General features: G+C 35.2%; 1 protein-coding gene across 1 annotated transcript; it reads right to left on the reverse strand.

The window, feature by feature from the left end:
* Window positions 1-17669: 17669 nt before the first annotated feature.
* On the reverse strand, window positions 17670-83229 carry LOC150104829 (uncharacterized). The gene is made up of 13 exons (XM_090395070.1): window positions 83101-83229; window positions 80253-80343; window positions 80016-80174; window positions 76380-76527; window positions 75031-75248; window positions 74580-74869; window positions 72296-72514; window positions 69002-69077; window positions 43496-43799; window positions 38942-39159; window positions 38458-38750; window positions 37292-37440; window positions 17670-17884 (listed from the first exon to the last, which is right to left on the reverse strand). The coding sequence occupies exons 1-13, from the start codon at window positions 83160-83162 to the stop codon at window positions 17670-17672; spliced, it is 2442 nt and encodes an 813-aa protein (XP_090251196.1). The 5' UTR covers window positions 83163-83229.
* Between the last annotated feature and the right edge of the window lie 60950 nt (window positions 83230-144179).

Below are 144179 nucleotides of genomic sequence, written 5' to 3' on the forward strand. Positions count from 1 at the left end.
TCTTATTAAGCATCTGTCATCAGAACAAAGAATACAGAGTTATATAAATATACTGTGTATATGTTATACACACGATGTCACATTTAAATCATAATATTTGTATCATAATATTTATTAAATCATAATAATATTAAATCATAATATTTATATAATAATATTTGTAATAATCATAATATTTAAATCATAATACTATATTCACACTATATATATATATATATATATATATATATATATATATATATATATATATATATATATATATATATATATATATATATATATATATATATATATATATATACAGTATATATAGTGTGAATATATATATATATATTTGACCCTAACAGTAGAATTAAAATTTTGCTTAACTTGGACTTTTTGAAATGCTAAAAGCACGTATTATTATGAATGCAGTGTATTTTTTTTAAATTCCTATTAAAGTGATGCTTCTAATAATAACAATAATAAAGTAAACAGTAAGTAAAACAACAAGAAAAAAAAAACACTTGTTATATCCAAAACTAAACAAAGTATGATTTTTTTTTTCCAGACAAGAACGGCAATTGTTAACCCTGCAAAGTATTGGCCCAATGCCACAGTTCCATATGTAATTGATCCGTCTGTAGGTAAGTATTCATTACTTGCGCAAAAACGTTTTTTTTTTTTGTTGCTAGTCGAACAATACTTTTAAGCTTTAAGTCATCCTTTACTCCCAACGCTTACAAGATTTGGATTTACAAAACCTTTCAAAATTTTTCCGATTTTTTGATGTCCAAATCCTGAACTAAAGTTTGAGTAATTCGTTTTCCCTTGTTTTTTCCATCTGCTTGTGATATTCATTGGGAAAGTTATCGTTAAAATAACCTATTTCTTGTTATCAAGTCGATCGGAGGATGTGCACATTGCTCATTCATACATAGAGTGCGATGATTGGCCATTCAAATAAAAAAATTAAATAAATAAAATAATAACGAATATAATTATAATTTTCTCACCTATAATAATAATGCACAACGTAATCTGTCTTATCGAGCTCCAATCTGTTATTGAATAGGTCAGGGAGAACTTCTACATGTAACTGGCGAAGACAACACACACACGCACATACTCACACTTCAATATTTATTACGAGACGCAATACTAAACTAATAGTATTCGACTATTGATTTTTTTTCGCTTAATCTCTTTCTTAAGTATACTACCTGAGCCAAAAGCAATCCACTAAGAGATAAAATTGATAGCAGATAATCACATTTTTTTCAGCAAGTTACACTGAAGTCATAAGGAGAGGGATGGCTGATTATGACAAGACATGCGTACGTTTCCGCAGAAGAACCACAGAAACGAACTACGTTCGAATAATGGCAGGAGTAGGGTATGAAAAATTTTAAATATAAAAGCTTGTAGATGTCTGTTAGCATTCATTTATCATTAAGATAGTTTAATTACAGTTTTTGTTTTTCCTTTTGTAGGTGCAGTTCTCCTCTAGGGATGCAAGGAGGAGCGCAAAACCTGTCGTTAGGTAAAAATTGCAATTATGCACAAATTGTGACTCACGAGCTTGCCCATGCTTTAGGATTTGACCACGAACACAACAGATCAGACAGGGATAAATACCTCATCATTAATTGGACCAACATAGAGCCAAGTGAGTAATTATTAATGCATCGACCAAGCACGTAGCCCTAATGTAATTATACACTACTCGGAAAGAAGTCAACGAACATCCCCCCCATAGGTAAGGTGCATCGTGCCATGTAACAAGCCACGTGTTTGTAGCCGGCATAGATTGGAGGAATAGGATGCTCCCAAGTCATGCAACTGTGGGCGGGTGAAAAATGGGAGTTACAATGTTCTTTTTCAATTAATCGTTTTTTACTCATACCGGTTCAAGGTTTGGATATTATTTTTTATAAGTTATTTGTTAATTATAAAGAAAACACTACACTTTCTTACGACTTGTAAATTGCTAACGGCTAGCCTCCGATTGCTGTGGTCAGCGGATGTAGCCGCGTACGTAGACTTGCTCGGTAAAATTCGTTAAAAATCGATATTTATGCAGTGGTGTCACAAGATTTTTTGAAATGACAAATAGAACATTATTTCCTTTTGAAATTGCAGTGTAGTTTGGCGTATAAAATAATCTTAAGTGGAAATCTTAATTTTTTAAATGTTTATTTAATTCGGCGTTGTCAAAAGTTAAATAACCATGGTTACAAAGTTTGGAGGGCCGCATGTCACTTGTCGGCGGCCTCATGCGGCTCGAGGCCGCGTGTTTGACATGCCTGTTCTAGAGTATGGTCTCTGGTTTCTGTGCCCTCCCTTTATTCTTACATGCAGTGTATATGTACCTTCTCCATTTGAGAGAAGCACTAAGCAGTTCAGATGTCCAGCCGCAGATTATTCAGTGGAACGAAGCTATTGGTAACAACCTCGGAATGTTTCTTGATAAGTTGCGAAGAATCTTACTACTGCTTATTCTGCAAGGATGGGCCTAAAGGGAGACCGAGTAAGCAGTTTGCAGGAGGCATACTGTTATCTATCTATATATATATTCATTTTTAATATAAACTGACTAAAAATCCGAGAATTATAACACATCGAAATTTATTTGAAAACGCAACATGTTTCGTCGGGATTGACTTCATCAGGCGTTAAGAACATAGAAAGCTATTAAAAGGCACTGGAAAAAACATTGAGACACTCTAAAGCTATACAATTATAAAGCTATAAAATTCGACTGTAAATTACAGTTATTATGAACTTATGCTATAGTCCGTGTTAAAGTTCTATTGTTGTACACTTGTGCGTGTGTGGAACCACGCGATCTCCAATATCTGATAGTAGAGCTGAAAGAGTCAGGCAAATTATAGCTGAGATTATTGTTGATATGAAGAGGGTCCAAGGTGATCTACAAATGGTTTGAAGTTGTTGTCCAATTTACTTCATGTTGGCGGCTTTCGTTGTTAGTGTTTATTGAAAAGAGGACATGGCCTGCTAAGGCAGCAGTTCTGGTTCTCTTGTAAGAAATGTCTCTCTGGTGTTCCTCGAGACGTAGGAGGATAGATTTCTCCGTTTGGCCATAGTAAGGTTTTCCGCACTCACATGTGACTTTGTATATACCTGGGAATTGTAGAAGGTTGTGAGATTGTTTGTAGTTGCTGAAACATGATCTTATTTTTGGAAGAGTCGAGAAACACGTTTGTATGTTAAATTTCTTTCAGATTCTACTCAGTTTTTTGGATAGTGTGCTGATATATGGCAAGGAGATATAACCTTTGGAGTTGTCCTGTGTCTCTACGTTGCTACGTTGATGGTGGGAGAATTGTTTGTTGATACTTTTTAAATAGTAGCGATTGCTTTTAAAGGTCCATTTAAGATATTGTAGTTCTTTTTTTAGTTCTTCTTCATCTGACAGTACAGATCTTGCACGATTCCCAAGAGTTGATATAATACCCAACTTTTGCGCTGGATGGTGATGTGAGGACGCATCTGTCCGTGTGTGTTAGCTTTCTAAATATAGAAACTTTATTGATTCAGGCGTCTTGGTGAGTTTAACATCTAGGAAACAGAGGGAACTATTTTCTTCAATCTCCATGGTCAATTTGATATCCTAATGGAGGTTGTTTAAGTGGTTGAGAAACCTGTGAAGAATCTCAATACTATGCTCTCATATGAGGAATATATCGTCCACATATCTAAGCCAAATTCTTGGTTTTAAACTAAAAGAGGAGATTGCCTTTTGTTCAAAATCCTCGAAAAAAATGTTGGCTAAAATGGGAGAGAGGGGGCTTCCCATAGCTAATCCTTTGACCTGTTTATAAAGTTTACCTTCGAATTCAAAATAGTCAGAGTTTACACAGTGAGATAGTAGAGAGAACATTTTATATGAAATCTTGTTCTTTAAAATATGGAGAACTTCTTGTGTCGGAATGTTGGTAAAGAGTGCTACCACGTTAAAGCTCACCATAATGTCAGAAGATTTGAGTTTTAAGTCCTTGATTTTAGAGACAAAATCTGTTGAGTTTTTAATATAAGAAGAAGATTTTCCCGCATAAGCTTTTAACGATGACGCCAGATATTTAGATAACCTGTAGGTGGGTGAGTCAATGCTGTCTACTATAGGTCTCAGTGGATAGTTTTCTTTATGTACCTTAGGGAGACCATAATAGCCTTGGAATGAGTGGGTGTAAAGAACGGATGGGAAGCCGTGTATTTCGTGGAATTCTGTGGTATTTTGCAGGAGATTATTGGTTCTATTGTGTATTTCTCTTGTTGGATCCCTCTCAATTTCCTAATAACTATCTGACTCTAACAATGTTAAGATTTTTTCTCGGTAGTCCATTTTATCTAGAACTACAGTTGTTGCATTCCCCTTATCAGCTTTTAAGATGACGATGTCCTTGTTAATCCTTAGATTTTTAATTGCAAGTCTCTCACCATGGGATATATTATCAGAAGGAGGTTTTGCATTGTTGATTGCAAGAATTATTTCTATGCGAAGTAAACTCGCATCTGCGGTAGGAAGTAGCGAAGCTGCTTTCTCCATCTTAGTTAAAAGTAGTTCTTTAGGAATGCATTTTGGTGCCAATACAAAATTTAGACCTTTTTCGAGAATTTTCTCTTCATCGGGACTCAGGACGTATGACGATTTGTTAATCAACAAATTTTTAAGTCTGTTATGATAATTATTTAGAGTAGAGCTTTCTTGTCTTGATTTGAGTAAATTGAACTTTCTGATTAGCTTGTGTTCGTTCAAGTTGTGAGATCGAAATGCGCGGTGTATACTTAATTCTTTAATATAATTCCAAGAATCAAGGTCTAAGCAGGCTGCTAATTGGTTTTGTAATGATGTTTTTTCTGTGAAAAGCAAAGATAAATTGCGTTTTGTATTGCATATCCTCTCCGTTAAAAGAAGGGGAGTACGCACGCACGCACACACACACACACACACACACACACACACACACACACACACACACACACACACACACACACACACACACACACACACACACACACACACACACACACACACACACACACACACACACACAAATCATCCAACTTCAACGACGTATGATATGACTTAGTCATCCGAACCTGCTCTGTTATTCATCACTGAACTTCACCTTACACCCTGTATGACTACAGATTACAAACTTTCCACAGTCCATGTTGCATAATACCTTCCCCAAGAAAGGTGGAAAATGGTCTTTTGTCTGGTTGATATCCTTTGCCAGACTGAAGGTTATCAGACTGAAGTTTCTTTTATATGATCCGTTTTGGCTCTTAGATTTCCTTGTTTCAATTTGTTGATTTCATTTGCAGTCTTCGCTTCTCTAATCAGTATCTAATGATTAGGATTGTCGAGATGATCATCATGAATGTGTGTGTATATATATATATATATGACACCTCCCCCCACGTCATTTCAATTCGTCATTCACAGCACATTATAGTACTAATATGGCTCCAGAAGCTTCAGGATCTTCTAAGATGCTTTAAATACCGATCTTCTAGAAATTTTCAAGCGGGTTGAAGATAACTAAGTTTTAATACTGACTAAGCAAACCTGCCTTATTTCATGAAGAGAGAGAGAGAGAGAGAGAGAGAGAGAGACAATGACTCCTATGATCAAAAATAAGATTTATCTCACTTAAGATCGGTTTTCTCTTCTTTCATATCTAGTCTATCCTGATATGAAGAGATTACGTCCATAATTTCGTTATTTTTTTAAAATAATATTTCTTCTCTTTGCTCAACTTTTAACACATAAAATCTAAATCCGCTCGATCTCAGAATGTTTTTCATGCATCTGGGATGGCGCATCACCCCCCCCCCAATGCTTTATTTTATCCATAAGACAGCTATTTGTTTAACAGATGACTCCTTTCTCACAGACTCCGTCAAATCACTCTCTGTCCGCTCTGTTTTATCTTATGTCTTTTCTGTGGGTCTTTCCATGGCAATTACTCCACCGTTACTATTTCTTCACTTCCCTCTAATTATGTACTGCGAACACGGACAGGTGCAGGTCACCATCCGTTTACCGTTTGGCTCCTAACTCACGGAACCCACTTCTCATCCTCGTTCCTATACAAGTCTTTGGGACTTGTATAGGAACGATTTATATGAGCATTTAAATGTTCATATAATTCTTCATATAAAGATAGGAACATTTCACCAACAGACAAGTCTTTGGGACTTGTCTGTTGGTGAAATGGTGCCCCAATGTAGGCTACCATGGTTCATTAAAAAACAACAAAAATAAAAAAAATGAAGAGATGAATATAACCATCATCATCGTATTTATTATCTTTTTTATATGGTGCTTATTTATTGTTGTATTCTTTATAATGCATTTCTTTATTGTTCTTTTTATTATATAAGTTTATATTTTTGTATTTATTCCATAAAATAAATTCTCTAACATATTTTATTCTTAGAAGATAGTGTGCAGAGCTCCTTTAGCCGTAACTAACAACACGTTTTTGAAGACGTATTCAACAGCCATTCAAGCATCTACTGACAATCCAAACTATCGATAACGAAAGCTTTTCAGGTTGGAGAAAATACGGAAGACAACTGCTGTTATCTAGTGGTCTTAAATTCCAACATACTTGTTATTGTCTGCAATAGTGTGAATTCTAAAGTCGATATTCTTACAATTCATGGTTATAAATTCGAGTTTCTGGGAATAAGACTGTTTCCTCGTGCCAAAGAGCGACTAACTGGAAACTCTACTAAAGAAAGGCTTGGAAAGAGTTGCCGTAGGCGAAGACGAGAATCGAACTTGGAACAGTCTTCCTTCAGGTGATCTAGCGCTATGAATGCAAACGCTATTTTTCACAAGGCTACACAGGCACCTGCTCAGAAGGAAGACCATCATTATTCCTTCAATTCTAGTTCACGAATAGTTTGACTTGTTCCGTTTCATTTTTAGTTGGTTCCCGAGTTAGTCGATATTTGGCAGAGGCAAAAAGTTTTATTTTTATTTTATGGTATACTTTCAACTTCAACTCAGAACAAATAAGCCATACAATTTATTGTGTTTCAAGCAACCAATGCTCCGCCCTCTTCTTTAGCTATTAAAATAGGTTAGAGGATCCTTTTCACATTGATTTGTATTACTATTATAAAATTGTCATAAGATAAGAATTGAAACATTAAAAAAATTGATATAATTAGAAACATCGCTTGCCAGCTTATTTAGCCAGGTGAACAGCATTTCGTTTCTCCAACCAATTGGTTGAGGGCGTGAATCCCCCTAAAAGCAAAAATGAATTTCATACATCACCCTTCTCACTAGAAACCCGAAATAACTTGAAAAAACTTTTCTATTTGTTGTTAAGAGTGTGGGTTATCATAATTTATGCTTTCTTAAACTTTACATTTTTTACAGACAAAACTTTTAACTTTGAAAAACGAAAACCGTGGTCAAGCATCTTAGAAGATGGTGATTTAGATTACAATTCCATCATGTTATACTCCAACACCGCTTTTGCGAAGAACCGAAGTAATTTGACTACAATGATAGCTAGGGACGGAACAAAATTACTGGAAATAACGCAAAAACCTGGACTAAGTGCTCGTGATGTGAAACATTTAAACCAACTCTATAACTGCTTTAGTAAGAACGCTTCTATTAATATAAATCTTATGCACTTTGAGAATTTACAACTTTATATGATTCTTTCGAACGATTTAATTTATTAAGTTCCATTGATGCATAAAAGAGAATCCTAATAATTTAATTATTTCTTTTCGTAGATGAGACTCGTCCAGCTCCTCCTTTGATGCCCAATTTCACCTGCACCTTCGAACAAGACAACTGTAATTTTACAAACCCGATTTCGGGATCTGCGAATTGGACGTACGGGCGTCGAACTATTGCAGGAAGAACTGGTAATGTGTTTTCATTGATGCTTTGATATTTTTAATGAGGGTGGAATTTTTAAGAATGAACCCTAAGACAAATAATATGTGGCTAGTATATCGTTAGTATCATGGGAACAATATTAAAACAACTTTAAATGATACATTTAAAGGTGTTTTAATGTTAATAAGGTTAACGATATCAATATCGTTATCATCCAGATAAGTCGGTAATAACTACAAACTAATTATTTTAACGAGTATCTCGAACTATGACATAGCTACATGCACAATATTAGCTCCTACAGAATTATTTAATGCTCTTTAATTATTTCTGTTCAGAGTTTATTGATTTAATGATAAATTATTCTGAGGCCAAAAAAAAGTAAAATAGTATACAATCACACCACAAAATTTTAACAATATAGAGATATGAGGAGGTGGTCGACCGTGAGATGTGGTGATTAATCCTCTTGGAGGGTAATGGATGGCAATGCTGTAGCCAATGAAGTTCTAACTGAGGCTACGCTAATGCTGTTACCCTCTTGCCATGATCAGAGCTTTAATAGCTCAACAACACCTTATCCCTACACTGTCCTCTACAGATAACGGGGAAGATGAAAAGCATTCTTGCTTAGCCCCTTTAAGCCAGTCCTCATAAGAACTAATTTCGATACGAATTGTTAATGGCTTGGACTTTTGACGAGATCAGACGTGTTATTTTAGATTGATCCTGATTAGATTTCATACAAGGATTTTCGGGAATCGCACATTGCACTGGCGCTGACACAGATTGATTCCTACTGTTCCCCCCCCCTTTACATGGAAGATGTACGAGGTGGGGCCGTGTAGGCCCCACCCGCAATGAGGACCAGTGATGGATTTATGGTTTTTTTTTAGGGAGGTAGGCTTTCATCCTGTGGCTAAGTGAATTCTCAACACTCCTTCCCCATTAATTAGGGTATTTTGAACTCAAGTATTGATTTTCTGGTAGACAAACTTGTGTGTAAATGGGACTTTGCTAGGAGATCGTAAGATCTTCGGGATTTTTGCCAGTAGACTCTCTAAAGTCTACAGGATTATCTACAGACACAGGAATATTCTCCCACAATATACGGTGAACAAAAAATGGAAAACATAAAAGATATCAAGGACGCCATTCAAAATCTAAACAGAGATCTGACACTTGACGTTCTTAAATTTACCTTAAAGAAATTTGAGGCAGAATATCCTGGCTTCCTGAATACCTCACTCAGGTTAATTACAAGGAAGAACTTCAGTGTCCACGTTAATGATGTGGACACTGAAGGGGCCTTCACAACTGTTCCACCACCAAAGACTCCCCAACAATATGATTGTTCTCAGGAGGAACAATCAAACAAAAGGCGAAGAACATCTGAAGATCATATGGAATAGGATGTAGTAACTCATGATACACAAGACAGAAAAGAAAAGGTCCCTCCAGTTATCCTCCGAAACAAAGAAAAGTGGACCTCATTCTCAAGGTCTCTAGAAGAACAAAACATCAACTTCTCCACGGCAAGAAATACTGATGAGGGTGTAAACATTCATCCTGCTACTGTCTCAGATAATCGTAAGATGACGAAAATGCTAGACAACTCCAAAATTGCCCTTCCATAGTTTCGCACTAGCATGCGAAAACAATCTTAAAGTGGTGTTTAGAGGGCATCACAACTGATGAGATCACTGCCGACCTCATTAGTCAAGGACTGACCCCAATCAAATTCAGCAGAATGATGAGATCTGACAAAATGCCAATGCCGCTGGTGTTGGTCGAAATCAGCAACACACAGAAAAGGATATATGAAGTGACAGATATTTGCAGGCTCAAAATTACAACCGAGACCCTAAGGAAGAAGGCATGGGCAGGGCAATGCCATAGATGCCAAAACTTCAGGCACGCCCAAAAGTTGTGCAGAGCTGCCTACAGATGTCTGAAATGTGGAGAGAGAGACACCAGACCAACACCTGCGCCAAGCCAAGATCTACACCTGCCTGTTCTGCTAACTGTAGAGGACCACATCCCGTTAATTACAAAGGGTGCCTTTTCCACCCAAAAAATCGTTGGTCAGCAAGAGTGAACCCTGTTCCTCCATGCAATGACACCATAAGCAACCAAGCAGATCGCCCTCCTGTTCGAAATACCTTACATTCAACAGCACAGTAAAGCACGAGACCTAGAACCATGACCAAAACATAAGCAGAGGCGACACGAACTCAGATTCCTTCATCTCAAGAGCATACAAGATCCAATTTAACATCAGTTCTAACTTCTTCACTTGCCACCATGCTACATGAATTCAGCAAAGCAAGCACTTCATCATCTTCCAGAAAGAGATTCTATCTAGAAACCCAATCCATATTGACAGCTCTCTACAAGGTATAAAAATTTCAAACCAAACTCCTTCATGATGATAGCAAGGAATGCTAACGGCCTGTCAAATAAAATTTTGGAACTACAAGAATTCGGAAACAGATACAATCCGGACATACTCTTGATCAGCGAATCACACCTCAGACCATCAAACAACCCATAACTAAGAGGTTATATTTTATATAGGACAGACAGACTTAACAATAATGGCAGTGGCACAGCCATTTTTATTAAACATTATTTAAGCCACAATGTTTTAACCAACCCTCAAACTTTAAACCTTGAATTGACAGGTGTGGTGGTGCATACCAACAACGCAGGTACACTTAAAATCTATGCAACGTACAATACTCCCAGCATTCCAATATTGACATCGGATTTAGACTCCATACTCGGCTCCACGGATTCCACAATTATAGCAGGACACCTCAACTCCAAACATACAGCTTGGTTCAGTTCGTCAGTCAACTTCAAAGGCTGTACTTTATTTAACTACACGTCACTCAACTCATCAATAGTAGCTGGAACTACCGAGCCCACCCACTACAGTTCATCAGGAAGTTCGGATATATTAGACATGTCATCCTCAAGAACATCAGATATCAATATCAGCTGGAGATATTAGAAGAGTTTACTTTAGATCCAGCTCAAGCTAGGTACCCAGGATTAGTTCTCTCCTCAACATTCTTTTATAGCATTGGATAAACTCTCTAAGGTTCCCCCAGAGCACATTGGCCCACCTCCTGTCATTCGCAAAAAAGAAGAAATAGACTTAGCTGTAAGCAACATAAAAAGACAAATTAACACAGCAATAGCATCAGTAAAGCAAACCACTGTCTTTCACTCGTCCAGTCGGATTCCGGAAGAGATTACGAACCTGATCAGAACTAAAAACAAAGCCAGAAAACGAAACCACAGCAGGCGAGCACCGCAGGACAAAACAACCTTAAACAACTTGAAGAGACAGGTTCGAGAAGCTCTCCAGAAACACATGAATTCCGAATTGGAATCTAAACTTACTGAAATCAACAAAGAAGATAACTCCATATGGAAATTTTTAAAAACTCTTTGTACCAAAAGACAACCCCCCCTCTACGAAGACTAAACATGGAATTGCACACTCAGATGAAGAAAAAGTAGAAGCCCTAATTGAAAACCAATGCAGCCCATCCTACGAAAACTTAGATATTAATCTCATTTATAAAGTTCATCGTCAGGTCAGAAAAGCCTTAAGACACCCTAAGGATAATTCAGATCTCATCACCCCCCCCAACAGAAATAATCAACATTATATTCCAATTGAAGAATAAAAAGGCTCCTGGTCCCAACGGTATCACCTATAGAATAATAAAATTACTCCCAAGGAAGGCCATAATTCATCTGGTTAATATAACCAATTCTATATTAAGATTCCAGTACTTTCCCTCAGCTCGGAAAATTGCTGACATGATCCCTCTGTAAAACCTGGTAATAACCCACAACTCCCCCAAAGCTACAGGTCCATCAGTCTTCTTTCCTGCCTTGGTAAAGTAACAGAAAAAGTCATCCTAACAAGGCTACAATTAGCAGTAGATAAACATAAAATAATTCCAAATGAGCAATTTGGTTTTCGCAAAGCTCACAGCACAGCGCAACAAATTCACCGATTAACAGAACACATTATCCATGGTTTCAACTGGCACATCCACACTGCTGCTGTGTTCTTGGACGTTTCCAAGGTCTTTGATAAGATCTGGCGTCAAGGCCGTATCTTCAAACTTATCGAAAACAACTTCCCAATTAAGCTAGTAAAACTTATTAACTCATACCTAAGCGAAAGATAATACATGCAAGTAAAGCGTAACGGAATTGTTTCATCAAGGCGCAAAATTCTAGCTGGTGTACCTCAAGGTTCCCTTCTGGCCTCACTACTGTTCACAATTTACGTATCAGACATCCCTCTAAATTCAAGAACAACCATTACGGCCCTTTATGCAGACGACACCGCTATTCTAGCAAGGTCTCTCAGCCCTCGCCTGGCAATCAGTAGATCCAAGGAAGTATCAACGCACTGAAAAAATGATTCACCAACTGGAGGATTCAAGTAAACCCCCTCAAAAGCTCAACCATGCTGTTCTCTAGAAAAATGGTCTGCATTAAAGAAGACATCCTGCTCTCTGGTCAAAAGATCCCATGGTAATCAGAGACCAAATACCTTGGGGTACTACTGGATAAGAAACTCCTATTTAACAAGCACATCAATCTCATTGGCTACAAGATATCCAGAGTAATAGCGCAACTCTACCCAATGATCTCGCAAGAGTAAACTGAACAAAATAAATTACTACTTTACCGGATGGTCATATCTCCAGTTATTACGTACGCCTCACCTGCATGGAGTCACACTTCACGATTAAACATTTCAAAACTACAAAGAATCCAAAAGACGTGCCTAAGGACGATTCTAGATGCCTCATGGTTTATCAGAAATTCACAGATTCATCGAGAAACCCACATTCCATACATCTCCTCCCTTCTTCGCAGAAAAATTCTCCGTCAAGTCAAGTTTGCATTCAAACCCGCTGATCGTACAAGTTGTCAATTACAACGAAACAGAGTACTACAAATACAAAAGACCGAAGGCTATTCTACTTTCAGCTGATCATAATTAATACAAATGCCCTCCCCCCCCCTCAGAGAGCGAGCTTAAAGCTCACAAAACTTCCTTTCCCAAATACCTTCCTTTACAGACAAAGGGGAATATGAAATGCATTTTTGCTTCACCCATCTTGAAAGTAGCTTATTCGTTATGCAATTTCGATACTTAAAGCAGTATCCTTATTAGTTACTATGGGAAGCTCAAGTAGAAGTATGAAAATGAATTTTTGTGGTCTAGGACAGTGATGGCGAACTTATGAAACGTGTGTCAACGGTGACATGCCAGCGTTCACCAACACCCGATAGCAACTATTCTCCCGTTGAGTTCAGTTCAGCTTTAATATTCGTGTGAACAAGAAGTGCGTTGAATTATTTTGTACTGGTTCAACAATTTCTCATTTCTTGTGAAATTTATAATTTGTATTACAAAGTTTTTATTTCTTTAATATTGTAGTCCTGTTATGGAGGAACCTCAAATTAAAAAAAATCCCGATTAAGTGATAAAGGAAGTGGTCGAAGCTTTAAATATGCATGGACCAAGAAGTGCAGCGTTATTGACATAAATGACAAATCGTTCTGCCATGAAACAGTAGTAAGCAGAACGTGGAATGTAAAGAGACATTTTGAAACAAATCATCAGCGATGTTATAAGAAAAAGTGAGGAAGAAAGGAAAGAATACGTTTCTAAGTAGCTACACCGCAAAGAGTGTCAATCAGATAACTTCCTTAAATTCTTAAGCGGCCCTACGAATTTAACATCAGCAAGTTTCGGCATTTTTCACTCCACAGCTCAGCATGGAAAGGCCCTCAGCGAAGGAGAATTTATTAAAGAAACTCTTCTGAAATGTGCACCTTTATTTTCAAGATGGGCAAAAATAAAAATGCTATTATTAAGCTTATTTCTGATTTACCAGTTAAAAGGAGACTTAAATAATTGCAAATATTTTTCGATTTGTCTTGACGAAACTACTGATCCTCATTGGCTCGGCTGGCCGTCATTGCTAGATTTTCCGATGATCACACAATAAGAGAAGAGCTAGTAAAGCTAGAAACAATAAGTACATTACGAAACCAATGCAATTGTTCTAAAAACGTTCCGTGACCTAAGCATTGATATGTCTGTTTGTCTGTGACGACAGATGGGGTATCCAGTATGGTGGCAAAAAAGGTCGGATTTGTGAAATTGTTTATGGAAGCTATTGGACACCCAGTTGTGCCGTTTCATTGCATTATTCACCAGGAGGTGTGTTCCAAGGCAGGATTCACAGAACTATATGACGTAATGACAGTTGAAACAAAAATAGTGAATTTAATAGCTGCCCGATCCCTTCACAAGAAAGAATTTTCTGCTCTGTTGCAGAAAGTTGAATCTACTTCCAGCGGACTGCGGATGAACAACAATGTAAGGCGGTTGAACTGAGGAAAAGTCTTCGAAAGATTTGTGGAGTGCTATGAAGAAATTAAGTCATATGTTGAGAATAAAAATTTGGAACAGTTTCCTGAGTTCAGTGATTGTACACGGGGCAGCACGTACTGATGTTTTTTACAGACCTCTCGGTTCATATGAATGAACTGAACTTAAAGTTACAAGGTTTTGAAAAAGTATCGTCTTTATATTTGGATGCATAAAAGCTTTTGAAACTAAACTTGAAATTTTCAAACGAGATGTGGGGACTAAAACTTCAGTATTTTCCTCGCCTAAAAAAACATTTCGAAGAGGTCAGCTTGGATGTGTAAAATGAAATGGAGTCCTTGCATATAAAGTACCAGCACATTTTAAACTCAATCAATGATCGGTTTGGATGAAGATTTAATCCGTTTAGCAGTTTAGAACGGACTAGAACGGACAATTGAAATGATTAATTACCCGGATTTAGTAGCATGCACCAGTATTGAATTAAATGATTTCTAATGGCTACAAATTAAAAGATTAGAGCTGCGGTTAGCAGTTCCCGGCCAGCATCTGGACTCAAATATTTCGACCTGAGGTATCCACTTGAGAATCTGGAAAGAAATCGCTGCAGAACGAAGAGTACCACTGCGAACAAGAAATTTTGAATGCTTGGAACCGAATACTGGAAACTTTTAGCACCCTTATTAATCTACCAATAACTTTATTCACAACTTTTTCCGCTACATACTCTTGCGAGACCTTATTCTCGGCGTTAAACAACACTAAAACGAACAAAAGAACCCCTCTGACAGATGAAGTTGGTGCTGCGTGCTTGGGCTTGAAGTGCACAAAGTACCCACTTTCAATTTCACACCTATCCATCAAGACTCATCTAATCGATGTTGATCAAATCAAACGCAATGTGTTCCATATTTTTTTTTCAGTTCAATTCAAAATTACTATTAAAAGTAGGCTAATTTTTAGTGCACTCTTTTAAGCCCAATAATCAGTGTGCATATCATTTTCTCGATTGTAAACCACTGATTATAAACCACTGAGTTGTGAAACTGTTTTTAATAATGAATCTGCTTTTTCATTATTATTATTTTACGTGTATTTGAGTTTGTTTTACTCGTATTTCATTTTTGTAATTATTTGACGTTTCGATCTATAATGCATGCACCACACATGATTGGACTGCATTTTTTTAAATAAATTAATATATAAAGAATTGTTTCTCTTTTATTCTTGTGGAGTGGGGGGGAGAAGCCAGCAGAGTCAAGTTAGGCATTTTCCGAATTTTTGACACTCCAAGCCTGAAAAGTTCATATATCACTGATCTAAGAAACAGGTAAAACTGTTCTGAAATCATAGCAAAAAAAAAACATTTTCTTATCAAGTTTGTGGCGTTCAGAAGAAAATAGGTAATATTACGTTCTGTAATATTATCTAAGTATTACCGACAAATTCAGATTTTTTATAATAATTAACAAAATAAGATGATAATATAATTCTTAAAAATCATAAAAATATAATAATTATAATACTTTTTGATAATTATTGAATTATAAGAATAATGTAAGAATTATTGGTAACTAAATTATTTTGATATTACTTTCGTATATTCCAACTTAATACAATAATTATTCACCAGTGTATCCAGTGTATAATACAATTGAATTTAATGAGTTACAATTTACAATGCAATCAATTTAAAAACATAAATCACTTAACAATTGATTTCTCTGTTTTTAATACATTTTTGTTGTTTTTATAGTTATGTGCTTTCCGACAATTCATTTTTTATCTCTTTCACTGGTGCAGGTGGAGTTATGTTCGTCGATGTAGCGACCCTCAATGGCAGAAGGGCTTATACATACTCGCAGTCATACGAAAACCAGTGGCCTAGAATGGGTTGCGTACAGTTTGACTTGTGTTGCAATAGCACTGCTTCTTTCGTGGTTTTTTATGTACCAACAGGGCAATTCGTGAATATTCCACCCATAAACTGTTCGAGCAATTGGAATCGGATATCTGGAAACGTGAACATGACAAGTGAAAGCAGTTCGGTAGGCAACTTGTTTAATTTCTTTGTGTTCTCTATGACCAAATTAATTGAAAGTAAAAATATTACTGAACGCATTTTGGTTTGTTTGTTAATATTAAATGTCCAGTTTGCTAACGAGTCCTCTATATACATTAAAATGAAATTTGCTAATGAAAATAAATTGTATTTTGCAGATTGCATTTCGAGTAATTCCTCAAACAAGCAAAACTGGAATATTTGCCATTGACAACTTCGTTTTAAGTGGTTTCTCTTGCTAATTTATTAAAGGTGAAAAAAAAACGGATTCTCAAGAAAACTGAACAAGAACAACCGTTATCTCTCAGAATCGAACTCTTCAAGCACGCAAATATGCATGGTTTTCATTTACTAATTATTTCTTCGAGATGTCACTGACTTTCTTTTCTTCTGACATGGTGCTGTATGGAAATTATATATTCTAGTGAAAACACCTCAATACTGTACTGTAGTAACACCAATAAAAAGAAAATAAAAATAAAAACTAGTGTGCAGACGCCTACATTGTAACAACAGCAATACATGAAATACATTACAATAATGAAATACAGAACCTGAAGATTTTTAGTAGTGCCCTTCATCACCATCATCATCATCATGTGAACATCCACAACCGCTGTATGGTCACTCCAATGCTCGGTGACCTACCACATCAGTCTTCGCCATGTGGTCCTCTTGTATGCTTTTCTGGAGGTTGCATACAACCACTCTCTGGAGATCAGTCCACACACACGCACACACACACACACACACACACACACACACACACACACACACACACACACACACACACACACACACACACACACACACACACACACACACACACACACACACACACACACACACACACACACACACACACACACACACACACACTTAGCTCTCCATCTCATTGACGGCCCACCCCTTTCACCTTCTGTTACTGTTCTGAGAAGTCCTCCTTCCATTCTCTCCATGTGTCCAAAGTTTAGCTTTCTTCTGTCAATATCCTTAAGGAGTGTTGTACGCCTTTCAGTATAGGATATCCTCAACAGCCTCCTGTAACACCACATCTCAAAAGCAGCTATCCTTTTTCTATCACTTTTTTATGTTCTAAGTCGCACATCCATAAGTCGCTGTTGGAAAAACAACTGCATCCAAAATCCTGAACTTTGTTTCCGTGGAAAAAGATCAATTTTTCCAGATATGAAAGACCACATCACGTAAATGCCTTCCGTTTACGACGTGCCCTTTCTACAGCATGTTTCATGACATCTGGTAATGTTTCTGGCTGCAGTGCCCTAATTTCTGCACGAATGTTTTCCTTCAGCTGTTGAAATGCTTGTCGTGTTCGCATACACCTTCTCATTCAGGTAACCCCATGCGAAGAAGTCGGAAGCCGTCAGATCTGAGGAACGTGATGGCCAATCAACTGCAGATGGCGAAATTGTTTTCTCGCCAAAAATGTGCCTTAAGAGTTCCATTGTGACTCTAGCTGTACAGGCAATGAAAATCTCTAAAATAATATACAATTTCATTATAACAAAAAAAAATAAAATAAAATAATTAATAAATAAAAAAAGCTAAATGATTAAACACCTTCAAGAATATGTTGTAGAATACAGGAGGGTAAAATAAATAAGTAATATACCGTACTAAATGCACAAGGCTTAAAGGATAATGTGATGGTTAAATTATCAATCCTCCACTCTTTATCCCGCCAAGAAATACAAAATGCAATGTATGCAAGCATAAATACTTAACGCAAGAAAAAAAATACAATATGCCAACGAAAGCAATGAAAAAAAAAATCAAACATGAGCATATTTCCTACACTTCCACACGGGAGCATTGCTCGTCCTCATTCGCCTACCTTCCATACAAAAATACATCTTTCATAACTGTGATGAAATGTGTATTCACTGCCAACAGAAACAGTACCTCCACCCTAGATATGGAAACCAAAGAAGCAAGGGATATGAACATGATCTCTGTTTCCCAGGAAGATCCAAAGAAACATTCTCAGGTAAGAAACATAAACTTCTCACATCCTCTCCTTCCCACAATCCTAAGAAAGTTCTTTAAGACAGTTCTGTAAGAAAATTTATTATTATGCGACTCAAGGTCGTGCAGCTTTAAGATGTGAGCTGTAGACTGAAATATATGAATAATTTATTTAAAACAAAAAGCGAAATAGTTCAAGACCAGAGCTTAGGGATCCAATGGAAAAATTTTGAAGAAAGCATTGATAAACCCAAAAACAAAAAAGCATAGGGTGAAGCTGTTTGCGAAGCGCAATAATCTGAATTTTATAATGAACTTAAGAAGTTAAAGAGGACGTACTAAAAAAAGAAGAAGAAGAAGAAGAAGAAACCATATGGAAAGTTCCTAGCAAATAAGTCAACACGTGCCTTGTGAGAATACACATACAAATAACAAAGTCAAAGTTCTATGTAAGAATTGTTAAACAAAATTCAAGACAGAATCTTGGGTAGAATATAAAAGACATTACCTGAAGGTAACGAAATGTTTGGGCTAATGAAGAAACTTAAGAAATGGAGAAAATCATATTGTAAGAAGAATCAGTACTGAAAAAAGATGGCATAAATACTAAAAATAACAATACATGTGGTGTAGTAACATCAAAGAGGAGCCCACCGTTCATGAATATCCAAGATCCTATGGAATACGTTTCATTATTTTTTGTTATTTTTGACTAGATGGGTGAAGCAAGAATGCTTTTCATATTCCCCGTTATCTGTAAAATAAAATGTATGGATGGGGTGTTAGATCTATAAGCTCTGGTCTTGGGAGGGTAACAGCAATAGCCGAGCCTCAATTAACCCTTCATTGGCTACAGCAGTGTTTCTCAAACTTTTTTCGACTACGGAACACTTCACAAATCCTGAAAATTTCACCGAAAACCTTGGTTATTTTGTAATTACAAATTAATAATTAATCAGTAATTTAGCTTATTTTTTATTATTAATCAATAATTAATAATTAATTATTAATTAATGATTAAGTAAACAGCAATTAAACCATCATTAAATTAATTTGTACTAACAAATTAATTTAAAAATGACAAATTCCAGAACTTCTTGCGGAACACCTATTCACCTTCCGAGGAACACCAGTGTTCCGGGGAACACCGGTTAAGAACCACTGGGCTACAGCATTGTCATCCATTATCCCACTCGAAATACGTTTCTTACAACTTACAACATTACTGACCTAAGGGGTGAAGCAAAATGCTTTTCATATTCCCCGCTATCTTAAGAGAAACTGCGAGTGGAGATAGTTTTATGAGTTAATTGCTAGCCCTGACTGGGCTTGGAGATTAGTCCTCAGTGTTGTAGTTCAGGATGGCTTTTGGTCTTTTATGTTTGAAATAATCAATTGCGTTATAATCTGCAGCCAGTTGGATCAGTTTGTTAGGGTGCACAGATGCTTTTGAGAAGAATTTGATTGCTATAGTCTGCATGAAAGTGCAAATATAGGGGACATTTGTGTCCCGATGAAGTTGCACATTACGTACGAACCATGGGGCGTTCAGGATCATTCTGAGACTTTTGTTTTGCACACGTTGCAACTTAAGAATATTAGTATTAGCGGTATGACTCCAGGCCGGAAAAGCGTGGGTGAGTATTGGGCGAACCATCAGTTTATATATGAGTAGTTAGATTCTGCTGCTCAGCTTACTGTTCCTGTTAATTAGCGGGTAGAGCTGGGCTATGGTTTTTGATGTATTTACACAGAGTCTTGATATGGGAGCTGAAAGTCAGTTTTCTGTCTAACAGTACGCCAAGATATTAAAGGGATAAAAATCCTATGTTGTAATATTCCTTTAATATCTATTAAGTTGAAGAAAACTAGCCGTTTGGCTTTTCATTTTAAGTACGCCAAGATATTTGATCTCAGTTAGCCATGAGATTTTAGTGTTCAATAGGAGGATACTTTAGGAAGCATTGATCTTCTAGAGAATAGGATGGCTACGCTCTTCAGGGGATTCACTTGAAGCCGCCATTTGATGAAATATTGTTCGATTAGCAATAGGTTTCCTTGCAGTTTCTTGAAGGCTAGGTGCGGCTTTAAAGACCTGGCCAATATTGCTGTATCATCCGCGTATAGGGCTTTGATTGAAGACAATGGATTGTGCGCCATATCATACAAGTATATGGAAAATAGAATCGGTACTAGTAATGATCTTTGTGGAACTCCAGCCAAGATGCGTTTTTGTGTCGAAACTACCCCACACATCCTAACTTGCATGTGCCTATCGGAGAGGTATGCCTTGATTAGATGAATGATTCCCATTAGTATACCAGTTGATATCAGTTTGTATAACAGACCATAATGCCAAACATTATCGAATGCACTGGCTATGTCAAGGAAAACAGCCCCGGTGCATTGACGCCAGTTAAAGCCTGTGGTGATATATTCCACTAATCTGTATATTTGTTGGGTGGTGCTATGAAATTGGCGGAAGCCAAACTGCTCCTCAGGAAGGATATTTAGTTGGTGTACTGGTTCTTGGAGTATGGTAAGAATTACCGTCTCGGCAATTTTACAGAGGTTTGAGATGAGGCTGATCGGTCTGTAACTTTGAGGCAATCGAGGGTCTTTTCCAGGTTTATGGATCGGTATTATGTCCGCTAGTTTCCAGTAGGAAGGGAAATATTTGTAGTGAAGGATGGAGTTTATTATATTTGTCAGATGCACAATACCTCTGAAAGGTAGTAGCTTTATCACCTTGTTGGAGACACCGTCAGGTACGGAGGCATTTTTGTTCTTGATTATATTATATATTTCAGCAGGTGATGTGAGTGCAATTTGAGTGGAATATGTGACAGAAGATTTCAGTGAACATCTGATGTATCCGTGGATCTTGTATATATGATTGAAATCCAGATGATCGTATGACGGTTTACATTGCATTTCTAAATGTTTTGCTATTGCTTCAGCTTTATCTGCATCGGTGTGGATAAGACCTGAATCTGTTTGGAGGGGGGGGAGAGGTTTATTTCTGTTTTTAATCTTTCTGATAAGATTTCATATGAAGTGGTTATCAGGAGAGATGGAGGTCAATTTTTCTTCCCAAAGTTGACTTCTATGGGCTGTGAGGGCATCTCTCACTTCGGAGTTGAATCTATTTAAAATCCGTTTGTCTTGTGGCGCCCTAGTGTTGTGGTCTCTTTTCCTTGCTTTGTTCTTTTCCCTGATCAGATTCATGATATCCTCTGGTAAGTGGTTGGATTTGTGGGTAGTTGCGGAGATAGTAACTGCTGCACAGGCTGCATTAATCTGTTCAGTTAGATCTTTTATAGCTGTTTCAATTTCTTCTTTGGATTTTATGACAGAGCCTTATCAACTTTACCTATACAAGTTGCTACAAGGTGCTTTTACTTTGAATAAGAAACTCTGGACGAGATAAAGATGTGAAAAGTTTTTTACCTTGGGGATAATATATATTAAGGATACCAAGTAATACCTGGTGTTGCACTACTTTTAGACTTGAACTACGTTCAGGCGCAAACTTAGCTGTTTTGCTTATCTGGGAGATAGAGTAAAAAAACCAAGTTTATAAAATAACTTGCTATCCTTATTATATAATATCCCCAAGGTAAAAGACTTTCATATCTTTATCTTATCCAGAGTTTCTTATTCAAAGTAAAAGCCTTGTAGCAACTTGTATAGGTAAAGTTGATAAGGCTCTTGATTATTGAACTTAACCCTTGGAGGGTAATGGATGGCAATGCTGTAGCCAATGAAGTTCTAACTGAGGCTCGGTTATTGCTGATACCCTCCTGCCATGATCAGAGCTTTAATAGTTCAATAACACCTTATCCCTACACTGTCCTCTACAGATAACGGGGAAGATGAAAAGCATTCTTGCTTCGCCCCTTTAAGCCAGTCCTTATAAGGACTATAAGGATAAGAAAACCTCGGTATTGCTTCTTTTTTTTCTTCTATAAGCTGGTGTGAATTTGTTTGGCGCTTAAGATAAGGTTCATGATTGAATTTACTGATTTTTACTAAGTGAATGAATGGAGTGTTCATACCGTGAGTGAAGTAATGGTGATGTCCTCGGTCAGTTTTGGAATTGTGGTGCGTTTATTATATTATGTGTCTTGAAGATCATGCAATTTTTGATTCGATGCTCTTGCCAAAACAGTACAGAGTCCTGTAACAGTGCCGGTAACACTACAACTGCACGGTAAGCGTTTTTTTCCTTATTATTATTATTTTTATTTATTTATTTTAACATACTTCACATTGATAATCATGGAAAAAGAGCTAAATGAGACAATATTCAAGGAGGTATATAAAGAATTTATAAGAATTTATAAAACTACTTAACAAGAATTGGCCGGGAAAAATGAAACTTTACGACACGTTTCCCCCCCCGGAAAGTGTCACAGACGTTGTCTCAGAAGATCAATTAGAATCGGTGCCTTCTACTCCTTCAGACTTTGTAGAAGTGCGAGCAAGCAAAAAGCGAAGAACAACAGAAGAACCGCACAATGACAATAATGAAACGGAACTGGATTCTAAGGGTTCGGACGCCACTATTTCGATAAAGATCGAAATCTTTATCTGATGATCGATAAAGATGATCGATCATCCGATCATCTTTAGAGAAAAGCAGAAGTGGGCAGCTTTAAGATCCACAATGTCCAATCTGCACATTGGCTTCATTAAGGCCAAAAACATGGATGAAGGCATAAAGATGCAGCCAGCAACAGTGACAAATTATAGAAGGTTGACCAAAGAACTGGACGACAGAGGCATCCACTATCATAACTTTGCGCTCAGTTCCGACTTTCGTGGTGTCTGTGAAGACAATTACACAGCAGAAATAGCTGCTGACCCCTGAATTCTCAGGATCTGCCCTCCAGTCAAGGTCAGCAGAATGTACAAAGCAGACAAGACTCCCATACCATTAGTCCTAGTTGAGATTCATAAAATATACAAAATATCTACAACTTAAAAACAGTCTGTGGTCTCATCGTCACACCAGAACCACTCCTGAAAAGATCATCTTCTGGGCAGTGCCATAGGTGCCAGAAGTTTGGCCATCCCCAGAATCTTTGTAGAACGGAATATAGATGTTTGAAATATGGGGACAGCCACCCAACCAATACCTGCACAAAGCCGAGGACCACCTCGGCCAAATGTGCCAACTGCGGTGGCCCTCATCCTGCGAACTACAAAGGATGTACTCAGCACCCAAATAACAGACAGATGGAGGCAGTCAATCAACCCTCCTCCTACAGTATAAGAACAACAGAGACCCAGGCATCAAAATCGGAGACTCAGCGGTCACAGTCGGAGACCTCCAAAAATAGAGACACCCAAAAGCAAACAAGAAGTTATGCCGATGTGACCCTTACAAATAGACCAATACCGGAACAAAATCAATCAACAGCACCTAAATATCTAACAGCTGTTATTACGGCCTCACTAGCAAACATGCTACAAACTTTCAGCTTATCAAACTCTACTAAAAGATTTCTTTTAGTAGGGTTTGATATCTACGTGTATACAAACACACACACACACACACACACACACACACACACACACACACACACACACACACACACACACACACACACACACACACACACACACACACACACACACACACACACACACACACACACACACACATATATATATATACATATATGCATAGTTTCATATTACCTTGATGGACCCGTGTTTCACTCAGGATTTCTCCATGAGTGCAGGTCACAAAGATGCCTCCAACGATCTCGATCTTGAGCCTCTCTCTTCCATATTATACCCATAGATTTCACTAGTGGATCTTCCCATCTTGTAGGTGGTCTTCCTGGTTTTCTCTTTATTCTTGGTTGCCAGTTGAGTATTCTATATGTCCATCTGTTATCCCTGAGTCTGGCTATTTGACCTGCCCATCTCATCTTGCTTTCATATACTGCAGTTACCACATCTTTTATGCCTGATCTCTTTCTTAGTTCCGTGTTTCTAACATGTTCCATTCTTCTGATGTTACAAATCCTGCGTTCTATTGCACGCTGATTTATTCCGAGAGTCTCTTCTTTTCTTGTCGTGTTCCATGTTTCTGATCCATATGTGAGTGATGGTAGAATATCACTATTAAATAGTTTTGCCTTCAGAGAAATGTCAAGATCTGGATCAGTAAGTCTTTCTTTTAGTCTGTTGAATGATGGCCATGCAGCTTTCTTTCATTTTGCTAGTTCTTCAGATAAATCGTTATTCATTTTTATTGTTTGTCCTAAGTACTTGTATGAGTCAACTTGTTCTATAGGGATGTTATCAATACATAGGTGACTGTCACTTTTGTAGATGTTTTTGATCCATTTTGTTTTTTCTAGATTCATTTATAAGCCTGTTTTACTGCTGTTTGTATATTTTTTCACCCATTTCTTCTAGGTCTTTTCGGTTGTGGGATATCAGTACTAGATCATCGGCAAACATAAGAATTTGTAGCTTTTCACCATCTATGCTTATTCCTCCGTTTAGGTCTATTCTTTTCAGAATGTATTCTAAAGTGCTAGTAAATAGATTTGGGGAGATCACATCGCCTTGGCGGGCCCCTCTCTTTATATCTATATTTAGAGGTTGATCAAATAGGGTTATTTGCATGGTCTGATTTTTGTTAATTTTTTTATCATGTGGATATAAGTAGGATCCACATTTATTTCCAGTAAGGCACTGATGACTGCATTGTGTTCTATGGTATCAAATGCTTTTTTAAAATCAATAAAGAGGAAACATAGAGGGATTGGGTATTCTCTGCATTTTTCTGTTAGTTGTGAAATGACCTAGATATGATCTATTGTGGAGAAGCCTCTTCTAAATCCTGCCTGCTCTCTGCTGGAGTTGTCTTCTAGAGTGTTTTGGATTCTGTTCGGTATTACTCTGTTCATGATTTTATATATGTGAGAGAGTAGACAGATTGGGCGATAGTTTTTTATGTCTTCCTTGTTCCCTTTTTTGAATAGAAGTATGGTTTTGGAGGTTTTCCATTCCTCTGGAATCTTTCTTTCTTTGAAGTACCACGTGAATCTGGTAGCCAAGGCTTTGAAAATAATTGATCCGCATTGTTGGATTTCTTCAGCCTTAACATGATCAAGTCCTGAGGCTTTTCCTTGACTCATTTTCTTAAGGGCATGTTCTATTTCTCCTGGAAGTACATCTGGTATATTGCTTGGGTTTGGAATGATAGGGTCTGAAACTTGGCAATTAGTTGCATAGAGATCATTATATATAAAAATTCTGCACAATTTCTTCTATCCTTTTTCTATTAGTATGTTTTTCTCCATTTTGATCCTGTAAAGCAGATGAATTGACTGTTTAAAATTTAAGTCTTTCTCTATTTTTTCAGGTTGGTTTTTACCTGCACTGCTTCTCTTAATTTTTGTATCCTGAAAGCATTGTAGTCTTCTGGAATTCTTTTCCTTAGTAATTTAGAGATAATTTTGTATTCTAGAAACTTTTCTTCAGATTTCTTCAGTTCTTTTCTCTTTTTCAGTAGTTCTAGAGTTTGAGGTGAGAGTCTTTCTCTTTTTTTTTGTTTCATATGAATTTCTGATTTTTTCTTGCACTCATTCAATTTATTAATAAAGTCAATGTAGTCATCATTTATGTAACAGTTTTTAATAGTCCATTCGGTCTCTTCTATGTACTTCCTAAACTTGTGGTAGTCTATTTGCTTGGGTTGTCTTTTGTGGTTTGATGTTGCCCTGATATGTTGTTCTTTTTTGTGGTCTATTCTTATAATGGCTCTGAGAAGTCTGTGGTCATAATCTATGTTGAAGTATGTTTCGCCTATTGTACCAACATTTTGTACCAGTCTTTTACAGTCTGTTAAAATGTAGTCAATTTCATTTTTAGTGTCTCCATTCGGTGATTGCCAAATCCATCTTCTTCTTCCTGGGCGTTTGTTGAAAAAAGTGTTCATGATAGAGTTGTTCAGCTGCAGCAAATTCAGCTAATCTCTCTCCTTTTCTATTTCTTTCTCCTAGGCCATGTGGTCCTATAAACGTTTCGTTTTCTTTACCACATCCTATTTTGGCATTAAAGTCACCACCAACGAATATGTATGTTAACTTATAATTTAATGCCTGTTCAAGATTCATGTAAAAAGTTTCGGTTTCTTGATTATCAGCTACAGATGTTGGAGCATAGCAGGATATTAATTTTATTGTTATATTGTTCTCTATTCCAATTACCAGTGCACACCTATTCTTTCAGATATGATGTTGCAAGAAAGGATCGACTTGGTGAGCTTAGATTTAACAATGAAGCCCACTCCGCCTTGTTTGAGGATGCTCCGAGGAGTATCTGTGAGCCATTGTACCATCTTGCTGTCAGTTCTTTCAATCTTTTTGTTTCATTCACTAGCAGGATATCCAAGTTGATATTGGTTAGTTCTTTGATTAATAAATCTATTCTTAGTCTCTTGCCAAAGTTCGAGTATTGAGGGTACCGATTACCATTTTCATAGATTTAAGAGGCGGTCTGTTCTCATCTGCGAGATTCTTAGCACCCCTGGCCACACTCGGTGCCTTACCGCCACTGTAGAAAGGTGAGTGTGGGCCGCGAAGGACTCGGGGCCGTTTCTGTTGTTGTAGTGGCATCTTTGCTGTGGTCGCATATACACTTCTCCTGACCAGGGTTCTGAAGTGTTTGCCAGAGCTCTGTTAGTGATGTTGGGTCAAGGTCTGATAGTGGTTGGGATTCCCAACACCCCAGGGTGCACCACGGGGAGGTAGAGTTGGACTTTGCACCCCATGCTGCTTCCAAAACATAGCATACACTAAACTACTGCTACACGAAATGTTTTTGGTAGGAGAATTATTATAATCATTTCATGTAAAACAGTAAAAGGTGTTTTTGTTCCTTTCAATATTTTTAAAAAGACTTGAGCAAATTTCGAAACAAAACTTGTGATTTTAACTTTCACTAATATTTCATAGATAAATTATATTTAAAAGTGTAAACATCAAATAAGACTATAAAAAAGAATTTTACAACATGACAAACATTTTTTTTCTTTTCCAACTAACAAACAAAAGGTTTTCAATTGGAGACTCCCCCCCCCCTAAAACAACAGATGAAAGCCTCATTGAGCCATATTTTATATAGCACCACTCATAATACAAATTCAGTATACCGAATTCTGTAGCTCCGTTTTGCAGGTTTTCATGTAAGAAAGTTGTTTTAATTGGAAAAAATATTTTCATCGAATAATATCATGATAAGATATAGAAGTTCTGCACAGTCATTTTCATTCTATCCAATATGCCGAATTTGTTCGAGCTTACAGTAGTCTCTAGCTAACAGAATATTTCTACTGTTAATTTAATGTTAGTGGTTAGATAATTTAGCCAACGAAGTGAACAATATATTTAGAAATGGTGTGTTTTACTACCGCATAAAACGTGGTATGAAGAATTATTTGACTTAATTGAAGAGATCGTTAGTGCACTAAACGGAAATCAAAGTAAAATTAAATTTAATATTAAATAGAATGGAAGATAGAATTGGGTTATTTATCGAAAAGTAAACATTCAAGAGTTCATTTTTTATCCTCCCCTCTTTCAGAATCTGCTTAAAACTGCAACTGCATGGAAAGTTCATAGAAAATGTGATAATGCCTATATATCTGGATTATAATTTCAATACGTTTATTTTTAAACAAGTGTGAAAATCAATCGTAACTTGAAAGATCTATAGCTAGCTGAATGTGAGGTACAAAGTTTACTAAAGGTGCAGCTCAATTGCCTCCCCTCCCCCCTCGTAACTAGGATATTCCATACGTAAACATTGTTCCTCCCTTTTCTTTCCATTATGCATTTTTCATTATTCCACAAATGTAAACGAATCTTCTACATATCATGAAAATAAATTTTTATGTTGTATATTAAAAATAAATATTTCGGTTTCTGCTCAAAAACCGTAAAATCCTAACGAGAATTATCTTTAGTGAACACAAAAATAGAAAAAAAAAGAACTTATTGGTTTGGTTTTCCATAAGTAGATATGTGGATTTTTTTCATCGTTTCTGAATTGATATTTATTAATCTGTATTATTTGTTATGAGATATTAAACCAAATAAGGATGGGCCAGCATGTGTTATCATAAAAATATTTTCTAATGATATTCACATGAAGTTTTCCCAGTTTGTAACATTTGTTTGATAAATGCATTTCTTCGGGAAACATTTCAGAGTATCGATAATGAATTTTTTCTAGACCAAACCTTTCTATTGAGAATCATGAAACTGTCCAAAAAGGGGAAGAAATGTGGGTTGAAAATTATTTCAGTCTAAAAAACAGGACATATTTTAAAAGAATACCTACAACCCAATTTTCATTTATTTTTTGTACAGTAGTAGTAGTAGTAGTAGTGCTGGGATAATCCTACCTAATTGTTATTTCTCGATTAAACCTATGTTTTATACATATTAGATATTTTACAAAAATCCTCAAGTATTATTTATATATAAAAAATTCTTCTAAAATATAAAGCACCGATCCTTAGCGGTGTCTTTACCTGTGTAGCTGAGGCTATGAAAATTAATTTTAGTAAAATGTTTTAAATAGTGATATTCATGTGTCATGGTAGTGACACACGAATAGGTTGGCCTATTATTACGTATTAACTCGTAATTATATATCTGTCAGATACTTTTAAATACATCTCTATCTAATTCAGATGTTTAATGGTAGACATGTGAAATGCTGCAACTTAATTGCAGTTATTTGTAAGAGTTTTGAAAGATGTAAAAAACACGATTTTGATCATAATAAAAATCAGATATTTCATATTAATTATTTATCATAAATTACTTAAAGATATAATTTAAGGACAGAAAGGAAAGCTAAAGATGTATTTCTCTTCAACATTTTTGCCTCTGTAATCCAGTTTTAAATCTCCGGTTATACCTCTAGAAATGCAGAAGAGTTTAAAGCCTATCATATGAGTTTTAAATATTATTTATTTTTTAGAGTTCACCATTTTGGTAGCTTTCTAAAACTCAGATTAATCAGGAAGGTGTATTGTATTTAAGGTGAAACAAATGAAATAATATTTTAAAGATTGAATTGGAGGCCTAAAGTGACATGATAAAGTATAAACATTTGGTCTTAGTTAACCAACCACATTAAAACGTACTATAAATTAATAGCTATGTGTTAATGGCACTCATGTAAGAAAAAAAATCTTGATCATTCAAAAGTTAAAAAAATGCAGAAAATACTTATAACAAATGGATCGCAAATATATCAAATCAAAGTTCTTAAAAGAACTGGGAGATGGAGTGAGTCCTTGATTCCTTATCCCGTCATTTGAATGAAGAAAATCTGTGTAGATGGGGTGTTATTGATCTAAAAGCTCTGGTTATGGCTGGGTGACAGCAATAGCCGGGCCTCAGTTAAAATTTCATTGGCTACAGCATTGCCATTTGTTACCCTGGTGATTAAGTAAAAGGTAAAATCTCAAAAAATCAAACGATCTCTAGGCCACTCATTCGTGGGCGAAAGACCGTCTAAATCTCCGCGTTGGTTCCACTCAGTGAAACTCGACCACCGAGCAGAACCACTCATTCCGAAGAAAATAATTCACCGACAAGAACCCCTCAGCTGGCCGTGCCGGAGAACACTTTTGCCGGAGACTCAAATTGCTCCCTTAAGGCAAAACCCCAAGAGAGCGAACTCTCGAAACTCGGCAGGGTAACAGCAACAGCCGAACCTCAGTTAAACTTCATTGTTTCAGCATTGCCATTCGTTACCCTCTGTTTAAGTAAAGGGGTAAAATCTCAAAAAATCAGACGATCTCTAGGCCACTCATTCGTGGGCGAAAGACCGTCCAAATCTCCGCTTTGGTTCCACTCAGTGAAACTCGACCACCGAGCAGAACCGCTCATTCCGAAGAAAATAATTCACCGACAAGAACCCCTCAGCGGGCCGTGCCGGAGAACACTTTCCCCGGAGACTCAAATTGCTCCCTCAAGGCAAAACCTTAAGAGAGCGAACTCATCACCCAAGATAACAGCAACAGCCGAACCTCAGTTAAAATTCATTGGTTCAGCATTGCCATTCGTTACCTTGGATTTTTAAGTAAAGGGTAAAATCTCAAAAAAATCAGACGATCTCTAGACCATTCATTCGTGGGCGAAAGACTGTCTAAATCTCCGCGTTGGTTCCACTCAGTGAAACTCGACCACCGAGCAGAACCGCTCATTCCGAAGAAAATTATTCACCGACAAGAACCCCTCAGCGGGCCGTGCCGGAGAATACTTTCCCCGGAGACTCAAATTGCTCCCTTAAGGCAAAAACCCCAAGAGAGCGAACTCTCGAAACTCGTCAGGGTAACAGCAACAGCCGAACCTCAGTTAAACTTCATTGGTTCAGCATTGCCATTCGTTACCTTGGTGTTTAAGTAAAGGGTAAAATCTCAAAAAATCAGACGATCTCTTGGCCACTCATTCGTGGGCGAAAGACCGTCCAAATCTTCGCGTTGGTTCTACTCAGTGAAACTCGACCACCGAGCAGAACCGCTCATTCCGAAGAAAATAATTCACCGGCCAGAACCCCTCAGCGGGCCGTGCTGGAGAACACTTTCCCCGGTGACTCAAATTGCTCCCTTAGGGCAAAAACCCTAAGAGAGCGAACTCATTACCCAGGATAACAGCAACAGCCGACCCTCAGTTAAACTTCATTGGTTCAGCATTGCAATTCGTTACCTTGGAAGTCCTAAAAAGGACTCTTCTCTCTCTATCATATCAAATATCAAATAAAAACTTGAACTTGAACTTAATTGGTTGATGGACTGAGTCCTTGACTCTTTATCCCTTCATCTGGATTTTAGATTGTGGGTGATGAGATTATTGTGGGTAATTTACCCGCTCATTGTGAGCATTGAGGCTGTATCAGCTTTCTCTTGCGATGGAGGATTTCGGTTTTTTATGTTTGAAACGATCTGAGGGCTTGTAGTCCGCTGCCTGTTGAACTAACTGATTTGGGTGATTATCCGTGATTGTGAAGAATTTCTCTGCAATGCTTGTCATGTAGGTCTTAATATCTGGAAGATTGGCTTCTTGATGTAATTGGATGTTTCTGATGAACCATGGGGCATTAAATGCCATTCTTAGGCATTTATTCTGTATTATCTGAAGTCTGTTGATGTTGCTTTTAGTCGTGTGACCCCAGGTTGGAGAGGCATAAGTTAGTTGCGGTCTGATTACCGATTTGAAAAGTAAGATTTTGTTGCTTATGCTTAGGAAGCTGTTCCTGTTCAAAAGTGGATATAGCTGTGCTATAGTCTGACTTGCCTTAGTGGTAACACTATCCATGTGTGATTTGAAGTTTAGACGTCTATCAAGATGAATTCCCAGATATTTGGTAGAATTGCGCCAAGGGATGATTTTACCAAACATTTGTATGCTTGTATTCGGTTCTGCCTTACGTCTGGTGAAAAGTACTGCAGAGCTTTTGTTTGGATTAATTGCGATACGCCACTTGGTGTACCAATCCTCCAATTCATTGACTGCTCTCTGCAGCTTGATTGTGGCCAGGTGTGGACGGAGGGATCTGGCTATAATGATTGTATCGTCGGCATACAGAGCGGTGATAGCTGGAGACAGTTTGGGGAGATCTGCCATGTATATGGAGAAGAGCAGGGGAGATAGTAGAGAGCCTTGAGGTACTCCGGCCGTGATTCTCCTCTCCGTGGATCTGATACCGTTGAGTTTTATTTTAAATTTTCTGTTGTGTAGATATGATTTGATAAGTAGCACTAGTGGCAATGGAATACCAACTTCGTGTAGTTTAAAAATTAGTCCATGATGCCATACTCTATCAAATGCCTGGGTGATGTCTAGAAAAACTGCGCCAGTGTGTTGGTGCCATTCATACCCTTGGGTTATATGTTCGATAACTCTGTAAATTTGTAGCGTTGTGGAGTGATATTTCCTAAAGCCGAATTGTTCATCTTGAATTATATGGTTCATATCTGTTGCCTCTTGAAGCCGTGTGAGAATAGCACGTTCGGCTATCTTACCTATGCATGAAAGAAGGCTGATTGGTCTGTAATTTACAGGAAACTGTGTATTTTTCCCAGGTTTGGGAATTAGGAAAACGTCGGCAATTTTCCATCGTTGTGGGAAATAATTTAGCCGGAAGATGGCATTAATGATGGCTACTAGATGCATAACCCCTTTGCGAGGAAGTAACTTGAGTACCTTATTTGTTATTCCATCTGGACCTGGAGCCTTTTTGTTATTTAGTTTTCTTAAAATTTCATATACTTCTGTTGGTGATACGGATTTGTTATTGGATTGGAATGAGGCATTTTGAGTTATTTTACGCACTTGGGTGTGAATTTTACTTATGAAATTTATATCTGTATTGATATAATTGGGGCTGCATTGTTTTTCTAAACTGTCAGCAAATGCTTCAGCTTTTTCCTCGTCGTTGTAGACAACATTAGATTCACCTTGGATTGGAGGAAATGTAAAACGCTTTGAACGGAGTGATTTCATCATTTTCCATATTGATTGATCCTCTGTGTTTAATTGGAGAATTTTGTTATTCCAGAGTTGGTTACGGTGGTCCTTTAGGGCATATCGAACTTGGTTTGTTGCTCTATTGACTGCTTGTTTATCCGCTGGGTCCATTGTTCTCTGATATTGTCTTCTTAATCTGTTTTTCTCTTGGATAAGACGTTTTATATCCTGTGGAAGTTTATTTGATGGTGTACATTTGGTTATATTTGTTACCTGCGTTATAGCTGTCAGCAGTTGTTTTTCAAGAGTCTTCACTGCTTTTTCTACATCTTCAGCAGATGTTATATGCGGTATTGGACCAAGGTTTTCCTGGAAGGCTGAGGGAAGTTGTTTCCAATTTATAAATGCGGTGGTGTTTTCTGTTATATCTTGTATGGTGCCTAGTTGTAATATGATGGGGTTATGATCAGAACTTAAGTCGTTGATTGCTTGTATCTGATAGCTGTGCGCTATGTTTTTTAATATAGCTATATCTAGTACATCAGGACGACCGGTAGCTCCATAATGTGTGGGTTCAGTGGGTCCTATTACTGTTATATTTCTTGAAGTGGTGTAAGAGTTGAGTATTCTTCCATTAATATTTGAGTTTCTGCTATTCCAGACTGAGTGTTTGGCATTAAGATCTCCGGCTATAATCACTGCTCTGCCTGTATTTAGTATCACCTCTAAGTCAGATTCAAGGAGTTTTTTATTTGGGGGGTTGTAGGCTGCATATATCGTAATGCTGCTTGTATTTTCCATATGTATTTCTATTCCTGTAGTTTCCATGTGTTCTGTTTGGGGTTCTGCTATTGAATTATGTTTTATGTTACTTTTCACAAAGATGGCAGTGCCTCCACCTCTAGCAAAGCATCTGTCTGTTCGGTAAGTGCTATAACTATTGATTCTGATTTTGTCACTTGGACGAAGATGTGTTTCATTTATGAGGATGATGTCTGCTTGAGTTTCTGCTGCAAACTCCTGCAGCTCCTGTAATTTGATAGATAAACCATTTGCATTCCATGAAACAATTTGTAATGATTTCGGTTTTCTTTTAGATTTATCCATTAAGAATTTCCATAAAGAGTGATTGTGTATGCCTTAAGATGATATCTTTGGCTTCTTGAGTTGGGTTGGTTTGTTGGAGTTCAGCAAGCATTTCACCTAAGTGACTTGTTATGTTCAGTAGGATAGGCTTGTTGGTTTGCTGTGACTGCTTTGGTTTTGGGTCTTTTTGGAAGGTTGATCTTGTAACTTCAGCATACGATCTTCCATCCGTTGTGGAGACTATGGTTTGATGGGAAGACGCTTGTTCTTGAAGAGGTTTACTGGTTTTGAGTTGTAATTTTTGGTTTTGAGGAAATGCTATACAGCCCCTATAGTTTGCAGGGTGTGGTCCTCCGCAGTTTGCACATTTTGCTGGAAGTGTACGAGGTTTATGGCATTCATTTGATGCATGTTTGCCACCACATTTAACGCAACGAAATTCGGCCTTGCAGCATCGTTGGGCATGCCCAATCTTCTGGCATCTATGGCACTGGGTTGTAGTTGATTTATGTTTCAATGCCTCAACTTTTATGACTAGATCACAGATGGTTTGGAGATTGTATATATGATTTTGGTCTTTGCTTATTTCTACTAGAATTAGGGGATAGGGTGTTTTATCAGCTCTCCGCATTCGGCTGACTTTAACTGGGCTAAATCCCTTAAGTTGGAGGTCTGCAGTGAGGTCTTCTATTTGTAATGTTTCAGTTACTCCCCTTAACACTACTTTTAAATTTTTTTCACTGTTGAGTGCAAAAGTGTGATATGGCAAGTTGTTGTTGTCTAGAAGTTTGGTCATTTTTCTGTAATCTGATGATGTTTTAGGTTGTATGCGAATCCCTTCTTCTGTGTTTGTGGCTTTAATGAAGGTGATATCTGAAGATTTCATTGTGGATGCAACGGACGTCCAGTGCTCCTTGGCCCTTAGGACGACTGGGGGTACCCTTTCTTTAATTACATTATCTGGTTCTATCTCCACTGTTTTGGGTGTATCTGCAGTAGAGGAGATTTTCCTTTTCTTTTTGACTGTTTGAAATTCTGTGTTGGTTTCCACAAACTGCGGAGTATTATCCTGAGATGCAGCATTCTCTGTATTCGTGGAGTGACTTGATTCTGGTTCAGTCAACATACTTCCTTCATTAGAATCATCCATCCTATCTTCTGTGACTGCTGTAGGGGGGAATGTATCTAAGAGCTTTACTTTTCCTGGCCAGTTGTCGCTCAAAAGTTTTCCTAATCTTAGGAATTCTTTGTAAACTTCTTCAAATATGCCTTCATTGAGAGGTTTTGTCATGATTAACAGAAGGCAACAACTCTATTAAAATAAAGTTTGAGAAGTGGGACTTAGAGCCCAATGTAAATATCCCGTAGATCAAGTCGATCTACCAGCAAAGGTAGTAAATGTTTCACAGAATGAAGAACACTTACCTCTATATATAAATATCCCGTAGATCAAATCGATCTACCAGCATCAGTAGCAAATATTTTACAAAATAAATAAACTTTTCTTCAGAAAATCATAACGACTATTTAAATCACTGATCACATATATAAACACTTGGCAACCGCCATTACGCCCCACCCCACAAATTACCATCAAATAAAAAATAACATCAAATCTTTTTAGTAACTAACTTATTTTTATTTCTGAATGGTGTGGGAGAAAATAAATTATTTGTGGTTTCATTTTGGAAGCATCCGTTTTATTTTGACATTATAAAATATATCATTTAAAATTTTTAAATCTGTATTAATAAAAAATATTACATAAATTAGCCAATATGTAATTAAAATTATATCTGAAGCTATTTGATAACAACGTAACATTAAGAGTTAATATACTCTGTTGTAGTAACAAAATTGATTAATATGCATTCATATACAGAGACAAAACATAATGTATATCAATCTCAAATAATGAAGTTTCAAACTGTGCTGATTTATATAATACGATTTGTAATTAGGGTATGATACATTACACTACATTTATTGTAATTTCATCAGAAAGGCAATTATATTGGTTATAAACTTTTTACATCCTTTCTTTGTGCAGCTTATTATCCTTTTATACCCAATTTGTTTCGCTCAACAGAAGCTTTTGACGTAATAATGGGAATCTCGATGTTCAGTGAAGCATTTGAATGCAACAAACTTTAGAAAATGCTATTCGATGCACACAGAGACATGAATGAAAAAAAGAAAGAAAGAAAGAAAGAAATTGTAATTCAAGTCAATACCTATTGTAATTCAATTGTAAACAATACAAATCTTATTCCCCCGCCTTTATAATCCTTTTTAATTATGACTGTAGTCTTTTTGAAATTCATCTTGGTATTGAACCTGGAGATTATATTAGTACATTTAATCATCTTAAATAGTTTTATTACATCAAACAATGCGTAATCCATCTAATTACGTTTGTTTTTCTTGCACTAATACATAATAGCCTGTTTGAAACGTATTACACTGATATCCATTTCAGTTAAAAGTTAATTTTTTCGGCATACATTAACTACACTATTTGAGGCATTGCTGTACTTGCCAAACTTTAAAATGCGACTTCCTATCGATTCAAGAGTAATATTGACTATACTTATTAGTGTTACAAAATGTTTATTACCCACAAAATTAATAGACAATCTGAATCTGCAACCTAAAGACAGTCACAAACATCCATGTCGATGGCGGGATTCAAATCCACAACCCACTGGCTGGCAAACCTTTCAATTTCACTGTAATAATCAATGTATTTAAATGGTGAAAAGAAAGAGAAAGACATAAAAAGTACATTGTGCGATTGATTGATTTTAATAACATTATATAACAATTATAATAATTGCAATTATCATACTACAATCCATCGATTGTGTTATTATTTTTATTACATGGCACCTCTAAGGATTCCAGTTTGATCCCGCACATGCAATCAGGGCCGTATTTATGCACAGGAGCACGAGGCGCTAGCTGGGGTCCCCTGAAAAATTAAGGTCAATTTATGAGCCCAAACAATGGGCTAGCTCCCCTGGAAAAGTGTAAGTACAGCCCTGCATGCAATACACAATAACACTACCATCAACACATAATGTGTTGATGGTAGTGTTATTTACTACACAAATATCCTTCTTTGCCTGTAAATTTTGTTAGTATATTATGATAAATCAAGATTTATTTACAGTAATACAAGCTCACAAACTACACTGTTTAGTTATAACGTATGTGTTGCTGCGATTCATTGCCTGGTAATATTTTTGGCAAAGATAACTGAAAACATTTATGATAAATAATCTCAATGAGAAACACCATAGTCGATATAATCATACCGGCACCCCACATCAGAAAAACACCCATGACATCATCAAACGCTAGTGGCTTGATTTCTTGACTTTCAGCCATAAGACATTTTTCAAAATTAGTTAGTGTTTTTTCAGTATCTTTTGGCAGTACTCCGGTAGCAGTCAGCATAGAAATCCTGTAAAAATAGTATTAGTGTTATAATAAGAATAAAACCTTAAAATCATAGGGATTTTCTAAACTTTTTGTTGCCTAATAGAGTATTAAATAATTTCATGTTATTTAGTTTGCAATAGTTAATTTTGAACGATATTGAAGTATAGAAACGCGTATTTTGTGTAATATAAATGTCGTTATGTGATAAGTTGAGAAGGCAACATAAAGCAAAAAATGAATACTAAAGTATAAAGCCAATCGACTTCTATTTTTAATAGATTAGATGGAAACGTGGAGGATATTATAGATCCATCCGTATTTTATAGCCAAATTTTTTTTAAAAAAAGGAACTAAAAACATTTATTTATCTAATTCATAATTTCTTGTAACTATTAGAATTTGCTGTGTTATCTATAACAAATAATAAAATAATAATAAAAATAATGAATAACAAATAATAAAATAATAATAAAAATAATGAATAACAAATAAAATAACAAATTTTTACTGTTGCTAATTTTCCTATGCAATGTGCTAACTTTCCAGTTAGCAGCAGTGCAATCCCTGTTGCTAATTGGAAGTACTGTATAACGAAACTTGCTGATACTCATGTTGGTGATTTCGTATTATTGGTGATTTTTCGTTTCACAACGGGAGGGCGTAGCGATCGCCAATTGAACAATATTTTGTTAACAAAGCTTATACAGTACTTGGAATTCTTTTGCTGCCCGCAGTTTATTTTGATCTTAATATCATCAATTAATTGCGTGTGAATTAATAAAATAAACTGCCATTTATTTTATTTTAATTATTTTCAAGTATTATTTTATTTATAAAAATCATAACTTTAATTTGCTTTAGTTTATATATACAATGCTAATAATATGAATGCCGTTAGCGTATTGTTATATGCCCTAAAATATCATGATAGTTGTAATTTAGGGGGGGGGGAGTCTTTACAATTGATAGGATGACTCAGTAACGGTTCTTGTTTCATAAATGTGAAAAATAATAAAAAGAAAGCTTTTTTTTCACTTACTTTCTGTTGAATGCTCTGATAAAGTCTTTAGGCATTTTTTTATTAAACGTCATGACCAAAGATTTAGGATAAAATGTTTTCTTGGCAATATGGTATTTGCACTTCTTTTCTTTCTTTCCAAATCTCTTGGCAAGGCCATAGTTAATGGTCAGTGTATCTGTGATCATGACATGTGTTCCAGCTTGAACTTTATCCAATGCTTTATCATCCTGGAGATCACTAACATTGATTTCTGTTTCTTCATTAGTTGATATCCTTCTCCACATCTCTTTATAAATGTCCAACTTGCTAGTCTGCAAAATGAACAAGAATAAATTTATTACGTCTTCATAGCCTACCTGTTTAATCAAGAATAAGATAAGAAAATGGTCCTTTACTGAAAAACGATGAACATGTCAATAATAAAAGTTTTTGAAAAATCAAGATAATTCATTTTGTACCGAACATATTTTATTTATGTTATTAAAGCAATCACTATACTCACCGCAAAAAGTGTTGTAACAGAAGATCCCTTCTCAATGATAGGTATAAGATTTGGATAATTGAACATTTCATCGAGGCTGTTCAGAGTCTTGGGAGGTATCCTGACTGTCATCATGGATAATAGATTATTGTTGTAACTCCACATCACAACCACACTTCCAGCAAACCAAGAAATCAATAATACCCGCAATGATCTAAATTTTGGAACTATTTCTAAGCCTAAAATAAATAATAAATTAAATTTATTGGTAGACAGCAAGACTTGGTGACTGATACGTGTGACTTAAATCCCACACCATCTTAAACTTAAAACTGTTTCACTTAAAAATCATATACAATCACATAATAAAAGTTTTATAATATAATAATTAATACTTGTAAGTTTATTGTTAATTAATTTTATCACCACAGCAAAGTTGGAAAAACGAGAGATAGGCATCGATCCTAAAATTTCCATACGAGACTGTCTAATAATGGAGGCTATCGGAAGTATGAGTAATTCTCAATTTTTTATTATAATTTCCAACTAAAATATTATTATCAGAAGTGTGATATTCTTCTTGTAACTTCCATACCAGCCACAAAATAGACAAAAGACAGAAAAACTATTGACAACGTTTAAATTATAAATACGTGAATGATTCATACAGTATTGGTATAATATCCCATGTCTCTGTCACAACTGTCCACTAGGATGAAACACTATTAGAGTTCAGAGAAGTGGGAATAGATGTATAATTAATTTCAAAATAATAAATAATTTATCAATATGTATACACCAGTGACGTCACGTGCCCATTACGGTTGGTTATGTAACCCGCACTACAAATTTCACGTCAAGTTGACCGTATGCATGGGCGTATGCAGACAATTTTCCAGGAGGGGGGGGGGGGAACAAAGCTTGGAGACAAATAATTACATCAATAAATTTTTATACTTATTGATGATTAAATAATTACATCAATAAACTATAAATACATTATTTTCATTTTACATCGAATTCAATGATCTTTAATTCTTGAAAAAAAAGTATTCGGAATTAATAGTTTTTAGAAAAATGTGAGCTCACCCAGCCTAGCCTTCTTCACGGTTTAAAAATACTAGAAGACTAAGAATTTGACTCGCTGCGCCCTCTTTACATATTTTCAAAGAGCTCAAAGGTGTATGTATTTTGAAAGCACAGCCGGGCTATTAACGCGAATGTGACGTAATGTTTACGCGTCGAAAAGTGTCCTCTTCATAAAGCACTAATGCTTCATTATCCTCGCGAAGAGAGCAATGAAGTATTGGTATATTGTGTTTAATTTTAGGAATCACGCAAAGTCCGCAATCAATTAGGGGAGTCTTTAACGGGAATAAATGCAAAAAATATAATATCAGTGATACTGATATTTCGTGGGTGAGAACCGCACACCTAGCACACCCGGAATATTCGCCCCTGATGCACACGTACGTGAAAAACATTCGGTAAGCATTGTCACCCTCGAAAACTATATATCTTAAACCTATCCGTTTAAGATTAGGACGGTGCCGTAGGGCTTCACATGATTCAAAAAACAGACAATTAAATTTGAACTTACTGTAGAGTAGCATCTTGGTACGGTTCCAGTAAACTCTGTGTTCAGTGTCAATGACATGATAAGGAAGGCCTGAACTTTCAGATTCCAAAAATATTATGTAATATTTTTGGAATCTGAAATTATTAATATCATAAAATATTAATGTTCTTTGATTCTAACAGTGGCAGAACGGCCAGTCTGTCGCAAGTAGCAAAGATGATAAGAAGACGGTATTTGATAAACGCCAGACGAGGATGAAGGTGATAACGCATGTTTGATAGGTGATTTGTCTGAATTTGCGGTGGCAATTATATATATATATATATATATATATATATATATATATATATATATATATATATATATATACATACAGGGTGTTCGGGATAAATTTGACATATTTATAATTAATTATATTTTTCCGTAAGTTACATGTATTAACACACACTTCTCTTCATTTAAAAGTTTGGACCCTTCTTCATTCATATACAAGATGTCAGAAAGGATGGATAGCTGGAACCCACCTGAATCATGGAAGAGAATAACTTGTATCATGATGATTCGTGCCCGCCATCAAAATAAGGATATTACGACTGCTGCCCAATGCTCCCTGAATACAGTAAAAACAATCAGGCATGAACTAGAGACTTGCAATGGTGACTACGAGGATGTAGCAAGAAGAAAGATCCCTAGCAGACGATCTGATTGCGTTCGTACAGCAGAATTCCTCGCAAATCTGCAGGAACAGGTGTTGAAGAACCCTGGCATTGGAATTCGGGCTTTGTTCGTGGAGTTGCTAACTGTAGTCAAGCCCTGGATAACAAGGGTAGCCAATGGTAGGCCGTATGTATGGCAGCAGGATTCGGCCCCTTGCCACACCTCTGGGAAAAGTCAAAAATGGTTGTCTGAAAATTTCTACGACTTCACCAGTCCAAATGTTTGGCCTCCAAACTCCCCAGACCTTAACCCCATGGATTATTTTGTATGGGGCGCAGTTGAAAAAGACACCAATCGCACTTCCAGTAATACAAAAGCCCAGTTAATGGATAAAATTAAAACAGTTTTTGCGGCCCTTCCCAGGGAGACTGTAGCATCAGCTTGTTCGAGGTTCCGAAGCAGAATTGAAGCTGTGATCGATGCTAATGGTGGTTATTTTGAGTAAATCTTGTTGATAGTATTGTAATTAACTCTGCCTGTAATGTTTTTTTGTCAATTCATTAAATTTAATAGATACAAAGAAGATTTTCTTTTTCCTTACGAAACTGTCAAATTTATCCCGAACACCCTGTATATATATATATATATATATATATATATATATTTCGAGTAGAAAAGCGGGTACACATTCAAATTGTCGAATCGCGCGCAATGGAGTCACGTGGTAGTACTCGACAGGATAAAAGGCAAAAAGAAAAGATTGCGCTCAGCTAATTGTGCTTAAAGAAAAAAGTTGCAAACTTGAATGTCTTGTAATGTCTCAAAGATATCATCTAGATAATTTCACGTGAGGAAGAATTATTGGAAATCTTGAAGAAGGTCACAGAATTACTGATATTGCCAGAGAGTTTGAAATCTCACATAGCTTTGTATCCAAGCTCTAGGGAGTGTTTCAAACTAATGGAATGTGTTCCAGGTGTTTGCTAATAGATCTCTTCGCGCTGTCGTATTCGCAGTTAAATTTGCGAAGTACATTTTAGTGTAGTTTTTCATTTGCTTTTCTACAGAGGAAAGGAGCATGAAGACAGTTTTGTTTAAAACAGCAAAACGCAATCGACACACCACGGCAGGTCAGCTTGCAATTCGGATCCATTCAAGCGCAAGTACGCGGAGATCTCGTAGGCGTATAGGCCTACTTGTCGCAGACGTCTTGCCACAGCAAGTTGGCCTATACGCCCGAAAGCTTGTGCTACTTTTATTGAGTCCTTTTATTCAAAGCCCATCGTAGAGCACGTTTTCAGTGGTGTTGTATCCATAAAAATACGATAAGACAACAATGAGCTAATGTACTCTTTTCGAGATGAGACTCGTTTTAGTTATTCCTACGATTGTGACACTTCATCTAGCGTGAAAGCGGTTCTGCTTACCATCGCGAGAATTTTCTTGAAAGGGATAAATTATGCTTAATGGAGGCACCGAAATACAAGTGTGCTGGAAAGAGAAACTATGACTGGTGAATGAAGTTCTTCAATGTCATGTTCGATTGTTCCATGGTGCAGTAGGCGAATAATTCCTTTTTATGGATGAGAGTGCCACACCACATCGTATACGAACAGTGGACACACTTCCGGAGACCGAAGATATTAATCGAATCGAGTGGTCAGCACGCTCCCCAGATCTCAACCTCACAGAACACATTTGGGACGCAATAGGGAGGCGCATTGATGCTCGAAAGTCCCCTCCAGGAAACAAACAAGGCGGAAACAAACAGTTTTTCTCAAGAACTCCTGAGTCATCACTTCGTTCTAAGCATGGTACGGCATTGTGAGAGCTGCATCGCAGTTCGGTATGGACATAATCTACAGAAATGTCTCTCCACATAAGTCTCTCAGCTTTTTGCAAGCACTGTACATTAATTCATTAATTCCTTAACTATGAATGAATGTAAACTTTTGTCAAAAATGGATTGCAATTTAATTTGTACAAACTTTATAATTCATTTTTGTGTAATATAATTTATTAGTATATTGGCAATAAATTTATGAGCACATTTAGCTAAAGTTATAATTTTTTTTTCATTTACAGGTAAAACTGTAGTTCGTCCTAAACTTGTCCGGTACATCATGAAAGTTCATATGACTGATGCCGTAATGAAGTACATCTTAAGGTAAAAGAAATATGAAGTATAACAAGGCAGGCTTACGGATAATAAAGATTATTAACTTGGTGACAACAAATTCACTTATATATATATATATCAACATTGTCTTTTACAAAGTATTAATGAATTTTTATAATTTATCGCAAAAGTTTCTGAATTTGATAATTTTTTGACTTACCTTTAGAACAAAGAGTTCCAAAGTAAACAAAGGTTTCGCTTGTGAATCGATGGAGAAAAGATACTTTGCTAGAGTCGAGAACTTTATGGATGATGGAACTCGTAAGGCTGCAGATTACTAGTGACCCCAATACAAACAGCCATACCCGTAGGGTGAGTACTTTTAGAAATGAATACATCTCAGGAATATCTTCAGGCCTGCTAACAAGGATTGCTAAGCGATCGTAGTACACAGGAGCGGAAAAAATGGATATATTGAATCGCTTTAAGTTCCCAGTGAAAGGACCAATTCCCATATCAGCTTCCTAGAAAACAAAATTAAGTATAAATGGAATTTTATGTCTGTTGCACTAAATAATGTGTTGATATACATATTAACTCTAGCTATGGTAATTTTTTTGTAACACATTAATGGATACATAAATACAAGGCTGCTTTCAATGTTAAGATACTTGTATGCTAATATTGATGCATTCACAAATTTTTAGGTTATAAAGATATTATTATATTAATGTATATGTAAAGGTTGACATTCTAAACGCTGAAAATAATTTTGAATTGAAATGAAAAGATTTGCGGGGGGGGAAAACGGATAACTGAATGGATAAATGGGTTTTCACACAAAAACAAAACCCTTCCTGTATCCGACGTGTGAATAGGTAGGAATAAGAACCATAAGAGACCTGCCTAACCTATAACATTAAATGTAAAAAATTGAGCAGCCTGCCGATGAAAAGCAAAAGTGTAATGCGAGAAAGTGCAACCAGTCACAACAAAAGTCCTTCCAGACATCACCTCACCTCAAAGAATCCAAATTTCTACTGAACACTCATACCAACTCACTTGTCAGATGGTGTTATATGAATCCTCCGTATCACTTCTATCCACTACCATCAAGAAAATGCATACCAAGAATAGACCATTTCTTTACGTCACCGCATTTAGGTTTATCCTTTGCATATATATCGATATCTTCATCCTCATCTGCACACCTATTCAGGCTACTCGCTTTTCAATGGGATCTCCCCCTACAAGACAAGATGCACCAAACCAAATGCAGACACAGTGGAGGTTTTAGCATAACATCTTTCCAACTCTAACATAACTCCGCAATTCTGGCTCAGAGAATCCCATCAGTGTCTCCTCTGCAGTACCTCACACACACACACACACACACACACACACACACACACACACACACACACACACACACACACACACACACACACACACACACACACACACACACACACACACACACACACACACACACACACACACACACATAGCCATGAAGATTATTGGCTTCTATTCCGTTACAGATCAGAAAACGCATAGATTATGTGAATTCGTTTTGATTGCTTCCAAGTCTCTCATCTGCAATCTTACAAAATACTGAGATCCAATGTCACAAAGTTCGATAAACACCTCCACAAAACTTATAGGAGGCTATAAAGTATTCTTTCTCGCACGCCACCACAGGGAATAAACACCATATTCCAATTCAGCTTAAAGTGGAATACAAACGGATTCTCTCTCTTCTGGATTGGAGGTGATAAAATGAACTTTCTTCTATAGACAAGAAGCCACCGGGAACTGTAATATGTTTCTGTATCAAAGAAGGAAAAACTATAACAAAACCAAATCCTATTAACCGCAATACTCAAACCTTGGTATACGCTTATAATCTATAATCTAACGAAATACTTCTTTTATTTTTTTTTAATTTGTATTATGCTAACAGAGTATAAGAAAATGTATCTTACATCAGCATGAATAAATTTCATGAGCCCACTCCACGATCCATCTTCTGAAGTGATAATGTTGTATCTGATTAGGAAAGGAAACAAGATCTGAAAATTAATCCGTGCACAAAATGTTAAAATTTAAGAAATTATATATTAATTAAGTATATGAAAACATCTATTGCTATCATATTTATATGAAAATATGATGCATTGCTATTGCTGATACTTTGACAATATACTTGTGCAAAAACAACCTCCAGAGAAATTCGACCGCCAATAATTTTATTTATTGATAGAAATACATTAGAAGTCGGCATTATAAATATTCACAGATTACTTTCGTGGCAGATATTTCGTGACTAAAACATCCGAATACAAACAATATTTAGCCATACAAATTTAACTGTCGAACTTTTTTTAATATATTTAGAAAATGCATTAGCAAAAACTAAGGATTCTATCAGCAAAAACAAATTGCTGGTTACAAATGAACTACTAGAAACATTAAAATATATTAAGATCATGGGTTGTTAATATCTAGCATTCAAGTAATAGAGCGTGCGTGTTTTCATATATTTTAATATTTAAAGCTAAAAATATATTGTTAGTTGACTTGCGGGTTGCAGCTAAAAATCAATTTATTGTTACAACCAGCGATTTCCTAATTTTATGCAGCAGCGCCATCTTAGAAACTTTTCATTGATCTTGCTTGTTTTTAAATAAATAATATTCATAAATATCATTTCTTAACAATACAAAGTAATTTATTTCGAGATTTCAAAATCTTCGACCGCGCTCACACCAAATAAGTTGAATCTTTCTGCGAAAACTTCACTGAATAAGGATTGCAGATTTTTGTTATGGAAATGAACTCTCATGTCCATGAAAAACATTTTATGTTCCACTATTTTATTATCATGTCTATGGTTGCACCTCCTAATGGCTATCATTATCAATTTTACACTATCTTTCAGCATGCTGCAAAAACAATTCTAAAATTCATTCACTGAGAAGTTTCATTTTTGTGTTCTGTTAATTTTTCAAAATACATTTTACAAACTGTTCAGTTCATTTGTGTCCATTTCATGTAATAAACTTAAATAATCTATGAATATTAATAATTGATATTAATTGCATAATAAATATATCCCTATGTTGTTACGCGGTCATTACTTCTTCTCCCAATGCGAAAAGCATTGTACACTTCGAAATCCATTAACGCAAATCTATTATGGTTATCGTTAATACTGCATAAAATTTCGTGTATTTGAGGTAATAAATACTTACGTAAAGTTCATTCTTTCAGCCATAAAATTCACCAAATTTCCTACAGATCCATCCACCACATAGCAATTATTGACTCTACTCAAGATAGTGAATGGATTCCACTAATTGAAAAAAAAATGATAGTGGAATTTTAATAAATGCATTCAAATTAATCACAGTATTGTTATCTATCTGATAATATGTATAACCTACCGTTCCAGATGCTATAATCAAGTGTTTCCGGTTCCCCACAGAATTGTTGCTAGTCTTAGTTCGATCATAGACGCATGTGTTATGAGGAGCTGAAAAATACACAATAAACAATAATAACAAAGAATAAATAAGAATATACTATGTAGTGAATTGAAATTCAAATTATTAAATAAGAATCACGATTATTGAAATGAAAATGCCTCGAGGGCTCACTTTAGTAAGTACGGGCATGGCAAATCCGAGGTACCTGATGCTGGACCATGCCTTACTTCATGTAATATACATCTGTTATATTAGCTGAAGACTGGTCCCTCCCCTTTATTTCCTATTTTGCTATGTCATTTGGTGTTATGCAGCCACGGGAGTGAGGGGGGGCCGGGACAAGCTAGCCTCCAATAGGTGCCGGTCCCAAATTCTTAAATTCAAATAACTCGTATAACCCCTTTAACGATAATTGTTGAAAACTTCAAATGTTTTGATACTGTATTCTATGACAGAAAAATATTTTTAATCGAGCAGTGTTACATATTAACGTTTACACAATATATAAACGTTAAAGATACATAACATTTTATACTATACTTAAATTATACTATCAAGTTATTAAGCAAAAAACTGAAGGTAAATCTCCAAACCCTTTGCATTTAAAATACATAAGTTAAAATTACTTTTTAACCTTTTATTTATATACGATTAGATATAGAAACCTATTTTGTTTTTCTTCATTTCGATTAGTTTATTCATTGTAATTTATAACGACTTATTATATCCATTTTGATAAGTGGAAATGTATAACAATAAAAAAATTATATATCTAATATTACTATTTTCCTGATATTTATTTGCTAAGTCATTAAACATCTGACTTCTGCAAAGCCAAACAGAAGTAGATGATATTCAACCAGAAATGCTCAAGTATGGAAGTGTAAAGGTTTACAGTAGTTGTACTGCATAATGCAGAAGGCCTGGTCAAAGGATCGTATTACAAATGATTGGAGTACCTCTCATATTACCCATCTAAAAAGGGGCATAAGTTAGATGTAAGAATTACAGTGGGATTTCTCTACTAAGTGTTTCAGGTAAGATTTATGCAAACATACTTAAGAAGAAGCAGAGAAAAATGTGTACGGGAAACGTAGAAGAACAAGCTGATTTCAGGCAAAATAGAGGTTGTCAAGATCAGATTTTCACTGTAAGACACATAGTTGAGAAATCATGGAATATAACTAGGATATGTACTGAAGTTTTGTATATTTTTAAAAAGACATAGACCAATAACATCTCACAAATATCTGTGTGTGAGTTGTAAGTTAGCAGCTAGAATTAAAGGAAGTACAGGAAGATGGTTTGATGTTAAATCAGATGTGAGACAAGACTGTTAATCATCATTTATATTAATCACATATGAATGAAAGTTGCATTAAACCTGATGTCAAAATTGAATACCATCTGAATATAAGATGTTATCTCAGATTTTTACATTATGCAGATAATGCTACACTTCTAAATAAATCTGCAGGTTTCCCTGACTAATTTGGAATGAAAATCAATAATAAAAAGACAAATGCAATCATATTACAAACGAAAACATTAGGAAGGAACTTAACATTGTTAGCATTCAGGAATGTGTTAGCAGAGCTAATGTTCATAGTTCGTCTCGCTTAAACAGAATAGGAAAGGAAAGATTAGCAAAACAAGTGTTTTTGTTTTGTTTTGTTTTTTTTGCCAGGAAATCCAGAAGACCAAAATTTAGGTAGATTGATATACTGAGATGTGCCTTAGAAGATAGAAATATAAGAACTAATAATATTGTAATCTTGAAAAAAAAAAACAGATTAATTTGGAGGAAAATTGTTGATAGGAAGTAAGTAATTATGCGACTTTTTCTTATCTTACTGTAATAATATCCTGGACACTCCCACCTACCCTCTGTTGAGAATACATATCAGGAATTTGATGATGATGATAAAACAAAATTTTAATTACTAGAAAAGTATGATGAGAATTTTTTTTGCTTATCAGTGAGATACCTATCTTTATCTCCTCGGTACCGATGAAGCAATTGTGAAGCCAGAGAAAAATGAGCATCAAGTGTAATCTCGTTCTCAATGATAGCATGTTGATCCTCTCTTTCTCTCCCTCCTTTGGTCGTTGATATCAAACTTTAGAATGTCTCCGTCTAGAAAAGGGAAAATCGTAGGTTAATATGCATGTGAAGCTATTATGATTTCAGTTATATGTGTCACAAGTCAATTAGAATTTTTCTAATATTCTGAACTGACTAGCATTTTAATGCTAACCCAAACATTGCTCTCGTCATTCTTCATTGAAGAATTCTGACCATCATTCTTCATTAGTAAGTTGGTGAGGTGTCAATAAAAAACACAGAAGACGTCGCAACTTAAGCTAGAATATATAAAAATAAAATAAAATAAATTTTCAGTCTATTTTTCTACCCACTGCAGGGTGAAGGCCTCTCCCATTGTGGGAGGTGTTGGGTCTGCTTCTCCCATGGTGACCCAGTCCATATTGGAAGAGGACATAACAAACATCCATGCCTACGTAGGATTCGAACCCACAGCGCTCATTTCCACAGTGCATAATTATCACTTTAATTGTAAAGTTGTGTGTCACCTATCACCCATTATTTTGTTAAAAATAGCAGAGCAACATGATATCTCGGAATCCATGGCTTGGAGAGCCATTGGTCGATTAGAAGCTAGACAAACGCAGGAAGTTGTCACTCAAGCGTGTCGTGTATCTCAAAGTGTAATTTAGCGACTTTGGAATCGCTTTCTGGAGACGGAAAATGTTTGCAGAAGACAAAGTCGCCCATCATTAACAACTCCAAGAGACGATCAGTATTTGTCATTACTTGCCAGAAGAACATCCCAATCCAATCGAACATGCCTGAGATGCTTTAGTTACGCGTTTCTGCTCGACTTGTGCTACCACGATCGCTTCAAGAGCTCGAAATTGCTCTCACAGAAGAGTGGGGAAATATCCCACAAGAACTGTTTGATCATCTTATTCGGTCCATGCAATCAAAATGTACCGATGTTTTGGCTGTTAATGGAGACCATAAGCGCTATTAAAAATTAACAAAGAGTTTTTGACTACTCTTGTTGTTATTTTTGTTAAAATTATTTCACGCTAAAATGTATAATTTGTTACATTTGTAATAAATGTCGATTATTTAAACAATATCTCATCAATTACACCCTATCCATAAGTGAGAAATATTTATTCATGTATAAAGTACCCAATAGTTATAATTATTTGCAGAAATTCATAATTATCTGACAGAAACTAAAATATCCCCTTTTGTGTGTGTGTGTGTGTGAGTATTTAATGCCTTTAAAGATATTTTGAAGTGATTTTTATTTGAGAAAGCATTATTCAGAGTCTGCAGAATTAGATGATATAAATCAATTAATATTGTGTGGATCTACTTTGTAATCTCGACATGATATGTATGGAAAATACCTGCAGAAGTTTGTAATTATAAAAAAACGCTATATTTATTACAAAAACACTATAAAATGGTATTTGCTTCTGATACACCGTTATTGTCATATCAATACAGTGCATTTTAAAAGACCAATAGTGTTTTATTGAAAAAAAAATTATCCTTATAAGTCCTTATAAGGACTGGCTTAAAGGGGCGAAGCAAGAATGCTTTTCATCTTCCCCGTTATCTGTAGAGGACAGTGTAGGGATAGGGCGTTATTGAGCTATTAAAGCTCTGATCATGGCAAGAGGGTAACAGCAATAGCTGATCCTCAGTTAGAACTTCATTGGCTACAGCATTGCCATCCATTACCCTCCAAGGGTATTGGATTGAATGAATCAATCACCGACTGGCTCAAAATCTACCAAAAAAAAAACACTTCAACATCTCTAACCTTTTTAAAGTATATTTATCTAGAAATTATTTCTCAAGGTAATCCATCATCCTTGCAAATTTAAAGTGCTGTTACAGTTGTCGCTTCTCTTGAGACTTCATAAGTCGAAGGTAAAGTATGCTACTTCTGCTTTTCGATTATACTGTTGAGTGTAAAATGATTTTTGTTGAAAGAAGGGATGAAACACGTGCAGATTAGACCCGTTCTCATACGAGAAAAACAGAGAACTGTTACAGCAATTGACAAGTGCGCAGAAGTTTAAAATTAAAAAAAAAAAAAAAAAAGAAAGAAGAAGAAGGGAGGTGGTATCTTTTTATGACGAACTCAAAGAATGGATCAAACCTTGGTTACAGGAAACAACCCAAACATTTCTGACAACATAAAGAAGCTTACTTTTCCAAAGGTTTGATAAAATATATGGAAAAGCAAGAGAGGCTGCTTCTCAAAATAATACTGAAAGTTTGTAAATTTTATTTTTCTACATCTAAGGAATAATAAATTGATTTTACTTTTTGTTTTGCCTTCCTTCAAATTAAACTTTTAATTTGTAACGTAATTAAACGTTGTTTATTTTTTATGATAGAGAAGATAAGAGGATTCGAAAAACTTATGACCTTATTTAAAATGACCTGGAATATCTTTATTTAGGTGTGATGGATTAGAATAATATTGAAATAGAACGAATTCTTCGTGTTCAGACTACGACGATAATCGTGACAGTGATGGTCTTCGCTTCAATATCAAGCCTTAATCATTCGGATGTGCCGCACGTCAATGCTAAGTAATGAAGTTAAATATTTTTTTCTATAGATTATGCTCTCAGTGATATCGCTTTGTAAGTTATTGACATGGTTATCTTCTAAATCGATCTCGACATTCTCTCGGTGAATGGGCTTTTCTTTTGCCAAGATTATTTACGGAAAACGAGCAGAACTCTCCTTCATTATTTCATATTGTCTACCTTAATTGATGCTTTGATTCATTTAAGTGTGAAGAAATAATTGATTTTGATTCATCAAATATAATTGCAATTATAATGGAGTACACTTGCCATAATTTGTATTATTTTATGAATTTCTTCAGCGCCTTGGTCGCAGCTAGACAGTATACGTGATAAGGAATGCCGCCATGATTTTTGCAACACAGTGGTGAATTCATGGAATGTACGAAGGGATGTATTATTCTCTAACGAATTTGCTATACTTAACGAATTCGACTGTTACAAGAGTAAAATGTAATTACATTCCTTGCATACCATGTGGTGTCCTCTAAACTGTATATTTTTTATGAAAAAAAGTAAGGTAAATTTGGCACAAGGTGAGAATAATACATCCCTTCGTACATTCCATGAATTTACCACTGTGTTGCAAAACGATTTCCAGTTATGCGTAATCCTAGGCTGTTGTTAGTTATCAATCAATTCGATTGAATGCAACAAAAATAAGTTACCAAACTCAACTGCGGTGGATGTCATTTAAACATGGAAACGTAATGATGGAAAAAACGCTGAGAAATGGTTATGCTTACCACATAAACCAATGGAAAGAAGTAGGAGACTAATCAATGGATGCCCTCAACCAAGAGTTCAGGGAAGTCGCAACTATAGAAGTTTGTACTAGGAATTTACATATCCTCAGATTTGAAGGAAGGGATACTGCGTGAAAACTAAACATTGTTTCCAAACAGCTAGTTGTAAACTTTTGTGCTACAGAACACCTCTTGATTGGATGGTAGACCATTAAACAATGTGGTATACAGTGATGTATCACGATACACAATGTTGTAATCAGTTAGTTATGTCTATATATGGCAGTTACTAGTAGAATGATATTCTTCAGTGACGCCCGTCCTGATTTGAACAGTGCATATGGATCACTCCGTACCACAACTCCCAGCCGTTATTCGTTAATTATATGTTTGGCATTTGTCTATCATAAATGTATGGCATTCCTTATTTTCCCTGGAAAAATAATAAGAAAATCATCTGAACCTTAAAGGTTTCGATATATTTTCTATCATTTTACTAGATGACAAGAAATCTTTGTTGGTAGAGATCCTTGGGCTACCATAGACTGAAAATATAGTTAGTTTCTTGTAGGAAATTAATGCAAATTAATAAATAATGAAAAAAACATGCGGAATGCATAGTAGATGTATTATAACCTCAAGTCCATTTGGAGAGATGTTTTCCGCCACAGTTTGTGAGCAACAGGCCAACCATGTGTTTTCAAAGCAGGAAGATGATTCCTTGGGAAAAATGATGATCAATTCAGGATAATCCTAGATGATTGTAATGCTTATTCTCGGAGTTCTTCAATAATATGCAAAACAATGAATGCAAGGCATTCATTGTTTTTCATATTATTGATAGAATGTGTAAGTTATTTAAAAAGCATATGAATATTCAATGGAATATGAATATGTGGTAATAAACATGAACAAAAAAGGGCGTAACATTTCCGACGAATACTTGGGTCTAAAATAGGTGTTAGGAAAGAAATCAGATGCTTGTACTATAGACTGGATTTCTTTGAGTGGGTTGTATAGCGGCGGCATCTCTTGTAAACAGCCACTGTTTAGTTCCCAAAATTATTAGTACTTTCTTTCAGCAACATCGATTGTAAGAAAAGTTATATGATGGATATGTGTGCACAGTAATCAAATTTAAAATAATCAAGGCAATCATTTGTCTGACAGACTGGAAGGTGTAGAATCACTTCTATAACCAGGGTATAATTATTTTTTTATAATAATAATAAGCTAACGCCTTTTTATTCCCTTATTGGAGGTGAGGGCCTGTAACCCTATCTAGCTTTTGGAGACTGAGTGGACAGTTCAATCTCCACCGGTAGCCAATCAGAGATCGCTGGCCCATGACTATCATTAATTATAGGCGGTCACCGATGAAAAGACTCGCAAACGAGTGCTGTCATTTTTGGTGCCTAACCCTAACACGTAAATGTGTTACTGTCTGAAATAATTTGGGTTCTACGGTCGATTTTCTTGCGTTTATGGGACGAAAAACCCGATGGAGTGTTTCCGGAGAGAAAACTCACTTTTCCGTGTCAGAGATCGACTACTCGGGAACCGATCGAAGAAAGGGTTAGAAAAAGTTATTTAAACATAATATCGTTACTCTATATATCAGTATATATTACTCTATATATTTTTATTTCCTTTTATTATGTTTGGAATGAAATCAACGGACTCCTCCCATGGGCAAGGTGCATCGGGTTATGTAACGAGCCAAGCGTTTGTAGTCGGTATACATTAGAGGAAATATGATGCTCCAAAATCAGTGCAACTGTGTCCGGGTGAAATGGCTGCGAGAAGGGGGAATTGATGGAGTGAAAGAGGCAGCATTGTTGTAGCAAATTGTTGATAAATTGGGCCGTCCCCGGTCAACAGTCAGTAATATCCTATTGAGATAGAAGCGCAGGGAGTCAAGTGCAAGTGCTACCTGCAGTGGACGATTCACCACATTCACCGAACGTGACTGTAGGGTGATATGAACAATAATATGTAAAAACTACCATTCGTCAGCTGACCTTTGAATGCGAAGTTGCTTGCATCGACAGGAACACGAATCTACACATAAACATTCAGAACCAAGAATCACAACAAGTGTTTCCATAGCAGGGCTGCAATATGCAAGCCCCACATTACCCTAATTAACATGCAGTGTCGTCTTCAGTGGTGCAAAGAACTTCTACACAGGGACATGGAAGCTTGGAAAGCTATGTACTGGAGCGACGAATTACGCTACACCCTAAACCCACCAAAATGGGCGGCTGTGACGGATACCCGTGAACGTCTCTTCCCAGAGTGCGTAATCCCAACTATGAAAGTGGTGATGTGATGATATGGTCCTGTTTTTCCTTGGTTTGCTTCCTACCTCTGTTTGTGGCACTGCCACGGAATTTCTAGAGGTATCTGAACATTCTGGACAGCGTTCGGATGCTTGCTGTATAGTCGTAATCTCTAATTCTGGGTGAGTGCTATATTGTGTTGTCTACAGACAACACAATATCCTTCCGTCCATTTCATGGCTTTGAGGGAACTAAATCGGAACGTCAGTGGAACTAAAGGGTTTGTCACTTTACTGTTCAATACATTCCTAGACGTTTTTCGAAGAATGGAAGTGTTTTAAGTACTCTCAAGTAGAGCTTAGGCAGTTTCATTGTTCAGTAATATTTTGAAAGTAATAGGACTTTTTTCCTCGCATAACGAAAACAAGTAACAACTCATTGTTATTCGACTCATTTCTATGAATATTTATTTGCGCATTTTCAGACCTGAGGTGCAAAAATTATCCCAAACGTATGATCATGCATACAAATTCGTTTTTTTCTTTCTACGTAATAGTATTTTTGATGACGGAAATGAAGCTCGATAGATGCCACTAGCACGAATCACGAGATTTAATTGTTGTTGTTTGGCACAAAATATTATAGCCTAAATCTAGTAGTTAGCAATGTTTTATTAGGTAAACATCGTCTACTTTGATTTTTTTTTATTTTAATTGAAGATACTTTGAGGATAATCTCATAACTGTTTACTGTAAATAAAATGGAGAAATGTTTCGGATCACTTAATGGTTTTTAGTGGAAGTACTTCTGGTAATTTCTGTATTGTCAGTAGGGTGGTTCTAGACAGGCCCAATATGCCCTTTGACACGGATTACTACAGATTGGCAGGTCGCTTCATCATACGCTTTTCAGGTCTTGCATTAATAAATATTTTTTAACTAGAGCATGAAGATTCAGCACGCTTTGACATACGAAATTTGGCCACTTACGTGCATACTCGAGATAACGGCAAAGATCCATAAACAAACAAATACAAATAAAATAAAATAGTGGGTTTCAAAAGTGAAAAAGTTTCAATACCCCCTACTGTAGCCGATCTGAGTAATAGTTGTTGTACAAGGTGAGTTACTTCTCATTGGAGTCCTGTGGCATACATTTTGGAGTTGCAAAACCCACAGCACATCAGTGCTCTGTATGAAAAGAGAGTGAAGAAGGAATCTGCTGAGAGGTTTGGGAGGCTTTCTCAAAAACAGAGGTAAATGGAACGAAGAATAAGAGAAGTTGATAGAAATGGAATTATGGACACTATTTCTTCGGGATATTATTCATGAAAATCCATCTCGGAGAGAAATAAAGCCGTAACAAAATATCTATGAGAGAGTGATTAGAGTGAATCTATTAAAAGAAAGGGGGGGGATATAACAATTAATTGGATTTGCCCTCTTATGGATAACAAAAAACATTCTCAGTAAGGTTTTAGATTCAACACCCTAAATGAGAAGCAGCATTTCAAAGTTGAATAGGTATTAAATTTATACAGTGTTCGTAGTTGAGAAGAAGTGTCCTCTTCTCAACTACTAAGCGTTTGTCAGAAGAGGCTAGAAATATAAATCAACCCAAAAAGAGATATTTGATGCTGTTTGGAGATTTGAGTATTATCAAGAGTAACGGGAGCAAAGTGATATCTTTCTTGTGCGAGAGAGAGAGAGAGAGAATTTAAATTATGATTTATCAGTAACCAGTCGTAGAGTTGCAAAGCAGATGGTGATCCTTAGTTGCTCTGAGTTATTATAAAAGGCAGTCCATACGATAGTTGCTAAACAGACATTTGGGATGGACTGATCAAATTCTCCTGAAAAGTAAAATGTAATCACATTATTTACTCAAAGCCTTTCCATGGCTTGTGTTCAAAGGTGGCTGATGAGGGCTACGAAATCATTCATGGATTCAAAGTTGCGAAATTCATATTTCTGGTCACTAATTAGACGGTTAGCCTCTAGATCAGCGGTCGGCAACCTGCGGCTTCAGAGCACATACGGCTCTTTGAATAATTGCGGCTCTTTTCGTTATTAAACAATCTATTTTTGAATAATGCAAAATGAATGTTATTTATTAAATTAGAAACTTAAAACCCCAAATATAGCATTTGAAATAAATTAAGGAAGGACATTTTACAATTGAAAATAGTACATGAGATGCTGAAAAATTTAATACTTTCATGTTTGAACTCTTCGAAAATATACGCGATAATCCTTCTTTACATTCGTCTTGGATTATCATGGATAATGCAAGAATTCATAAACCCACTGATTTGTCAAATATGTGTTTTAATTATTCATGCCAATTAAAATTACTTTCACGATATTCACCGTATTCGTACATGCTTAATCCCGTAGAAAACATTTTTTCGAAGATAAAATCCTATGTGAGAGAGGTTTTGTCTCTTCGCAAATGGAACGAAATAATCTTCCTAATTTGATTCACGATGCGGTAGTAAGAATTACTAACTATGGACTGCGTTAATTATTTTATGAATATGATGAGAAACATAACGCTTGCAATACAAAATCACGAGTTTTAATTAAACAATTAAACTTAAGTTATGTTTTATGTCATTTTAATTTATTAAACCCAATACGTCACTCTAGGCTAGCACATGTGAATGGCTACAAAAGCGAAACCTACGCTTTTGTAGCAAATACAGCAGGATTTCCAATGTGTTTAATATGCGATGAAAAGCTTTCAAACAATAAAAAATCAAATATACAAAGACATTTTTAAAATAAACACGATACATTTGACAAAGCATATCCACGGGGAGATGAAAGAAAAGAGGCATAGAAGAGCTGCAACGCCAAGTAAACCTAACTAAATGTTCATTTTCCAAATGGATAAAAGAATCAAGAAATAAATACAGCTATTGCTAGTTTTATTGCCGCTCAAGATGTTATTAAACGAGGAAAACCTTTACGGACGGCGAATATGTGAAAGAATATTTTATTAAAATGTCCGAATTTCTCTTCTACGATTTTAAAAACAAAGCGGAAATAATTACAAAAATAAAAGACATGCCATTATCTGCTAAGATTGTAAAGGACAGAACTATACGAATGGCAGAAGATATAACAAATCAGCAGGTTACAGATCTAAATTCAACACCAGGATTCTCCATTGCCTGTGACGAATCATGCGATGCGGATGACATTGCACAGATTGTACTTATTTGTAGATACGTAAACTCTCAAGACCCTCAGGAAGAATTACTCGATATACTGCCACTTACAGGACAAACTCGTGGAGAAGACATTGAATCTGCTGTTACCACTCGCTTGAAAAGTAATGGTATTAATATTTACAAAATAATATCTATTGCGACCGATGGGGCGCCGAGCATGAAAGGTACAAGAAACGGTTTTGTTTCTTTATTTAAAAAACAAATTTTTCACGAAGTGTTTCCTTTCACTCCATAATCCATCAAGTGATACTTTGTGCATAAAGTTTTCCAAAAGAGATAATAGTAGTGATGAATTTGGTTGTAGAAATTGTTAACAAAATAATGGCAAGACCGCTACATCATCGGCAATTTTGTGAACTTCTTAAAGAAATCAATTGAGAATATTCCGATCTTCTTTTGCATAACAGAATAAGATGGCTTTCCAGAGATGCGGTGTTGATGCGATTTGCCATCTGCCTTGGAGAGGTTAAGTTGTTTCTAAGACAAAAGGACCTTGAATATGGACAGTTAGAAGATACTCATTGGTTACAAAAATTCTACTTTATGGTGGATATGACTTCCCATTTAAATGCACTAAATAACAAACTACAGGGAAAGGGAAATACAGCAGTTTTGCATTAAACAAAATTTGAACAAATATTATATTTGTTTGCGGCGAACTTAGAGAAAGGCACATACATTTTCTTACGTTGAAGAAATATCAACAAGAACAAGCTGATAATAATTCCAGAATTTTAACATTTTTCAAAGAAATTGTGGTAAATATGCGATCTAAAAAATTTAATGGGAGATTTGAGGGGTTTAGAAAGAACATGGCAACTATGTCTTTTTTATTGCGACCACTTGAAATTAATCCTGCCGAATTAAATTTTTCATCTTTTGCTGGAAATGATGAGGCTGCATTTCAACTTGAGTTAGAGGACCTGAAAACCAAGGATTTGTGGAATTCAAAATTTGGAAATCTTGAAGCCGATTTGGAGGAGTTGGAATGACAAAAGTCTACCCTTGCAATACAACACAAATGGTCTGAAATAGAAGATCTTAAAAAGCCAGATCAGATTGTATTTGACTTAATAAATAATTTAATTATAATATTTTTCAATGTAGTTTCTAAATTTAAAGCAGTGATGATCAATTAAATAGTACAATTTTCTCTTAATGAAGAAATAAATAAAATAAACTTTTGTACTCACCTACGGCACCTCTTATTTGTAAGACAACCAAAGACCAGAATAAGGATAATATTCGTATGTATGAGAGGTTCTCCATACTACATATACCAACGATAATATAATAATAATATGCATATTGTAGCAATGTGACGCTTAGATCAATTGTTCAGATTAGTCGCAAGAACAGAGCGATATATCTCTCTTCCACTCACACACACACCCACAATTCCGATTCATATTTGACGATCATTAATTCAATGGTAGTTTATTCCGAATTCATAGAAGACTTTGTATGAACGTGAATAATAATATTTTACTCTATACTTGATTTATAATTTATGACATAAAATTGATTAATCAGCATCAGGAGAAAAGAGATATTGATTGAGGTTATTTAAACATTCAAATATTCTATGTTAATCGAATGATTCGCTACTTTCAGAGATCAACAAAACAACGAAGTTTGTCAAGTCACGAGAACTGGCCATTCTTTGTATTGCTATAATTTGTGTGTGTGTGTGTGTGTGTGTGTGTGTGTGTGTGTGTGTGTGTGTGTGTGTGTGTGTGTGTGTGTGTGTGTGTGTGTGTGTGTGTGTGTGTGTGTGTGTGTGTGTGTGTGTGTGTGTGTGTGTGTGTGTGTGTGTGTGTGTGTGTGTGTGTGTAATTTTCTGGGTAACAGACAATATGCAGAGTGGCAAGGTGATGCGATTAGTAGAATGTCTGGGGATCTTAATTGACAGTCTTCTTAAGATTGCAAATTAATGTATCTTGTCTTTATTCAGCAAATACTCAAACTTTCAGCCCCGAGAAGATGAATCTTCAGTGATCATTTTTCTTTTTCTTTTTTTTTTTTTACATATGCGATTTTTTTATGAAATCACTATATTTAGAATTGAGCGCTTATCAGCTTAACTTTGCGACAACCACAGGAAGCTGCATTTACAGGGGATTTTCAGTAAGAATCATAAAGAAACGAGTAATTTCAGATTTGGTAGAAATCGATTGAACAATCGGCCCGTAGAAATGTCTGCGGAGAAAGAAGATAAGAAAAAGAAAATCTCTTAATCATTACCTTCATTGTGGCTCTATGTGAGTTTTCAACCAAACTCACTTTAAAAAAACCAATACAGCTATTCTTTGCAAGCTGTTTTTTTAAAAAAAAAACAGCGGTAATGTTCTGTACAAAAAAATAAATCAGCTAACGCCTTTTATTCCCTTATTGGGAGTAGGCGAGGCTGTTTTAGCCGTATCTAACTTTTGGAGACTGAGTGGAACAATTCAATCTCCACTGGTAGCCAATCAGAGATAGCTGGCACAAGGCTATCACTAATTAAGCGGCACACAGTGAAGAGACTGCTAACAACTGTTGCCATCTCGTGGTACCTAACCCTAACACAATATTTTTAATCTCAGAAAATAGTGTGGGTTCTACGGTCAATTTTCTTGAGTTTACGAAACGAAAAACCAGAGTTTCTGGGAGAAAAACCCGCTTGCTCGTGCAAGAGATCGACTAACTCGGGAACCGGTCGAAAAAAAAAGTTCAGAATAAGTCCGCGACTAGAATCGAACTTGTGACGCTCTTTCTTCGTTCGGTTTAGCGCTAAGGAATGTAAACGAAACTTCCATTGAGGTACACAGTCATCAAGTTCTGTGCATTGTTACTAATTCATTACGTTTAATGAAATGTCGAATGAACTATAATAACAAAAGCAGAGTAATGCGTTTCTTGCATGTCTTTTTTTATTTGAAATAATACCTTGATAGCAAAGGTCAGTTTCGCAAGATAAATTGGCTTATTGTTGAATTGAATATCGAATAATATATTTTTTTTATGGAAGTGACTTGCATTACTGTATGAATGATCCAACAGAAAACAAATGTTCGTTTAGACGTACAATGAAAATTTAATTGCATTTCTACTGTTTTGGCTTGAGTAAAATGCATGAAATATCGAAAAATAATTTTTTTATCGGCGATTTTTTATTTTATTTTTATTCCATACCCTAATCATTGCTGCAACAATACACTAACGTTTAAAAATAACAGTATTTGGATGGCAAACAAATTTTAAAGTGTTTCAAAGATTCATTTAGGAAAACAGATAACTTTATGTATGTTAATTCCTTCATGCATGCAATTATCAGATTTATCAAGTCTGTCATGCAATGGTAAGGTGTATGACGTCAACCTAGTTGACCGAGTAGATGTTGTATTCCTCTTTCAATCAATAAGTCACGGACCCCATTGTGATTGTCTTTATGTGGAGATGAATTTAGTCTACTGAGTTAAAGTATCACTTATTTTGGAAAAAGTATATATCTATTAATAGACATAATACACCGGCCACATAGCTCTAGATGCTTCGGCCGTAAATTGAAAAACAACCAACATACGGAAGTGTCATAAGCCTACTAGTAACATAACGGATATGCCTTATGATGTGTGTTGAAAAACAGTTGCTACACGGACAATCAGGAAAATTCGTTCATATATAAAAAGAGTGGTGTTCACAATACCTGAAGTTTTTGAAAAGGAGATCCTTCTGACAGCTGCTCTGTAACACAAAACTACGTGAACTGGTTTTAAAGCAGCGCTTCCAATCAGTAGTTGCGTGCTTGAATTGAACAGAGTTCAAAAAACGCACGCGGATAATATAATGAAAGAGACATGCGTGATAATTATGTGGATACTCGTGAAGAAGAAAGGTTGTTTCTATGTTGGCGAGAAAAAGAAAAAAAAACGAATTAACAGAGCTGACAATGGAATGATAGCGAGAGAAGCAGAAGAGTAAATAGGAAGAAATTGGGAGTTGAAAAAAAAATACAATTTGATCTCTGAAATACAGCACTGTAGGAACAACCTCATCGTTTCATCCCGACTTCATACTCTAGTATTCGACACAAATATCTATCGCGAATCAGAGATATTCGTATTGCAATCCAGGAGCAAGTTTTGTCCTGCCTTTGCTAACATGATTTGGGCATGATTTTTATGATAATACCAGAAATTGTCATTCTAGAATTAGAGGTAGATGCGACAATCGAAAACATGATTGTCTATAAAAAAACATCATAAATCTGGTACTGGTTTATGGATTGTCCCCAAAAGACTTCGTCGAAAGATAATGAGCTACAGAAGCTTTTCATTAAAATAATATTATGTATGGATTTTAATTCTTTGTTACCATTTACATATTGATAAACCAACTGACAATTGCCCATGAGTAAATATTAAGTGTTGCCCTGATAACAGCCCTTTTTCAAGTCCAACAATAAATAATATCCCAGTTACTCCTTTCATGTAAATGAATTATTTAAATTGGAATGAAACTCTTCGGTACGCAATCACTATTTAGAGATAACATAAGTAGGTATGGTAGTAACATGGTTTTGCATCATTTTAAAACTACCTAGCCTCGCACAAGGGATCATTTTTCTTTCTTATATGACTGGGAGAAGTTGTTTTCCTTTTGATCATTGTGATTTGTAATTATGTAGCATATATTATCCACTATAACCTAAAAATGTTGCTAGCAAGTATACTGTTATTACAATATACATTGATGTCCAAAACCAAAGGACGAACAATATTTCTGAAGATTAAAACCCAAATTGAATAACTGACAATTTCGATTAGAACGCGGGGATTTTCGAATCGCGCTCAAAGGGATTACGTGGTAGCACTCAACATATTAAATAAAAGACGGCTGTACTAAGGGAATTTTGGTTGAAGGAAGCTCTTATTGTGAAGGAATGATTGCAAATTTAGATGTCTTGTAATGTCTCAAAAAATCATCTAGATGATTTCAGGTGGGGAATAATTATTGGAAAGATTGAAGAAAGCCACAGAATTAATGATATTCCCAGAGGGTTTGAAATCTCACGTAGCCTTGTATCCAGGCTCTGGGAAGAGTTACAAGCCAATGGCATGTAGTCCAGACGTTTGCTAAGAGGTCATTGGATTAGCAAATTCCCTCGCTCCACCACGGAGCATGAAGACACAGTTTAGGATATAACAGCAAACGTAATCGACGTACAAAGGCAGAACAGCTTGCAAGTCGGCTCCATTCGAGCACAGGTACGCGAATATCTCAACAAACTATGGCAAGACGTCTGCGACAAGTAGGCCTATACGCCCGAGGCCTGTAATTTGCGTCCCTTTATCTACAGCTCATCGCTGAGCATGTTTTCAGAGCTGTTGCATCCATAAAAAAATGGACAAGACATCAATGGACTACTCATGTATTCTTTATAGGTGAGTCGTTGCAATCTTTCCTCCGATTCTAGACGACACTTGACTGTCGTAAAAGTGGTGCTGCTTACCATCGCGAGAATGTTCCTGAAAGAGATAGATACGGCTGTACTATGGGTCATGGTGTGGGTAGCTGGAAAAAGGGATTATAACTGGTGAACGATATTAAGAAGTTTTTCAACGTGTTGTTCGATTGTTCTGTAGGCGAATAATTCATTTTTATGAATGACAATACCACACTGCATCATACACGAGCAGTGGAGATACTTCTAGAGACCAAGGATATTAATCGAATCGAATCGAATTAAATGGCCGGCAAGACCTCGAATCTCAACTCCATAGAACACGCCTGGAGAGTAATAGGAAGACACATTGCTGCTCGAAATTCCCCCTCTAGAAAACAAAGACGTCCATATTCTTACGCTGAAGGAGAAATGGGCAGTTTGCCTCAAGAGCTCATTTTGCAAGGAACAGCATAGGCGTATTAAAGTTTTTATCATATGGAAGGTGGGGAGAGAATCAGGATGCATCTGTGGAAGTTAGATATGTGTGCGATTACGACAGGGGGTGGGAGCTAGATATTTCTCTCTTAGAACCATAAGAGCGTGGAACAGTTTTCCAGTTTAAGTGGTCAGTGCCTTTGTTGTGAGTGAATTTAAGAAATGGTATTATAACTAGTGTGATGATGTATGGACTCCCTCGATGAGTTTTTGTATCCCAGGAGGTTTTGTCTAACAGGAATTATTATTATTATTATTATTATTATTATTATTATTATTATTATTATTATTATTATTATTATTATTATTATTATTATATTCAAGAACTGCACAGAAATATTCCCCCAATCACAAAACGTGACCCTCCACTTGGACCACAATCAAAACAGACATTATGGTTCCCAACCATAAAAGAAGCAGAACTTCTCTCTGCAATACATCAAATCAAACCAAACCAAACAAAGGCCCAGGAATTGATTGTATAAGACCTAAAGATATAAAGCAACATGCAACTAATTTAAGTCCTATCCTACTAAAATTAATAAATAAAATATTTAAAACAGGAGACCGCCATAATTACATCCATATACACACATGGAAAAAGAAATTTAATCAGCAATTACAGACCCATAGCAACATTACCAATTATCAAATCAAATTATGGAGCGGATCATACTGAAGAAACTCACAGCATACACAGAGACCTTTCATATTATCCCCAAAAACAATATATGGCTTTCAGAAAAATATGGGAACAACATCTCTCTTGGAAGACTTCGCAGACGTAATTAATACCGCCTTAGACAAAAACAAAATTGCCATGGTAGTCTTTATTGATCTAACTAAAGCATTCGATACACTCACACATCAAACCTTGTTAGAAAAGCTCAGGCATGTTGGAATAGATGGGTCTCTTCACATGTGGTTTACAAACTACCTTCAAAATAGAAAGCATATCACACGTATCGGATCAAACCGAAGCAGAGAGCTACCAGCAACCTGTGGAGTACCACAGGGAGCTGTATTCTCCCCAACTCTATTCAACATTTACACGGACGATATTAATCAGCTACAACTCAAAGGTAAGATATTCCAATACGCAGACGATACAGCAATAATATCCATCCACAATAACGCAATCATAGCCCAAACAAATATGCAACATGACATAAATCTGATCATAGACTGGCTCATGAAAAACTCCATACACCTAAACTCAGAAAAGACAAAATTTATGATATTCAGAAATCCACTGACCTGACCAGTTGATAACAAATATATAACCACCCAACATCCACTTTCCAACATAAAAAACATACAGAACAGCAAAGCCACTACAATCACTCAGGTTGAAACAATACGATACCTTGGAATTTACTTCGATGCAGATATGAACTGGAATAGCCACAGAAACCATGTACACAAGAAACTCCAAACAATAAGTGGCAAACTCTACAGGTTAAAAGACATAGTTCCCATACGCCTAAAAACACTAATATACAAAGCACTATGCCAAAATAAACTAAGATACGCTATAACAACGTATGCTTTCTGTGCACCCTACAAATTAAATAGATTAATGTCGCTACAGTACAAAATGATAAAACTGATCTTTTGGGAACAAAGAGAAAATAACGACTTTATATATACTGCAATGTCAGACACAAAATACTGACAGCAAAACATATATGTCACTATGAAGCTTTGCTAAAACATTATTTCAATACCAACTACAGGACAGTCAGAAATACATACCGTATAACAAGACCTCAGACAACTAATTATATCACATATAAATACAATAATCACTACGGAAAGGCCATGCGAAACTTCTACATCCCAGACATGATAAACAAATTACCTTTTGAATACAGAAACCTTACAAACTACAATAGCCTGAAAAGAGCTCTAAGGACATACTATGAACAAGAAACACGCACCCAAAATACCATACAAACGTAATGAAACACAATATATTCGTTCACGCTTCCAGTTCAGTGACGCATCAATATATTCCAAGTTATTGTGTGTGTGTGTGTGTGTGTGTGTGTGTGTGTGTGTGTGTGTGTGTGTGTGTGTGTGTGTGTGTGTGTGTGTGTGTGTGTGTGTGTGTGTGTGTGTGTGTGTGTGTGTGTGTGTGTGTGTGTGTGTGTGTGTATTTCGTAGCTTCCTAACACAGCAAAAAAAATAATAATAATAAATAAATAATAACCAACTGGTGTCATCCTCAAATAAGTATCTTACATATAAGCTTCGAGGATGAAAGCAGAGAAATTAGTTCTCATCCAAGATGTATCATATGTAACCAAATACATGTAATGTACGTATCACATGTAAACCAATGTATGTAATGTAAGTATCATATGTAATGAAATGTATGTAATGTATGTAATAACTGTAACAAAAGTATGCAATATAGAGTGATTATATCCATTGATATTGTATATACAGAGTGTAAAATTGCAAAGAAATATCTGTAATAATCATCATTATGAATATTATAATAATATACGTTGTAAACAGTTATTGTTATTATTATTATTTTAAAAAACCTTATGTACGAGAAAGTATTTGTTATGCATAATTGTGTTCCTATAATGATTGTAATTTATCTGATAAATAATAAAAATGTTAAAATAAAAAAAATAAAATAAAATAAATAAAAAAATTATAGACCTTTATATACACTGCAATGTCAAAACACAAAATACTGAGAGCAAAACATTTATGTCACTATGCAGCTTTGCTAAAACATTATTTTAACGCCAACTACACGACAGCCAGAAATACATACCGTATAACAAGACCTCAGACAACTAATTATATCACATATAAATACAATAATCACTACGGAAAGGCCACGCGAAACTTCTACATCCCAGACATGATAAACAAATTACCTTTTGAATACAGAAACCTTACAAACTACAATTGCCTGAAAAGAGCTCTAAGCGCGCGCGCGCAGGAATTTCTCAATCAAAGATTTCGTAGCTTTCAAACAAAGCAAAAAAACCAATAAATAATAACCAACTAGTGTCATCCTCAGATAAGCTTACATATAAGCTTCGAGGATGAAAGCATAGAAATTAGTTCTCATCCAAGATGTATCATATGTAACCAAATGATGTAATATACGTATCACATGTAAACCATTATATGTAATGTATGTATTATATGTTAACAAATGTACGTAATGTAAGTGTCACATGTAAACAAATGTAAGTAATGTATGTAATAACTGTAACAAATGTATGCAATATAGAAAAAATAAATAATAATAATAATTATCATTATTATTATTATTATAAAAGGAGTATTTGCTATCCACCTGTTTGTGCCATACCTGTAAGGATAATACTGTATCCGTATTTACATAAATCTTTCATGGTCCAGTGGTTGTTTCGTAAAATCTTGCTTGCGAAAGATTTAAAATTTAGTGTATAGAGAAGGAAGTTTCCAAGCATTTTTTAAATAAAATAAAGCTAACTTAGTCATTGAGAGACGGTCTGGTTCATTTACCGCAAATCAGACAATGGCATAGGCTGGACCTTTTAATCGCTCAAATTTTATGTTGCATGCTGATATTCTGGAAAAGGAATTCACTGCATTGATAAGAGATTATCATTGTTTTTTTTCTTAAATTTATACGATTTCACCATTTATTTCTGTTGTAGGAATGCAAATACATTTTTGAACGTATACAAATATATTGAGTTGTAGATCCATAACGAATAACTGCACACATTAAGCAGTACACAAAACTGAGAAAATGTAGCACGAGACAGGAGCAATAAAATATATTCTTTTTCCGATTTCTATACAGAAATCGGAAAAAAGTAATCACTTGGGAAATTATTATTTTTTTCGGATTGGCCAAATAAAGGCTGAAATAACTCATTTTACTTACTTATACAAAAGTTCCAACCTCCTTGGACTATAATCAATTTTACAATCTGTGAAAGTTCTGGAAGAAAACGGGACATTCAGTAGATCGTCAACACTGTTTCCCATTTGCAAATATCGGCAAAAACGTTAAAAATTATTTATAGAAAATTACTTGTCTATATCGGCGTGCTGAACACAGATGAAACTCAGATAACAAAACTAGCAAATCATGAAAAATGACAACTTTCAATTGGATTGCTTCACACAATAACCAGTCAGAGCCACTGATTTCTGGATGTTATTGTCTCAGCGCACACCCTGCCTCGCCTTCTGGGTGGTTTAAGACCACTAGAATGCTAAGTATTTGAACCTCTGCGCCATCTGAACGTCTGTTCCAAGGGGATCAGAGGTGTCCGTATTTGTGATCGCACACTCGAGCTATTAACGCGAATGTGGTGCAATATTTACGAGTCTAAAACGTATTTCATGAAGCATTAGTATATCGTGTTTAATTTTAGGAATCACGCGAAACCAGGTTTGGGGAATAAATGCAAAAATATAATATCGATGATATTGCTATTCCGTGGGTGTGCAAATATACGGCTCTCTCTCTCTCTCTCTCTCTCTCTCTCTCTCTCTCTCTCTCTCTCTCTCTATATATATATATATATATATATATATATATATATATATATATATATATATATATATATAGAGAGAGAGAGAGAGAGAGAGAGAGAGAGAGAGAGAGAGAGAGAACAAGAGCACACACTAGTTTTGTTGTGGTTCTCGTGCACAAGGAGTGGTCTCGAGACCGCCATAGCTGAGTGACAGAGATGTAACAATCAGAAAGGCTGTGGCTAACATTAATGGGAACAGGATTTCTGTTGATTCCAAGATCGTTATTTTAACTTCATCATAGCATTTATAAATAATTTCAGAACTATCCCAGTTTGGTGAGTGTATAGCGGACTATTGTGGACTGGTGATTAGGATCAGAAGAATTAAGTACATAAGAGTCAGGAAATGGTACTACGTAAAACAAATATTGATGTTTTTTGGATTTATTTTTTTTTTAATAAATACATATATGTTTAATTAGTTATTCAGAACATGAATATATATAAAAAGAGTTTAAGCAGTTTATAAGAAATGGAACTGGATAGATCACACACACACACACACACACACACACACACACACACACACACACACACACACACACACACACACACACACACACACACACACACACACACACACACACACACACACACACACACACACACACACACACACACACACACACACGTTTCAATGGAAAATTTTGGAAGATTTTTATTGCTAATCACTTGAGCTATATTTTTTAAGATATGTTAGAAGAAAGTTCCATTGGCCTGAATTAATGAACCGTTTTGGAAAAAATGTTTTTCAAATAAAAAAAGACATATTTGATGGTTGCTATACATCAGCTCGGACTATGTTAATTTTTCTTGAGATTCAGTAATTTGAAACACTCGTACCGGCTGCTTGGACTTCAATCTTTTCCTCTTTAGTTTCCGAAGAAGTCGTTTTGCATTTATCTTTCGCTGTTTACGCCTGAAAGCAGAAAAAATAATAAAAGTTTTTAAGCCTCTTCTGCTTTCAAAATGAAATTAAAATGAACTTGATAAACGTTGATATCATTAGTGTCTCTTTATTAAATTAAATTAATTAACGTAACTCCCTTTATTATTTTAATTCCTTAATGTACTAATGCTAATATACTAATATGTGAATCCCACCCAAGGATCGCCGTTACCATTTCATCGATTCATATAAATAAATTTAATTCATATTAAACAAATGAAATAATCGTAATTAATTTAATTAATAATTTATTTAATTTATACAAAATAAGTTTAATGTGAATTAAATTTATTTAATAATATTTTTTAATGAAATTAAAAAAATTGATTTTGGTATTTTATTTATTTATTTGCGAATTAAAGTTATTACATTTAATATTAATTAATTTTAAATATTATAAAAATTAATTTTTTTATTTAATTTTGAATAATAATTTTAAAAATAAATAATAAAAACTGAAAATAAAATAAAAATCGAAGATTGTTGAAAGGATTTCCTGTGGCTCCATCTATGTTCTAATAGCAGAACTATGCTATAAATTTAGATGCAATATTTCATTTGTGAATGCAAAAGCTGGCATTTTCGTTTTTACTTATAATAAACTCTATATCATTGTAAACATTTGTCTTCTTCCTTTGTCACGTGTGATAAATATCTCACTTACTCAGCCCTAGTGACAAATATCTTTGACTCTAATTTTTTAAAGGTAAGTTAAATTTACGTTTTATATTCTAAATTCACAAAAATACAATTTAAAGAGTAATTAAACATTTTTGCCCGATAAAATTGCGAAAGATATACGCTGCAATTATGCATATAGCCTTGGGCCATAAGCATTTTTTAGCTGTGGCATTTCTCCAGAACTACAGTAATAGTTTTAAATGTTAAGAATGTATTTTTATATACGGCTTGGTTGGCCGAGTAGTTAGCGTATCCGCTCTCCAGATGCTCTCCAGATCCTGCGGGTTCGAATCTCTCCGTGGACATGGGCGGTAGATGGCGTTGGCGTAGATGATGAAGGTAGTTGCGGCTGCTGGAGTGGTGTGAAACCGAGAGCTGTAGAGTAGGTGTCATCCCTCGATGAGCCTTTGGATTCCCTGGAGGTGTTTTGTAATAATAATATTATACAAAAACATTTATATAAAATGCATGTTTGTTACATCTTAATCAATGGGGTTGAACATTTAACGTAAGCTTATGTGGAAACTGCAAAATCTTCTGCAGTAGTGTAGCAAAAGATTAAATATGATAGTTACAGCTTGTTATATATTTCGATAAATAAATAAAAAAATCGAGCATAAATTCACATAAAAAAGTCTGGATAAACATTAGAAGCTGCTCTCCATCATCAGATGAGTCGTATCCTATCAGTGGTCCTAAAGAGCACTTAAGTGCCCACGACCTTTCCAAGAATACTTATGTCTGCAATGTGTGTATTCACGGGGCCGATTTGCCTGTTCTGGGGGACAAAAACTAGAGTTTCCGGGGGATGAAAATACCTCCGTGAGACTGGCTAACTCACCTTTAGACAGACAAAGGTTCCTCACGTTACTGATGGGAATGGAACCAAGGTCTTCCCAACCAAATGGCTTCGTCTGTACTGACTGAGCTACGGAGGTTCTCTATCAAATAAGTACAACACACAATAACTGAGGAATGCAACTGAGAAAAAAAGGTACCTCTGGACGGTTTTGCAACCTGTCACTTATGTAAAGAACCAGAAACACTCAGCTACATGTGATTTATTGTGATATATCTAAAAAAAAATACGAAGAAATTTGGAGTATTGTGAAACGATACATGCTACCAGTAATAAATGGAATGCTATTTTAGCTAAAAGAGAGGTTAGGAAGTGTAAGCAAACAACAATGCGCGGAAATTATAAAAAGTTTGTATATTTAATAATAGTAAAAAGAAATGGAATAACTAATTAACTGTATAAAAATGAATGCAATTAATGATGTAATTATTAGTATATAGCGATTCTTATGTGTTTAGAAATAAGTGTGGCACAAAACCGATGTATGTCACACATATAATAAGATCTAAGTTTTAGATATAAAATAATCTAAAAAATAATTGGTAAAACGAAAGCAGGAATGAACTCACATATAAACCAAGATAGTTTGTAGCATTATTGAATTACAGAGGATGGATGAAAACACGTATTACGTATTGAGAGGTCAAGTTCACAAAATTAAATAACTCTAATAAACACTGATATCTCTCAGAGTAAAAGCATATGTATATAGGGTAAATATTATTTACTATTATGTATATATATCCATTATTGGTTTAATAAAATAGTACCGGGGGAAATGTTTCGCATTCATATCGCTAAACAGTCCGAAGAAGAGAGTTGAAGTTCGATTCTAATCTCCGATTAGAGAAACGTTTTTCTAAGCCTCTCTTCGACCAAATCCGGAGTTAATCGATCTCTATCAATGGTAATTAGAGTTTCATTACCAACAAAACTCGGGTTATTATTCAATCAACTCAAGAAAATCGACTGTAGAACTCTTGAACTCTTTCAGACCACAATTTATTGCGATTGAGTTAGAGATTGCGAGCTGGCAGTTTGGGCAAGCAATCTCTAATAAACTAAAGGTGCAGATTAACTTCCCCTCAGTCTCCAAAAGTTAGTTGGGGCTAAAACTTCCTCTCGTACTTCCTTTAGTGAATAAAACACGTTAGCAGGTTTATTTTTAAGCATAGTTTCAAAAAAAAAAAAAAAAGCCTATGAAATTCAATTTTTGTTCCTCTGCAGGCAGGCTATTAATTATCGGATTTTTTTCTTCTTTCGGCTTACATAAGAGAGTTCGTTATTCCTTATAACATAAATACTTATGCAAACAAGTTTAATTTAAATTATTTAAACACCAGTGTCTACGTTTCATTTTAAAGCTCATCCTTCTTGACAGAGTTCTCTTAACGTATTCTTATGAATTAAAATTAAATGTTCTCGTATCACTTGATTTTTCAATCAATTTTCCTTTCTACCTGTTCGTCAAAAGGCTATGCTGTTGTTATTTTTAATTATGACAGCAGAAATTAAAGCCATGAGGCTAGTGTATTAATTGGGCGTGTTCTTCTCGTCTGTTTTGAGAAATGAGGAACAGAACACGAGAACGCATAATATATTATTTCCACTGTATAACGGTAAATAAATAAAAAAAAAGGCTTTTTACCTGCTCTTATATTGATAACATTTGTTAAGAGTAACCTCAAGAGACAGCACAAGTGCGCCGATGGTAATCACTACTGCCCACAACAGCAAAATTCCTGTGATGTCGTCTACATTCAAAGGATGGATTCCTCCAGGATCCACATATATGCAGTGAATATAATTCTGTACTTCCTTCGCAACATCTAGATTCATCACACCTGCTTCGACGTACGAAATAATTCTGCAAAGAAGTTGTACAATGACGAATTTTAGGTTGTGGTTTATAATGTTCAAAATAAGAAATTAAGGCAAAATATTAAATATTGTAACTTTAAATAAAATTGTTAAAAATAATTAATAAAATGAAAATTACCCAATCGAAATTTATCTTGTTTTACTTTCAAAAATTAATAATAAAATTCTTTCGCAAAATTATATTTTAAAGTGATAAATTGCCATTATTGTTTATTTAAATAAAAATAGTTTACTATTGAAAAGCAATAAAGTAAATATAAAAAAATAAAGTAGAACGCCTTTAAAATGTACAGGTTTCTTCACGACAGCACTATTTCTTCAAACATATGTTTAAAGATATAATTAGAATTAAAATTCCAAAAAAATTATTAATGGAATAAAATAACTTTTTTTCATAATCAAAGATTACGTTTTTTTTTTTAAATTAACAGTTGGTGATATTATCCATATTAAATATGAGGGAAGTAACTAACCATTCAAACACATAAGCTAGTGAATTTAATATGGAAAAGGGAGGAGATACCCTCAGAATGGAAAGAATCGCTAATCATTCCAATATATAAAAATGGCAACAATATGAATGTGGCAATTACAGGGGAATATCGCTGCTGTAAGCGGGTTACAAAATTTTATATAATATTATACTAAAACGAGAATCTAACCAATGCTGAAGAAAATATTGTTGAATATCAAGCAGGATTCTGAAGAAATTGACAAATAGCTGACCAAATTTTTACACTTAGACAGATACTGGAAAAAATGGGAATATAATCTGCAGATCCATATTTTATTTGTAGACTTTAGAAAAGCATATTATAGCATTTGTGCAGAACGACTCTGGGGGAGTATTAGATGAACTAGGAATGCCACATAAAATAATACTTCAATCAAAATTTGCACCACTGACAGCCGAAGCATAGTATTAGCTAATGGAATTTACATGTGAAGCTTTTAATACTAAGACATGATTGAAACAAGGAGATACACTTTTGTCCATCCTTTTTAATTTAGTATTAGAAAAATGTATTCGAGAAACAGTAAAAGATAACACAAAGAGAACAATAATATTAGGATACCCAGATGATATATGCCTTTAGAAAACTCAAAATTGCTTCTGTTGAGATGGACAATAAGTAAACATGAATGAAAACGACGAATCTTCACTTATGCAGGATGAGTCATACTGATGATATGATCGCTTTCTATTTTTTTAGGAAGAAAAAATTGACTGCAGGAAAATGCCTCATGTGATGCCTGTGGAAATGGTGTTTGTATCTATAGCGTTATAGGTGTTTCTAGTTAGCAACTAGAATGGTACTTTCATTCAGTTATCGAATCTTTGGCAAGGGCAATAGCTTTATTTCTTCTTCCGGAAAATTGGTTTTCAACTCCGCATCTCAAAAATCGACCATAAAACTCACATTATTACAAATAATACCATATTAAGGTTAAGAAAAACGAGATTCTGGCAGTTTCATTGAGCATGAGCTCATTATATGAAGGCTTGAAGGATGGAGATCGGCTGTCCAGTAGTGTACAAAATTTATTTAGGACTAAATGAGCCCGTTTAGGTGAATAAACGGCTTTGGTAGATTTATTTATAAATGCAACATGCATAACTTGAAATAGGAAATTGTGTACGCAGGCGCAAGAATCAGTTTCTGATTACTGCTAAAAGCACATGATGTCCACGATGCTGATTTAGGGTAGAGAAAGATGGCACGCGGACAGGACCGTGCTTTTATATCTTGGAAGTTCATTCCTCAAATTCTGTAAAAGGAAGATTAGGTATGATGTGACCAGATGGGATGTATCATATATGTGATATATAATGTGATATATGTGCCGGCCTGGTTGGCCGAGTGGTTAATGTATCTGCTCTCCAGCCAAGTTTGAGAAATAAAGAGGAAAATTGTATTAACAACATCTAATTTGAGTTAAAGGCCATAGCAATATAAAAAAATAATAAAACTTCAAATATTTTCAAAGAGAAACCCGAAATTTCATATACAGTACATTTTCAATGGTTTAATCAAAATTGTGTTCGTAACCTGTTGTTGAAAATTTCTTTTGTTCCTATAGCCATTGCCTTGTCAAATATCATCACCAGAGACTTCGAATAGAAACCTTTTGGGCTGATATGGTATTGACAAGGTTTCTTTCTTGTGCGTCTTTGTGCAAGAGCATAGCGAATGGACACAGAATTGGCAATGACAGCATGAGTGCCTCGTTCGACTTTATCCAGCAGAACGTCCTTTAACAAACTTGAGGAAGACACCATGGAGTCATTGTTCTGCTCAATTCTTTCCCACACACGTTGGTAAATTGGATTTTCATTTTCCTGTAATCATACAGAGTGAGATATCAGTTTAAGCAGAATCTAAATATTCAGTATAAAGTTTAGTTAACAATTATAATGAAAAATGTGATAACACTTGAAAATGGTGAGATTGAATTTGAAATTACATTATTTCTCCCAAATTTCTCATTTCAATTCCTCACCTGAAATAAAGGAACCGTTGAAGAACCACTTTCAATCACTGGAATTAACTTTTTGTTCTTTAAGAGATCGGCGAGAGTGTCAACAGTATCACTGGTTTCATATGTTGCTAACACGGATTCTAAATTACTGTTGAAACTCCACATAATAATTGTTACTCCCATCAAAAAGAATGCTAGAAGTATTCTACCAGATTCATTGCGAGGAGGTTGATTTACACCTAGAAGAGAAATACGATATGACATTCTGTACTATGCTGAAGTGATTAAATGGTTATGAAAAATAAACACATACTTCTGATCAGTGGCGAGTTGATCTTCTCATACCTCACAGCATATTATTATCTTTTCAGGTTCAAACACACGCGCTTGTTCGTTTCTATATCCTAATCATTTATATAGGGAAAAAAACTTAAACTATATTAGTTATATTGTTTGACAAAATGGCGCAATATTAACTGTTGCTTTCAACTTCCCAATTTTAAATTAACGTATATGATTTATTCTATTAATCAGAGAACTGCATGAGCTAAGAAACTTTATATTATCACCCTATCTTTTAACATCTATAGTAAATATATTATTGAAATAGCTGACTTAGACAAAGAACCAGCAAAAATTAAGATTGGAGCCAGACAATTAAATAATTTACGGTATTATGCAGGCGATACAAGTCTCATGGCAGAAACTAAGGAAGATGTGGAGCAATTAATTCTGTTAGTCAAGAGGGAGAACAAAAAAAGCAGGGCTTAATTTAAATATCACTAAACAACAACAACGATGGCTACTAGCAGTTTGGATGAATTTATGACTAAAGTTAGAGGTTGTTGGAAGCTATGATTTACTTAGATCTAGAATAATAATTGATAGTGTATTAAGATGAAATTAAAAGAAGGATAGATTTAGTGAAAAAAGCTCTGGTAAACTTGACAAAAATTATGAAAAACAGAAATGTTAGCAAAGCCACAAAAGTTAGAATTGTTGTGGTTTTGCTAACATCTCTGTCTTCCATACGTCAGACGTTCAAGTGTCAGGTGTGGTTGTGAAAGTTGAATCGTTAAAAAGAAAGACAGATGGCGAACTGATTCATTTGAATTATGGATTTGAATTAGTCAGTCGGTCAACCAATAAAGGAAAGGAAGGAACAATTGGGATTGATGTTCTAAACCCATACCTGCATTTATAATATAATATTATAGATTATGGTAAAAATATAATAAAATCGATAGTTATAGGTTTATTATGTTTTTAGATAATACTATTTTAAGAAGCTTAAATACTACAAAGATTCGACAAATTGTTAATTAATTTTCAAATATCATAAAAAATCCAATCACCATGTCTATACATACCGTGGAGCCACAGTGCACCATAATAGTTAATGAGATGATAAGCAAAATACTGCAAGAATCCTTGCTTAGAATTATCCGAAAGCAGAACCGAAATCATGGTAGCAACAAGAGCACAAACAATGATTGTTAATCCGAGGGATATCCACACCTGTAAAAAGTAAAGTGGTAAACTATTACGCAAAATAGATAATTTAAAAAAAAACGAAAATTTAAATAATTAATTCTGTTGAAAATAAACTTACATCCCAAATAATTCGAGATATAAGGGAAACTTGAAACAAAATTCGTTTAGAATTTATACATAGACAAATTCTAGACATAAATTATACACTTAGTTTTGTAGTTTTTAGGATCAATATTCTCGTCACTGGGTATAAGGGATTGTCACAATCACTACTAATAGCAGAAATGCTGTGTAGGTCCAATTAGCTAATATCCATAATCAGTATGCTCACACATTCATTTTCAGCATTTCGGTTTGTCCTCGCAAAAGGAGAAATCCAACTTCATGGCAGAACAATTCTTGCAGTTTTCTTCTAGCAGTGGATGGCTCAGCCTTGCGTAAAAATGACTTGAAAATTTGTCCTTGGAAAAGAAATCCCTTCACAGATAGGACATTAATACAGTACCCCGCAGGGATAATAGGAGAAGTGGAAAATATAAAGAAGATATATTTGGATACAAGAAAATAATTGCGCATGAGCGCGCAACACACACACACACACACACACACACACACACACACACACACACACACACATGTATCATGCGTTATATAAAACATCATTCCATGAAAGTAAATTTAGAATCGTGTTTTAAAAACTAAAATGGAATGGAATGTTCGCGTTTCTCCCTCTCTATAATACTGTCTTTAAAAAATGTAAGTATGTGGCCTAATAAAGGAATGCATATTAAATGATCATAGGTGTACGCAATGTTAGAAATGAAACATTGTTCAGAATCAACCGAGTTCCAGAGTGAGAGAGACAGATATTAATATAAACCTCTATATTAATGATGGAAACATGATGATAAAAAAACATAAAACGGTCTGCAACTTCACGCAAAATGAGAAACAGCTAGGAGAATGATAGAAATCAGGTTTGTCAACCAAGAAACTCAGAGTTGCATAGCTGTGGAGATTGGTGCCGGATGATTACATCCACTGCAGCTCGATTTTCACGGAAGAATTATTATTATTATTAGACACCTCTATTGAGTCCAAACACTCATCGAGGGAGGGCACCTGCTCTACAGCTCCTTCAATCCACCAACTAACCGCAACTACACCAACGCCATCTACCTCCGACTACCACCACTAGTATTTCTAAAGACATTCACAAACATTCATTCCCACGGCGGGATTCGAACCAGCAGCCTTTTGGCTAGATAGCGGATACGCTAACCAGTCGGCCAGCCAGGCTGGCAAGAATTATGTTTACACGCCAAGCGTTATTCCAGAAAGCACTGTGGTTCGACTTGCTTAATGCGGAGTTCGTGGTGATCGGATAGCTGACTATTGAAAACTATGATATGAAGTGACGTATCATGATACACATTCTTTAAATCAAATGCATCTGTTTCGATGTGGTGGCTGCATCGGAAATTTGTTTACCAGAATGTATTTATGTGGTGATGATAGTATGATGTTGTAATGTACTAGGACACTTCATCCAGTGTCGGGGGAAAAGAACACTTAATGTTATAATGGCGTGCTGGAGAAATTCCCTATTGCCCGAGTGTTGTGAAGTTGTATGGAAACGATCCTGCATAAGCCGTGGCGATATCTAAATAAATAATAATAACAATAAAATAATAATAAAAAATAAAAAAAAACAGAGTGTTTGCGTTCAATACATAATTCCAATCTTAACTGTACACGACAGCACTGGAAAGAATTTAACATCGGTTATGGACATGACTAATCTATCATCTTTTCTATTGTAAATAACTGCAGTTTAAATGCTGGAATGGGCCAATATATCTACACCAGTTCACCGATATTTAGAAGAAGGTTTACGCAGCAGAATAACATCCATAAAGCTAATTGAACGTAGGCGAAAGTTGTTTGAGTTTTGTGAAAATAAAGGGTTTGCGTAACATTCATGTCTGAATAATTTCCAACATATTGTAATACTGAATTATATCTGTTAACACCCTATTCGTGTATAAATAATAATAATAGCACATAGAAAATGGAATATTTTTCTTCCAAATGTAAATAAATGTATTTTGTTTTTATTAGTAGCCACCATAGCGCAATTGAAAGAATAGCGGAGCATTGTGCCCTTCGATTGGAAAAGACCTGGGTTCGATCCTCGTCGTGAATCCTCGTCAACGCGCGCCACACACACACATACACAGGGAAATCCTTATATGGGCATTTTCAGTTGAAGGTGAGTTAGCCAATCTCATACGGTGGTAGCAGGGTTGTTTTTTTCTTCCGGAAACTCGCGTTTTTCATCCCGCGTACAGACAAATCGGCCTCCAGAACATTCGCAATTTACAGACAAAAAGTATTGTTGGTGATGGTAGTAGTGTCGTAGTATCATCAACGCCATCTATCACGTTGATGGTAGTAGTGTCGTATTTGAAGAACCAAGTTGTAGTGGAGAGGATGACATGTATTTAGCGAAGTAGAGTAGTGTGCCCTCCCACGATGAGTCCTTGGACTCCCTGGAGGTGCCACGTAACAATGATTATTATTATTATTCTCTTTGGTTCTTTAATTTGTCTTTCAACCAAATAAATTTTAAGTCAAAGTTCGTTGCTTCGAATCGAAGCATCGAACATTTTCTTTTAGATACCTTTATATACATTTCGCGATATTTTAAAAGATCTTAAAGAGATTATGATCCGCTTATTGTGAATCTGCTTTTCCATTTAAATACATATTTTGCATAATGATTCATTTTCTGTTGAATGAAAATGTCGAATGTAATGGTTCTTGTGGTTAGTAATAATGTAATAATGCATCAAGTGTGTCCAACTCTTCCCATCTTTGTCTTTCGTTAATTACTCTGAAGTAATTTCATTAAAATCATAGATTAAGTTCAATAAAAATTATTCAATGAAACTCCAAGCATTCGCTCTATAACTCCGTTCTTGAAATTGAATTTTTCAGCATCAGTTAATCGCCTTTCATATGTGTCTGCTGTTCTTTTATGGTATTAGTAGTAGTGGTAGGTTATTATCGAAATCAACTACTACTACCCCCCCCCCCTCGCTTTCTCGTTAATTAATAATCTTTTTCTGTGAGCATTTCTCAGAACTGCAGTGTACAACTACGGAATTCAAATGTGAACCAATTTACAATCTCAATCACTCAACATCCGAAATCATGATAATAGGAGATAAAATGATAAAATGGAGATGGAAATCATCGATGTCTTTTCACTGCCTCATGTGGACTGCTTATTTTAGGCTCGAAGTGCTTTAAAAGTACTATTTACTTTCAGTAACAAATGTTTGAAATATCCTCCTTAGCCGACTTACGTCACTAATACGTCACACGTTTATAACTTTTGTGAGCATGTCTTTTTTCATGAGATTCTCATGAAAAAAGACATGCTTGTTTATGAATTTTGAATTTATTGATTTTTGAGAGGATTTAATAAATATTTAAAAAATAAATACCTCAGGTTTTATGGCTTTAAACAATGTGTACATTTTGCTTTTTGTAGGCGGCTTTCCTGTTAAGATGGTCAAATATTCTCTGAAGAGTGCAACAGAAAACGATGTTACCCGAAGTCTGGAATGGCTAGCTGTAAATGGTCCAATAGCAATATCAGCTTCCTGAAAATATAGGAAAAATATTTATGATTATATACAAAACAGCGACCCAATTTTATAATAAATATCGTAAGTATGTACCTTTCTCTCAATTGCTCCAATCATTCCATTCCAAGATCCATTTTTAAGCTTCACGCCCCACTTCTGTTCTGGTGCAGGAATGAGATGATAGCTAAGAGAATAAAAAAAAGTTAAGGTTTCATTAAAGAAAAGTAGGTTTATTGATTAGTTAATTACATCTGTATTCACAAATTGCTAGTTCGATGTTAAAATGAAATCTTTAACATTCCTCACTGTTTGTTTATATTACTTTTTATTAAAAATTTCTTACAGTTTATCCTCGAATTCCAATATCATTACCAGAGCTTGAAAACTTCATCCTGGCTTTTGAAGGAAACGCGATATCTATAATTACTGAATGTTGTATACCGCCTACTCTTCAAAATTCTTATCATATCTACCTCCATATCAAATAAATTTAGTTCAATATTCAATGTATTTAATAAATTTAACTCTATATTCAAGAAATTTAATTATATAATACTGTACATTTAAACAGTAACTAAAAAATAATCTATTTATTTTCCGAACTATGCAAATATTAAAGAGGGATTATTAATTTTTAACAAACTAACCAAAGAATGAGATCATATGCAGTTTAATATATGGATATACTTATTATTGAGCATTTAAAGCAGAGGCTGCTCGTGCATAGGCACTGCAGAACTGCAGCACCTCCAATTTTTCTAGATATATAAATATATTTATTAATTTATTTATATTTGCTTGTAATATTTAATTTTATCATCAACAATCCCATACAATTCTCTTATTTTGTATGAAAAATAATAAAAATCCATCTTGTAGCACTTAGGAGGGCGAAGGACACTAGAAGCACTGTGTTTACCACAGTGTCGTATTGCTACGTGCGCAAGCATATGCACATCATATGTGAGATGCGAGCTATTCGCGTAATGCGGCACTGTCCGTCGCGCAGTTCTACCTGTTGTTTATATGCAGTTTGCGCCAGTCGTAGAGTGTTCGTAGTGCTTATCGTGTTTACTCCGTCTCTTTAAATATTTGGACATTACAACTGAAGACATAACATTTGTTATAGTTTTTATTTTAGAACATTATTGGGGTTATGATAATGGATTTTATTTTTAAGTAATTTTGATTTATACTAAATTGTATAATTCATGTTTAATTTTTTTTTTAATTTTTACCATAATTTTGATATTTTATCCATATATTTCGAAAGTTGCAGCACCCCCACGATTTCAAGCCACGAGTCGCCACTGCTTTAAAGAATGTATATTCTTTAAAATTGCCTAATCTCTTTTCTGTTTTGTTTTCAACTACGAAGACAAATCTTTCTTGACTATTTTGAATAACTGCAACTGATACCGCTGAAAATAGAGAGAGAGGGCGTTATTGAATATTGACGTAGTCATTATTACGTCATTAGTGACGTAATCACTGCAACTGATACCGCTGAAAATAGAGAGAGAGGGCGTTATTGAATATTGACGTAATCATTATTCAAAATTGACATAATCATTAATCATAAAGATTTGATTGAAGCTGGCAAGTGAACGTATTCTGCTATCAGTACTTTCAATTAAGGAACAGGAACAGAAATATCCCGTTTTGAATAGGTTTTCTGGCTACTTTCAGCAGCATAAAAAAAAACCCAACATTAAGCGCCTCCGTAGCGCAATTGGAAGAACGACGGTACATTGCGCCATTCGTTTGGAATAGGCCTAAGTTCGATTCTCGTCGCGTCGGGAGGAATCTTTATCTGGACGATTTTCAATCGAAGGTGAGTTAGCCGATCTCATACGGATATAGCAGAGTTTTTTTCTCCCGGAAAGTCAGGTTTTTCATCCCGCATACAGACAGATCCGCTCTTCAGATATGTATGTAAACACATGTATTTACATACATAGAATACTAGTTGTAGTGGTGGTGGAGATGGGCGCTAGATGGCGTTGATGGAGATTATTCATAGTATAGGTTCAGTGTCGTGGTTGAGACAGTTGTAGGTGTCCTCCCGCGATGAGTCTTCGGACTCCTTGGAGGTGTCAGGAATAATAATAATCATCATAATAATAATATAATAAACAATTCAGGTACACAATGAACCAAACAACTCGAAGATCATAGTAATATTTGGCCAAATTTTAATATTATCTTCAAACATTAAACTTGACACCATATGTCAATGTATTGCTGTCATTTATTTAAAATGAATCTAGTTTCGTTCTAAACGTGGTGTTTTGAAACGTAACCTCGTATCTAGCTAGAACATAAAAGAAAGAGAATATTTCTTAATATATAGAAATGCAGTTTCTAAACTTTTACAAACTTTAGGTGTGTTAATTAGTTTGCATGAGATCTGATCAAAATTTAAGTAGGCTAATTCCTCATTTACTATTTTTTTTTGACAGAGCTGAAACATTAGCTTTTTTTTTTTTTCAAACTAATGAGCACGCGGAAGGATGTAATAACTGGATATGACGGGACCGGCATATGGCAGGGACGTATTCATGACTGTAATCCATGTGTGTTCAATGGGACAGTTCGCTTGTTCTTGGGTGGGGGGGGGGAACCCGAATTTCCGTGCAAAAATAACCCTTACCTCGGTATGAGACCGGTTAACTCACCTTTCGTAGAAAATGACCCGATAAAGGTTCCTCACGTTACTGACGGGAATCGAACCAGGTCTTTCCGACCAAAGGGCTTCGTCTATACTGACTGAGCTACGGAGGCTCGGCAAACCTATCTATTCAAGTTAGAAAGCTGTGAAAAACAGTGTGATGATACTCCTTCCTCAATACTTCCTAATATGAACTGTGTTAATATATTTTGTTTCATTTATTCCTAACTTCATGCCTGTCAGAATTAGAAATCATTCCATGGAACTTACGTGAACTTCATTTCGGAAGCGAGATAATTTAGAAGATCAGCCACTGGACCAGTTAGACTCATACATCCATTTTGTTCCACGACGCCTACATAAGGCTTCCACTGAAAGAAGTATAGATTATTATTAGCAAGATTTTACCTAACTTGTTATTACACAGTACTGTATATATATATATATATATATATATATATATATATATATATATATATATATATATATATATATATATATATATATATATATATATATATATATATATATATATATATATATATAAGTCTAAAGATGTTATAACACCAGGGCAACTCATTGTAAAGGTGGGTAAAGTTCTGATCACTATTTTTAGTATTTTCCCATAATGTGAAGCACATCTCACTAGAAGATGTATACTGCAATGCATTATGGGTGAGGTCACTACCCAGACCGGTTTCAACCTTTATATATATATAATATCTTAATAATATAAGATATTATATATAATATAAGATATTATATATATATATATATATATATATATATATATATATATATATATATATATATATATATATATATATATATATAATATCTTAATAATACATTGAAGATGATTTGTAAAAGCACTTTCAGTTAATATGCTGACGATATAAATGCCCTCGTCTTCACACATTGGGGAATAAAGGGTGTTAACAGATTTATTCTTTTTTTTTTTAATTAACTTTGATATATCCAACAGAATCCCTACTGGCTGAGTTGAGCTAACTGATTCTGTGGGAAAATGTTAATGAGTGCAAGTTTAACTTGGTGAAGTTCAGGGTTATGCATTTTATACAGAAAACTCTTATATTAATGAGAGTACGCTACAAGTGGTTGATAAAGGTAGATTCCTGCTAAACTTTACAGGCCACACTGCCATAGTGGTTATCACATCAGGTAACTGCAACATTGTAGAGAACAAGACAGAGAAATCTTAGTCGCAGGAATAAGAAAGGTATTCTTGCACTTGAAGAGATCATGATAAGACTGCATTTGAATTGTGATGCTCTGAAAAGTCTCCAACGTCTGCGAAATAGGAGGAAAGGAGGGAGGGAGACCATACGATAGAAACATACAAGCTAATAAATGGATTTTATAATATTTATGCAAGAAAAGTTTACAATTTATCGTAGATGGAAGAGAGCTGTAAGTCGTCTCCTGAAACCACGTAAGGGTGTTATCAGCAAGCATGTAACGTCCATGTTCAATTAATGCGTAGTTAGTTAATAGAATAAACTGTCAATTGGAAATGTGACTGCATTTTCGGTGAATATTTTAAAATTATATATCTGCGCCAGTATGCGAGTGTTTTTCTCCTGCAAACGACAGTTTTTCGTCCCATAAATTCAAGAAAATCGACCTGTAGAACCTACATTATTTCAGACAATAATATATTGCATTATTATTAGAGGGGGAGAGATGGCAGCACATATTTCCCTCTCTTCACAGGATATTTAAAGTTAGTCATAGTCTTCAACCAGCTATCTCTGATTGCTACCAGCGGAGAGTGAATGGCCCACTCATGCTCCAAAACTTATAACAGGACTAAAACCACCTTACCTACTCCCTACAGATAATAAAAGGCCTTAGTGAATTTTTTATAACAAAAATAATACTAAAATTATTAATAAATTCTTCTTTATTAATGTCTGAATAAATAAGACACTAGATAAGAACAGAGATCTGTAAGTTGTCCAACTGCAACACAGACTACAGACAAGAGCATACAAAAAACACAGGTAGTTTATTATGTATGGACATGAATACGAGGAGTATCAGAAACAAAGGGGTGCAGTTTTGTTGCCTTGGTATGTTGATACTTCATATTGTAAGCATTAGTTATACCTGGCTATCAGAATCAAAGATACTAACTGGTATGGATTTTGTAAAGGATAAAGTATTTTTAGGATAGAGAGGAAAAGAGAGGAGAGGTGCTACTAATGATGTTGGACAACTTGAATCCAGTTAGTGTTGAGACCTATGACTACAATACTAGTAACAGTTTTTTAATCTGGCAATGAGTTTGAATCCATCTGTATGAGGTGGAGGTTAACAAGATCAAACATCTAAAGGGCTGTTGTTAAAGATCTAGTGAATCGGTTGCTAGTGAAGAAGAAATGAATCACCAAATAAAGACAACGGGTGCGAAAAGAGTAATTATAATGGGAGATTTGAATTATCCAAACATTGATTGCATATCAGTAAAATCTCATGAGAAGAATGAAGCTGAATTTATTGAGCTGTTCCAAGACAACTTCCTCAATCATCATTTGACAGAAGAAACTCCAGGCCAAAGAGTGTTAGATTTTATTTTAGTGTCAGGGTGTGTATAGCTGGTGATTACAGTGACCATGTGATACTCACTTGGGAAGAGGCTAAGTTTATGAATACTCCATTCAGTAAAGGTTACATGCTCAACTAAAAATCAGGAAATTATAGCCAACTAAGAAGTATGCTGGGTTCAGCGCAATCGAATCAGTTGTTGGATGGGATATCGAGAGTGCACGGACCATGTTTAAAAATATTTAAATGATGCAATATCAGCTGTGTCCTTAGAGTTCGAAGAATGAATAGAGTAGGAGATGGATAATCAGCATGTAATCTTATTCAGCAAGAGATTCGTAAGAAAAGTATGATGTGAAAGGAATACCGTGTGAATACGGATGATATCCGTTATGAAAATTATCAGCAACAGGCTAGAAGAATCGTAACCTGTATGCGGAAAGCTGAATATCAAAACGAAACTTGCTCTGCAAGTTAAAGGCAACTCCAAAGCATCCTAACGTTATGCTGAAAGTGCAGTAGTGAATAAATTAATCCGAACACTCACGTTTTAAAGAAATTTTAATTTCTTAAGAAAATAAGTACAATTAAACTCCATTTCGCCTAATAATTTGCATGTGCTTCTCTGTTCCTAATAAGCTCATCAATTTTCTTAGGCATGGATTCTACCAGCGTAGAACACATTTTTTCTCATTTCTGCATCTCGAAACCATACTTTTATAATGGGTTGTATTAAGTTATCCTTTGATCACAATTTAATTTTCCAAGTCTCTTTTTCACTATGGCCCGTAAATTTTCTATTGGGTTAATGTCAGAAGAGTTAGATCGCCACTGAAGTAATTGGATATCGTGATATTTGAGGAACTCTTCACTTTTTGGAAGTGTAGCATGGAGGGAGATCCTGTTGGAAGACAAGTTGAGTTCTTTGTCTTTCTGGATTCTGTGGGACCACTCTTTTCTCCAATCTTTTTATGTAGTGATCAATTTTCATCATACTGTCAACAAGCACAAGTGATGATAGACCGTTATGTTTAAAACAACCCAAGGACATTTTTATATCTCGGTGGTTAGGAGCTTGTTGAAGATAGGCGGGTAAAGTGTTCTCAGTCTTTGATATGCGAGGACAGGATAATTGTTCTCTGGAGACAGAAAAGGCTCTCATCTGAGAACAGAAACTTCTTCCACTTCTCAACAGTCTTTGTACACTTTTGCCCACTGGAACCTCTTTTTCCACAGAGCCTTTGTCAACGATTGTTTCTTTTTTGATCTGTGGGCAGTCCTCGCTGCTTACAACAGTCTTCGACGGACTGTCATGTCAGAAACATTAATCCTACTAGCTGCCAAGTGTCTATTTAAGTCTACATCAGACAATATTGGATTCATTCTGCTTTTCCTAATGAGTAAATGTAGTTTTCCTTTTTTTCCAACATTTTCCTTTTCTGATAGAAGAAAAGGAACCTGTCTCCCTAAACCTCTTTAAATTCGCATTATCAGTACCCAAACCAACACCACACTTATTGTCAGTTTTTCCATGAGTCATGGTTGTGTGCTGAGAAAGAGTACATATTCTGAACGCTTTCTTGGAGATGTATCCATTTTATGGTTACACAAAATGAATAACACACTACGAATGTCAACTTGTTTACACTATTAAAAACGCACAGCACTGTTAATAAACATCGTAGAGAGTTAAAATTGTTAACACATATAGCACTCAATCAAAATTGTGATCGAAAACCAAAATCAAATGCATGAACAAACGTTCGGTTTGTTTGGATTAATTTGTTTGCTACTGTAATATAAAAAATGAATATGAAATAATAGCTTACTGAATGTATATGGTGCGAGGGTGACCGATGAAGAAGAGGTTATTCAGCTAATGAGTGTCCATTTTGCTAAAAGCTATCAACCTGGTGTGTGTGCTCATGCAACCTTTTTTCACTGAATAAAGAAACTCGGGTATATAAGGAGGAGGTATTAGAGCTGCTGCACAAACTCAATAAGAATTCAGCATAGGGACTGATGGGATATCCGCACAGATGCGAAAAGAGTGTTCAGCTGAATTGGCTTTTCTTTTGACCAGATTGTATAATTTTAGTCTCGGAACAGGAGAGACTTCACAGGATTGAAAGAATTTATGGTAATCCATAATGGTGGTGCAAAGAGTTATGCTTTCAACTGTCGATCTATTAGTATTTCTGGAGTAGTGATGAAGATTTTGGCAAAGTTGGTTAAGAGTCGCATTCATAAATGGGTTGACAGAGAATCAAAATCCAAAAGTGTCATGATGTATCCATCCTCTTGTCTAACTCAATTAACATCATGGATATTCTAAGGAAAGTTCATGTTTTAGTAACTTTCTCACATTTTATAATAATGTTACTATTGAACTAGACAAGGGGAATGAATACACCATGACACTTTTGGATTTTGCTAAGGCTTTTAATAGAATACAAAATGGAAGACTGTTGCAGAAATTGGAGAATATGGATTTGAATTATAAAATATTAGAGTGGATAATGGATAACTGAATGACAGATACAAAAAGTGGTATTTGGGGATTTGAGTTTGCAAGATTTACAGTAACCACTAGTGCACCACAAGGATCACTCCTTAGTCTGCTGTTATTCAATCGGTACATTAATATCGTTCGGAAAGATTTGACAGGTGACACTATTTGCAAATGATGCAAATACAGGCAGGGTAATCAGGAATGCGGCTGATATGCAGTACTTGCGAATAACTTTAAAGGCCGGAATTGTAGGAATAGGAAAATGGATCTCATTTCAATGTTAGTAAACGCAAAATCCTGCACATCGATCAGATTAGATATCTAATGTCATATTATATAGGTTATTGGTCGGATTATCCTAGAAGAAACTGATTATGCTAGAGATCTTGGAGTTTTAGTAGATAGGAAGTTGAAATTGGAGGGCCATATAACAAAGATTGCAAATACAAATCAGAGGATAAATGCAATGCTGAAACGAACTTTGATATTTAAAGATAAGGATGTAATTTTTCCTCTCTACGAGGGCTTGATAAGGCCTCACTTGGACAGTAGTGCATAGGCCCAGTGTTTTTGTTTCCTTGGTGATTCTGATACCATGGAGAGAGTGCAAAGGAGAGTGTTGAAATGATATCAGGATTGTGAGATACTGATTATGAAGACGGATTGAGAATTTGTAAACTTCTTACACTAGCAAACAGGAAAAAGAGGGGGTGATATTATTGAGACTTACAACCTTTTGCAAGACTCGTACAGGATTTCAATTTATAGAATTTTAAACTTATGGAGGGTGGGGAAAGGACATTCTTGAAAGCTGAGAATGAATGCAGTCAAGAAAGGGATGAGTTCTAGATTTTTCTCTAATAGAGTAGTGCCTGATTGGAATGGATTGCCATTGGTTGTTGCGTGTACAAGTAGTGTGAATGAATTCAAGAACAAGAATGACAGCTGATATATGTAGTATGTGGCCTCCATCGATGTGTTTCCGAGTTAGTCGATCTCTGGAATAGGCAAGTAGGTTTTTTCTCCTGAAAACTCAGATTTTTCGTCCCATAAACTCAGATTTTTCGTCCCATAAACTCAGATTTTTCGTCCCATAAACTCAAAAATATCGACCGTAAATCCCACATTAATCAGACAGTAACACATCCTGTTAGGGTTAGCTACCAAGAGATGGCAGCACTTGTTTGCCGGTCTCTTCATTGGTGTCTGCCTATAATTAGTGATAGTCATGAGCCAGCTATCTCTGATTGGCTACCTGTGGAGATTGAACTGCCCACTCGGTCTCCGAAAGCTAGATAGGGTGAAAAGGCCTCGCCTATACCCTACAAGGGAATAAAAGGCATTTAGTGCGTTATATTATTATTATTATATAATATTTCTGGTACACTCGCAAGAAAAGCTTTGCCATTACCTGCTGTATTATGGATACCAAGGAATGCAGCTTGATAGAAATCAGCCCATTTAAAAATTCCATACAACTTACAAAACAACTTAAAATATACTAAAATTACCTTTATAAAAATGTAAAAGTATTAATTTTTTTTTTAATTTATACATAGTATCTCCGATAATAAATCTATGTTCAGACGTGTACTCTGTGTACTTTACAACGCAATCTCTAATAACTTATATTTAGAAAAATTTAAAACACGATTTTTGTCCGCATTCTAAATATATAGCCATTATATATAAACTTAGACTGCAAATAAAATGGATTTAAAAATATGAATCTTCAAAGAAAGAGTTTGTGCACTCGTGAACTGTTAAATTGGCCGCTGACCGCGCTCATGTATAAATAAAATGATGACGTGTCGGTACCGTATTATCTTGTTTATTTTCATGAATTATGTTATTTGGAATATCGCAGTACCGTTCTGGAAATTAAGCTTTTTTTTTTTTTTTTTTTGTTCTTGAGGAAATATGAATTCGGAGCTATTTTTAATCACCGGCAGACAGTTGCACATGACCTGTTATCCATTTAGCGATATGTAAAAGCGATATATTTAAAGCATCAGATTTATACTAAATGAAAGCAAATGAGGTAAGAAAATGCGTATTTTATTCAAAATGGATATCACTTTATTTTTAGCATATAAAAACGTAGTACTATGCTGCCTTGGACGAATATACATATATTATTTATATATCGGCATAAACTAAAAAAACGTTATTAAGGTAAAGCTGCTTAGTAATATCCGGTTCTTTCTCTTTTTTTCAAAGAGACAAAATAGTGTATATTTCCTGTCAAACGATAGCCACCTTATCTTCGTTTGCTGTGAAAACATGAAACGGAATGAGATTTTGATTTTGGTTTTCGCTAGAATGGAAGGCAATCTGCGTTCCCAAAATATGCTCCTATTTTAATATTCTAGAATATATTTTATTTTCATTTTGTATGGCTTACATTGCAGTATACTTGGTTTTCTTGCAACTTAGCACAGGTATTAAAACTCCATGAAAGCTATCTCAGAGCTTGTGTAACAGAATTTTCGCTTAGGCATTTGATTATCGTTACTAAGAAAATTGATTATCGTTACTAACAAATATCATTGGGTTGCTGTTCCTTTAATAAGTATTTTATTTGATGTCTGTTTTTTTTTAATAATAATAATAATAATATATTTTGCTATGCATTCTCTTATCACGCTAATTTAGTTCTGTTGTTCAAATTTAAATGTGTCTTTCAGTAAAAAATATCTTTTTAGTTTTCTAATAATATATAAAAAAAATAGGAAACTACTTTTTTTTTTTATAAATTCCTTGGCATTTTAGTTAAAATGGATTATACACCGGGTGTTATTTTCAAATATGTATGGGAGATTCACTCAATTGTCACGTATATTAACACTACATTTGTTCATAATAAACATGCAAATAATACATAAAATTCTTTAGAAACTTGTTAAAATCGTTTAGAAACATTTGTATGACGCGTTACGATGCTCTTTAAATTTCGCATTGTAATATATAAAATACTTTCACAATTCCTTCACTAGATGGCAGTAATGATTGACCAATAACTAATCGCTTGCATCTTATTGTACATTCTAGAAAATGAAAATTAACTACTACCATTCGATGAGATTGTACTGATGGTAATGTAATGTATTTGCATTCACATTGTGCTTCGAAATGAGTATCATTTTGTTTTAACCAAACAAGATATTTTTATACTTAAAACAGAAGGGCAGCATTTTTAAGCTAATAAAATACGTTTTCGTTAATCTTTCATATTTTGAAATACTACAAAAATTCTGTCTTGTATTATGTTTTTTCCCCTTTTCTTTATTATTATTATTGTTATATAACACCTCAATAGAGCCTGAGAGCTCATCGCGGGAGGACACTATCCTAGACAATGCTACACCTATTCATCGTCTACACTTCCCATGCCATCAGTACAATTCATTGTCTGAGATACACAATTCGCCTATTTTGTGGATCGGAAAACCCAAGTTTCCAGTAGAGTGGATTGCTGCCCTGCTGTTGTGCCGGGTAGCAATTCTACAAGTAAACTACTCATCAATAATTATGAGCAGTTTAATTGTAGAAATGTGCTAGAAATGGTTTAAAATATACACATACTCTGTTTAAATACATGCATACTGGCACTCACCCAGAAACAAGAAATTAATAATTAAATAAATACGATACTGTTATTTCGATGCAGCAAGGGCAATCACAATACTCTAGAACTTATCTATTTTGCCACGCTACTGGAATTTTAGACTATTATAAGTTCTCGCTCGCAATTTACTAAGATATAAATTGTAAAATATGGTGATTTTCATCTGTTTCTAGCCTAGAGTTCTTTATTTCTGTGAGTAGCAGGCATTATTTTCAAAATAATAGCATTATTACAAGAAACTAAGTATATAGTTTCTCGTAAGTATATACTTACAAAAAGGTAAGTCGAAGGGATTGACTATCTTGGTTGGCAAAATTATTTGAGAGGCCAAAAGTATTCTATGAGAGAGGATGTAAAGTAGTTGTTAGAAGAGGCAAAACTGAAGAGCGAGGTGAAGTTTTTAAGTCTCCTGTCATTCTATGTTAGAGGCGAGCTGATGAGGAGGGCGTTGCTAGCTAAGTTGTGCAGGAACATAGGTTATGCAGAAGAATGATGTTGGATTTGTGGTCTGTATTTGATGGAAAGAAAGATTTGTTCAATGCAGATGGACTGCATCTCAGTGATTTTGGTGTTAGATGTCTAGAGGAAGCTTTGTTCACCGAGCATGCTGAAGCGCAAATTCAATAAACCTGAAGCAATTAAGTTTTAAGGTGGAAGCAGGTGGGTCTGTGTGAAGGCACCCATGAGGCAAGTGAGTGTGAGAATGACCATGTGCGGAATCTAGTCTCCCAAGCAAAAATATTGAATAGGTTAGTCGATTCAGGAAGTAAAGGGAAAGGCTAAAGGGATGCTGCTGCAGTTTCTCTACTAATGCCAGAAGTATCAGAAACGAGAGAGAGAGAGAGAGAGAGGAGTTATTTGGCATTGGCTAGTGCAGCCATGCCAAAAGTTATACGTATTAGTGAGATTTGACTAACAGCAGATGATGTAATTACAGGAATAGTGAAGAGTTTAGTATTTTCAAGGAAGATAAAGAAAATAGGATGAGGAGGGGTACTGCTGATCATAGAGGATTAGGACGAGTGATTATTATGGGGAACTTCAACTATGGAGGTTTAGACTTGAAGATGATCATATGGCAGGAAGGAAATGGAATTTATATACCTACTGATAAATAATTACTTGAGGCAGCGTGTGATGGGGGAACTAGAAGTGTGAGAGTATTGGACCTGGTCATAAGATCAGAAGAGCTATCCATGACAAAGGTGACCACTTTGCCTCCGATTGGTGAAAGTGACCATGCAGTCTTGACTTAGGATTGTTCATCATGCGGAATATATCTGTCAAGAAGGGGTATATGCGGAACTACAAGGCAGGTGATTATGACAAGCTTAGGAAGAATCTTAAATCTGTGCAATAGCATGAAGCACTGCAGGGTTAGGATGATAGTAGTGCATGGAAAATAGTTAAGGTCCTCTAGAGGATGCAATATTAAATTGTATACCTAAGGTAAGGAGGAATAATCAGGTAGGAGTTGGATGGATAAGTAATATCATTAAGCGCGAGCAGCAGAAGAAGAAAATGCTGTGGAGGGTATATAAAGAGAAAGGTGACCAGCATGGCAGAGAAGGCAAAATCAGATTATGATAAGAATCTAGCTGAGCAGGCCAAAGGAGACCCCAAATAGTTCTTCCATTATGTGTCAAGTAAGACGAAGAATGCTATGGAAGATTAACCTTAATGAATGATAATGGTCATAAGGAGACAGAAGTGGATAAAATAGTTCAGTTACTGAGGTATGATGATATACTCTTACTTTGTAAGAGTATATCATCCTAGTGCGGTTACTGCTTTAACATATGTGACAGACACTAATGTGGGAACAGAGGTAGATGAATTCGAGGTTCCTAGAATATTGCAGAATTTCAATGTATATACAGCTGTGGGATTAGATGGGATATCAGCTCGGTTTTTGCGAGAATGTGCAAGGGAACTGACAGTTCCTCTAACTAGGCTCTTTAATTTAAGTCTCAGCTCTGGTAGAGTTCCCCAGGAGTGGAAAGAGGTCAGATAATTCCCCTTGCATAAGGGAGGTTCTAAGACTGCAGTAGCAAATTATAGACCAATTAGTATATCAGATATAGTGTAGGAGTTGGATGGATTCCTCTATTAACTTTAACTCTCTATCTACCATCAGCCCTAAATCTAGCTTCCTGTATTTCGTGGAGTACAGTGCAATCAATGTGATACACAGATTGTAATCTGTTTATCCCAAAATGCATAACTTGACATTTCACCACATTGAAATGACACCCATTATCTTCTGCCCATACTGAAAATATTGGTCAGAAAAAGAATTCAAGAATGGTGGATAAAAAGACGATACTGTTTGAGAGGCAGCATTGCTTTGTGAGGGGGGGGGAGGGTCATTCCTTAGTAATTTACTTTTTATGATAGAGTAACAGCAAAGTTAAATAAAGGAAAATGGCTTAACGCTGATTCTCCTGGATTTTACAGTCATTTGACAGAATACCACATGGAACTCTTACGCAAATTAGAACCAATGGGGATTGATATGACACTGGTTAAGTGGATAAGAGGGTTGGATGCTGGACAAATATCAAAAAGATACATGGAGGGTCAGAATCGAGGCGAAACACAGGTGACAAGGTTTAGTGCTGGGACCATTGCTGTTTAATTTGTACATAATGATACAGGAAATAACTTGATAGGAAATATTCAGTTGTTTTCTGATGATGCGAAATTAGGTAGAGTAATAGTTAATCATGGCGATGTGGAGAACTTGCAGGACGATTTAAATAGGCTGTCAGTATGGGAAAAAGATAATGGGTATCAGTTCAATGTGGAGAAATGTTAAGTTATGCATTTTGGGATAAACAGATTACGATCTGTGTATCAGATTGATGACACTGTACTCCACGAAATAGAAGAAGCTAGATTTAGGGTGGATGGTAGATAGAGAGTTAAAGTTTAGTGGATATATTGCTCAGGTAGCCCATAAGATTACTTGGCTATTGAAGAACATATTAACAAGACGAGATAAGGAAGTCGTTATTCCTCTTTATAATGCCACATCTCGATCACTGTGCTCAAGTCTGGTCTCTTGGGTTTCTTGAAGATGTGAAAGCGGTGCAGAAGATTCAGATGCGAGTGACCAAGATGGTAAGTGGTTTGTGGAATGTTCCCTATGAAGATAGGCTGGGGTGTGTGGATTGCAGAAATTGGTTGACAGGAGAAAAAAGAGGAGATATGATAGAATTTAAGTTGCTTAAAGGATTGTATAGGTTAGATGTAGGAGAAATGTTTCAGCAGTCGGCTCGATGGGGTTAGAGCAACGGGGCATCCCTGGAAGATGAATAAAAGTGTGGTTAGTACGGGTGTGTGTGAGGACTAGGTTTTTTGCTTGGAGAGTTGTGAACGAGTGGAATGGGTTACCAGAGTCAGTTGTGAGTGCTTTGTCTGTTAATGGGTACAAGGAGAGGTGTGGATAGTTTGGGTCTCCTGCAGTGAGTCTTCGGACTCCATGGACGCGCCCGTATAATAATAATAATACTTTCTCTCTCTCTCTCTCTCTCTCTCAAGTGCTATTGTTAAACTTTTAACAATAAAGAGCCTCCGTATCCCAAAAGGTATAGACGAAGCCCTTTGGATGGAAGACGGGATTCGAATCCCGTCTGGTAGAAAAATTTTTATACGGACTTTTCAACTGATGGTGAGTTATTCGGTATCACATGAAGGAGTGACTGGGTTTTTCCACCTAAAACTCTGGTTTTTGGTATACAGCCCGAACCTAATATAGGTTAACAGCTTTGCAGAGATGAAAGTAGTCGTATTTAAGAGAAAAGTCAAGAAATGTGTCGATCTCTAGGAAGATTGTTATTTTATTTTTTTTTTCTATAAACAACTCGCTTAAGTAGTGGTTCGCCATCTTACCTATTAAAACATGTCCTGGTTTTACATATTCCTAAGGTAATTTGTTTTGCAGTTTAGATTTATCCTAAATTTTACTTGAGCTTTACACTTCAGTAAAAATAATATAAATTCTTGGAATTCTGTATTGTAATAGAAATTGTACACAAATATGCACTTTTATGATAGTTTTTAAATGAGAGCATGATCTTATATTTTATAGAATCTCATTAAAAATTCATTGAAGTGTTTTATTCATGTTCTTTTAATATTTCTTCAGAGTTGGTGGTTTTGTTGATTCACAATATTTTATCTTTTATGTCACATTAATAGTATAAGAGGCATATATTTGATTGGATTATCTTTAAAATTATGATATAGGTAAGTTAGCTGGTTTCCTGCTGAGGTGGGACGGTTTTTTGTTCCGGGAAACTTGAGTTTTTCATACTGCAAAACAGGCAAATTGGCCAGAAGAACACAAAATAAATAAATAAAATAAAATTCATTGGACCCTAATGAATTTAACGGCATATGAATGCGTTACTGATAAACTAGACGATTTTCCAAAAATATATTACTTCTACATGAATACTTGAAAACAAATGTTATTGAGTGTCATTGGCCGTTTAGCTATATTTTATTTCCACATGAACAAACTTTATCGTAGTTCCTCTTCTTCTTAGGTACATTTTATTTCCCCTCCTTTATTTTTTCAAATAATTATCCTGATAATCACGAGTCTTCGAAGCGCAGTGGAAGAAAGACGTGACACGCGCATTGTGAAAAAAAAAAAAAAAAAGTGAGACCTATGTACGATTTTGGAGAGGAATTCTTTATTTATTTTATTTTATTTATTTCTTTTTTTTATATTGAAAGTGAGTTAGCCGCACTAGCGTTTTTCGAAAAACAGAGCACAGATTAAATATACTGTGTAAGAGACGGTAACGTGTGGTCTCCCGAGATTAATAAAATACTTATATTATTATGTGACTCTCCACGGAGTCCTGATACTCTGTACTTCACATAATATTTTATTTAACTGAAATGATTTAAATAAAAATACATTTTAGCATTCGGTATGCAATACATACAAATGAAATTAATGCGTACAATTTACATTTTGAATAATATAATACTGTAAGACTAATAAAATACGCCTTTCATCATTTAAAAGTGCATTGTTTTCTATTAATATTTGGAGTTGTTTTTTACCATAAAGTTTCTCTAGTTAGTGTCTCAGGTTATTTTTAAGCTCAAAGTAACTCGAATATAGGTATTCCAAAGTTATCCATCCACGTGACAACAACAAATTTAAAAGTGGCGTTAAAGCGCACAACCAAAATACAAAATTTGAATTATTTTATTCTGTAAAAATTCTGAATGAACATTCGTGCAACTTGCAATTTATGCCACTGTACGCTTACAGCGAGTGCAAGACGTAAAGACATATGATATAATATACTGTTTGTAAGAATAGTTCCTTTTTTCTTAATTACCCCCCCCCCCCCGTGATGTCTTAACCTCCAATGGTAGTAAACAATATTTTTTTCACATAGGTATATGCGAGATATTAAGTGATCTAATCATTCAAAATATTCATCTGTTTATTATGATTTTCTCTTATTACCAGACCTGAAACATAATAAGAGAAAACATAAAATAAAATTTTTCTATTTTCAACTCAGTGTTCGATTTCACCACTAGATGCCGCTGACTTCACGCAGTGTATGAAACTTATTCATTTGATAAATGACTTCCAAATGAAAGCAAAGTTTGTGCGTTTCGCTATCCACTTTTTCCTGATAAATAACCCGACGTCTGGCGGCAAGCAGGTTTATATTGGCAACGATTCAGTTCACCATTTAATCTCTGAGAATGTTTCAGTTCATTGCGCAATATAAACCCGCTTTCTTGACTTCCTACATAATTGTATTCACTGAAATACGTAGTCAGAGTTTTAGCGAGACAAAATTATTACACAGTTCATTTGACAATTCTAGAATATAATTTTAATGAACTTTTTACTTCAATTAGGATTCTTTTTAAGATTAAATCACTTAATTGCTAATTATGTTAATAATTTCCTTGTTTATTATTTATTGATAAGAAACTAAATTTGATTTATTAAATAAAATTTAATTCGAAAATTAAGTTTTATTAATTAACGTAAATCTGTTCAAATCATATTTCAGTATAAAAATTTCTATATGAAAATGACTAGTTAAAAATAAACATATTTATTACATGCAGGCATCACAGCTGAGCGAAATTAAACAAACAAAACTGCTACTTTACTTCTGCAGCCACGATAACAAAATGACGTCTTCCAATATTTCTGTTCAGCATATGCACATTTCTTGAGAATGGATGTAATGATCCAGGACACACGTTGCCAACTAATAATGAAACATGAAATTACACAGCTTAAATTTTAACATAATATTACTCGGAATTAATTTGTATAAATATTAACAAATGGTGTGATTAAAAATATTATAATTAAGAAAAATGATTCTTTAAAAACTACAATATATCAGAAAAAAATTGAAATTATAGATTTATGGCAAGCACTTATTTCGTTATTTACAAAGTCATAAGTGAATAAAAAGAAATCTTCCGATATTGCGTGCATGTCTGTATCTACAACTATCTTCGTTTTCACGTAGTGGAAACAATAATGGAATCCTAGGCCATGACTTGAACGCCTGGACAAATATCGGACAAGTTAAATGCAGTGACGATAGTTTCCACATGCAGGTGTACTCTATCTGTTGAGGCTAGGCATTCTTAAAAGCCACGAAGGATAGCGAAGCAATTTTTCAATTTAAAATTTTAATTTAAATAAAATTAAATAGAGGCAAATGCAATAACTTAATAAATTCATATATATATATATATATATATATAATTAGCGAAAAATAAATTTGCACTAAGGTACGAATTACGGTACAGCAATCAGTTTTTCAAAAAAAAAAAAAAAAAAAAATGCTGGCGTAAGATACTGACGTGAAGGGCAGACGATGTATATTATAGCATCTTCCCTTTACGTGTAAGGCTGAATGGCCTATTGCGCGGTCAAATAATTTGGCTTCGTAGAAACCTGATTCATAATATGCTAGGGCGGTTATTCCTATATGCATAATCCGATGTCTATAAACTTAGTGTATTCTCTGACCTGTTTGTCTGTCTTGCGGTATGAAAAAAATCCGATTTTCTGTAAAGAAAACGATTTTACCACAATATGAGACCGACTAACTCATCTTCAGTTCAAAATACCCCTTATAAAGCATCTTGTCCTAGACAGAATTCGAGCCAAGGGCAACCACAGAGCATGATACATTTGTCCTTAAGAATATACTGTAGATGTATATAAATAAATAAATATAATTCTGGAAAGATACCCATAAATTGAATTAAATGAACTATCAGAACACGGTTAGAGTTCACGCATTATTCCCTAAAGCATGATTTTCTTGCATACTTGTTTATCGTTAGCGGAGCATTAGTCAATAATATAGCCTATTTGAATATAACTGATACCATCTGCCATCTCAAGCAAGTAGAGAGAACATCGCACATCTAAAATTTGAAAGAGACATCTCAAACAACTGAATAATGGCGACGATTAGCGAAAATCGTTAATATACACAAATACTGGTCACTGAATTTAAAAACTTTTATTTAATACCGTGCTGGACCTCCTTTAGCCCGAATCACAGCACATATGTGGTTTGGCATAGATACCTTGAGGTGATGGATTGCATCTACATCTACTACATATCAGGCTCAGATTTGAAAGAGCAATTTTCTCGTCCATACATTCTAATGGGGTTTAGATCCGGGTTTTGTGGTGGCCAGGAAAGATGGTGGAAGTCACTATCATGTTCCCTGAACGATGGACAGTAGAATTGTTGTCCATGAAACAACAGTCACCTGCTGAATAAAAAGTCAACCTTGTAGAATGGACTTGATCGGCAACAATATTCAAATATTCCTTGGAGGACACCCGATCTTCCAGCAATAAAAAGGGAATGCATTCTGTGCCAACAGAACATGCCCCACAGCCAGTCACAACCTCCAGAACCTTTAGTTGTGGTTACAAAGCAAGCTGGGTTCATTGTTTCATGGGTTCCCCCAAACTTTCTGTCTACCTTCAGTACAGAACTAGGTGTACTCGTTAGGCCCCGTGACTTTTTTCAAGTCTTCTGAAACGTCACCGTGTTCCTGACACCATTTTACACCATTTCTTCGCAGAAATCAGTGGTTTCGGTATAGGCATGCTACTGCCAAGAACGATCCTCGTCAATTCCCTGCGTATAGTTCGGTGTGATATGGGTCGGAAAAGCCTTCGTTAAATGCTTCGGTCAATTATTGCCAACAGGAAGTTCTGTTTGTCCGTACAAGATTTCTCAGATGATGGCGATCTCGTTCCTGACAGACTGCCTTAGGAATAAAGTTACTCCTCTTAGATTAACAATGTGGGTTACTTTTCCACTGATTAAGCACCTGGAATATCTCACCTTTTGAAAATCCAGTCAGTTTTGCTCTTTTCAAAATCATGGCTCCGCCCAGACGGGCGCCCATAGAACTCCAAAAGATCCTTTGTTTTTCCCATTGGGATCAACACTATTGACGATTACTGACCAGCAGCAATCTTGTGTAGTTGCCTAGAAAAGGTATTAACACACTTGACCAAGTTTTAGATATTTGCTGCTAAGTAACGTTTATGTACATCTTCATAAAAAGATTTCTAATTCAGTGGCTATATTCTGTATAAAGAGGTACTTGTATTTTGTTGTCGTGAGGACAGTATGCCTAGTTGTACCTTTTTACTGGAATAACTACCTATCGAATGCCAAGTCTTTCAGAGAGGTAAGGAAAACTATCTGGTAGTTACGTATGAAAAAAATCATTACAGTCTTGTTTTTTCTTGCACTATGAAATTACTAAGCTCTTTTGATTATATACCATATATTATATATACCACCCATAGTAACCTACTCGTCTAGAGTAGAATTTTTACTCTCCACTTCTAATTAAACCATATGAATGATTCCATATGATAGATCTCTCTCGCTTTCTCTTTCTTTCTTGTTACTTTATTTTCTGGGTTTTCTATAGAACTAATGAAGTACCTCTATTAGCATTATTGTGGTGAAACAGGTTTCACTTGCATAGCTCGCATCGACTATTCCCTGTTATATCTGTTCGTTTTATTTGTTATTTATTTTCACTTTTATGAAAAAAAAATGTTCAAACTATAATTTGGTGTGTATACGATATTCATTACACGGTGTGAGGCCTACTTGCGTATTAGTGGCCTGAAGTGGTTGGTTTCCAGAATTAAAGCAGTTCCAAGATTATATAATATTACCTCGACCATGGCAGTAATATGTGCTATAGATTAGGTTTACAATCCTTTGTGGATGAATTTTAGGACTGGTGTTTTCATTAATTTTTGAACTCGATCTTTCTTCAAATTACAATTTATTTTCATCTAATTGAATCTCTGTGCCAATTGATACATTCGTGTTACTAATTGTCACTTTATTAGACTTTGTAATTCCCTTTAATAGACGCCATAACGAATTGGTTTTTCTTTATATTTTATTTATTTATTTTAGCTCTTCTAGTGCAGCTCTGTAGATATAAACGTATCTGAAAGAAGTCAGACACATCTGGCAATCATCTCATAACCTTGTCTCGATTATCGGTATTTGACCACTGATGAGGAGTAGGGCGTTGCAATTTTGGCAATTATAACAATAGGAAGCCACGAGACTACTTCTAAGGGTAACAGCGTATTTTCTCATCCTTCATAAATGCCCGAAAGATGGTATATGTATGTCTGCACATGTTCTTCAAAATATCCTTCGGTTCATAGTTTATGAGGGGAAATCAATTTTTGTTCATGTCATGTACTTCAAATTTCCAGCGTTAAAATAGAAATTTTCAATTCGTAGGGTTTTTTTTATATAATTTATGCCCGTTTTCTTGCAAAGATTCTGGTTGAGCTCTGCACATAACATTTTTGCTGTGAACCTGCGTAATATGCAGATAATAATTGTTATTTTAATATGCCTTTAGACAGAATTTAATTACTGAAGAACAGCCATTCAGTTTTTATCTTAATATTCTCTCTTTCTCTTCCCCCCCTCTATTTAATTTAACCTAATCAACTGTGAGTCATACGTGACGAAATAACCTTTCAAATATTCTTGTACAAAAGACAGCCGCTCTGTTTATTTATGACACCCCTCCTCCTCCTCCCATTCTGCTATTGCAGTCAGTCTGATTTGTCTTATGTATTTTCTTCTAGGTATCTCAACAGATACTGTTCCACCGGCATCCATTATCATTGTTCTACGTTACTAGTTAGTTAGTTAGTTAATCACATGTGACGTCATGTTGACGCATGTGGTCACTCCAGTACCTCACTGGGTTTCAGGAGTGAAGCCTTCTACTAGAAGAAGTGTTAGGGTCGCAGATGCTCTTTACACAAAGAGTTGGTAGGACAATCACAAACATCTATGCCCCCCGGCGTGATTCCAATCCACAGTCTCTTGGCTAAAGAGCGGATACGCTAACCACTCTGCCAACCGGGAAGGCGTACGTTCCTCTAAACTCATAAAACACGAGATGACAGCTAGTCTACGTTCAGATTCTGTCTTCATCCACACCAATTCAAGTTCTCTTTCCCCCTTCTTTCGTTTCTTCTACTTATTTACCTTTTATTTCCCAGAACTTTCTTCCTGACTAAACTATTCTTAAGGACTATAAAATCCAGCTGTTCAAGAAGAATATCAATAATCCTTTCTTCTCATCTTAATCCAAACCGATAGCAATGTACTTGACAGTACTGAAAAGAGTATCTCAGGCTGACATTAAAACAAAAAGTCTCCGCTGTCATTTGTAATATGATGGTAAATCATGATTGTTGATTGTATAGAGAGGAGTTTTAAATAATAAGGAATATTTTATAATGAAACCACTTTAATTAAATAAAGTGCGTCGCAGAATCTTGCAGTTATGATTTGGTTCACGGCAGGCACGAATGTGATTATTTTTAGGTGGTGTTTCATCGTCCGGTGTGAGAGAGCCTCTGATTATTGAAGGCCTGAAGTGGCTTGAAAAAATTACGTTTGGTTTCTAGAGCAGAATTTCCGGGCTACGTAAAAAATTAATGAAAAAGCAAAAATATTTAAAATTAATAAAAATAGGAAGGGGGGGGGATTAGCCTACTCATGGTATACTAGTACTATAGATTTATAATATTTCATAGTTTGGACACATAATTTTCTTTAGTGTAGTCATCGCATGGGATTGTTATTTTATTTATTATTAGATTTATTATTAAAATTGATATTGTGGGTAATGCAATCAATAATTATACGCATGAATAGGAATAGTAGAAAACAGCTTAAGACCTAAAGGAGGGTAAATAAATTACTGCTACACTGATATTTACGTGAACTATTTTGGTCTAAATCATAAATCATTATAAATATTAAAGGCAAGTCATCTTCCCAAACTGTATTGAATTCAAGTCTATACAGAGAACAGTTCATAGTAGCAGTGGTTTACAAGAGAGAGTCAAAGAAAGCTACATGAAACAGGTCGTTCGCGTTTCTTGGAAATATCACCAAAAAAAATTACTTTAGATCCAGGGTAGAGGGTGAGAGAAGGGGAGGGGTGAGATCTAATGCGATGATTGATGACATGTTTCTGTCAAGCGTATAGCACATTTGTGCAGTGTCATTTTATTTCACCTTAATGGTGTAATCACATTAATGGTGTTTATACTTCCAGTTTCTAGTACAGAAACTAAGTTACATTTGCTAATTTGTATCACCTTTAAGGGAATATTTAGTGCAAAATATTTAAGATGAAAAAAGCGTCTTAATTTTCCATGATGAATATTTATATAAAACCCCACATTTTCAAAAAATAAATAAATAAAAATAAATATATAAAATAAAATAAATAAAAAATAAAAATAAACAAAATAAAATAACCTGAATACAGGCGAATTACAATTATGCGCGTGCGAAATAAATGTGAAACAACTGAAATGTGAATATATCAATCTAGGAAATTTATCAGTAGGTCTAATGCAGAATTGTACGGTCCAATTTATGATTAGGAAATGAGGATATTATTTAAGCATTTAAAATAAAAGATGAAATAAATCAGTTATCCATTAACGCTTTTTATTCACCAGAGGAAGCAAGCGAGGCATTTTAGCTCTGTGTAACGTTTGGAGACTGAAGGGCAACCAGTCCCCCACTGTTAGCCAATCAGAGATAGCTGGACAGACTATCACTAATTTCAAATAATTTAAAACAATGCAGGCGAAATATCATCACATCCTTCTACAGCATAAAATCAAGACAATAGATTATGTTTGTTCGTCTCAAAAAAAAAAAAAAATTTTGCTTTGCTGAAGAGAAATCTTTCTATCTATCGGAAAAATTCTTCCATCGCACAATTCGAAAATTTCTCGCTTTACTAAGCATATGGTGCGTGCCAAACCTATCCGACCTTAGAAATATAATTTATAAAACATTTTTCAAATTCTTGACGGTTTTTTTTGTTTGTTTCTTTTTGAAATATGTTATTTTTGAAATATATAGCAGGCAACATCAAACATCACAGATGACGGTAGTTGCGGTTCGCTGTAGTTGGTGGTGAGTGGTGGAGAAGACGGAGAGTTATAGAGTAGGTGCCCTCCCTCGATGAGTCTTTGGACTCCTTGGAGGTATTACATAATAATAATAATAATAATAATAATAATAATAATAATAATAATAATAATAATAATAATAATAATAATAATAATAATGTCAATTGATTTCTGGTGTGTTTATCGAAGCATTCCAAATCACTTGATACAGTAGCTATTTAAGACAACTACTATATCACGTAATTCCTTTTAGTCTAAAGTGTAAGGTAAAAAAAAGTGGAAAAAATGGCGATTGCATACGCGAACTAGAAAGTTGGTTTTAGGAGCATTCGAGAAGAATTTATTTTAACATTTAAAATCATTGTAATTGACACATATATATGTACAAATATTAATAAATTCACACAACAACAACAAAAAACTGTGAATATTTCAGTTTGCATTTTAGAAGTTCAGGAGACGACGCATTCGAACTTTTTATAACCTAACACATGTAATATTGGTTTTGAACTGAATGCATCTTCACTGTGTGAAGACCTTTAAGATTTAGAATCTCAGAGACCGCTGGCAAATTACCATTCGTATGAGTTATTCTCCATATACAGATGCATCATCACATTATGCGTCGTTGCAATAACAATAACTTTCACTAGCGAGGAGCAATATAGACACATTCTTTTTAATGACATTTGAAGAAAGTTAATGGTAGTTTCTAAATTTAATTTTCTGAGTAAAGTTAATTCCGTTCTTGTAGGATGTCTCAGTGAGATTTGAAGGATCCGTGCTTCTTAATGAGAAACATCTACCTTTGATTCTCACCACGGTGCTGATAAACCCGTTGTAGTCTTTGATGAAATGTGAACGCGTTTTCAGCGATTGAAACTTAAGCTGCTATGAACGAGAAGTTTTACTTTTAGTGAATTTTAGGGAATAAAATTCTCTAATTAATTAATATTAATAATATTAATTTTATTAATATGAATAAAAACACATTCAATTAGATTGATTTGCATTTAAGATTTTAATCAAACAATGTGGATTTTATTTCATATATTTAGCCAGTTTAAAATCTGGTTTCTTTTGAATGAGTCTTTTAATTCTTGACTTTTTTCTTGATATTTGTTTTCTATTCTAATGACCGTATATTAAAAAAAAATGACCAAAGTGAGTCCAGTCTCACAATGTCTAATTTTTGAAAGTCATTATAAATGTTATTATAAAAAAGTACTTACTTTTCTCAACTTTTGAAAGAATTCCACGAAAGAGTGAACAAATTAAAATCAAAATAATAGAAATTTCCCCTATTCGTATGTGACTGTTAATGCTAACCATCGTTCTTCGTTTTCTTCTGAAGATATTTTGTACTAATGACCGTTAAAAGAACGATTTCGAGATGCTGTTTACTTCCATGTTTTCAGGGTGACACCTGTTTAAGTTCGTGACAGTCGACTCTCATCTCAGAAAAGGGGAAAAACGTGTGACAAAATAGTTTGGTTATAGTGGTCAATGTAATGACGTACCTTGTAGGAGGCGATCCAACTGGATATCTGCCACGCTCTGAGCAATTTATGTTTACTTGTTAGAAGGCTGCCATGGTAACATGACACTGTAGTCGTGACTTCATTTAAGCTAAAAGAAACCGATTGAACAGATGGTAAATTATGAAATTACGATATATATTTTCTCTTCCAGATAGATTTGATATAAAAGAACGTTCAAGTCGGATATATGCGAACTACATTTTTGAAGGATCTCATATTCTGTCTAATCATTGCTGTCTTGGCATACACATAAAGCATGAACTTTTTTTTTTTTCTTATTTTATACCGTTTTCAAGTTTTCCTAGTGACTAGATACTATAATTTGTCGTTTCAGATGAATGAGCTAGTCATTATGATATAAGGTGGAGATAACAAATAAAAAGTGATATTTCAAAGAAATACGATCTGCAATTTTAATTAATAATAATGAAGAATCCCAAGACTAATCATTTTGTATCACTGCTTTCTTAAATATGTATTAATGATATAAGGTATAAGTAACAAAACCCCTTTTTGGATGTGAGAATTGTATGAGAATATCTCATTGCTCATATATAGACAGATTGCCATAAATTAAGGACCAAAGAGAAAAATCGCTATAATTCGCATCGAGAGAAAAAGGATAAATATCTGAAAGTTAGGTATATTATGTAAAAAGTGAAGCTGTCTGGTTATCGTATACCGAAGAATGACGTTGTCAGCGATATATGCAAATGAACCATGACATGAAAGTGGGCGTTTTCTAGTAGTTTTCTGTTTCGTGTCTGGAGTGAAAACAAGACACTTTGTAGGTCTTGTTTTCACAGTCTTGTAGCCATATCCTAGAATTTTGATAGCAAAATTCTAGGATATGGCTACAAGACTGTGGTTCACAGACTGCAGACTGTGGAACAGAGCCGGGCCTAGAGGTATTTTCATCTGAGGCAGGAGGATAAATTTTCACCCCTATGTATATAGTTTTTTTTTTTATTTCTAATTAGTATTAAATAAAAATAAATAAATAAATGATTTTGGGAACAAAATAAATTTATTAATTATTAAATAAAAAAGTCACAGAACGCAGTAATAGTACAATAGTAGTAGGAACATAAAATTAAACATATTAAAAATAAAATCACACCAACCTTAACAAAATAAAAACGAAATAAGTATTACACATGAGATGAATTAGAATATTATTAATTTTTCAGTAATTCAATTTAATCTTCTTCTTCTTCTTCTTCTACGCGTTATTCCCGCTTCCCATGCAGGGTCCGCGTGTTACTTTAGATGCGACTTCTTTGTTAGTACTATTTCCAACCGACCCGTCGCCTGGTCTGCCGCTGGGGGGGGTATATTTTTTTGACTGTAGAGGCGTATGTTCAAGGGCCGGTTTGCCTGTTTGCGGGATGAAAAACGCCAGATAAACTGGCGGAAAAAACCCTACTGACCGCGCCCAAGACCGGCTAACTTGGCTATGCCTGAGAAAGATCCTCAAATTCCTCACGTACAACGGGAATCGAACCTGGGACACTCCTTCCCCAGGCATATGGTTGCGAAGCGCAAAGCCACTAGGCTAACCGCGCGGTCTCAGTAATTCAATTTAATAATAGAGACAAAATAATATTAATAATACTTATATAAATAAATGCCCAATATAAAATATTTTTTAAAAGTTTTACTATTCTTGCTTTTAGTGAAGCCAATTCATCAATTATTTTATCAAAATTAATTTGTTTTGTAAATTCCTGTTCGATTGATAAAATTGCCATATTTGACAATTTTTCCTGAGCAAGTGACGATCTTAAATATGTTTTTACAATTTTTAGTTTACTGAAGCCTCGTTCACCAGAAGCTACAGTAACAGGTAGTGTTAGGACTATTCTCAATGCTACTTCTAAATTTGGATGGGACTGAACTAAACTATATTCATGAATCGTTTTTAAAAGATCTAAACTTGTAGCTGCTTTAAGATCTGGAATTAACGTCATTGCCTGATTTTTGAAACTGATTATTTCTGCTAATAATTCTACAGAATTTACATCGTTTGGATATTTTAAGGGATAAATCACAAGCTGCTTTTTTTAAATTTTCTGTATCCATCTACTTTAATTTTTCACCTGTTAAAAATTCGAAGTCAGACGAAATCCCATATAGTTTTTCATATCTCCATCTAAGTTGTGTTATTAACATATCTATTACTCTTTTCATTTCTACCGTAAATAAATAGTTATCATTATAAGGAACTGATTGCTGAGATTGATCATCTAATTTAATAATTTGACTTCAAAATATGTAGACAATTCCATTTCTGAAGCCAAATTTTCACTCTTAGAAAAAATATTTTCCCATATGGTGTCTCTCATTTGCTGCAAGGAATTAGATAATCCTTCTATTAAACGTGAAGCTTTAATTATAGCTATCGTTTTTGATTACAAAGCTTTGTTTATTTTATCAACTTCTTGCAATATTAAATTCCATGTTGATAACGTACATAAGGATTTACAATTTATTTGTTTCAATATGTTTTTAATTTCATACATTTTTAATTTGAAGGATTGCTCATTTTTCAAATCAGTTAATATCTTATACACTTAGGGTATTTTGTTGGTGCAATTCCTTGATGGCATTTGCTCTTGAGGCCTATCGTGTGTCTGCATGACCTTTAAAGTTGTTTTTAATACAGACATTAGTTAATCCCATCTAGTCGTCGAATTCACAAAAAACGTATAAAGTCTCTGAACGATTCCGAAAAATGTGATCATGTTATCATTTGAAGAAGCAGCATTTTTACAAACTAAATTAAGGCTGTGAGCCGCACAAGGAATGTACATAGCTTGTTCATTTTTTTGAGAAATTATGGCTTGTACTCCATTATAAACACCCGCCATGTTCTCCCCATTGTTATATCCTTGACCTGTAACGTTTAGAATATCTAGTCCATCTTTTCCTAATATACTGACAATTTCATAGGCTAAACTGCTACCAGTTTTTTCTTTTATCGCTATAAAATCTATAAAGCTTTCTTCAATCGTAATAGAATCGATCCTAATAAATACATATCGAATAATTTGCCACATTTGTTCGTGATGCGATACATCAGGTGTACAGTCAAACATCAAGGAAAAGTATTTCGATTCTTTAATTCTAGAAAGAATTTCAGTTCGAACATGGTTAGTAGTAGGGTGGCCACTGGTGACAAGATCAAGATCAAGATAAGATAAGGATTCGTCACGTCGTTGTGTGATGATATCATTGACGTCATTGTGATGAAGGCGTGGCATGACGTGAGGAGCTTGGAATGTTTGGAATTTTTCTGAGGAACATATGTGTGGGTAACATGACGTTTGTTTGTTTTGTTCGCGTATGGAATTGTGGGTAGTGGTTGGAGATATAGATTCGTGTCCTGATTGGTGGGGGCACTTTGAACAAGATCAAGATCAAGATAAGATAAGGAATCGTGTCGTGAATGTTTGTTATTATCAGATGCAGATAAGTGACAATTCACTTGTTAGTTGTAAATAAGTGACGTTATTGTTTTGAATGGAAAAAGGATATATATTAGTGGATAAGAAATCGTGTCGTGATTGGTGGGACACTTCTGACAAGATCATGATCAAGTTAAGATAAGGAATCGTGATGTGTGTGTGTGTGTTGTTTTCAGATAAAGATAAGTGACATTATTTGTTAGTTGTAAATAAGTGACGTTATTGTTTTGAATGGAAAAGGAAGATATTATTTTCGTGTCGTGATTGGTGGGATACTATGAACAAAATAGGGATAGGGTGAATGGGGGAAGCGACGTCAGTGTCTAGGATGTATATTGTTATGAGTTGTAGATAAGTAAATGGTTTCCATATGTCATTATGGGTGATGGATAATGATAAGATAAATTTTGGAATGTTTGGAATTTCGCTAGAGCCCCCTTCTTTCAGGGACATCACGTTGTGTGTTGAGTTTGCATAAAGCATTGTGAGTGATATTTAGAGATAACCAATCGTGACGTTATGTGTTTGGAAATTTCTGGGGAACAAACCAAAACACCATGTGATATCACAGAGAGACATATGTTCCCCAGAAATTTCCAACCATCACCCACAATTCCTTAGACGAACAAAACAAAGAAACGTCACATCACCCACACATATGTTTCTCAGAAAAATTCCAAATATTCCAAGCTCATGACGTCACACCATACCTCCATCACAATGACGTCAATGAACTCATCACACACGACGTCATGAATCCTTACCTTATCTTGATCTTGATCTTGTCACTAGTGTCCACCATACTACTATGGTTCCCTAAGAGTAAAAGAAATTCGTCTTGAATCTTATTAGATAAGTATGAAACAGACCCCTTCTTATGACTGAATTAATTGACCTTCTTGACTGAACCAATTTCGACAGTCACAAACAGCATCTCAGAGATACAGTGAAGGCGACCAACCACAACCGCAGTGGATGACCGATATCCCTGATTATCTGCTGTCGGAAACATGAGTGATATCCCGAATCATCTGCTATCTGGCCTAAAGTCCGCTACAGGAACATGGGTATCTGCTTCAGTATGCGCGTAAAACTTCACGAAGGATGTCTGTTTGCTAACTGATGCATTCTCCTGTCCCCAAGGCCACAGGAGAGAGCGTTTGAAATGGCCTGGAGTCACGTCAACTAGACTCAAGACCAATGGAAGTCGGTATTGTTTGCAAAAGAGTACTGATTAGTTCTATAAAGATACCAGGCATGCTCAGATCTGGAAAGAAGAGGACACGTCAACATCCCTTTAATAACAGTGAACAGGACACTTATGGTGGAGATAGTGTGATGGTTTGGGGAGGCATATCGTTCGGTGTATGCACCAACTTGTATGTGCTTGCTAGCGGAACTATGAATGTTCAGCTTAAAGAAACGCGATCCTGGACCGATATGTTCGTCTGTTATACGGGTACTATAGGGTAGATATTTATCCTACAATGCTCGTTCTCATCGAGCGAAGTTCGTGGGCCAATATCTTCAGAAGAGACCATCATACGTACGACTTGACCAGCCAGGTCTCCTCACCTTAATCCTATTGAGCATGTCTGGAATGCTCTAGATAAACATGTTGCTACCCTCAACATGTTTATCTCAACTCAAGCCCTCCCAAAACTCTGAGTGGCTTAGGAGAGTTTTGCAGGAGCAATGGTTGTTATTACCAACTGAGCTCTGGGACACCATTATAAACAGTATCAAACATCGTTGTGAGGGTTACCACATTCCTCATTGAGCCACTATTCCAAATGCTTGTTCCTTAAGGCTCTTTAAGCCAGTCTGTATTGTTGAGCAAATGTTTTGGCCGAATGGGTAGCTCATACTCGGTCTCCAGCCAACAAGCTGAGGATTTGAATCCGAGGGGCATAGATGCATGTATGTCTAAAGGCTGAAGATGAATTTCATTGTTCGGATTGATATCTCCACCCTGTTTATTGGAGCTTGAAGTGAGCAGGATTTCCAGATTTACTTAATCCTCCCATGGATCTATAAGTTTGCAAACTTTTCTGGAATTTACACAAAACATGGGTTGCAATAATTCGCATCATATTTTATGTAAATCCCACCTACGAAAGGATCGTAAATCTGTTGATTAAGTAGTGAGAGACTAACGATTAGATAAATCTGTTCCCTTGTTCTAGAGATCGAACACTGAACTTTTTAAAGCCGAAAAGGACGCCTCTATTATGCAAGGTGGTCGTCGCTCACGGAGCGATAAAAATCAGCAAAAGTTTCACAAACATTCCGTGCCTACTGTAGGATTCGAACCCATGCCTTGTTGGTTAGATAGCGGACCCGCTTTTTCACTACTAACCAGACCGAGTACGTTTCAAATTTATGAAAGATTAGGAAATGTGGACAGTTAATGAAATCATTCATTGGGGAAATTTTTCTTACTCTCTCACATGAAACTTGTCGTTTCGGAATGTATTTCATTTAAACCATTGTTTAGGAGTGCTTATTCATTAAATCAGTTACTGAATGAAAATGCGAAGCCTTCTTAGTGGGTGAAATTAGTTTTTCCATACAATTTTGTCGTCATTGCGACCTCTATTGACTTAATGCAGTGCTGCTTGGTTTTAAAGAAACGGCTTAACATACTCGTATATCATCGAAAGTGTTTATGAGAGTCCCAACAATAAAACTAGTTCCATTAGCCTACCTTCCTCGCATGTCTTTCTTGTAGGTCTTCAGTAATATCCTTTAATTTTACATAATTGGTTTAAAAATATCTCCATATTCCTGAAATAAAATCAACGAAATAAAGAAGACTGCTGTCTTGTCCTTCATCATGAAATGATCCACTGGTATCTGTCCTACCATTCTCTACATCAGAGTTTCCCAAACTGTTCCGCGGAACACTAGTGTTCCGCGGACAGTGAATAAATGTTCCGCGTGAAGTTCTCCTGGAATTTGTCATTTTAGTTTTTTAAGCATTTTTCATGAATAAATATTTTATAGTGGAAATATTCTGAGGAGAATAATATTCGTGAATATGTCGAAAAGCTCAGACCCAGAACGCCTAATAACATCTGTGTAGTAAATGTTAGTGACCAAGCCGTGTATTTTTAAACGTGGAAGTATTCATGAATTATCGTTAATTTTCACACATCGAAACCTTTCAACATTTGGGAAAGCGAATACCGCTGTTTATGACCGCTTATAAAAATTGCCTGCAAGCCGATTACAACAATGGGTGGCGTATCCTCTGTTCTCAAAACTGAACGAAATAATATCTGTGTTGCAAATGTTAGTGACCAATCAATAAGCAAGTATAAAGAAAAATTTTCCACTAAAATTGAAGATCAAGGAGTCTGTATCCGGTTCTCAAATCTAGTAATACTGAATACTTTCTTCGTAGGGTGAAAGTTTTGAAACCGTCGTGCCGTGATTATTTAAAAGTAATAGGCCTGCAGATTTAAATTTTAATATGAATAAGAGACAAGGGACTTTGTTTAATTTTGATATTAAGAAATCTCTTATTGAAGGTGTTTGTGACGCAACAGATAGTGAGTCATCCACCCCCAGCCTATAAACCGCCAGGATGTACAAAAGGAAGGGAAAAACTACCAGCACACAGGAGAAAAAGTGCATTCACTCGTAAGTACTTATAATAATATTATAAATTTTTGGTGATCAGAATGGGATATGTCAATGAAAATCAGCATAAATTAATTTAATGATGTTCATGTCTATTTGACGTTTAATTAATTATTAATAATTAATGATCAATTATTAATTAATAATAAAAATCAGCTAAATTAACAATTAATTATTAATTGATACATTACTAAATAACCAAGGTGTTCCATGAAAATTTCAGGATTTGTGAAGTGTTCCGTCGTCGGAAAAGTTTGAGAAACGCTGCTGTACATCACATAAGACAAAAGGATTCATCATTCTTCTTGGAAGAAAGATGAATGACTTTTCAAGGTCAAGTAACATGGCTTCATATAAACATAAGTAATAAGTACAGTCGTTATAATCCTATCACACTTTTTATGTTATTTTATGCTTATTAATGTTATCCCCAATAATTATCTTTTACCACAGTTTACTTAATTAAACTTTTTTCTGTTAATATTCCTGGGTATGGATATTACTGCTGCCTTTTTTCTTTCTTTTTTTTTTATCACATGTTCATTTGTTTAATTTTAAGTTCTACTTGACTGCTGCTGGCCTGGTTTGATTAGCCTATCCGCTCTATAGCGAAAAGGTTTGAAACCCGCCGTTGGCATGGATGAATGTGATTGTCTCTAGGTGATAGGATCTTTACATAAAGAGATAAGTTTTTTTTTTGTTTTCGAAAAAAAAATGAATAAATAAAAAAGGGAGAAAAAAAAAAGAAAAAGTTTTTCATCTTATCTAATTTTCCGTTATGCAGAATGCCTTGTAAAATTAAGTAATTTGGCTTCATATGAACTTAATTAATGCATGCTATGCATATCGCAATTAATTTTATCTGGATGGAACAGACTGTTACGTATATCACAGAGCGGTGTATTTTTGTCTTATTTCTTTATTCTGCTGGTGGAGAACCGGAATTTACGAGAGAAACTGTCATCCTGGTGATTCCCTTTAATTAGATCCGCTTTTGCACTATTTTGAGGTGAAGGTGAAACAGCCGAGTTCTAAAAATCTTTATGAAGGTAAATGTGAAGCCCTTTTAACTGAAATCCTTTAAAGATTCCTGGTGTCTTACACGGGATCCGAATCACCGTCTTTCAGACGCACACGTCGCGTTGTCTTCCTTATTGAGGTCTGAAAATGCTTAGTTTTGCTTACATGAAAATACATTTATATAATATCTTGGATTATATATTTTCCTCTTCCCTGATAACATCTGCAAATGCACTCCGTTTTGTTTCGTATTTTAAATTATAAATGTTACGCTCTATTCAGAATGGTGTTAATTGGGTCGTGTTTGCGAACATTGAGTTCCTCCTAAAAGGCAATGATATGCCTGTAATAGATACGAAAGTAGGCAGCAAGTAAGTCAGAAAATATGCCCTTCTAAATCTGGATTTACAATTTAGAAGTGGGAAATGAAGAATGCTTATAGTGTGTAAAAACAAACATTTAATCTTTTAAATTAAAACGATATTTCTTTCATGAATTCTGTCTTCGTGGTCAGTGGTTCCGTGGTCAGTTCTGTCTGTATCACTTTGGAATGTGAACGTTACAATCGCTGAAAATTAGCCGTTTGCATAAGGAAATAGTTATCATAAACTGTCTCCCTTGGACGCATATATAGTATATATATATATATATATATATATATATATATATATATATATATATATATATATATATATATATATATATATATATATATATATATATATATATATATATATATATATATATATATATATATATATATATATATATATATGTTAAAGATACCAAGCTATTTTAACACGTTCATTGCCAATCACGCAATATCGCGCGATGCGAGTTATCACCAAACGGCCGATCACGCGTTATCGCGTGGACGTCGCTAACTACATAAAAAAAATAAAAAAAATTTGGCCACCACACGAAATTCCAATTTTCAGCTTGGCAATGAAAGTGTTAAACCTGGTTTTACTCCATTTCCCAAGTAAGCAAACAGATATAAAGGAGAGAGTTTATGGTAACTTAATTGTCAGGTAAAAAAATTGGGGAGAAACAGTTTGTTGTTAATATCGACTCATCTTTATGTGAATTGGAGTGTTCGATTGGTTGTGATTATTACAGTGGAAGGAACTAAGGCAATGAGGTCTTTCTCGTGCTATTCATGTGTGTGTGTGTGTGTGTGTGTGTGTGTGTGTGTTGTCAGGCATGCTTTGCTGAAAGAAAAACCCTGTTACCTTCCTTATGAGACTGGCTAACACACCTTCAAAGCCGTCATAAAGGTTCTTCGCCTTCTAAATAGGATTCGAACACAGCTTTTTTTTTTTAAATGAAACAAATGTCGCGATGTACTCGTTGGTGCGTTACCTACGTGCTCTGAATTAGCGAGTATAATTTGCTTTGACTTACTGTCGATATCACACCTACCCGGATTTGATTTTGTCATCGAAAGTTGTATGTTGAATAGAAATGATCTCGTCTATACGCATGTAATCTGGTATGATTCACAGAAGAATTCGCGTTCTATGTATGAATGATATGAATGATTCTATGTATGAATGTATGAATTGTTTGTATTCCACTTTGTTTTTTAAAACTATTCCTATTTAGCCACTGAAGATGGTCTGTAATATTCAGACTGAAATATTTGGCAAATTAAACATTATTCTTGTGCTAACGTGTATATATTTCTAATTAAAAAATCAAATTCACAGAAGTCGCACATAGTAAATGGCTGCAAAATTAGAAAATTAGCAAAATTTCGCAGTTTGTGAGATATCCGGCTGCCAAGAATGTTCTAAATTCTAAATAAACTTTTCCGATCAGACATAATCATTGATCAAAGATAAATGAAGGCTAAAAGGACAAAAAAAAACATTTTAAATCATAGCCATGTGAAGTTAGCCGTACTTCACAATGAATCTAATAATCATAATGGTATCTCATTTGCAAGTGTAACTAAAGTAAGCTGCTGTTGTATTACTTTTATGTTTTGAGCGTAAACATCCCATAGGTACCAAAAATTGCAACCTGTTAATTATGTATAGTACAGAAAGTTGTTTCTGTTGAAAGTTTATTTTATTTTTTGGCTATACTCAACATCAGTTTAATAAATGTGTTGTGTCTTATTTTAAGAAAGAATATATGCTACTCATTAAACAAATGCTGCCGTGTTTTTGTAATTATGAGGTTTAACACAAGCAAATGTACTGCAGAGCCTGTGTAGCTCAGTCGGTATTGACGATTCTCTTCTGCTGGTAAGACTTGGGTCGAATCCTGTCTAGGACTTGAAGAATCTTTATGAAGAATGTACAGTCGAAGTTCGGTTAGCGGGTCTTATACAGTGGTGGCAGGGTTTTTCTCCCGGACTTTAAAAATAATTTTTAAAAAATCGGAGAAAATGGAGCAACACAGGAAAGTTAAGAACCACTTATAGAAGATAATATGGGATCTATCTTACTGGACTCTACTCAGAGAAAGTGGGCTGGAATTGAAACCAGTGTTGATCTCATTCAGTTGTGGAAGATTTAGCTTTAGATAAGATTATTCAACTTTATATACGAAACTATTTTACTTCGCTTTCCATTTCCGATTACTGTTTTTTTTTTCAGTATCAGAATGGAAAGCAAGAAACTTTCCAATAGCTATTGAACAATTAAATAGCTAGCTAGTATCAATTGGATAGTAAAAGATGTACAAAACAAGTATTTTGCATAGCGGCAGTGCTTACAGTTCTTGTAAGCCTTTTGGTAAAATTGATCCACTTTGCTCGATTCATTTGTTAAATTCTACTTGCGAAGTAAATACTGTTTCGAACATCAGCTATGTCACACTTTTTACAGCACCATGAGAAGCACTCTAATGTGATAAGACTCATGCTGTTACCTGTGAGCACTAGCTGTTTAAAACAAACACTATTTTGTAAGATGGATTGAAGCAGTTATTAACGATTTAGTTTTAAACCTGATTTCGATGGATTTTCATGTGTAGTGTAAGTGTATGTACAAGCATTGCTTTAGCTGAAATAAATTTAAGGATTTTTTAGTGCTAAACGCTATTTTTATTTTTCTTAACGACCTGTGATTGTCAGGTTTTCTGAGCTTCAAGCAGTATGCTGAAGATCATGCGCTATGCTGAACTCATCTCAAAATTACAGCACAGAATTTTTCTAACCTTTTACTTGCAGCAAAAAATATTCTACTTGTAAATCACCAAAAGGCCTATTTCGAGATCCAAAAGAATGCCAAAAAACAAAAAAGCATAAACCATGATTTTTGATGTTACACTTGAAAACAAGGTTGGGTGGGTGGGGGAGATGCAATATACAGTATTATAACGATATTTTAAATAACATTTTGATTCATTATTCAACTACCTGTATTTAATGGCTGCATTAAACTACCTAATAGCCGTTAATCAGGATCTTGGACAGATGGGAAAATGGATTGATAAATGAAATAAAAATATTATAGGGATTTTTAATTGAAGGAAGACCTAAGTTTCATCCTGAAGTCCTTTAGAAAGGTGGATCAGGAGTCATCTATGCTTGAATATCACAAGTTACTAAATGTATAGCATGAAGTTGTTCAGTTACTTTCATAAACAAAGTCTCATTCATAGATAAATCACGCGCTATCGTTATTATTACTGCAGTTCATATGGTGAAAATTAATGAATTTAAAAAAATCCCAAAGTCCTGCAAACAACAGTGTTTATGAAACGATTGATTGTCGAGATTCACTGGTTTTGTTCCTTAAACTTTCAAGTGCAGATGTTTTTCTAAATATCTTCGCTTCTCTTCAGCATTTTATGTCAGTCCCATCATATGTTGTAAATCAACTATGGTACATTTAGCTATTGGTGTATATGGATAACCATATACATAATTCGAATATTCTTTTATTAGAGACCAAATATGATACATTTATGAAACCATTTCAGGTAAAAATAGGAAAAGTGGTGCTACGAAGAAAATCAACTGCCAACTAAAGACACTTAAACATCTACGTCACAGTAGAATTCGAATCCAGTCTATTGATTAGAAAGTTTACACCCTATCCCTTTGACCTACTAGTTGGTTTTGTTTTATCGAAAGGTACCATTTTTCCTGAGAGAGAGAGAGAGAGAGAGAGAGAGAGAAAGAAAGAGAGAGAGAGAGAGAGAGAGAGAGAGAGAGAGAGAGAGAGAGAGAGAGAGAGAGAGAGAGAGAGAGAGAGAGAGAGAGATTAAATCGATCGCAGTGCACCCTGTGTAAATTTGAAATGTATACACTTAAATTCAAATGTAAATAAAACTGCTTATTCATATAAGATAAGTAGTAATGAAAGAGTGGCAGAAGATGACAAGAAAGAATACAGTCGTGAGTACATGCAGTATTGGAGGTAGAAAAAGATGTCATAAATCTGAAACGTGGAAATACAGCTGGAATGGGCGATATCCAACCAGACATGCTCCCATATGAAAGTACGAAGGTTTTACAATGGTCTCACTATAATTCAGAAAACCTCCAGGAAGTCGAATTCGATGCAGTCATTGCCCATTATTAAAAAGGGGAAATAAATGAATGTGAGAATTACACAGAGATTTTTCTATTGACTGATCCAGGTAACATTTAAGAGAAGACGATAAGAAAAATGTTGGGAAAGAAACTTAAAAACAAGTTGAATCAGGAGAAACTTGTTCTTACGTTTCCTAAACACGGATTTTTAAAATCTCGTAGATCTAGGCATGGAATACATAGTCGAAATTGAGAATCGAATGACAAGAAGATGGTTTGATTACCTTACCATATACTTGACAAGGATTTCCAGTATCTCTCACTGCTATTCATCATTTGTGTGGATCATATTATGAAGGAAAGTGGCACCAACTCACCTGTTTACTTTATGCGGGTGATAGTCTGCAAAACTGCTTAAAGAATTTGAACAACTGAAGTAACAAATCTGGTACGATAATCAGCAATAAAAATGAAAATAGACTGGACTATGTAAAACATATACTGTATTCTCAATGGAGAACTTATATCTATTCTCAATGTATTCTCAATGGAGAAATTACAGAGAATAATTAAAACATATTCAGCTACTTAGTCACAGTTTATTAGTAAAGGTGACAAATTAAATTGGAACGACAATAGAATTAACAAAAGTGGTATGGTAGCGAGTCACAAATGAAAATTTTTATATGGAAGATGGAAATTTATCAAAACACTAAACTAGCTGCATACTAGACAATGTTCAAATCAAACCAATTTAAATTTATGGATCTGAGATCTGGGTTAGAAATAAAGCAGTTCATCAAAGACTGAAGACCACAGATATGCGAGTTCTGAAGAAATATTAGGGGAATGAACACATGGCATGAATGGCAAAACCATATTAAAAATAAAGATATTAGGAATGAACTTGACATTGTTAGCATTCAAGAATGCGTGAGTAAATCTAATCTAAGGTGATATGGTCACTTCAACAGAAAAGTAGTTGAAACGTTTACAAGTCAAGTGTTGCCAGAATGTCAGAAGAAGAAAAAAAAAGTTCAAGGCGAAATGTAAGATTTGTTTCCACTGGAAATCTGACACATTAATCTATCATGCATTATAATGCATAATTATGTAGTACTCTCACAATACAGTGAACGCTCCTTGCTGGTGCAAGGAGCGTTCAACGTATTGTGAGAGTACTACATAATTAGGTGAACAGGTGAACATGAAACTCTCATTAAAATCAACAAGTGAACGCTCCTTGCTGATGCAAGGAACGTTCACCTATTGATTTGAATGAGAGTGTCATGCAGGTAATTTTATTCTTGAATTAAACAAGTTAATAAAACCTAAAGTTATATACTGTATAAACGAAAATGCTCGGTAAAAATATTTTTTGAAAAGTTTTGCACTGCTTAATTTTTTTTTCTATGTAATTTCCTTCTTCACAAACAGTCGAGTGAACATTAAACATCACATTAATAACACAGCCAATGATCGCGTGGCTTGTTACTAAGCCAACTACAACAATCGAACATTCTCCAAAAATATGTGACATGGCATCTTATATAGATCATCATTCGCAGTTAATATTTATGTGCTACTCTTTTACCTGCTGTAATGAAGAATGAGAATAGGACCAACACTTTTCTCCTTCTGCATGTTGGTGTTATTCTCATTCTTCATTATAATCAGTCTTTGTATTCTTCTTGCTCCTAGCCACTGTCCATTCTTATTGAAAACCGTTTGCTATAAACATCTGTTGCTCCTTGAGTTCTGCTATGCGTGATGTGCTAGTGCTATTTCTGTTTTATTATCTGTTTTTTCATTACCCTATCATGAAGATAGGAAGTGTTTCATTTATATGTCAAGTGCTGATTGATGAAGACTTTGAAAAATGCTGTTCCTATTACAAATGACCCATTCACAACTCTGCTATGCTGAGAAACCTTTTTTTTTTTATTTTTTTTTTAAGGGAGGATTTGGCTATTTCGCAACTTTCGGTGCCCTTGCCAACTGTAGTATCAACAAGGCGACCTTGCAGATAGCTCAGTCTATTTTTATCTACTTTAGAAAGAAAATGCGCTACCGACCGTGCTTCTTTGAATACGATTAGTAGGACAATAAAATTTTCTCTTTGTTAGCATTTATATGCTAAGTGAAGCACACATCGAATATCGTGTCTCCCTCTCTTTATTATGTGTTTCACCTCTTGCGAACCAATTAGACTAATGCGCATATACTGTGCAGTTATTTCGTGATTCTATTATTTGCTAATACAGTAAGGGCCAGCTAGCCGATTACTTCACTAACACTCTTTCGGAATTTTAGACCATCTCTCTCCCTCTTTGTCTCTCTCTCTCTCTCTCTCTCTCTCTCTCTCTCTCTTTCTCTGCGTAACACTAAAATAAACTCTGTCGAATATATACGTAAAATAATCATATTACACAGATTTATTTATTTTTTTTATTTTGGAGCAGCTTTAGTAACGTCGGCATACCCCCCCCCCACACACACACACAGACAAAAGGCTATTTGGGAGAAGTTATAATAATATTTCATGCAAACATTTACATTTTTAAAATTCTCAGTAATAAAGTTTAATAAGGCAAAGAAAGAAGTTAGAAAAAACTTTTCCCCCTAGTCCACATCTTTGCGAAGTTGTTTGACGAAGCCCATTGTTTCATCACTAGTATCAAATAGGTTTCTTATCCATTCAAATATTGTTGTCGAATTCTGGAACTACTCGCGAAGATTTTTCTTCCGACTTTCGAAATGCCGCTTCATAATTTACAGCACATCGTTATGAATTTCGTTAGTCGAATTTACTGATGATTTCTGAAGATATGAAAACGGATCTAATTCGCCATCGTTAAGTCGGTTTTGCAACTGCAATTTTGCAATCATTGCATTCACTTTGCCTTGCACTTGAAATATAGAAATTTGTTTACCTTACTGTAAGGACAGGTTGAGATTGTTTAAATGAGAAAGGATATTTGCTATGTATGCTAATTTACAAATCCATTTTCATGCAAACGTTTTTTTTTTTTTTTAGCTCAAAGGATTCATCGAGAAAAATTTGTACTTCTTCCCAAAATTCAAAAAAGCGATTACAACTTTCCCACGCGATGGCCAGCGAACTTCAGAGTAAAAAAAAAAAAGAAAAAAAGTTGAATATGCCGACCTGGTTGGCTGAGTGGATAGCGTATCCGCTCTACAGCCAAAAGGCTGCGAGTTCGAATCCCGCCGTGGGCATGGATGTTTGTGAGGGTCTGTGGAAATACTAGTGGTGGTAGATGGCATTGGTGTAGTTGCTATGGATTGAATGGTGGAGACGGAGTTGTAGAACAGCTGCCCTCCCTCGATGAGACTTTGGAGGTGTCAAATAATAATAATATGATCACTGCCTCTTTCATCACAGAGTTGAGAAAAAAAAAGTCTCAGGTTCAAAGGGCAGTCTTCTGCGAAGTTTATAATTTTAACGCCTCATCTAGCAGTTTTTTTTTTAAAGTTGCATGCATATTATGTGTAGCGAGTACCGCCCTGTGTATACAACAGAACTATGTGTGTGTGTGTGTGTGTGCGTGCGTGCGTGCGTGCGTTTTCCTCCAAATGATAACCCTACCAGGAGGTAATTTATTCCTACATGCTCCATTGCATTACAGTGCTTATATTACATGTAGCTTATAAGTACTGATTAACATTTGTATTTATATTTTTGTATCAATTTTCATATTTACATTTATATTTTTATATTTCCATATATTAACACTATATAATTCACAAAATATTAGTAATTATGTTAGAATACAAGGACTGGAAATTGATCTTATTGGCAAATTTAATTAATTCTGAATAATACTTTTCGATAAGTCTCTGTTTTGACACTGGCCACTTGTCTCCGGAAGTGATAACTGTGTGTGTGTGTGTGTGTGTGTGTGTGTGTGTGTGTGTGTGTCGATTTTGCTTCTTCTTCTTTATAGTGCCAATCATGGTTTTTACTCCATCCGTACTTATTTCAATACATCGTCTCCAATCCAATTTATTTTCTTGAATAAAATAGTCCATAAGTTTAAAAAAAAAAAATAGCTCCCGCACTTGCACGATTTCACATACTTTAGCAAAATAGAAGATCACCGTGTACTTTTTTATGTACCTCGTATCTGGCAAACACTAAAAGATTTGCAAAATCGCGATATCAGTGAATTAATCAACCTCAAGTGCTTAATAGCGGCTCTGTTGGATATGTGACAATACTATTTGCTTTACATTTTTTCGATCACTTCTGCGTTCTACGATGAACGGTGTTATTTAAGAAGTGATACGACTTTGCTTGCCTTATCTCCGATCGTCACCAGCGCTATTTATTTTGGTGGCTGGTTTTACTGATGTTTCGCTAATCGTTTCAGTCTCCAGATTAAAAACAATACGAACCTTCTAAATAAAGCTTCCAAAGCTTTCATATTTTCATCTCTCATCACACCACGTATTATTTTTTGGGGGAAATTTTATGTCTATTTAGCCTATTTTTCTTTAAGAGTGCCCCTTTTTATAATGTCATTGGCTTTTTACTCAGTTCTAGGGCTTTACTGAAGTTTTATTTAAATAAATATATGAAGAATATAAGAGGGAAATTCGGAGATACCGTTAGGATGTTGCTGGCTGTTTTCTTCTTCTTTTTCTTCTGCTTTAACCCTGAGGGGGGGGGGGGCATGATCGCCGAGAGGGGGTCATATCTGAGACTTTTGTCACGGGCCCGGCATCGAAAAGGGGCCCGACCGTCGGGCCCTGACGTGTCACATAACTGTGTTTATAATGCATAGTTTTAATTCTCGTAATAATACAACAATGATAAAAGATAACAGAGAATTATACTGTGTTATGTTTTAGACAGACGGCTACGCTCTTTAGGTCGCGGTGAGTATCCGGAAGATACTGATTTCTCGGCGCGGATCGCTGTAGTTATAGCGGGTGATGACGTCAATAGGCGTTCGTGCAAGGTTGTTGCAGTCGGCTGCGCTAGGGCTAGCTAGTAATTGCATTTACAGTAATGTTCCCTGCTAGAACGCTTCGTTCTTGTTAGTATTTTGATAGACGAAGGTTTTGTGATTGTTTGTAAAGTATGCGACTGTATAGTGTAGGCCGTGCGCTAAAAAAAATAAAGTATTCTTATTAATTTGATTTTTTAATTATTAAAATTATATTTTTAATAATAAAAATTTGACCAACAGCAATGTATCATCATAAATCTGGAAATCAAAACCGAAAGAAGAAAAGGGATCGCGAGAAGACAAAAGAAGATTTAAAATACAAGCATTTACTAATGAAGTATTTGAAGATGGAAGAACACCGAGATATTGAAACACCAAGTTTTTTAAATAAATGTTTAATGTTTTATATGACTTTTTTATTAAACAAAGTGGTGCACTTTTTAAGTGGAGCCCAGACCATAGACTTGTCAGGGGCCCGAAAATTTCTCTCGGTGGCCTTGCTGAAGGAAATTAGTATTTGTTACAAACCTTTCTAAATCAACTGTTCTGTTGATCCTCTCTCTCTGACTCTCTTTATATTAGCACTTGAACCACTAGGTCTAGCAATAACAACTAAATCAATTCAAGGGACTAAATTCATGGAGATAGTGAAGCAAAACTGTTATCTTACTCCAATGATATAATTCTCATTCTAGAAAGTGAAAAATCCATGGATGATGGAATGAAAATATTGGATTCCTTCTGAAAAGCGCCTCAGTTCTTAAATTAAACCCGACAAAATTTTACTGTATGATAATTGGTAACTGGTAAACGAAACTTAACATACCAGCAGAAATGTCGAGAAAAAATTACTTATCAGTGTTAGGAATGAAAATTGGAGGCCACGAAGCATACATAGGCTAAGGGTTCGAATTATTTAAAATTATTTTAAGACCAAAGCTGAAAATATTTTTCTCATTACTCCAAGCGTTACTTAGTCGTTTCTGGGTCGTTTTATAATCAAATATAATCATTTCACAATAGATTTGATTACGTTCTTTGAAACTCCTAATTTCCCATAAAATAAGATTCGTATATTTAAAAAAAAAGTAAAAAAAAAACTTAATATTCATTTTCAAAATAAGATTTCTGAAGTTTTATTTGGAATTTATTTATTTGAATTACTGTTGCAATGACGAAAACTCATCAGCGGTTCAATTCATAGTTTCAGAATTATAAAATTAAAATAAATTATGCTGGTTTTGGCTTACATTACGAGTATCGATTACCGTTGAGATATTTTCTGTTTTTTTTTTTTTTTTTTTTTCGTGGTCAGTTTTCTTTTTTCCATCTTAATTGATAACAAAAGGAAAAACCTTCATACTGTACTATGGTAAGCGTTTTTTTTTCTTTCCCAAATTTTACTATAAAAATGTACCCTTGCATTTTTTTTCCGTAAATTTAAAATGAGGAAGAAACACATACTTGGATTTCATACAAAGAAAGAGAGAGAGAGAGAGAGAGAGAGAGAGAGATGGTTTTTCGATCGTTTTCAGGTGCTTTCAGAAAATTCGTTAGTGCGTGTAAGACTCGTTTTGTCTCCGTCCGTATGCAAACAAATTATTTTTATTTATTTTTTATTTCATTTTTTGGGGGGAGGAAGATTTGCATATATTTGGTATTTAGTATCCTCCTTACATGCAAATTACCGAGTCATTCTAACAAACATCAGTAACTCAGTCGATAACATAGCGATACTTTTGGGTGTAAAGACTTGGATTTTAATTTCGTTTAAGACGCAAAAGATCACTTTATAAGCTAAATGGAATTTAATTAAATTTGGGATTTAGGATAAACAAAATAAGATGTCTAACTTATTTCGGTTTCGATAGGAGCATTTGTTTTTTGTAAAATAGTTCTAAATTATATCATTTCACACCAGATGAATGAAATTAGGTTTCGGATTATTATTAAAATTTGTCAAAATTCTTACATTTTAATTTCAGTCAGTATATTTTTTGGTAAAATTAGGCAAAAAGTGGGTTTAGAATATAGAAGACAAATGTGGGTCAAAGTTTAATGTTTTGCACAATTTTTATACGGATATCACTACTATATTAGAGGTGGTTGTAAATACATTTGCTTGAAATCAGTTTTAAAAAAATTAGGATACCTTCCGGTTATAATTCAAATGTATATTGAATATACATTATAATTAGCTGGCTCTTATAACCCTACGGTTATAAGAGCCAGCTAATTCTAATGTATATTCAATTATGAAGCGCAGAACGGTTATTTTCGTTGTCAAACTTAATCCTAGGTTCAAAACCACTCTCATTAAATTATTTTTTTTTTATTTGTTATAATTTCATTTTAGCGACAAATCATTTCGAAATATTGTCTTGTTGTTCTCTATAATTGGACCCTTTTAAATGATAGTGCTCAATTCATTACTGCTTGATGAAATTTAAGAAAATTCGGTATGTAGAGTTTAGCATCAAAATTTGTCGAATCGTTTTGATTGAACTATTTAAATGACAAAATTAAGTAAAACACAATTATGTACTGTACATTATGACAAAAAACTGCTTTGTTTAATTTTTGTTATAATGAAGGAGGCCGATGAGTGATTCATTTTATTATTATTATGATGATGATGATTGTTTGAGATAATTTCTTATTTCTTATAGAGCATATTTTTGTTTGATTTATGCAGAATCTAATATAACTAATAGTGCGCTTATGTAAAATTACATACTCGAAAGATATTAAACGAGTGTTTCGACACCTTAATAGCATATTACTGAATTAAACTGCAGAATGGACAGGCGCCACCTATGACAACCGGACTATTTTAATAATAAAATGTAATTTTTTTTTGTTTTTTTTTCCCCCTTTGAGGCCATTCTCCGAGTACGTCCATTGTCAATAATGGACTTACAATATACATACACTCAACACAATCGAATTTAGTGCATTAATCCATGTTCAGACCCAGAAACATTGAGCACGTTTCTATATTAGTTTCTAGTCTGTTTCTATTGTGTACAGTTTCATTTCTATTGCTCTTATGTATATTCTATTTCTATTCTGTATCTGTTTATCTGTTCTGTGTTGTCTATTCTATTTCTACCTGTATTCTATTTCCCTCTATATTCTATTTCTGTTCTATATTATTTATTTATTTAGAGCCTATTATGGATCTAAATTAACGACAGCCATACCCAAGCTGCTGATAAACATTCAAACCAGCAAACCTAAAGCTAAAGAATTTCTTAACTGTTTATCAACAAGATATTAACCCTTTTAAGTGTAATAGAAGGTTTCCGATGAACATAACAAAATAACTCATAAGCATTTTCATATAAATCATTCTTATTGCGAAATATTATAAATTTATAGTTCATAGAAGCACACACACGCACACGCCAAAGTATTTCTATTTTAAAATTATATTTAGGTCACTGAACGAAATTTATTCTGTCACATATGCTAGACGTGTGTTTTTACTTTTTCATAAGTGGGAAAAAAGTTTGGGAAAGTTTGCTACAAAAATGCTAAGTAAGAAGGATTTTTAACAGAAGTTCTCTGTAACTGGTTGACAGTCGTGTAACAATGGATATGGGAAAATGAATGGTGTTATAGGAATTCGTTAAATTCTGTACACCAGACAACAGTCGGAGAACGCCTCTTCTAAACCGTTTTCACTTCTTCGAAGTTGACAATGTCACTTTTTATGATTCTTATTATCGAAGCAGCGAATCCTAAGTATGAAAGAATTGCATATTTCTGTCTTTAAGTAGATAATAATCTTGTCAACCAAGTTTACTTATTGATTGTTATTTGAGAGAAGATAGTTTCGATGTAAATGTCGAACATACAATGATTTCTTGCATATCGACCTACATTATGGAGACGTCAGCTATTACAATAAAGTCTTAGTGGTTTGTACATCTTAGATATTGAAGAAGGATCAAGCGTCATAAATACAGAATACCTGTATTGTGTTTTGTGAATACTAGTTCGCGAATGTGGGATAAGATATTGGGAAAACAGGTGAATCGCCACATTATAAAAGAACGATGAGGGAATTTATTATATGCTTAGTATATTGATTGACTATTAAATGGTGTGTCTATATACAAGTATGTACCAGTGGCAGCACTGTAATCAAATTAGTACTTCGTTCTACAAAATTGCCCATGTCTTTTGAGATTGCCCCGTCTCGAACATTTTTAGTAATAGTTTTTTTTTTTAAACTTGGGTGATTTTTTACTTATTTTAATAAGGTTTAAATTTCCTGGCTTCAACAGCATGAAGCCAGGAAATTTAATATAAAATGTAAAACATAATTAAAACAGGAAACAACGTAAAATATAAAATATAATAAATCTAGAATTTATCAAACGTACGAAACAATAATGTCTTTTTTTTTTTTGAAAAAGGACCACGCTGACATTAAATGACAATAAATGAATCGATGTCCATTATCTTGTGTTTTCCAGGTGCAATCATTCAAAATTTGATCTATGATGAAAGAATAATCGAAATTCTCTATGGGGAAAAAATGGAAATGAAAAAATCAATACTAATGATACTTGTTATTATACGAAGATTATTCCAGAGTTCAATATAAATTACAAAGAAAATATTTTAAATGGTTTTAATGCTGTTTAAATTGCTATTGCTGTTGACAAATTTTTTCTCAGTTTATGACTTTGCTTTCATGAACATGTAATTTTGTTTTATGTATCTAAGGAAGTTGGATGCATTACTATAATCAAATTTGAAAATTTTTCATTGCATCACCATTTGAAAATGATAGGCAAAAGAAGGAACACTGAAGTTTATATTGTTAAAAGACAAGAAACCATGAATAAGTGCGACGGTAAAATGGAAATCTTGAAGAGAAAACTTAACAAATATTTAATTATCTTTTTTCTGGACTATGATTTATTTCAACATATTTATTTTTCATTTAATCTCCTTATGAAAGGTTGAAAACCTATAATACACTAGTACCGTGGGCAGGTAAGCGATATTCAGATGAAAAATGTTAGTTTATGGTTTATATGTTTACAACTATCTAGTTCCCCCCTGCAGCCAGGGACATTCTCGTTGTTTAAATGTAATCCTTCCCAGGGGGCGTTTTGGAACTGCAGAATAGTTACACTCCTCTTTTCATTATTCTTCGTGTCACGTGTAAAATAAAAATATGTGCTTTAAATGACTGCATGATCATGCTTATAAAACAGCTAGTCAAAAAAGGAATAATATTCACCTAAAATTTCACGTAAATATTGCTTGCAACACTTTGTTTTTACAAATATTTTCATAACTACAGTTCAAAAGTTATTAAGTTTCTTTATTCAGAAAGCATCTCTATAGGTCTTTCCAATTTATTATTCCCCGTGTCAATGACACGTAAACCCTGATATTTTCAGGCTAGTCACGTTTCTCTGCCAGTTGTAAATATTCTGATTATTGCATTATTTATCCAAATGATTTTTTTTATTTTCACTGGCTCGCTTTTAGTTACATTCATATACGTTTCACGCAAACATGAACTGCTAGCGTCGTTCTAATTTCTGTTGATTGGTTCTAAGCACTATTTACTCAGGTGCCTTGCTAGTTGAGCCTTTGCACCTCCCACTGAACGCTGTTTACACTCTTACGTGTACAGCTGGATGTTCAAAATTCTCGATGTTTAACTGATTCTGTATTATAATTTAAAGAAATTTTTGTTCTGTCTGTAGGTTTTGTTATGTTAAAAATAATTTTTTTAATGTGTTATGTAATGCGCAATTTCGTGCTACGCTAAGATGTTAAAGTGAAATTGATTTTATAATCAATTTATCAATCAAACGCATTTTACTTTCTTTTTAGCATATATAAGTGTTAATTGTTATCTTCTAAAAACAGAAAAATGAGCCAGTATGAGCCCTGATTTTGAGTGTATGAGCCCCGGATTTCCAAGGTGGTATTAATATTTGCGAATGTCTCTAGGTAGGGGATGATTTTCATGAGTTGGTGTGAGACCAATACCTTGCTTATCGAAGGGTTGAATTTACTTGAAACAGAACATCCCTGTTCTCTTAAAGAAGAATTTCTGGATGATCCATTTCTCAGTTCATTCATAATACTAAAGATTTACTTTTGAGGTTGAGATTGACATAAATTACTGTTGCTGTTGCTCATTTTCTTCAATAATGTGTTATAAAAGAATTTCATAATAGAAATTGTAAATTAATATTTTGAAAACTATATAAGTCAAGTGGATGTTAGATCCAAATTATTTCAAAGCCGAATGTAGAAACTATGAAAGTTTCGTAAAGTAAGTTGACCAGAAAGCTTATGGGAAATACACTCTCCGGCATTCACGAGTTGCCTTAGTATCGATCACATAGAAGACATAGGCGCTGCACAAGTTTCTACGTATTCGTCTTTTATTAGTCAATTTTGATAAGGTTTCACTGACCTGACAGCTGTTTCGAACTGGTTTTATTGTATAATTAAAGAACCTCGCTAAAAAAATAGACGATCTCCCAGACCACTCCCAAAGAACGACCGGAGGATCGACCAACTCCCCCCACTGAGAGCACAGCTCATATTCCAGGGAAAATCATTAATCGGCACAGCCCCGATAGAGGCCCTGCCAGAAAACGCCAATCCCTAGATACTCAAATTGCTCCCCTAAAGCACTATTTAAATAAAACGCCTCTCTGAAAATTAGGCGATCCCCCAAACCACTCCCTACGAGTGTCTGAAATATCGTCTAACTCAGCGTTGGTTCCACTCAATGACAGACTCACCCTACCACTGAGCAGAACCGTTCATATTTCAGGGAAAACACCCACCCACACGACCCCGATAGAGACCTTGCCGGAAAACGCCAATTAAGTCAAGTAGATATTAGATCCAGCATTATTTCTCTGACATTTCAAGTTTCCTTAGTACTAAACGACAGTTTTTGTTCTCTTAGGGTTTCTATCTGATCTCTGAGGAGAACCAACCAGTTCGAAACAACTGTCAGGTCAGTGAAACCTTATCAAAATGGACCAATAAAAGGTGAATATATAGACGCTTGGGCAGAGCAGGGCCCCTGAAGCGGGCCCCCAGGCCAAGAATTTTGGCAGCCCCCCCCCCCCTACCTGTTGCTCAGGTTAAGGACAACACATTGCTCTACAGGGTTTAGGATCAATTAGTTTAATTGATAACACAAAAGCTTAGCCATCTCATTTTCGATGTACAAAATTGCTAGGAGATTAAGTCGTTCTTGGCTATATCTAATATACCTAAGAAATGCCCATTATGAACATCTCCAATCTTCGTGTTCTCTCCTTGAAAGGCTAACCCTCTGGATGATAAAAATAACGTTACATCTACAATCCATTGCAAAAGTGATCTCCACTTATTTGTTTCATATTGAATTTGTAGTTGTAAGTCTTTATCGATTCCATTTCCTTTCAATGACTGCAAAAGGGATTTCCAAGCCAGATATTGTTTTCTGTGTTCGGCACTATTTTCATGAAGAGGCAACATACCATACAAACCTTTTCCAATGCTTATTTATAGGCGAAAATCCTTCTTGGGCTAAACTGCTTAAGTTTTTGTTATTAAAGTCGCAAAAAATACGACATGGTAGACAATAAAGATTTTCTTTCGATACACACAATTTTAACCATTCTCTTGGAAAACGTTCTCTTGTTCTTTCATCTTTCGTTTTCGCATAGAGCAAAAAAATCTCGAAATTTCATACCATTAAGATCTCTTGGCAATTCCTTATAAATCTTTTGGAATTCTTGAAAGCTGATGGTTCGTACTGTCTCTTGCCGCATGTTGTTTGAGATTACTCTAAGCCAAATACTAGGGTCATCATATTTTATATCAGATTTTTCAACAGGGCCTGCAACTGAAGTATCAACTGTATCATATCCTTCCACAGTCACTCCTCCTGCAAGTTTTTCACTTGCGGTCTTTTCTTCCGTTGCAAGAGGTTCACATGTAACAGTCGCTTGACTTTCGACTGAATTATGAGTTTCGATTTGACACTGATATTCTGTTTGGATTTCGATGTCACAAACATTATCACCACCTTCACTATGATCAGTACTGAGAACTATGTCCTTTTCGTTTTCAGATTTTAAAAATTTGGTTATGAATTGACGACCTCGTGATGCTTTCGATTCTCTCTCTCGGATTTAAGTTTCCTCTTCTGAGCTCGGGACTTATGTTTGTATTTTGAATCAGACATTGGGATTTTATTTATTTTAACTAGAACGTCTTTGCTTGCTTGACAGCAATTTATTTAAATATTTTTAATATCTCAAATTTGTATGATCTGGGAAAAAAAATTAAGTTTGTTTCATACAAAAAAACATAACTAAAAAAGCTTTATATTTTCTTTTACTTACTAACTAGCAAAAATTTAATTCAAATAAGATAAATTCTTCTTAAATAAAGAATTTTGTAGAAAATTTTCAGTTTCTTGAGATCAACTTAGCCAACTAAAACTATCAAATAAAGCTTTCTATTTTATGAATAAAATAAAATTCTCTCAGCATCCGTAGCATACGCACCGGTAGGGTAGTGTGCTGATAACATCGGGGAAGCGTCGGCATTGAAACGACGGCGTGCATAGAAAGCGAGACGGCCGAACGAGAAACGAAAACTAAATGGGAAGTTCAGAAGAGCAACCATAAGTCTGAAAAGATGGATAATGGGTTGGAAACGATTGCAAAATCTAGTAGTCCCTCTCGCACATATTCATTCATATTTTATAAAGTTTCTTTTTGTCTTTTGTTAGTCTCACTTAACTGGCCGACCCAACAAAACGCCCCCCCCCTAATTCCGGGCCCCCAGGCTAGAGCTCCGTCAGCCCTACCCTTGTGGGAGCCATGGGGCAGAGCATATGTCTTCTAAGTAGTCCGCGCTAAGGCAACTCGTGAATGCCGGGGAGTGTATTCACGTAAGCTCTGTGGTCAACTTATTTTTACGAAACTTTCATACTTTCTACATTCAGCTTTGAAATAGTGCTAGATCTAATATCCACTTTACTTATATAATTTTACAACGCCGAACTAAAGCCTTTTGGCTCTTTATTTTAGTAATTATTTTAAAGACTTTTTTAAGTCTTCCCCCTGTCCGTCATATCTGCATAATGGAATTTCTTTTTCATTTTCCTAAAAGCATGCTAGTATTTCTATACTTGCTTCATTCAAAAATTTAAAAATTTATCAACGGTGAGTCTTTTAGAATTCATCTTTCAAGTAGTAAAGGACAATGCATTTTGTAATGTATTTTATCATAGTGTGAATCTTAAGGAAATTTCTTTGGTTAGCTGCCATATTTTATGATGGAGAGTTAAGTTGTATCACAGATGCAGTGAACAATGCAAGGTCATATTGTAGTGGTTAGGCTTCTTTTCCTAACGAATATGGTCATATTTACATTTCAGGATATTAAAATGTACTGAGCGCGAATTTTACATAAATGATTTATTAATGCTGAAATAAAACAATGAACCTCCTCCGCATGCAACTAGAGAGAGAGAGAGAGAGAGAGAGAGTGCACACTAGCGCAATCGCTTTCAGCGTAGAGGATAATAGTTTCATAATGATGACACCAGAATAATTTTGACACCTACACCCAGTCATTAATGTTAAATTGCATGCTGCCCTCCTATAAATAATTCATATGTGACAGCCTTTGATGCTGTCTCCTCTTAGCTTCAATTAGGTGCTTTCAAAATTGTAACTGTTATGGTGCAAAAAAGCGATGCTATCTTTAAAAAGAAATGCTATCTTAAAACGAAGCCATAAAGGAAGTCTCAAATGAAGTCACAATTAATCAAAACCTCAATGTTTCATCTGCAGCCATCTGTGTTATGCATAAACGTTGCCTATATCTTCGATAGTCATGACTTCATCAATAAGGAATGAAAAAAAAAAAAAAAGCACTGTGGAGCCATCTATCGGCCAATATGAAAACTGCTAATTATATCCTACTTATTCTCACTTTATTAGATATAATAGTTTCATTTGATTACGGCGCATGTGACTTGACAATATACTTTGTTTCCATGACAACAGCACGTTTCGCTTTTATCTAACATGTGGCAAGAGGTAGTCGCAGTTCGTTTCTCCTAGCATTCAAAAGATATTGTAAATATATATATTTTTTGTATTTTGCTATTTATAAAAGTATATAATAATGTAGATAAAGCTGTTTAACTTACTTTTTATAGATATGCATTGTGCATAATATTTATGATGTGTTATTACGGCTTGTGTTAATTCACTTTGGGGGCAAAATCGTCTGTAACCTCTTGATACATCTAACAAGAGTTCTAGTGTTGGAAATACAAAATTTATAAGCACAGGAACAAGTAGGTTAAAAAGACATGGATACGAGCAGAAGGCCAAGCTTTATTTAGTTTTCTAAGAAAACAGAGGACGGAGTCTTCTGATCGCTTATCCCCTGCCGTTTTTAACAAAAGCAGAAATTAAACGCAGATTCATGCCACTAGTCAAATATTTGTAGAGCTGGAATACCAATCCTTCATAGTTTTAATTTAATATCATTAGTGGCAGAGTTGTAATTTTTTAAACCGTAATAATCACCTAAGTATTATTCTTACTCAAAGTAGCAATCGATATCTGCGAACTCTTATTTTTATTTACTTTTTCCGCTTTCATCCTTCAGGTCAGGCGTGGCCAACTTCATTCTATACGAGGGCAAATATATGATGAGTGGTAGCATCACGGGCCGCACGCTTCTAGACAGAACTTAAATAAAAACAAACGCTGCATTTTTTCAAGGCAACGCATAGAAATCCACCACTCCCGCTACTGCAACTCGCACAGAGAAGCAGTAGATTTTATAAACTGAGTAATCATTTTAAAGCAATTTTGATTCCGTGTTGAGAATATAAATTGTTTCTGTCATCAGAAATAATGAATATAACTATTATATCAATCAGAAAATCTGCGGTTGAAACTAAATTGATAATACATATAATTTAATACAGTTTTATCTTGCCGCGGGCACGCAAAATCACGTTACGGGCCGCATGCGGCCGGCGGGCCTGCTGTTAGCCGCCTATGCTTCAGGTAATGTATTATGTTAAATAGTTGTGCTATCTCAGGTACACAAACAAAAGCACTAATTTAAATTTTAAATATGGAAGGTGTCTCGAGCCAGTGGAACCAGTTCTAAGTAATGCACAAGTTCGCTACGTATAAATATTAATAAATAGGACATATTTTCTTCACATAAGAATAAAACTTTAGTCACATTCGGGATAACTTCATCTATTTTGAAATTTATATTATGGAAATGTTAATAACAAATTTACACGGTAAGCTAGCGCATGTGTGTTTGTGCGCACGCACGCACGCACGCACACACACACACACACACACACACACACACACACACACACACACACACACACACACACACACACACACACACACACACACACACACACACAAAGGTTAGTGGTTTGCAAGATACTTAGCTATCCTATGCCAGAATATGTTGCTTGCGGGTGCTGACTTTCTCTTGGCCGAACAGGATATTATATATATATATCTAATGACCAGATTTTTCAAATTGCCACCCTCCTTTGAACAGAAAAATTGATAGACCACATACATCTAAGACCTTCCTGCTTAGCAAGTGAAGTTATCACTCACCACGTTTATCAAGTGCTCTCTAGAATGATAATGGAAAACACAGAATACAGTATCTGCTTTGAAATATAACGACAAAATCATGAAATTATTCCTGTATTTTTCACTCAGAGACCAAAATATTAGCCACTGTCGTGGTAAACGTGATCTATTGGCAGCATACGATCAACTACACGTGACAGGACCAGCTGTAAGTAAATGTGGAAGGATTCCTTTCGAAGACGGTATCGCTTTAATTGCATCGAGAATTTTAAATGGGGTGTTACATAAATTCTATTGCCTGGTATGAGATAATCTTGTTTATTAAAGGCCTAATATATATATATATATATATATATATATATAAAATTGTCAATATCGATCATGTAGTGTAGCGAAAACAACGAAATGTTGCAAGAGGCAGATAAAATATCCATTATGGTAAATTAGTATTAGGGATTTACTTCAATGAATTAATATCCCCCCCCCCACCTGATCTCAGTTCCATTTAGCATCTTTGAGAAGCTGTGGAACGAGATGTTCGCGCAGGCATTCTCCGCCAGAAAATCTGGATATTCGTCATGTCTGCCTGAGCTAGAATATCAGTGAAATGCTTCCTGCACCGCTGAATCCGTGCCCCATCCCCCTATTTGACTGAAGTAGTAATCTTCACCTTATTGTTGGATCCAGTATTATAGTAGTATTATATCCAGTATCATTAAACTACACAGGTATATAGTTTAATAAACTGGCAACTCAATGTATAAAGACATCGGCTGTACTTATAATAATAATAAAACATAATGGGAAAACATGAAATTCGTTTCAGCTTTTTAACAAGGCGATATAATCATCGCTTTTCCTGACGTTCAGAAGAGGAGGAAAGATAGCCCAGTGCTCTAGTTGGTCCAGTGACAGATCTCGAAATTCCCATCTCCATTGCGAAATTTCAAGGCATGATATTACTCCAGAGCTTATTCTGTATATAGACGAAGCCTTCGTTGGAAAGACCTGGTTCGATTCTCGTCCATGATGTGAGGAACTTTTATCAGGTCTTTTCGGCTAAAGGTGAGTTAGCCGGCCATGGAGATGGAGGATTTTTATCCAGGAAACTCGGGTTTTTCATCTCAAAACAAGTAATTCGGTCCGTACATCTACGGTCATAAAGTCAAGATGGCTGGGAAGTTCCTGGAAAGAGATCAAAAAAAGAAGCACTGAATAGAGTTAGATGAAAGTCAATGGTTGAGGCCCTATGCTCTATAGAGAGCGAAAAGGATTGGTAAAGCAAGGTAAGGTAGCCTATTGCTGTCCCCATCAACCATAAAGTTGAGAAACCGCACACACAATATTGCTCCGTACCAGAGCCTCCATAGCTCCGTTGGTTTCGACGGAGCCCATTTGTCGGAAAGACGATGGTGCGAATCCCGTCTATGACCCGAGGAACGTTTATCCGATGTTTTCAATACATGATCAGGTAGCTTAGCTGGTTTCATCTGTATGAGACCGGATAATACTCCATTTGACGGTGAATGATGTAGAAGTTTTTTTTTTCTTCCGGAAACTCGGGTTTTTCGTTCCTCAGAACAGGCAAACCGGCCCCGCGAATAGTAGAGCAGAGTAGGAGAAGGGCATTCAACCTGTCTTGGACGGAAGAGAATTGGAGAGATCGATAATTATTCTACTTGGTATTTACATGCTCATAGAACATTACAAGCACTTATTCTGGAAGAGTTGATTGAGAAATTCGATATTGGAAATCTCCATTATAAAATGCAATACAAACAACTCATTGTATTGTATTTTCTTAAATAGTTGGATAACTCAACTAGAAAAATCCCTCCCCGCTATCCGAAAAAATTAGCATGTAGTACTTCGGATTTGCTTGTTCGCTACAATATTAGCCAAAATATAAAATAAAAAGTTAAAGGGCGGGGGCAAACACTGACTATTTTCGCGACTGTATTGGCAGATGCTCGACTTCTGTCGTATATACAGTATGTAGTAGGGTAAGATGGAAAGAGAAAAGAGTAAAACTGGAGTTTTGTGAGCGATTATGGAATTACGTTAAGCAGAAATCTGATACATAGGACGAATTTGCATCATTTTCAATGTGAATTAGAAAGAAAGACGAAGGAATGATCGCTTTAGAAGCTTTGTGCGTTCTTATTTCTCATTTTGGATTTGGTAATTAGGTTTGCTTATTCCAATGATCATGACAGCGCGTGCGAATGAATGACATTTATCCTAATGTAACTATTAGACTATGCACAGAATGTTGATGTAGTCATGATAACTCGAGTTCATTATTGTTAGTGGTTAGTAAACAGATTTTATTAATCAAATTTAATCTTCAGATAATAAGCACTTTTGACCAGTACAACACTCTTCTACTCTACTCTATTGTTCCCTTAGGTCTAATATTATATATATAATAGACTTGTTACTCATATCAATATAATAAATTTCCTTGTCTGACCGTTGCATTTGTTTTCTTATTTTGATTGGTCTAAATGGGGAACATGCTTGCGCACTTATTCAATAAATATGCTAAAAATGGAATGTCTTAGTTATCATAGAAGAATGTTAGTCACGTAATACTTGTTTGAGTGATCTTATTCCTTAAGGAACCAGGCAGTATATGTCTAGTACTCTTAAATAGAAGGGGAAAAAATTACAATTTTTATTACAAATTGAATATTGGGCATCAAGAATCTAGTTTATATAATGCTTGCTGCCTATATAATATGCAACTTATATCTGGAATATATACTGTATATAATGTTGCATAATATCAGTCATGTCACAGCTTTATATAATATCAGCTTTGTGCTTTGAAAACAAAAGTACTGGAAAAAATAAAGAAAGAAATAGAAATATAATAATAGAAAATAGAAGAAAAAAAAGATAAAAATGGGAAGCTTCCAAAATTGGAAGCGTACCCTTCTCATCTCCCTCCGCTACCCCAAATATGTTGATTATTTCGAGATATCCTTAGTGTACAGAACATAAATTCTAATAACTGTAGACTGAATTATCTCTCTTAGGCAGTTCTTCCTACATTTGTTTGTTTGTATGTTATTTTAACGTACAATATTTTTTCCCCTTTTCATGTTTGTATTTCTTCATTTTAAAGGCGAGCGTTATAAACTCATAAATTATACAAGTCTTCATAAAATAAACAAAACAGTTTTCGTAAGCTGCTACAGGTATTTGTAAAACGGACTTCTGAGTGTAATCATATGATGAATCCAGTACCGTCGACAGGGTGTAGCATAGAGGCAGCCTGCCTCACGGCGCACTTTAATAAGGGCGTTCATTCTTTAATAAGGGCGGTAGGCGCCGTCGCTACGCTAACATTTCCTGTTAGCAGAGCGGAAAGACTTTTATCCAAGCTTAAACTGATTAAAAATTATTTGCGAACAGCAAGGACCCAAGAAAGATTGGTTGGTCTAGCAGCTATATCGATAGAGGCGGACATAGCTTATAATTCAAATTTAGAAGAGCTTATAAACAGTTTTTATTATGCGATATCCCCATAGAGCAAACATTTAATTAATATTATGTAATTATTTTGCATTAATGTTTCTCTTGTAATAAAAACAAAATAGCAATTGGAGTTTTTCTTATATTTTGTCTTATAATCCATCAGGGGCAATATTTAATTGTTTGCCTCAGGGTGCGATCTAAGTTCGCGACAGCCCTGGATAAATCAATACATGCATCATACATTCATATGGAAAATTTTCCACCTCATGATATAATGCAACTAGTTATTCTATGGGCATGATTGTTTTTTTTTTGAACTTAGCTATTGGTATAGCTGAAGAGTAACACAATTTTTATTCTGTCGACAGTTGCTTGTTTTGATGTATGATATTTACTTTTCTTATTTAAACGGTAATGATTTTCAGCTGTTCATTCTCACGAGGTATTCTTCCATTTATTAATCCATACTTCTACAAAACTCTCTTTCTGCTATTAATCGTTAAATACTACATGTTTTTAAAACGCGCAGTATCTTTGAGTATCTATGCTGCTTACGTTCTATTTTGATTAACTTAAAGGTAGTAAACTGTTCATGAATTTCATGAACAACAAGACGATGAAAAGATCACCACCACCTTCAGTTATTGGAAGAACAAATTGAAACATGAACTTTCATCCTCCTGTCTATTAGGAATCGCACTTTCGTACCAAATATCCATATTTCAGTTGATAATAAGAATTATATATTGTTACGAATGTGACTCATAGCTTATAAGGTAATTTAACGGATTTAGTGGATTTTTTAAAGAACAGAATATCTCCTCAGAGCTGTTTAAATATGGAGGATCAATAAAGATTAACTATAAAGAAGTAAAAGATTACTACAAAACAAATTAATGATATTAATTTGTTTTGTAGTAATTTGTAATTTGTAGTAATTTAAATAACAAATTAATAGAAAAGGAAAAATAATCGCAGTCGATAAGAAACGGAATAGACAAGAATGCAAGAATTATGGACCGTATTCTGTGGTATATAATTTTTTTAAAAATAAAACTCTGCAAAATCGAATAACCAGAATGTATGAACTGCCCATTGCAGAAAAACAAGCTGGAAATTATAGAAGAAAAAAAAGAGATTTTCAGGCTACACATAAAGGTAAACATAGCATTCGAATTTTTAATGCTATTTTGTTGATTTTAAACTCCTCTTCAACTCTTAATAGATAAAAATTACTGCACATCCTGTATGATAAAAACAAAATCCTTTAACACTTAATACTACCTTTAATTCCTCAATTGGAGAAGTGGAGCGCTTCACTTAGTAACTTAATAAAGACAAGAGGAAGCCAAACTGCACCCTTTAAGACTTCTGGCGGTGAGTCACTATCAGTGAACCAAATTTATTATCATTATTATTATTATTATTTCGGGCGACTCCAGGGAGTCCTTAGACTTATCGAGGGAGGCCCTAAGCAACATGTCCACACAACTATACGACATTCTCACATATCTATCATACCTTGCCTTGAACTCGTTCACCGTCATAGCACCCACAACAGACTCTGGAAGCTTATTCCACCACTCTAAAAGTAAAGAACCCAGCTCTAACACCCCTGCTAACCACACTCTTGCCCAACTTCCATAGGTGTCCCCTAGTTCTCCCACCACCAGTCCTGATCTCTAAAATATCCTCTGAATTAATCCTATAGAATCCCTTTAGCAATTTGAATGTCTCAATCATATCTCCCCTTTTTCCGCCTATTAACTAGTTTCTGCAACCCACAAATCTTCAACCTGTTCTCATATGGTTCATTCCATAGACCTGCTATCATCTTAGTCACTCGCCTCTGGATCCTCTCTACCTCCTTCCCATCAAGAAGGAACCGAGGTGACCAAATCTGGGCACAGTAGTCGAGATGAGGTCTTATCAAGGCTCAGTACAGAGGTACAATAACTTGCTTGTCTCTGCTCGTCAAGGTATTTTTCAACAACCAAGTGAGTTGATGAGCTAATTTAGCTACTTTTGCAATGTGCCCCCCCCCCCAAACTTCATCTCCCTATCCACCAACACTCCCAAGTCCCTGGCCTCATCAATCTCCTGGAGTACAGTTCCACCAATGTGATATACTGCTGTTAATCTTTTCACCCCAAAATACATAACCTTACATTTTGTCACATTAAATTGACATCCATTCTCCTTAGCCTAGAACTCCAATCTATCCAAGTCATCCTGCAAGATTTTGACATCTTCTGCATTCGCTATTGCCATACCCAACTTTGCATCATCAGCGAACAAATGAACTGTTCCACTTAGATCCTTCCCTATATCGTTAATAAACAGATTAAATAGCAGTGGTCGAAGAACAGAACCCTGTGGCACACCATAGTCACAGGCCATCTTTTGGACTCCACTCCTGAATAAACTACTCCTTGATATCTCTCCATCAACCACCCACCTATCCATCTCACCAACCCTATATATCCATTCCCATATGTTGTAGTTTACGGATTAGAATTCCATGTGGTATCCTGTCAAACGCCTTTGCCAGGTCCAGCAGTATCACTGTAAACCCATTACCCTTATCCAGTTCAGCCGTCACCTTGTTATAAAACTTGAGCAAGCTACTGAGGCATGATCTACCCTTCACAAAGCGATGCTGTCCCCTGTACAGTATCTCATTTTCATCAATTCATTCCTGTATTTTTCCCTGGACTACTTTCTCCAAGACCTCGACAACGACTCCTGATATGCTGATCGGCCGGTAATTTGCAACCGTAGTCTTGGACCCTCCTTTATGCAGTGAAACTCTTTTCCCCTTTTTCCACACCTTCGGGACTAAACCAGACCCGAGACTCAGATTAAACAACATGGTCAGGGGCATTGATAATTCCTTAGCCGCTTCACGCAAGACCCGTGCCGTTATACCATCCAATCCCACAGATGTATTCACATTAAGGTTCTGTAATAGACTATTCACCTCCACTTCATTCTTCCCAATTCCCATATAAACTAATGGTTCCTTCATTTTTTCAATGTCACCACCTGGATGATATACTTTTGCAACGTGCGCGCTAAGTAACTCCACTATATCGACTGATTCAATGACCTCCTTACCATCGTCATTCCTTAAAATCATTTTGCCGTGTGCAGTTTTTTCTTGCTTGCAGCATATTGAAATAACTGTTTGGGATTCTCTTTTGCTTGCATAGCTAGTTTCCTTTCATAATCCGCTTTTGCTTTTTTTACCACACTCGTTACCCTTCTGGCCTGCACTTTATTATTTATAATTCTTTTTTGTTTTTCAACATAATCTCCCTTAAGACTAATACATTTATTCCAGCGATGCCCCAGCGCCATTATCCCGTCCCTGTAGTGGTTCTCAGTAAGATCTGCAAAATACCCCTCTACAACTGCAATCACCTCTTGATTCGAAGAAAAACGCTGACCAGCAAGGAAGTGGTTTAGTTTTGGGAAGAGACAGAAGTCAGAGGGAGCCAAATCTAGGGAATAGGATGGATGTTCCAATAATTCATAGTGCAAATCCCTTAATTTTCCCATTGCCAAGACACCTTTGTGGGCAGGTGCATTGTCCTTAGGGAAAATGATTTTTTTCTTCTGCAAACCGGGTCTTTTCTCATGAATTTTTTTCGTCTAGTATGGTTAAAATATCGGAATAATATTCCCCAGTTATTGTTTTACCCTTTTCAAGATAATTAATAAACAAAATGCGCATCTCAAAACACCGATGCCATGACCATTCCTGGAACCAACTTTGTCTTCTTTGGGGCTGAACAACCGGCTTCTGTCCACTGTTTTGACTGCTGTTTAGATTCTGGTGTGTAATGGTGAATCCAAGTCTCATCCATAGTAAAAAATCGACGCACAAAATCGGTTTTATTCGTGTTAAAATGCTCCAAGCACTGTTCAGAGGTTTTCGTGAGAGTGCGTTTTTGATCTGCCGTGAGCAAGCGATGCACCCATTTTGCGCAATGCTTTTTCATATGCAAATCTTCATGCAAAATATATCATGCACGTTCGTTTGTAATGCCTATAGTTCAGCAATTTCACGCACTTTGCCTCGCTGGTCATCCAATACCATACCGTGCACTTGATGAATGATTTCTATTGTTGTTACACTTTTTGAACGTCCTTCTCGTGGATCATCTTCAATGCAGGTACGGCCGCGTGTAAACTCGGTAGCCCATTTCTTAATTGCCCAAAACGAAGGAGATGAGTGCCCATAAACTTTTATGAACTTCGAATGAATTTCTTTTGGCGTTAAACCTTCTTTTACAAAGAATTTTATAACTGCGCGATACAATTTTATCCATTACAAGGAATACAGACAACACTTTTGCTTCAGACAGCTGTATAAAACAAACTACTTGATAGACTGACTTTCAATTTCACATGGATGTTTATGACAGACGTATTAATTCAGCAAAAAACATCTTGGTTATAGCGTTGCGATCAATGGTCGAGGCCGAGAACTTTTCAGACCACCCTCGTAGCTGTAGTTGAATTTTTAGAGCTTTCTGCCCACCCCTCGTCTATCCAGTGACGTAGCTTGGGGGGAGGGTCCGCCCCGCGGCACTTTGCGTTTCTGAAATCTTGCTCTACAGTCTATAGAACAGCAACTGAGTAGTGAAATGCAATTCGCCAGTGTCATCGACGGTTTTGCTAACAGAAACGCAAGAAAAATAACATTTTAGAATGTTGGAATTAAAGTTTTACTTCAAAACATATTTCCCTATATGTTATTTTGACTTTCTATAGTGTTTTTGGTGTGTATTGAGAGGGGCGGCAAACTCAGGAATCGCCCCGGGCGGCAAAAGCTCTAGCTACACAACTGTGTCTATCTATCCCATTCCTTCAGCCATATGGCTGGTGAGGGTAGCTCTATGCTGCCATATTAGGGAAATGATTATGAGCAAGGTGGTCTCCCGTTGCCTTCCTTGCAGCGAGAAACCACCGTTGAAAGGAAGGTTTATTCTTGTTAAAATCCGTGTGTATATATTATATATATATTAACAGAAATGAAGGCTTTTCCAAGATTACTTCAAAACTGTCTGTCCATGGCTCTCCTTTTCCACATTACTCCTGCAAATCTGATGATATCATCAATCCACCATGATATATATATATATATATATATATATATTGAAGATACCAAGCAATTTTAAACCTGGTTTTACTCCATTTTTCCCAAGTGAGCAAACATTTCATAAATTAGGTTTTAACGGCTATTCTATATCTTTTAAGGAAATTCACTTATATAACTATATAATACAGGGGTCTTCAACCTTTCAGACATTGCGGACTGCATTAAAAATTTCAATGAAGCCAGCGGGCCACTAAGCTATGGTGCGGTATTTAGAATTATAAGATGCCTTCCAGATTCACAAGGACGCTGTGCCTTTGATACTTTACATAAAATCCTATAAAAATATACAAACTCAGCTTTAAGAGCATAGGTTCATGATAAGTAAATACAATCAATACTTGATAATTTAATTAAGAAAATGTTCATTTATTACAATGTCAATGGGAAACTTGGCAATGTTTTTACTCGACCAGCTTGTCGATGTTGGCATCAATGTTGGAAGTCGCTATGCGCAGAATATTCTCGAGATACTGGTCCATAATCTAAGTTCTTTTCTTGGACTTCACAATTTTCATTCTGGAAAGAACTGCTCATATGAGTATGTGCTTCCTAACAAAGAGCTCATCTTCAAAGCATGCCAGCGAAGGTTACAGAACGCGTCCTCAGAAATGTAGTCTTAGTAAATTGCAAGCAAGGGCACATT

The sequence above is a fragment of the Typopeltis vanoorti genome, chromosome 7 (genome assembly GCF_054136105.1).
Source record: "Typopeltis vanoorti isolate ZY-2024b chromosome 7, IOZ_Tvanoo_1.0, whole genome shotgun sequence".
In the NCBI taxonomy this organism is placed as follows: domain Eukaryota; kingdom Metazoa; phylum Arthropoda; class Arachnida; order Uropygi; family Thelyphonidae; genus Typopeltis; species Typopeltis vanoorti.

What these genes read in the sequence shown, in the direction of transcription:
- LOC150104829 (XM_090395070.1), bottom strand. Translation starts at nt 83,162, where the DNA reads ATGAGTCTAACTGGTCCAGTGGCTGATCTTCTAAATTATCTCGCTTCC. An exon ending in TTAAAGCCATAAAACCTGAG is followed by an intron (nt 76,528 to 80,015) that starts GTATTTATTTTT and finishes TACTTTTTACAG; the next exon opens with GTGTGGATATCCCTCGGATT. An exon ending in TGGTGCACTGTGGCTCCACG is followed by an intron (nt 75,249 to 76,379) that starts GTATGTATAGAC and finishes TTTCTCTTCTAG; the next exon opens with GTGTAAATCAACCTCCTCGC.